This window comes from Suncus etruscus, chromosome X, assembly GCF_024139225.1.
Source record: "Suncus etruscus isolate mSunEtr1 chromosome X, mSunEtr1.pri.cur, whole genome shotgun sequence".
Lineage (NCBI taxonomy): Eukaryota > Metazoa > Chordata > Mammalia > Eulipotyphla > Soricidae > Suncus > Suncus etruscus.
The window spans coordinates 70,876,035-71,020,213 of NC_064868.1; the positions used below are offsets into that span (position 1 = coordinate 70,876,035).

General features: G+C 39.3%; 2 protein-coding genes, 3 non-coding genes and 1 pseudogene across 7 annotated transcripts; 2 read left to right on the plus strand and 4 right to left on the minus strand.

Moving 5' to 3' along the window:
• Positions 1–1,179: 1,179 nt before the first annotated feature.
• LOC126000013 (U2 spliceosomal RNA) lies at positions 1,180–1,370 on the minus strand. The gene has a single exon (XR_007492417.1). It is a non-coding gene; the product is annotated as a U2 spliceosomal RNA (small nuclear RNA).
• A 12,217-nt stretch (positions 1,371–13,587) lies between these two features.
• Positions 13,588–16,620, minus strand: LOC125998576 (protein BHLHb9-like). The gene is made up of 4 exons (XM_049766609.1): positions 16,605–16,620; positions 16,161–16,219; positions 15,849–15,910; positions 13,588–15,536 (listed from the first exon to the last, which is right to left on the minus strand). Exon 4 carries the CDS (start codon positions 15,281–15,283, stop codon positions 13,604–13,606), a length of 1,680 nt encoding a protein of 559 aa, XP_049622566.1. The 5' UTR covers positions 15,284–15,536; positions 15,849–15,910; positions 16,161–16,219; positions 16,605–16,620; the 3' UTR covers positions 13,588–13,603.
• Positions 16,621–24,156: 7,536 nt separating this feature from the next.
• On the plus strand, positions 24,157–24,290 carry LOC125999813 (small nucleolar RNA SNORA51). Its single transcript, XR_007492282.1, has one exon. It is a non-coding gene; the product is annotated as a small nucleolar RNA SNORA51 (small nucleolar RNA).
• Positions 24,291–33,707: 9,417 nt separating this feature from the next.
• LOC125998565 (G-protein coupled receptor-associated sorting protein 2-like) lies at positions 33,708–88,379 on the minus strand. Of its 3 annotated transcripts, none has more exons than XM_049766596.1 (3): positions 87,764–88,379; positions 37,435–37,513; positions 33,708–36,925 (listed from the first exon to the last, which is right to left on the minus strand). In XM_049766596.1, the coding sequence occupies exon 3, from the start codon at positions 36,624–36,626 to the stop codon at positions 34,044–34,046; it is 2,583 nt and encodes an 860-aa protein (XP_049622553.1). In that variant the 5' UTR covers positions 36,627–36,925; positions 37,435–37,513; positions 87,764–88,379; the 3' UTR covers positions 33,708–34,043. The 3 variants fall into 3 exon arrangements, with proteins under 3 accessions (XP_049622553.1, XP_049622552.1, XP_049622550.1); XM_049766595.1 differs by lacking the exon at positions 87,764–88,379 and adding an exon at positions 37,690–38,234; XM_049766593.1 differs by lacking the exon at positions 87,764–88,379 and having other exon boundaries at positions 37,435–37,671.
• LOC125999767 (small nucleolar RNA SNORA51) lies at positions 77,906–78,038 on the plus strand. The gene has a single exon (XR_007492238.1). It is a non-coding gene; the product is annotated as a small nucleolar RNA SNORA51 (small nucleolar RNA).
• A 17,065-nt stretch (positions 88,380–105,444) lies between the features above and the next one.
• LOC125998899 (rho-related GTP-binding protein RhoA-C-like) lies at positions 105,445–110,072 on the minus strand (annotated as a pseudogene).
• Positions 110,073–144,179: the final 34,107 nt, after the last annotated feature.

A 144,179-nucleotide genomic window follows, 5' to 3' on the forward strand; every position in this document is an offset into this window, starting at 1 on the left:
TTCCAAGATGGATGGACCAGTGTACATTCCCAAGAGCAGTGATTGAGAGTCCCTTTCTCTTAGCATCTGCATCAGCACTATTGTTCTTGTACTTTGTGATGTGTGCCAGTCTCTGATGTGAAGATTTGACATTGTTGTTTTGATTTGTATCTCCCTGATGATTAATGATGTGAAACATTTTTTCATGTACCTTTTGGCCAATTCTATTTCTTCTATGAGGAAATGTCTGTTCATCTCTTATTCCCTTAATTAGATGGCATTAGATATTATTAGATATTATTTTATATTTTTATTAGATATTATTTTCTTGTTAAGCACTACCATTGTCTTATATATCTTAGATGTTAACACCTTGTAAGATGGTATTGGATGAATAGTTTCTGCTATTTCATGGGTAGTTTTTATATCCAACTCACAATTTCCTTTGAGGCATATAAGCTTTTTAGTTTAATGTAGTTCCATTTGTTTACAATTGCTTCCATTTGCTTGATTTTTCTTCCTTGAAGATGACTAGATTAATGTCATGGACTTTTCTGCCTACATTTTCCTCTACGCACCTTATGGTTTCAGGTCTGATATCAAGGTCTTTAATTCATTTGTACTCTATTTTTATAAACAGCTTTAAAGAGAGGTCTGAATTCAATTGTTTTGCATGTAGCTAACCAGTTTTCCAAACTTTTTTTTTTTTTTTTTTTTTTTTTTTTTTTTTTTTTTTTTGGTATTTGGGTAATACCTGGCAGCACTCAGGGGTTTCTCCTTGCTCTTAGATCAGAAATCGCTCCTGGCAGGCAGTCTTGTGGGACCATATAGGATGCTGGAATTTGAACCACCGTCTTTCTGCATGCAAGGCAAATGCCCTACCTCCATGCTATCTCTCCAGCCCCCAGTTTTCCCAACTATTGAGAGGCTTTCCATGCTTAAATTTATATTTATTGCCCCTTTATCATGTATTAGCTGATCATATGCCCTAGGGTGGTGCCTCAGAATATTCAAATCTATTCTATTTACCTTAGGGTTTTGTCTTTATTCCAATACTATTCTGTTTTAGCAACTATTGATTTAGAGTATAGTTTGGAGTTAGGGGAATTGATGTATCCCATCTTTTTCCCAAGGATTGGTTCAGCTATTCGTGTAGGTTTCATATTCTATATGAATTTCAGGTGTGTTTGATCTATTTTTTTTTTGTGCACCATTCCCGGAGGTACTGCAATACCGGGTCGATGCGCGGAGCGGACGGAGCAAGCTCCTCTTCCGACTCCCAGCTCCAAAAATCCATTTAATATATTGTCCTCGGATAGAGGACGTATCATATACTAAACTGATAAGAACAGATACTACACTTGATCTTAGCCAAAAGGCCGAGAGGCGATGATCTATTTTTTTTAATGTAGCATGGGTATGTATCCTTCGGATTAGAATACAATATATTGCCACTTTAGTGGAGTTAGTCTTCCAAATTCGAGAGCAGAGTATGTGTTTCCATTTCTTTGTTTCTCCTTTTATTTCTTGAGGCAGTGTTCATGAAGCATTTGTTTTTCTCTGGGCACATTGATCTGGGGTAAAAAAGGATTTTTGGAGTAAAAAAAGATCTCTCTGCAGGTCTGTCTGTCTGCTTCAGTTCGTTTGGACTTTGTGACTTTAAGGAATCCAGCTCGGGTGGCTGGAAGAGCCCCACCCTTGTCCTGGTGCTTGTCTTTACTTGGGATGCACTTATGTCGGGTGAAAATGGCTTTCCTTAGTAAAAGACGACCCTCATTCTCAGAATATTTTGCTAGCCTCCCTAATGGAAGAGGCTTTGGTTTCTGTAATATTTTATTTGCATTGGTGGTTTCTATTTTCAGTCTTAGGTCAGATTTAGACCTTCCTATTTGTAATGTATTTAGAATTGCTAAACTACCCTGGATACCTGATATTTTACTCTGTATTTTGCTTCAATAATTCATCCATAGAGTAATGCAAATTAAAAAGCTAGCGCACGGGGCCGGGAAGGTGGCGCTAGAGGTAAGATGTCTGCCTTGCAAGCACTAGCGTAGGATGGACCTCGGTTCGATCCCCTGGTGTCCCATATAGTCCCCCCAAGCCAGGGGGTATTTCTGAGCGCATAGCCAGGAGTAACCCCTGAGCATCAAATGGGTGTGGCCCAAAAACAAAAACAAAAACAAAAAAGCTAGCGAACTACCATTGAATATCTGTGTGAATGGCCATTATCAAAAAGGCCAGAAAAAGTGTGCTGAGTACATTAATAAATAGGATTCCTTCTATATTGATGTTATCAATATAAATTATTTTGGCTTCTACAGAAAACAGTATGAGCATTTCTTAAATAATAAAAATAGATCTAATGGGGCCAGTGTGTTGATGCAAGGGGTAAAGCATCTGCCTTGCCTGCGCTAACCTAAGATGGACTGCAGTTCGATTCCCCAGTATCCCATATGGTCCCCAAGCCAGGAGTGATTTCTGAGCAGCATAGCCAGGAGTAACTCCTGAGCGTCACTGAATATGGCCCAAATACAAACAAACAAAAAAATAGACCTATCATATTATCCAGCAATTCAATTTCTAGATATGTACGAAAACAAACCAAAGAAAACAATTCAAAACCTCTGTTTATTATAGCACTATTTTCAATACCACAAATGTATTTATTTACTTTTTTAAAATAGTGACACATTGCTTAATATGTTGGAGTTTATTTACTTCTTTTTTAGTTAAACATCTTGATTACAAATATAATTGTGATTAGGTTTCAGTCATGTAAATAACACCCCCCTTCACCAGTGCAACATTCCCACCGCCAATGTCGTAAATCTCCCTCCATCCCACCCCACACCACCTGTACTCTAGACAGGCTTTCCAGTTCCCTCATTCATTCACATGATTATGGTAGTTCTCAGTGTAGTTATTTCTCTAACTGCACTCACCACGCTTTGTGGTGGCTTCATGAAGTGAGCTGGAAGTTCCAGCCCTCCTCTCATTGTCTCTAAGGATTGTTGCAAAAAATGACTTTTATTTATCTTAAAGCCCATAGATGAGCGAGACTATTTTGAATTTATCCCTCTCCCTCTGACTTATTTCACTCAGCATGATAGACTCCATATACATCCATGTATAGGAAAATTTCATGACTTCATCTCTCCTGACGGCTGCATAATATTCCATTGTGTATATGTACCACAGTTTCTTGAGCTATTTGTCTGTTGAAGGACATCTTGGTTGTTTTCAGAGCCTGGCTATTGTGGATAGTGTTGCAATAAATACAGGTGTGAGGAAGGGGTTTTTGTATTGTATTCTTGTGTTCTTAGGGTATATCCCTAGTAGTGGAACAGCTGGGTCGAATGGGAGCTCAATTTCCAATTTTTGGAGGTATCTCCGTATTGTTTTCCATAGAGGTTGGACTAGACAGCATTCCCACCAGCAGTGGATAAGAGTTCCTTTCTCTCCACATCCCCGCCAGCATTGATTGTGCTCATTCTTTGTGATTTGTGCAATCTCTGTGGTGTGAGATGGTATCTTATTGTTGTTTTGATTTACATCTCCCTGATGATCAGCGATGAGGAGCATTTTTTCATGTGCCTTTTGGCCATTTGTATTTCTTTTTATCAAAGTGTCTGTTCATTTCTTCTCCCCATTTTTTAATGGGATTAGATGTTTTTTTCTTGTAAAATTCTGTCAGTGCCCTGTATATTTTGGATATTAGCCCCTTATCTGATGGGTATTGGGTGAATAATTTCTCCCACACGGTGGGTGGCTCTTGTATCCTGGGCACTATTTCTTTTAAGGTGCAGAAGCTTCTCAGCTTGATGTATTCCCATCTGTTTATCTCTGCTTCCACTTGTTTAGAGAGCACAGTTTCCTCCTTGAAGATACTTTTAGTCTCAATGTCATGGAGTATTTTACCTATGTGTTGTTCTATATACCTTATGGTATCAGGTCTGATAATACCAGGTCTTTAATCCATTTGGATTTTACCTTCATACATGATGTTAACTGGGAGGTCTATGTTCGCTTTTTTGCAAGTGGCTAACCAGTTCTGCCAGCACCACTTGTTGAAGAGGTTTTCCCTGCTCCACTTAGGATTTCTTGCTCCTTTTTCAAAGATTAGGTGATTGTATGTCTGGGGAACATTGTCGTAGAAATCAAGCCTATTCCACTGATCTGAGGGTCTGTCTTTATTCCAATACCATGCTGTTTTGATAACTATTGTTTTGTAGTACGCTTTAAAGTTGGGGAAAGTAATGCCTCCCATTTTCCTTTTCCCTAGGAGTGCTTTAACTATTTGAGGGTGTTTACTGTTCCAGATGAACTTCCTAAGTGTTTGATCCACTTCTTTGAAAATGTCACGGGTATCTTTAGAGGAATCACATTAAATCTATACAATGCTTTGGGGAGTATTGCCATTTTAATGATGTTAATCCTGCCAATCCATGAGCAGGGTATGTGCTTCCATTTCCGTGTATCCTCTCTTTGGAGCAGGGCTTTATCGTTTTCTTTGTATAGGTCCTTCACTTCTTTGGTCAAGTTGACTCCAAGATATTTGAGTTTGTGTGGCACTAATGTGAATGGGATTGCCTTCTTGACATCAATCTCTTCTCTATCATTATTGGTGTATAAAAAGGCCATTGATTTCTGTGTTTTAATTTTGTAGCCTGCCACCTTTCTATATGAGTCTATTTTTTCTAGAAGCTTTTTGGTAGAGTCTTTAGGGTTTTCGAAGCAGAATATCATGTCATCTGCAAACAGTGAGAGCTTCACTTCTTCCTTTCTTATCTAGATTCCTTTGATATATTTTTCTTGCCTGATCGCCATAGCAAGCACTTTCAGTACTATGTTGAAGAGGAGTGGTGAGAGCGGACAGCCTTGTCTTGTACCAGAATTTAGAGGAAAGGCTTTTAGTTTTTATCCATTGAGGATAATATTTGCCATTTGCTTGTGGTAGATGGCTTTAACTAGATTGAGAAAGGTTCCTTCCATTCCCATCTTGCTGAGAGTTTTGATCAAGAATGGTGTTGGACCTTATCAAATGCTTTCTCTGCGTCTATTGATATGATCATGTGATTTTTATTTTTCTTCTTGTTGATGCTGTGTATGATGTTAATAGATTTACGGATGTTAAATCATCCTTGCATTCCTGGGATGAAACCTACTTGGTCATAGTGTATGATCTTCTTGATGATGGATTGGATTCTATTTGCCAGGATTTTGTTGAAGATCCTTGCATCAGCATTCATCAGGGATATTGGTCTGTAATTTTCTTTTTTGGCAGCGTCTCTGTCTGGTTTTGGTATCAAGGTGATGTTGGATTCATAAAAGCTGTTTGGGAGTGTTCCTGTTTTTTCAATTTCATGGAAGAGCCTGGCTAGGATTGTAGTAGCTCCTCTTGAATGGTTTGAAAGAATTCATTAGTAAATCCATCTGGGCCTGGGCTTTTCTTTTTGGGCAGATGTTTGATTACAGTTTCAATTTCCTCAGTAGTGATGGGGGTGCTTAGATATGCTACAACCTCCTTACTTAACTGTGGAAGGTTATAAGTGTCCAAGAATTTATCCATTTCTTCTAGGTTCTCAGGTTTAGTAGCATAAAGTTTCTCAAAGTAGTCTCTGATTACCCTATGGATCTCTGCAATATCTGTCCTGACCTCCCTTTTTTCATTTCTAATACGGGCTATTAGGTTTCTCTCTCTCTTTCTTTTTGAGTTTTGCCAATGGTCTATCAATCTTGTTTATTTTTTCAAAGAACCAACTTCTGCTTTTGTTGATCTTTCTGATTGGTTTTTGGGTTTCCACTTCGTTTATTTCTGCTCTCTGCTTTGTTATTTTCTCCTGTCTCCCTATTTTTGGGTCCTTTTGTTGAGCACTAGATAGGCCCCTTCTTCCTTCCTGATGTGTGCTTGCAAAGCTATAAATTTTCCTCTCAGGACAGCTTTTGCTGTGTCCCATAGATTCTAGCAGTTTGTGTCTTCATTATCATTTGTTTCCAGAAAACTTTTGATTGTCTCTTTGATTTTATCTCGGACCCACTGTTCAGTAGCAGGCTGTTTAATTTCCAATTTTTAAAGTTTTTCTTTTGTGTGGCTTTGTAGTTCACATCTAATTTCAGAGCCTTGTGGTCAGCAAAGGTAGCCTGCAAGATTTCTATCCTCTTGATTTTATGAAGGTATGTTTTATGTGTCAGCATGTAGTCTATCCTGGAGAATGACCCATGCACATTGGAGAAGAATATGTATCCAGGTTTTTTGGGGTGGAGTGTCCTATTTATATCTACTAGTCCTCTTTCTTTCATTACTCTTTTCAGGGCTAGTATGTTTTTGTTGGGTTTCAGTCTGGTTGACCTATCAAGTGTTGACAGGGCCGTGTTGAGGTTTCCCACAATTATTGTGTTATTATTGATGTCTTCTTTCAGATTTGTCAGTAATTGTATTAGATAATTTGCTGATCTCTCATTGAGTGCATATATGTTTAATAGTCTGATTTTTCCTGTTGCACATATCCCTTGATTAGTGCATAGTGTCCATCTTTGTCCCTTACAACTTTTCTGAGTATAAAGTTGGTGTTACCAGATATTAATGTGGCCACCCACAGCTTTTTAAGGTGTTGTTTGATTGGATGATATTCCTCCAGCCTTTTATTTTGAGTCTGTTTGTTCTGACTATTCAGGTGTGTTTCTTGTAGGCAGCAGAATGTTGGATTCATCTTTTTGACCCACTTTGCCAATCTGTGTCTTTTAGTTGGTGAATTTAGTGCATTGACATTGAGGAAGATGATTGTCATAGGATTTAATGTCATCTATGCAGATAAGTTTGCTGTGTTTGTATCTCTTGTCTTAAAGTAGACCTTTCAGTTTTTCCTTTAAGGCTGGTTTTTCATCTGTGAAGTTTCTGAGCTGCTGTTTATCCATGAAGCTCTGTATCTTTCCTTCAAACCTGAATGTGAGTTGGGCTGGGTGCAGTATTCTCGATGAGGCACCCATTTAATTCAGTCTTGTCACAATATCCCACCACTGTCTTCTAGCCTTGAGTGTTTCTTGTTACATGTCTGCTGTAAGTCTTAGGGATACTCCTTTCAATGTAATTTCCTTTTTTGATCTTGCTGCTTTCAGTATTCTATCTCTATCTGTGGGATTTGTCATCGTAACGAGATATGTCTTGGGGTGTTTTTCTTTGGGTCTCTTTTAGCTGGTACTCTTTGGGCATGCAGGATTCGATTGCATGTGGTCTTTACCTCTGGGATTGTCTCTTTGATGATGTCTTTGACAGTTGATTCTTCCTGGAGATCTTCTACCTGGGCCTCTGGGATTCCAATGATTCTTATGTTGTTTCTGTTGAGTTTTTCAAAGACTTCTATTTTCATCTGTTCACATTCCTTGAGTACTTTTTTCATTGCCTGATCATTTGTCTTAAGTTTCTTTTTCAATTTCTTCTGCTGTGTTGAGTTTTTCTGCATCTCATCTTCTAGCATGCCGATTCTGTCCTCAGCTGCTGTTAACCTGCTGGCGAGGCCATCCAGTGAGTTTTTCAGTTGAGCTACTGTGTTTTTCAGATCTGTTATTTCAGTTTGGAGTTTTCTGATTTCTGTCTTTGTGTTCTGTTCAGATCGATCTATGCTTTCTTTGAGTTCTACAAACATCTTCCATATTTCTATTCTTTTTTTTTTTTTTGGTTTTTGGGCCACACCCGTTTGACGCTCAGGGGTTACTCCTGGCTATGAGCTCAGAAATCGCCCCTGGCTTGGGGAGACCATATGGGACGCCGGGGGATCGATCCGCGGTCCGTCCTACGCTAGAGCTTGTAAGGCAGACACCTTACCTCTAGCGCCACCTTCCCGGCCCCAACCATATTTCTATTCTAAACTCCTTATCCGAGAGGTTAATCAGATGGTTGGGATTTTTTAGGTCATCCTTGCTATCGTTTCCATTCTCTGTGCATGGTGTGTGCCTGCGAGGTTTCCCCATTGTCATGCTTGTAGTGTGATTTTTTTATGCATGTTGTGGTGGGGTTCATTGGTTAGAAATAGTGCACGGCCGTGAAGCAAAGCGGAGCGACCATGCTCTTCTGGAGCCTCTGGGAGAGCTATTTTTCTGGGCCCTTTTCGGCCCACTCCCAAGAAGTTCAGGAGACAGGACAGTGGAAAAAAACGCACAGGCAACTCTTAAAGTTTCTCACAGTTGGGAACCACTGGCCAGGTGTAGATATTCCCAGCCTGATGTCACAAACAGGGGACTTTCCTTTCTCAATACCCAAAATTTAGACTCAGTATTTACAACTCAAGTGCCAAATGACAAAAGGTTAGATAACAAAGTTGTGGTATATAGCTTCAGTAGAATACTCCTTTGTTGTGAGAAAAAAAAGGAAGCCATGCTTTTTAAAATAACATGGATGGAGGGGCTTAGGCTAAGCGAAATAATTTAGGAGAAAGATAAATATTGGGTGATCTCATTTATATGCTTAATATAGAGAAACAAAAAAAAGTAATTGGCCAAATTTAACAAAGAAAATTTCTTTAGATACTCTAATCTCTTTTAGATATCTTTTAGATATCTCTTTTAGGTATCTAATCTCTTTTAGATACCACATAACTTTGTGGTTCAGCAGGTGAAGGGCAAAGGGAGATTGTAGGCATGATGGAGGCTAAAATAAACAGAGGTGAAGAAATACTGGTACCGTGGGGGGATGGGTTGGTAAGATAATGCATACGTTTTTGTTTGTTTTGGAGCCACACCCTGTGATGCTCAGAGGTTACTCCTGGCTATACACTCAGAAAACAGACAATGAAGAATAATACGAGGTTGATAGGTATGTTTTCTATTTTACAATGGTGATTGTCTCATGTGTGTACGCATGTCAAAATGTGCCAAATTGTGGAATTTAAATATGTATAGTTCAATGTATGCCAAATTATTTTCATTTTTAAAGCTCATATCAACTATGTATCACATGAAATTGTTTTTTGCGCACTGGAGCCATAACTGACTGTACTCCTGGTTCTGTATTCATGGGTCATTCTTGAGGGTGTTCAGGGCCCCTGGAGATTGTGCAAGGCAAGTGCACTACCTGTTGTATTTTACTACTGTCCTATATCTAATCCCACTAACTTTTTTTAACAATTGGGGTGGTGCATGCTCAAACTGTGCCAAACTCCATAGACTCACTCTTTTCTCCAATGAAAAGTAAACCAAGCTGTGAAATACCATGAATATACTGGCCCATGCAGCAGAAAGCTGGCCATCTTGGAAGAAGTAGATGGGCCAAGCCTCTGCCCTGCCAAAGTCATGCCTGCTGTCTCCATCACCCACAATAACTTTTTCTATGGCCCTAACTTATTGCTGATCTTCTATGATTCCATTTAGGTTCACTGATCTGACCAAACTTCAAACTTCAGGTATGCCAATTTGGGGGCTGATATCATGAAAGTTTTGGGGAGCAAGTGAGGGAACTCTTCCCCTTATCTTCCATCTATGGGAAAGCCTAACAGCCATAATTATGCTCATAAACTCTCATCATGTCTGAACCTGGCCAGCTCCATAGACTCACTCTCCTTGAACAAGATGTAAACTGAGTCATGAAAGGTCATGGGTACATCAGCCATGCAGCAGAAAGCTGGCATCTCTCTGAGGACAGGGTGGGCTGAGTCCCCTACCTCCTGACAAAGCCAAACTTACTGCCTCCATCACGCACAATCATTGCTTTTCTAATAATGTCTCTGCCTCATCACTGACCTTCTATGATTCCCTTTAGGAATGCTGATATGACCAAACATCAGGTATGCTGGTTTGGGGACATCACATTACCAGGGCTTTATGGAGAGTGTTGGCATCCTCCCCCATATCTTCCTTCTTGCAATAGCCCTTCCAGCTGAATACATGTTCCTCAAAACTTGTAGCATCTGTAATAGTGTTTTGAATTTCTGGACAACACGATTTCCGCTTCGATTTCCTCTCTGGCCTATTATTGATGTGTAGTGAGTTGTTTAATTTACAGGTATTAAAGTTATTTCCTCATTTCTGTTTATAGTTTACTTCTATTTTCAGAGGATCATGACCTGAGAAAATAATTGGTACAATTTGTATCCTCTTCTTTTTTCACAGCAGTCCCCCTATCCTCAGTGCCAGCACCGCATCTTCTCTCAACTGAGGATGGGGAAGCCTCTTTGACGGGAGCTAGGCGACAGAACCCCAGAACTAAGTCCTCCAACAGGACCTTAGGCAGCTTCCCAACTTAAGCCCAGTTTAGGCAGACTGGTGAGTTCTGGGGGTGGGGGTGGAGGTGGGGGAAGGGACCACTAGCCAGACTCTCCTCCCACCTGGTGGGAGCTGGGCTGTCCAGGCAACCTTTCACAGCAGACCCCCAGCCCTCAGTGCCAGCCCCAAATCTTCTCTCAACTGGTGTCTTTCCTCATTTCCCAAACTACTATAGTTTTTCATGATACCATAACACTCAGAATTTTAGATTGTTTTTAAGAAAGGAAATGGGATGCCCAAGGCCCACTGGATTAAACTCCATGGTATACACTCCCTATACAGTGCTCAATACTATACCACACAGAGTTCTAGAATGCTCTATACACAATCCAATTCAGGAAGCTCTTACCCTCATCAATCAGGATTGGTCCAGAAAATGGACAACCTTTGCTGGCTTTCTTCCCTTCTTACCCCCTCTCCATTTTTTAAAATTTATTATTTTTTTCTTTTTACTTTTTTAAGTCCCATTTCACCTTGGTCAGCTTTTCAATGGTAACCCATGAATCGATCCTTAAGAGTCTGTTGACTGCTTTGTGAATCTCTATGCCCTCATCCTGCAACCTTCACACCTGCCAGGCCATAGGGGCTGCAGGGGCTGGGCCCAGCTAGCCGAGAAAGGCCTCACCATCCCCACACCAACTCTAGGATTCTTTAATTTATATTAAAACACCAAGGGCGGGAGGGAAAGACATTGGCGGTTCGAAATGTGCTGTTATGGTGGGTGCTGCATATTTCATGTCTGAAACTCAGTTATGAATATCTTTGTATCTGTGGAAAAACTATATTATTAAGTTACCTTGTATCTCTGGTGTTTAAGTAATAAAAATTGAGTAACCTCCACCTGGCATTTTTTGGGGGTCTACTAAAGTCTGTGCTTGGAGTGACTCCTAGTAACTGAGGGGAATCATGCAGTGCTCAGGATCAAATCTGGGCCTTGAAGACTATGTGCTCCAGTCTGTTGAGCCATCTCTCCTATCCCAACACCTAAATAGGAATACTATAAATCAAGTGGAAATGCTTTCAGAAAATCATACATTTCTGGGGCAAGAGTCATAGTATAGCAGGTAGGGTGTTTATTTTGCATGCAGCTGACCCAGGTTCAATCTCTGGTACCTCATATGGTCCCTGAACCAGCCAGGGTGTAGAGCCAGGAGTATCTTCAGGTGTAGGCCCAAAACTAAATCCAGAATCTCTTAAAAATACAGTTGTGGAGAGCTGGAGAGAGTGCAGAGCACGTCTCGCTGAGGCCAACTCAGGTTTAATCCTTGCCACAACATAAGGTCCCAGAGTCTAGCCAGGAAACAATCCTAAGCATAGAGCCAGGAGAAAGCTCTTGAGCACAGTGGGGGTGTGACCAAAACAAAATTATATCTGTATGTAGTAATAAAAGTAGAAATAATAAAACTATTAGAACACTACCAATGCAATGTTCAAGTGACTTGGTGTCTCACCAGTGATTCTTGCCTAACCTGACCTGCAATTAAACCTGCATGGGTCCAGGCATCAATTGTTAATGCAGGAAAAACATTACAAGGTTAAAATTACGTTTTATAAGTTTTATTAACATAGAAAGAAGTTCACAAGTTACTGGGGAGAAAGCAAATAACAGCATTTACAGTCTGATCTTGTTTCAAGTGAATCCTTCACATATCTCAAAGCATAGGACCCTACACATTTTCATATAGCCTTTAAATTCTCTTCAGCTCAGATGAAAGGTTTTAATTCCTATAACATGATCCTGAGAGAACAGTCATTGCTTCAAAATCCTGGGAATGCTTTCTAGACCATAAAGTTTTCTAAGCACGATGAAAACAGAAGCAGTAGTATCTTTCCAATATTTCCTGCATTGGTTTAATGAATTCCAGGGAAGGCAATTATGCAACTTCAACCATTTATCTTGTAGTGTTTGCAGGTACAAAAGCAGGAAATTGACTTGTGCACTAGTACAAGGTGGGGACTGCTTTCCTTACATCTATGATTCAAAACATCACAAGTGGTTTATATTTATATATATCTCACATGGTTTTACAAGAAAAATCATTTAAAATATACAAAATAATGTATAGTATGGTATCAGTTCCTTCACAATAGAAGTACATATGGACAAATATAGGAAGGGTATGTAGCCAACTCTTATTCGATGGTGCATCTAACTTGTTCATTCAAAAGTGTGAAATATTTACTATTTCCCACTTAGTGCCAGATCAAATCCACATATAACTTGTTCATTCAAAAGTGTGAAATATTTACTATTTCCCACTTAGTGCCAGATCAAATGCACATATTCATCTCACTTTTCTACTACTCTCCCCTAGCTAGGTATAGCCAAATGTTTAATGGATATGTGCAGTTAGAGGAAGTTAAAATATGTAAGGCCTTGCAATGGCATCACAGTAACTGTTTGACTGAATTGTTAAAATCAGTCTATGGGCTTTGAAAGCCACTACCTAAAATAAGTAAAAGGGAGGAACATTAATGATAATGCATTTTACTCTCAGACAAAATATCTATGCCAACTGTCTGGTGTAGGAAATCTAGGAAGATCCAACCTACATAACTCTCAATGTAGTGAGTGTATCTAGTATGAATTCAGTAATAAAAAAAGTAGCAGTTCCTAGCTCAAGATAATTGTGAAAAGGAAAAATGTAAAATACACTGCCAAGTGTCTGACATAAAAGTAGGTACTTAGGAAATGCTTCCTTTTCATACCTACTCCCTTTATCTTCTGTGATGAGTGTAAAATAGCCTAACCATTTAAATTAAAATGGTAACAGCAAACTCAAAATTAAACATTACATGTTGCAGTTTAGGGGCTTTTCTGTTATTAAATGAGCTGACTGATACCATCTCAGTGGCATAGGTAGGAAAAAAGCAATCCCTCTGACATTAAACACTCCTTATGCTTCCACTATGTGTTAAAGAGTACATCACTGGCAATGAATTTGTGTTTGGTGTGTGTGAAAATCTATGTACTACTAGTTATCTTTTTGTGTAGATACATCACCTTACTGTGTAACTAAAGTCACAAATTCTTTTTTGCTACTTGAAGCCACAAATCTAAGTAGATACTAATGAACAAGTTAGCTTACATTTGTTGAACTGGTTCACTATCCTAAAATATTAAAATACACAAAATACACAAGGTACTCAAAATACACAAGATAAAATTCAAGATATTTTCAGCTCACGATGTAATATTCATTTGATACTGCAAAAATCATCTAGCTCAAACCCGGACTGTCACGGTGACACTGTGTTAACGATATGACGTACAATATGCACACGGTAGTAGCCAAAACTTGGGCAAACTCTTTGGAAACAGCCTATTAAGAGTTGAGACTGATTCAATGTATGTTTCTTTGTGGTTCCTTTACATAGTTTCAATGATCACTTTAACCTCACGGAAAATGGCCATCAGTGTATTGTAACTCTGGTGATCCACAACCATTAACGAACCCTTTCTGATATGCTCTTTTATGTTAATAAAGATGGCCACAGCACTAACAAGATTGGCTTTTGCCTCCTTCTGGTTAAAAATTAGTTTTAATGCTGCCAGAGCTTTGGTATCGATCATGTCTCTGGCTGCAGCTGGATTTTCAGACAGATTCAAAAGAACTTTCAGAACAAGATTTCTGGTCTTACGATTTCCAATGGACAGCAAATTGAAAAATTCTGTGAAATAACTAGCAACAATGTGGTGATTGTTAGCATTCGCAGTCAGCTGTCCAAGTACCTTTAATCCAGACTGCTGTCCAGGTGAATTCAAAGGGAAAGCCATGGTTTCCTTGCACATATGTTTAACATGTAACTCAACCTTGCGCTGTCTTTCATCCACAGAAGGAGGATTTAGAGTAATGACAGCCTTTTTTCTCATTTCAGAGGAAGGAAAACTGAGTAAGCTCTCAATAAGTGTCACCACGCCCACTTCATTAATGAACTCTTGGGCAAATGGATGAACATCAATGATCCCCATAGCGATTTGAGCTATTTTATGAATGAGGGGATCAGTAGTCGATTTAAGTAAGCTAATAAGTTTTTCAAATTCCTCAGAGTCCATGTAGCATTCCATTTTGCAAGGGCAAGCAAACGGCTTAATGCCATTCATCTCTCTGATCTTGATTTGGCGTCTAATCTCCTCTATAGTCTGAGTGCAAGGTTCAGATCCGAATGGATACTCAGGAACAGACTGTGTATATGCGCCAATGGTCTTAGGAAGGGAAGCTGCCGCCGCTGCAGCTCCTGCTCCTGCAGGCGCAGATTGAGCATTTTCCTCAAGTGATCCCAGGACAATATATGAAGGTGGCCTTGCCTCAGATTGAGATTGGGATCTATACCCCAATACTGCTGGAGTTACAGCAGGGGCCTTAGGCCAAATAGTTACCTCAGACCAATCCTTGGGCCTATTTTTCTCATTAATTTCATCAATAGCCTGGGGTTTAACAATCCTGCTCACAGGTTTAGGATTAGGATCAAAACTGGTTTCATCGCCATCCCAAAACCAACTCCCAATAACGTTCTCTTCCTCTTCATCATCACCTCCCACCTTAGGCTTGTAACCAGTTGCACCCAGAGCCTCAGACTTTTTGGTGCCAGTGTTCTTAGTTTTCCCTTCATTCTTAACACTAGAACGACTATAAGCTTCTTCTCCCTTCCAGAACCAAGAATCAGCACTGGACTCCTCTCCACCCAAGAACCAGGTATCATTGCCAGGCTTCTCTTTACATTCTGCTTTAGATTTACCAGATTTCTCTTTACATTCTGCTTTGGGCTCAGTAACAGAACACAGCTGATTCTTTTTAGGGGCCACATCCTCAGCTTTTGGAACATTACCGGCCCGCCCCTTCTTTTTCTCATTAACATTCTTGTTCTTAGACCCAGCCTTCACCTCTGCTTTGGGAGCTGCCTGAGGTGGTGCCTTGGCTACTGATTTGGCTTGGGTCTTGGCTACTTGTTTGACTGCAGGAGTAGCCACTTTCTCTGCTTCAGCTTTTCCCCCAGCCCCTTTTCCATGTCTTGCCTTGTTTCTACGTCCATTCTTACTTCCAGCCATGGTTGAAGCCTAGTTATATGCTAGCTATAGATATACGGTACTGGTTGTTCAAAGTCAATGTGTAAATACTCTTTCACAAGATCAGAGCTAAACTCTATAGGAAGTTAGTCAACTGTTAGCAGATACACTTTCCAGGCAGCAGCTGCCAGTAAGACACCTCAGGCTTCAGAAGATGACGGCTTCTAGGTGCAGACCTGTTGGCAACAGGTCTTCTGCCACTCCAAGAATTGTTCAGTCACCAATGGAAATGGACCTGAGGTGGAAAAAAAACTGGCTTTGAGTTTTTTTCAAATGTGCTTTTCCACATGGATATACAAACAGAAGGACATGATAGAGGGATAACAACAAAAGACTGTCCCCTTATCATCCTTTCTATACAACTATTAGTACCTAACATCTCCTCAGATACTACTACCACCACGCCCATTTCTCTGTATCAGAAAGGAATATAAAAGGATGTTGAAAAGAGGTGAGTTTAAGGAATATTGAGCCCCTCTATATACAACACTAAGCCTATATATATATATATATATATATATATATATATATAAAATCTCACACCAACCTGTACTGATTTGGTACAATCCTCTCCTCCGTCTTAAGTCCCAGGCCAATTCACAGGAACACCTATAAACAAAGATATAGAAGGGGCTGGAATTTAATTTTGGTAGCTATGTACTGTTTTCTAAACCCAATACCTGCCTTTCCAAAACAAGAAATTTGGTTATAAAACACATTTTTGCCTTTAGTTTTCTCATAGTTTGCCCACTCATTTCTATCCTAAATATCTATAAAGATGTCTAGATAATTGAAAGATGGTTGCTACAATAACCCAATTGGCAACAGCTAATTTTCATTCTCAATTAATCACACTTACCTAAGTTCCACGTGAATTATATTCGAAGTAAACAGCAAATCACAGATTTTTAGAGGCACCTGTAAAAAGAACGTCACATGAAGAAACAAAAAAAAAAAATCAATGGCTAAAAGCACAAGAAGTTACGTTGTATTAATATTTCCTGGAAAGGGTCATGACACATACATTTTATATTAAGTGCCACCTTTAAGTGTTTTTAACCGGTCGGCAATTACCTAATATGTAGTTTATCTATTTATAACTTCTACCAACTCGGGTCATTTTTCCAGAAGAGTGGAGGTTTTTGTCATCCTAAACAAAAATAGGAGGCCCCAAAGCAGAGTCGAACACTGTCATCTTAGAAAGTAGGTAAGGAAAATAATAGGAACTGTAATTTCAATACTATTTTTGCATAGCCCTCTTCACCCATATACAGCTCCTATTTTATGCACTACCTCTACTCACCAGTAGGGGCCAGCAGATGTTATCTTCTCAGTTAATGCAATTCTCCCTCTGGAAAAAAAATGACACCCTGCAGAGAAGAAAGGATGGAGGTTGAGCAAAAAGCCCAGTGATTATACTGCCATTTTAGAAAAACAGAACGTTCATAATAAAAATAAAAAACAACGAGCAATCAAACTGGAAATCGGATCCTGCAACTCATTTTCAAGAACCAGACATTACGTAAACACACTTCTCCCGCCCCCATGGTCGTCCATCATTTTTTGATGTCGCAGCTACTAAAAAAGACCCCATGGAGATGGAAATTTTCAGAAATTTCAGAGGAAACCTATTTTCATGATTCCTTGACGGTTTTCGGTCTATTCTGAAAGAGAATACCTCCCCCCCCACCAATCTATATTAAATAGGACTGCTGAGAACCCTAAAGCAAAAAGATGGGCAAACAGGAAAATTCGTCTTTACATGGATCCTCCTGGGCGAGGGTCGATCTACTTTGTTTCAGACTAAACTAAATTGGAAGCAGGATGCGAACAGCGGAGACAATGCTACAGCGGCCTCTGGTCAATTTCCCTCTTGATGTTTTTAATTTACCCACTCGCAGTTGCCCTTTGATGAATACGCTAACCCTAAGATGCAACAAGATGCAACAAGTGCGAAGAGCTCCCCGCTCCCAGCGGCCCCCCGGAATGTCCAGCTGCAGAGCCAAGGACCCCGCCCAGCCTTTGCAGGACCTCCCCCAACAGCTCGAGCTCAGCTCCGCCATTTCTCCCCATCCCCCCACTTCTCTGCAAAAGCCCGGACGCCATAAAGGGTGGGGCGCGGGGCCCCGCAAAGCTGGGCCCGGGGCTGCCGGCGCAATTAGCAAGGGGGGAGGGGAGCCCGCTGATCAGCCCCGATCGCCCGCGGTCTGGCCCGCCGCGATGGCTTTTTTGCCCCCCCCACCCCGCCGCCAGGGTCTTGGCCCCTTCGGCCCTCCCGTCCTCCCGTCCTCCACGATCGAGGACCACGATCGGGGACCACGATCGGGGCCCCCGAAAGGCAGCCCCAGGCGGAGACGGAGACGAAGCCGAAGCCTCTGTCCTTCGCGTCCCCGCCCCGGGCTCCCCGACTTGCCTGGGCAGGCTCAAGGCCCAGATCGGCGGGCTGCCCCCCTCCTGGCGCTGCTCTGCGACGGGATTCCCGGAGCCGAGATTCTGCTTCCAAGAGACCCGCTGCTTGCTGCTCGCCCGCACCGCCGCCTCCGACTGACCAGGGGCTGCGCACACTGCGGCACGAAGCGGGCTGCGAGGGCGGGTGCAAGGGGCGGAGGGAGACGGGGGTGACACGGCTCGAAGCCCCCCAGTCCCCGCGCGAATCCCGACCCGGGGGGGGCGGAGACGGCGGGAGCGACCGCCCAGGGGCGGGAGAACTCGCGGTGGCCTCCATACGCTGGCCCCCAAATGATCTACGTGGCGACCACCCCTTGCTTCCCTGGCCTTTCAACATGCGGGATCCGCCCGTGATTGGCATGCAGACCCCGCTATCAGCAAGTTGGGGGGGCTGCGCTGGAGAGCCGCGGAGGGATACCAAAGCGCCCCTTGGTATGTGCATGAGAACCCCCAGACTAGTTCTTGTCTGACCACTTCCTCTCCCCCCCATCAGGACCGCCATATTTCCTTGAGGATAAAAGGGTGTGTCAGCACGCCAGGATGGGATAAAAGATCTGTAATCGTATTGTTTGGGGAGTGTTGGGATAGGCATCTCAAATTCTTTCATTGCTTTATCGGGGTCTCCACGAAGGGTGGCATCCACTAAAAGTGGGAAGGGGTTCCAAGGGGGAGGGGATCCGGTTCCGAGGGGGAGGGGATCCTATAAACACAGGAGACTACCACTGATAGTGAGTGGCAGTGATTTCTCCAGACAACAACAGCCTACTTTGTGTATCTCTTATTTGAAATGGCAACGCATGTGATATCTGGTGGTCCCCCTAATTTTCCCAGGAAGCAAGCCTCTCCTCAGGCCAGCATTGGTTGCTTCAAAAACAACCCTCCATTTCTGTCGCCCACAGCCAAATCACAGGCACTATTTGTACAGTTCTAAAGAGACACTTCTAATGAACTTTTCAAGACAATACAGCTGGTCTCAACTACTTGAATCTGTCCTGAATGTGCAAATGGTCTTTACCTTACTTTCCCAACTGTTGTCTACTGTGTCTATCCGTTATTAACATATTCATCATGAAATATATTGATTTACAAGTCACAGACCTGAAGCTTTGAGGTTTGAGGCTACTCTGGGCTCTGGACTCACTCTAAGAAGTACTGAGGGGGGCATGAGTTGCTGGGGGTTTAACCCAGGTTTCCTGCTTGCAAAGCATGTGCTCAGTTTATTGAGCTGTTTGTTTGGCCCTTTTATACTTATTTTAAGTCCTCTGATCATTTATAAAATCTGCATTATATCTGAATCTAGTTTTGATGCTTGTTTTCTTTCTTCAAACTTTTTTTCTTGGCGTTAACATGACTGATAATTTTGAATCTGAAGTATAATTCTGCATTTGGTATAATCAGATGGATAATCAAAACAGAGGTAGATACTTATTTTGTTTTGTTTTATTTTTTGAAAGTGCTCAGGAATTACTCCTTGTTTGGTACTCAGGGATCAAACTTGGAGGCGTTGGGGGGAACATATAGGGTACTGGGGATCAAAGTTAGGTCAGCACTCTACCCATTGCACTATCTCCAGAGCCCCCTTAGTAGGCATTTAGTATAAGGTGATCAAGAGTAGAATTGTCCTTAATGTTTTCTGTAGTTGTAGATACTAAATTGCTCAAATTACTATGGTGTCCTTCTCTTCATTTCCCCTCTTAATTTTGGATTAGTTTCTCATACTGTTTCATATTCAATCACCTGTTTATATCCCCAGCATGTATTTCCCTAAAGTGTTCTAGAGAACTCTTTGAGAGGCTGTGACTCCAGATTTGGGGATGCTCATGTGCTCTGCGATCTCTGTTCTCTGATGGTTTTCAGATATGTCATTCATTCAAGTACAGCTTCAAAAATTATCTTTTTAAGTGCAGGAGTTGGGCTTCTAAACGCTGTTCAATTCCGAACTGAAACTGACTATGAATTTTCATCAAGTGGCTAAAGACTAGTTTTTTCCTCTTCTTTTAAACTATACTTCTGATATAGGGAGCTAAAATTTCTTTTTTTTCTTTACCATCCAGATGACCCTAGCATCTCAGCCTCATTTTTTTCTTTATTTGCTGGGGGGTGGGCACACCCAGTGCTGTTTAATGCTTACTCATGGACCTGAGCTCAGGATTACTCCTGGTGGTAGTGATGGGACTATATGGGATGCAAGGCTTAAACCCAGGTTGGCTGTGTGTAAATCAAGTGCCCTTCCCACTGTACTGTTTCTCCAGCCTAAGCCTCAGATTTCTTAACCTAGAGTGCTGATTATAATTCAGTTCTCCTGGATCAAAATCATTTGTATTAAAGTCTCAGTAGCTGTGATTTACCTATCTACCTTCTTTAAGGGAACAAAACAGAAAGTGTCCCTTCAGGTGTACCCAAAGATACTGTTGACCTCCTTATCATTCCAGGGCTGCCTCAGATCAGTAAAGACCACTTTAGGAAACAGTAGAATGCAGTGAAGTGTATCTCAGCCTTGAAATAATTTTATAAAATGATGATATATGTTGTAATGCTATATGCCTAAAACTCAACTATTAATAACATTGTAAATCATTGTTCTTTAAATTAAAATCTGTTTTAAAAATAAAAGTAAGATGTATGTTATGTATGTCATTCCTATGCTTTGGTCTAGGAATCAGCCAGAATTCAGAGCTAAGCAGTTCAAAGTTTGAATAGTCTTGGCCAATATATGTGTTATTATAAAAAGGTATATTATCTCAGATAATACATCCTTCATAGGAGGTTGCTAATACCTTATAAGATTCCTATATATATACATTCCTAAATGAAAATGATCAGATATTGTTATACCCATATGTATCTAACAAGTCTAATTCTTTAAAATTGTGACCTAGTCAGATTATGGGGTGGACTGAAGAAAAGTAGGAGAGAACAAAAACTCCAGTGTTTTCCAGTTGTGAATTCTAAGATATTTCTATTGTGCATTTTGTCACTGTCAACTCAGTTCTTCCTACAATTGTGTGTTAATTACTATAAACCCTCACTAAAGACTATTTTGAGGAAGAATATCCTTCCTCCTTACAGTTAAGAAAGCCAGGGAAATGAATGCCAGTTCCGAAGGAAATCTGCTTGCTTTAGTTATCGTGTGGTTCAGAAAGGGGTGATCTGGTGCACATGTGTGTTGTTGGCCCATACACATGGTCCTTGCATGCACATGTCATCTTTATTTCCTCTTTTGGGATGTGTACTTTCCTATTCTAATGCTAGGTTATATACAGGGGCTCTCTCCATACCTGTGGTATGTCTTGGGTGCATTCCCCTCTCTTTCTCTTCCTCTTCCTCCCATCCTCAAAATTTCCAAATAAAAACCTGTTCTTATAAAAAGAAAGGAGTGATCTATCTGTTCAATGACACATTAGGAGATTACAGAAGGAATTCTGGGGATGGTGTCCTTAATCTTAAGGAAAGCCATTAGAAACAGTTGGATTTGAATCCTCAGGAAGCCACTTGATTAATAGAGTTGTAGTCATTTGGCTTCTAATCTTAGGAAGAATAGCAGAAAAGAGGAATGTGGAAAAGCTAACTTTTGCTAAATCAAACATACATATTAAATTACACCCAGATACAAAACAGTTCTTCCAATTGAATACTACTTGGCTATAACAAAAAACAAAATCATGACATTGGCTACCATGTGGACAGAGCTAGTGAATATAATGCTGAATGAAGTCAGTTTAAAGGAGAGGGACAGAAATAGAGTGATCACTCTCATATATAGTATATGAAGAAGCAGAATAAGAAAATAATGCCCAGGGGCTGGAGAGATAGCATGGAGGTAAGGCGTTTGCCTTTCATGCAAGAGGTCATCGGTTCGAATCCCAGCGTCCCATACGGTCCCCCGTGCCTGCCAGGAGCAATTTCTGAGCATGGAGCCAGGAGTAACCCCTGAGCACTGCTGGGTGTGACCCAAAAACCACAAAAAAAAAGAAAATAATGCCCAAAGGCAAAAGAAACTGAGAACTTGTCTTCAGTAGGAAGCTTATCAAGGTGGGTGGAGAGGGTGAGTGAGGAACCTTGGGATAATGTTGGAAGGAAGTGAACAGCTGTGCTGAGTGACTAGTGCTGGGATTGTTCAGGTATGAAAGTCTACTAGTCACAATTTATTAACTGCCCAAATGTTTTAAAAATATTAAAGAAAAGAACTTTCCCAGTGTTAAGAAGCATAGATATCAAAACAGTGGACATATGTCATATATCCAGGTACTATGAGATGGATTAGGACAGTTAGAAAAATGATGGACTGTAATAAACAATTAGGTTGAGATGGAAAAGCTGGAGTAAGCTAACCCAGGGAGAAGAAAATAAGGGACAAAATGTCTAAAAACACTCAGGTTTAAGTTTCTTTATGATAAAGCAGTACTCTGTTATAAACTGTAAAGTTTAGAAACTTGGGGCAGGAGTGTTAGTACAGTGGTAGGGTGTTGCACTTGGTTGACCTGGCTTTGATCCTGGCATTCCATATAGTCCCCTGAGCACCACCAGAAAGAATTCCTGAGTGAAGAGTCCAGAAGTAACCCAAGTGCTGTCAGATGTGTTCCCAAAACAAAACAAAACTTAAAGGGGTTATAGCAATAGTACAGTGGGCTATTGTCTTGCACATAACTGATCCAGCATCCTACATGGTCCCATGAGCACAAGTAGGAATAATTCCTGAATGAAGGAGTAACCCCTGAGCATCACCTGGTATACCTTCTGAAAGGAACTGATGAACACAGTGATGGTGATGATAGAAGAACTCAGTGATACTTAGAACCAGAAAGGTATGTAAATAGTGGCCAGCTTCAGATTCATCTACAAAGGTTTGAAGCTAAGCTACGCTAACCAACTTAGTGAGCCTATCAAGTTAATCAGTCTGCCTCAGCTTCTCATATGAGGAATAGAGACAACAACTGCACCTACTCTGTAAGTTAGTCTTAAAGATTAAGTTAATAAAGTTAGAAAGCCTATAAGAGTATTTGGATCCCATATATAGAAAGCACCCCATAAATCGTAATGGTAGCAGCAAGTACAGATACTCCTCGCTTAATGACCAAGTTCCATTTCAAAGACTTGGTCGTTAAGTGAATTGGTCGTTAAGTGAGGAACTGCATGTACTGTATACAGTAGTACAGTATATGCGTAGTATTCTGAATAAGTAAAATAACTAGAAAGATGAAACTGAAAACTTCCACTTGTTTTAATTTGCATAGGTTGCATGTGTGTAATTTACACACAGTACTGCAATGTATTACAGAATGTAAAGTTAGTAAAGTAGGTACATCAAAGCACCAAAAACCACAGTACTGTACTGTAGAGTGTACAAGATGGAAAAAGGATATTTAAAATAAAATAAAATGAAATAATGGGGAAGAGATGTGCGAGCGGTCGCTAAACAGGTAGGTCGTTAAGCGAGGAGTATCTGTAGTAGAAGTTTTAATTAAGTATTGTAGTTATAGCCTGTGTTTTGTTTGCTGGGTTCTTGGGCCATATCTGAGTTCTTCAGGGGTTACTCTTGGCTCTGCACTCAGGAATCACTTCTGGCAGGCTTGGGGAACATATGGGATTGAACTGTGGTCATCTGCATGCAAAGCAAGTGTCCTATCTATTGTACTATGTCTTTATAGTTTTGAACCATCAGTGTCCACATTTAGTCCTCTGTCCTACCTGCCTCTTAACACTAGATTTGCCTCACTCACAGAAAAGATTCCAGGGGCCAGCACCCCTTATGGCCCCCAGATCCCTGCCCAGAATGAGCCAGATCCAAGAGTGTAAGTCCTGAGCACCACAGATTATGGTTCCAAAATAAAACAAAACTGCTTCATGGCATAAAGAAACAGTAAGCTAGGGTCTTGTAAGATAGTATAGGAGGAAAGGCACATACATAGTATGCTGCCAACCGTAGCTCTATTTTTTTTTTTTGCGGTTTTTTTTTTTGGGGTCACACCCGGCAGTGCTCAGGGGTTACTCCTGGCTCCATGCTCAGAAATTGCTCCTGGCAGGCACGGGGGACCATATGGGACGCTGGGATTCTAACTGATGACCTTCTGCATGAAAGGCAAGCGCCTTACCTCCATGCTATCTCTCCAGCCCCACCCGTAGCTCTATTTTCTATGTGATTCCACATGTACTGCCAAGCATGGCCCTGAGTATTATGAGGGTGGCTTGGGAAATTCTGACACAGTAAAATTCTTGTAGCATAGTATTCTTGTTTTCTCCCTTTGAACCACTGACTCAGTTTGCTAAGAGTTACCAGAAAAAAATCAATCAGGGATCCTGGTGTGGGGTGGGGAAGAAGGATTTGGGATATTGGTGATGGGAATGTTGCACTGGTGAAGGTTTTTTTTTATATATATAAAAAAAATCAAAAAGAAAAGAAAATATAAGGCCTCCCAAATGCTTACCACAGGTTGTATTCTTTACACTGACTGTATAGAAAGAAGAGGTGCAGCAAATGCTCCCCATATACAACTCAAACCAGGCCATTTGCCTGGTCTGTATTGTGAATGGGGAGACAAAAAATGCCAATACTCCTCAAAGCATTGTATAGATTTAATGCACTTCCTTTAAGGATATCCATGACAATCTTCTAAAAAGTGGATCAAACACTCCTGAAATTCATTTGGAACAATAAACACCTACAAATAGCTAAAGCAACCTTTAGGAAAAAAGTATATGGGAGGCATCACTTTCCTCAACTTTAAATTGTACTACAAAGCAATAGTCATTAAAGCAGCATGGTATTGGAATAAAGGCAGTCCCTAAGATCAATGGAATAGATTTGAGTATTCAGAGTGTTTCCCAGACATACAATCAATTAATCTTGGGTAAAAAGGCAAGAAACACAAAATAGAGCAAGGAAAGCCTCTTCAACAAGTGCTGTTGGGACAACTGGTCAGCCATATGTAAAAAAGCACATTCTGGCCTCCATTTATCACCACAAACAAAGGTCAAATCCAAATGGATTAAAGGCTTTGGTATCAAACCCGGAACCATAAGGTATACAGGCAAAAACACTCCATGACATTGAGACTAAAGGCATCTTCAGGGAGGAAGCATCATACTCCAAACAAGTAGAAGCAGAGATAAACAAATAAGACTATATTAAGCTGAGAAGCTTCTGTACCTCAAAGAACATAGTAACTAGGATATAAAGGCAACCCACATAATGGGAGAAACTATTCACACAATACCCATCAGATAAGGGGCAAGTATCTAAGATCTACAAGGTACTGACAGAACTTAACAAGAAAAAACATCTAACCCCATCAAAAATGGGGAGAAGAAATGAACATTTGCTTCCTCAAAGAAGAAATACAGATGCCCCCCCAAAAAAACCATGAAAAAATGCTACACATCACTAATCATCAGGGAGATGCAAATCTAAACAACAATAAGGTACCATCTCACACCACAGAGACTTGCACAGATCACAAAATAAAAGAACAATCAGTGCTGGTGGGGATGTGGAGAGAAAGGAATTCTCATTCACTGCTCGTGGGAATGCCATCTAGTCCAGCCTTTATGGAAAACAAAAGATTTTTTTTCTTTTTTTTTCTTTTTTTTTTTGGTTTTTGGTTTTTGGGCCACACCCGGCGCTGCTCAGGGGTTACTCCTGGCTGTCTGCTCAGAAATAGCTCCTGGCAGGCACGGGGGACCATATGGGACACCGGGATTCGAACCAACCACCTTTGGTCCTGGATCGGCTGCTTGCAAGGCAAACACCGCTGTGCTATCTCTCCGGGCCTGATTTTTTTCTTTTGTTTGTTTTTTCTTTTCAAAAACTGGAAATTGAGCTCCCATATGAGCCAGCTATACCACTCCTAGGAACACAAAACAGAATATAAAAATATCTTCTGCACACCTATATTCATTGCAGTGCTATAGAAACAACACATATTCCTGACAACGTATGTGTGGCTAAAGAAACTGTGATACATATATAAAATGAAATATTATGCAGCCTTCAGGAAAAGTTAAATCATGAAATATTCCTATATATGTATGGACATGAAAACTATTATGCTGGGTGAAATAAGTCAAAGGGGAGAGAGACAGAATATCTAGGAGATTTAAGAAAAATAAAAGATATTGTAATAATACCCAGAGATAAGAGAGATGAGGGCTGGAAGGACCAACACATGATATGAAGCTTACCACAAAAAGTGGTGAGTACAGTTAGAGAAATAACTACACTAACAGCTATCATGAAAATGGTAGTGAGTGAGAGAAATAGAATGCCTGTCTCGAATACAGGCAAGGTGTGGGATAGGAGGGGGGGTGGACTTTGGTACTGGGAATATTGCACTGGTGAAGGGGGGTGTTCTTTTTTTATTTGTGAAATCCACTACAAACATGTTTGTAATCAATGGTACTTAAATAAAGATATTATTTAAAAAATGAAAATCAATAAGGTGTACATATAGAGGATGGAAGAATTGCCTCAGTGGGGTAAAGTGTAAAGAAGAGTGTATCAGAATTGTTTTAAATAGGACCTAGTATTTGAGATGAGCCCAAAAGAATATGTTTTCAAAGGTAGAAAAGAAATAGTGAGAGAGAAAAGGTAAGAGATTGAGGGAACAATATAGAGAAAGGCAGAAAGGCACAATAGTAATAAAGTATACAGTGTAGTTCAATTGGAAAACAGAAAACAATCTACCATTGCTTGAGTGGAGGTAAAATGCAGGTCTTGGACCAAGATAAGACACCTATGAGTGAGTTCCTCCTCAAATGATGTCTGCTTCTCAGAGTTCTGACCTGACTTGCTGTTTTTGAAAGTGTGGTTGAGGTAGACAGTCTATATATGCTGGATAGTACAGCTGGGCTATAAGAAAATTATTTCATTTATGACTATTAATATGGCAAATTCATTCTTAATTTTATTTCCAGCAGTATTATATTAAGTTATATCTGAGCCAGCCATTACATATTTATTACATGACATAGTTCATAATATTTATCCAGAAACGGAGTAGAAACAAAAGGACTGTATGAGTTATCAGAGGTGATTGTTGGTTTCTGGGCCAAACCTAGCAGTGCTTAGGGTTTACTTACTCCTGGCTCTGAGCTCATGAATCACTGCCATGAGGATCAGGGGGACCAAATGGAATGCCTGGAATTGAAGCCAGTTTGGCCACTTTGAGGTAAGTCCCTTACCTGCTGTACTATTTTTCTAGCCTCAGAGTTAGAAGATATAAGCTTCAACTGTGCTTTGAGAAAAAAAAAAACAACAGACATGATCCTGCTCCCTACAGAAGGTAATCAGCACAGAGACAATCATCTTCATGATTTAGCACACACAAACATATACCAATTACCCTGCCTTGTGGCTGTAACTAAAAGGTATGAATTGGTTAATTATCTGCCAGGTCACAATATGAAGTTCCCCAAATATAAATTAAATATCCCGAACAGGTATTCTAGTATGAGGGAGAAAACACAAGAAAGGACTTTAAAAATGCCACAAAAGCATGCTGCTTTTTTAATCCACAATATATTTGTGTGTTCTGCCTCCTTAGTTTTCATTACTTTTCGGGGGAGACAACAATTTGCTGTGCTCAAAATTTACTTGTGGCTCTGTGATCAGGGATATATCTCTCCTGAAGGTAGTCAGGGAACAGTATCCATTGCTGGGACTCAAATGAGGGTCAGCTACAGGCAAGGCCAGTGCCTTATTTCTGTATTATTTCTTTGGGCTCCAGAGGTAACTTTTTATCAATTTTAACCTAAGATTGCTGCTAAAACTAGGGTCAAATGATAATTACTGTTTTAATATCAATTCTTTGACACAAGGTACAGAGACTTAGCAACTGACTAATGATTTAAGCTCTGATGATTTAAGACCAGTTGTAAATTCAGGGGTTCCTTCAGGCTTGATATTTACTAAAACAAATTACTTAAAATTTTAGTGGTTTTTTTTTTTGGCCTCACCTGGCAGTGCTCATGAGTTACTAACAGTGCTAAGAGCTTAAGACTGGCTCTGTACTCAGATATCAATCTTGGTGGGACTCAGGGTGTAAAAGACTGAACCTAGGTGAACTGTACCCAATCTCTATAATATCTTGCTAACCCCAGAATTCTAGTTTTGTTATAAAGGACACACAAAGGATAATATCTGGAAAAGCCATTAGATCAGGGGTGGCGAACAGGATTTCTACCCTCACTCAAAATGGCAAAATGCAATATGTGTTTAATATATTATTGTTAAAATTATATGCTTTTGTGTGAGTGTCTGTCTGTTTTGGCAGGTCACTGCGTGGTGTGGCTCTCTGACTCTCACAGTTTAAAACTTTGGCTCTTTGTGTCGAACTTGTTTGCCACCCCTGCATTGGATATACAGATTCCAACTTTAGGCACATCATCCATTTTATTTTTTTTTTTTTTTTGGTTTTTGGGCCACACCCGGTGACGCTCAGGGGTTACTCCTGGCTATGCGCTCAGAAGTTGCTCCTGGCTTCTTGGGGGACCATATGGGACGCCGGGGGATCGAACCGCGGTCCGTCCTAGGCTAGCGCAGGTTAAGGCAGGCACCTTACCTTTAGCGCCACCGCCCGGCCCCACATCATCCATTTTAGACACCAGCATATATGTCAATGAGGTAGCCTACTGAAACCTGAGTTTCCACTGGGGCTTCATTGTATATACATAGCTAACTAAATCACTGGCCAAGTGATAGAAACCAAAATCTAGTTCTTTCAACTCTGGAATTTACAACTGGCCTAATGTCCCAAATCTAGTCACTGGGTAGGTCACGGTGATTAGTTACATATGGGCCCACCATAAGCCATCCCATTAACATAACAAATAAAGCAATAATCAATTAAAGAAATTCCCAGGATCTTTGAAGTTGTGTGACAAGAACCAGGGACAAAGAGAGGATGTATACTCGCTTATAATCTTAACAAGCTTGAGATATCTTTTGGTCCATCAAGTTTTAGAAACACAACAGACACATAGACAATAACACAATTTTAGGTTAAAGACTATATATAACCTGTACTTAGGTCCTACCACTTACATTATCGTAATTCTGGAGATCACAGGGAAGAAGGCAAGAGCATGGGAGATGGGGGTAACAGAGGAAAAGATAGCCTGTCTTAAATAGCTGCAATTTTATCTCACTACATCGATTCCTCTACCATCAATCATATGATCAAGCAATTATAATTCTACGTATTTATATATAAAATTTTATATCTAAACAACTTAAAACTACACGCATTCCCTATCATTATTGTAGCACTTTTCACATTAACCAAGATAGAGAAACAACCTAAGTGCCATTAATAGATGAGTGGAAAAAGAAGATATGGGCACATATACACAATAGAATACTATTCTGCTATAAAATAGCTGAAACCAGTCCATTTTAAATATAATATACATATATTTAACAACATGGATAGCGTTTAAGGGTGTTATGCTTTGTTAAATTAGACAAAATCTAATAATATCTCACCTGATTTCACTTAGGTGGAGCGTAGAAAGCAAGCAAACAAAAGTAAATTATTATTCTGATAAAAGAATAGTGGTAAATAGAAAGAGTTAGAAGTGAAAGGAACAACAAAAAGGGTCAACTGGATGGTAATGAAGGGTAACTAGACTTTTAGTAGTCATGGTGTACTATACTTGTCCAGATATGAAGTTATAACCCTGAAGCTTATTGTAATGTTACCTTAATTAAAAATGCAAACTGAAGGACCTGAAGCAGTAGTTTTGCAGTTTCAACTATATATTGAGTATAAAAACGAGGATATGAATAGGCATATGAAAAATTATTACTTTCTAGTGTTATTTTCCTGATTAAACAGTTTAAACAGAATCATGGGGGGAATTCCAGTAAGAAAGAGACCAAGGATCTACTAAAACTTGTGCCTAGAAAAGGACCAAAGGAATAAGTAAGTGGGAAAAGAGCAGACTAGCCATCAATTTCTGTACATGGTTCCAAGAATGACTCTCCTGTGAAGCCCAGAATTGAAGAGGGAGGGGACTCATCTCTTAAATTCAAGAGTGGGAGGAAGGAATTACTACTTGGGGGCCAAGATCCAGGAATCTTCTTGGAGTGGAGAAACTAGGCTGTATTATAATGAAAAATCCTAAGTGAAGGGTCCAAAGCACAGAGATTCCCTCCTGTTGTGTATATTATTCTCCCGCCTCCCTTATACCACTAGAGTTGGCCAGACTTAGGGTTCACTTAGCTCTTGCATTGAACTTGGCGCCTTGGGAGTAAAAAGCAGATGTTTCCCTCTTGCCTGCCACCCACCACCACCCCACCCCGTGCAACTCAGCCATCCTATCATCTGGTAAAAACAGAATCTAGAAAATGAATTTCCACCAATTTAGAAGGTAGGCGACAGTGGAGTTCAAGGATTCCAATCCCATCCCTGCTTTTCCACAGCGAGCAGCACCCGGGGTGTCCAGAAATTGTGACTTCACTGTATTGTTTGTCTGGCCCTCTGAGACCAATTTTGTTGAAGCGTTCAACCCCCTCCCCACCCCCACCCCCAGAAACAGAGTCAAACTACATTGGGCTGGGAGCCTGGGTTTTGGGAAGTGGTGTTCAGAGGCAGGAGTGGGCAGAAGGGTCCTAGCTACGACCAGATAAAATTCCCAAGCGTCACACTCGATCTCCTCCGAAAGCAGTCAGAGCTTCTCTATACCTCGACCTACTGCTTCCTGCAGGATGATTTCCTGCCTTTTAATCTCCAGGAGAAAAGACAGTTCCCTTTTAAGAAGCTCCAGATTGCCTGGGGAATTGCTTCTGGAACCTGGAAAAGCAGTTAATTGTGGTAGCTTCGAAGATTACCCTTTAGGTTAGTGCAGCAAGCAGCAGCACCCCCACAGGGCCTCCTTCCCTCAGATATATGTTCTTCCGGTCCCCTTTCAGGATTACACCCCCCAATGCCCGCCCAAGAGAAGGCGTGATCGCGCGGCCATTTAGGACTGCTCCATCTGCCGGTCTATTGCAGCCCCTGCAGTAGGAGATTGCTTCTGAGACTACAGATGTGAAGACCGTGTTTAGAGGCAAATCTTTCAGCTACTTTAGGCCCGAGTCTTTCAGGAGGAGCTCAGAAGGGATCACGAGGAACCCTTTGATTTGGAGATTAGTAATTATGTTGCTTTAATGTTATGTATATTTTGGTGACCTTAAATTAGCGCTTGCACATACAGAGTGTGTCTTGAAAAATGATTAATAAAAAATATATAAACTACAATTTTCAGCACTGTCACTTGTGGTTAGTAAAATGGCCACTTATTCCTACTTTCATAAACTGCGTACTGGTATCGTGCTAGGGATGGGGAACAAGATGTACTAGTATAAAAATAATGCCAAACTTCAAAGACAATTTTTTTTTGGTTCTTGGGCCACACCTAGGGATGGGGAACAAGATGTACTAGTATAAAAATAATGCCAAACTTCAAAGACAATTTTTTTTTGGTTCTTGGGCCACACCTGGCGGTGCTCAGGGGTTACTCCTGGCTGTCTGCTCAGAAATAGCTCCTGGCAGGCACGGGGGACCAGATGGGACACCGGGATTTGAACCAACCACTTTAGGTCCTGGGTCGGCTGCTTGCAAGGCAAACGCTGCTGTGCTATCTGTCCGGCCCCAGGTAAAGACAAGTTAATGGAGATTAACTTCTTTCAGAGTTGGATATAAAGTGTTGCTATTTTTCCAGATATGGAAATGATTTATGTTCAGTGGAAAAAATAACAGCAATGGGTATGTTATTACCTCCAGTATTAACCAATATTGTATTTAACCCAGTAATGTTACTGTTATTAAATAATTTTAATTATTACATATTACTAATCATTTTCCATACATTAAACTACATATTTCATTAATATTGTGTATATTATATACACAATTCCATTTTTATTTTTAGTTCTATGTGTTGAATAATTCAGATGCATTTCTAATTTGAGTAATTTTACATTTTCAAAAATTAACAGCATTTTCAGACAAAACAGTTATCTCTTTTGTTTATTATTATTGTTTTGTTTTGTTTTTGGGTCACACCCGGCAGCACTCAGGGGTTACTTCCTGGCTCTGCACTCAGAAATTGCCCCTGGCAGGCACGGGGGACCATATGGGATGCCTGGCTTCGAACCACAGTCCTTCTGCATGCAAGGCAAACGCCCTACCTCCATGCCATCTCTCCAGCCCCTCATCATATTTCTTAATAATAAAACATATGGCATTTAGTCTGGATTACCTCTCTAATTGGTATCCAAAAATGAATAATACCTGTCCAAAGGCATATGATCCTTTTGTTTTGGGGCCATATCCGACTGTGCTCAGAAATCATTCCTGGGGAATTAGGGGGACCATATGGGTGCAGAGGTTCTAACCTGGCAAGCAACCTATACCATACACTGTACTATCTCTTTGGCCTGTTATTTTATTAGAAGCAAAATATGTAATATTAAAAACTGCTATTGTAAAGTTTATAATTCTGTAGCATAAATTCCTTGACAACATCATCACTCTACTTCATGAACATTGATATCACTCTCCAAAACATGTTTTTTGGGGCTACACTTGGCGATGCTCAAGGGTTACTCCTGACTTCGCACTTAGGGGATACTCCTAGGTGGTGCTCGGGAACATATGGGATCCTGAGCATCAAACCTAGGTCTGCCGAGAGCAAGTGTCCTATCTACTATTTCTCTGACCAGAAATAACTTTTAAAGAATGATGTTCAAGTGTAACCATCTCTATAATTAGGAGATTAATACAAACTTAGTATCCTTGGTAATTTTATTTTCCTTTAAAAGATTTCATTTTATGGGGCTGGAGTGGTGGCACAGTGGCAGGGTGCTTGCCTTGCACCTGGCTGACCTAGGATGGACGCCAGCATCCCAGATGGCCCCCAAGCCAGGAGTGATTTCTGAGCACACAGCCAGAGTAACCTGAGCGTCACTGGGTGTGGCCCAAGAAAACAAAAACCAAAACCAACAAAAACAAAAAGATTTCATTTTGTGAGTTATTTGGACTTTCATAAGTAGTTAAGACTTACTAAAGCCCTTCTAATAACATCACTATACTTTGCAGTGACTTTAAAACCTAAGCACTTTGAAGTATCAGTATTTAAAAAATTCATAAATTATAAAAATTAAATTTTAGACATATTTAAATAACTACTTCCTTTCTAGCATCATCTATCTCTAATATAAGCATATTAGAAGAAAATACCCTGTCATTTAATTTTGCATGCCCCAATGCCTATCTCTAAAAACAAGTTTTAGCATGGCATCTTACACAAAGGAATACTTTTTTTAGAAAGACATTAAGTTCCATAGTAATAATGTCTATTAACAATTTTTAAATGTTATCTAATTTTTAAATGCCACAGATTTTTGTAACACCAGCTATAAAAACATAAGCCATTTCATGTTAATAGAAAAGTTTCAATAGATGTTTGGTAGTACCTTACTACTTTCCTCTGACTAGGATCACAAAGGAAATTTACTCCTGATTCCATTTAACTGCTATGCAATCCCTATAATGGTACATTTCTCTTTAAATGGCACTGAAACCATACCTGTACTTTGAGATGCAACTGCAGATTTGGTTTGTTTTCCAAATTGGCCTCATTCCAACTGTATCTCTCCCTAACCTTATTTCACCTCTTCTAGTCAAATAAGGTATATTGATGCTCCTAAAACATATTTTCTAATATTTTCTTTAGACTATTATTGCTTACTTCCAAGAAGTTTATGTTACCCTAATATTCAGTGACTAACTTAAGCAAGCACCTCTTTTCTGTAATGTTCCTTGGGTAATGCAGTAAGCAGTATTCTCTTCCTTCTTAATAAGCTTCAGCTATGAGATTTTCCTATGAGGGTATGCTTATCATATTACTAAGTATCTATGTTAAGTGTTTAATCTATGTGTACCTGAAATTTAAACTGAAGAAACTCACTTCTGCCAACTTTCACATTAAAACTTTATTGAAAACACAAATTCGAATAGAGATCTCTATGTTTAAACAACAAGTAGCAGTGTAGCTTACACAAGCGACTCAGTTCATTAGAATCACAGTACTAAAAAAATACTGCACTCTGGACAGCAAGACAAATATCAACAAATACATTTTATCTCCAATATGCATTTGGCATCCAAAAATGACCCACATCAAACCAACAAGAGGCAATGTTTACATCAGCAGTAAAAATATAAGTTACAAGACAAAACCAGACTCAACACCAAAGCACAACTCAGGGTTCTTTGGGAATATAAGGCTGATCAGAAGCAGATGGTTACTATTATCACTTTTGCTGTCCAGCCTTAGCCTTGTTTTGATTGTCTATTTGGACTTGTAGTTCCTTAGCTAACTTCTCAAACTCATGGAAAGCAGAAATAAATGGCTCAAGACTGAAATCATCATCAATTGAGGACATAGTTCCATTTCTTATAATATTACTGATATTCTTAAACATTTCAACAACAATTTTAATATTATCATTTGATTCTTCCACATTAAAGAGAGCCACAAATACTGACAGAGCTTTGGGACTGAATAGTTTTTTTGCTACTTCAGCATTTGTAGATAAATTCAATAGCATTTTCAAAACATGAAATTTTGTTGTAGCATCACCTGTGTTTAGTAAGGAGAGAAAGCCAGACATAAAATCAGCAACCAGTATATGATAGTCAGGAGTTGCAGTGAGGTATTTAAGCAGCCTTAATCCAAGCAGCTGCTCTTGGGAACCCACATTATGCTCCAAGGTTTCCTCACATACCTGACATATGAATGTCTCAATCATGTTTAAATTGGGATAAGGTGGAGCCAAGCGAATCATGTTTTCCAAGAAATTTGTCCTCTCTCTAGTGGAGGGATAATTGAGCAATGACTCAATAAGTGAGACAACACCTGAATCCCTAATGAAATCTCGAGTAAACTGAGACGCACTTCTTATACCCATTGCGATTTTAGATATTTCAAGAATGAAAGGATCTCGGATTTTGTCCGTTAATAGCAGGAGTTCTTCAAACTCTGCAGAACCAATCTTAAGCTCACACTGTATGCAGCTGCAGTACCAACTCTCAGGTTGGGCATCCTCCTTGGCCTTAAGATGCTCTCGAATTTCTCTAACTGACCTATAGGTTGGCTCATATTGAAATGGGAACTCAACAGTACGCTGATTATCAGTTACAAGCTGATTATCAGTTACAAGCTGATTATCAGTTACAAGCAGAGATTCCTCATCTTCATCATCTGAGTTGGAATCCACATTCTTGGGATTTCTGTTAAATATTTCACAGTACAATTCATTTGCTACTTCTTCAGGAATTCTAAGGGTTGTGGTGGATGGGAATCCAGTCCCACGAGGAAGAGGTCTGTATTCAACTGTCACCTCGTCCCAAGTTTGTGGCCTGGATGAAACATTAAGTTCCTCGTTGGCCAAATCTCTGGACCTGGCACTAGCTTTGTACACAGGATTAGGATTTAGATCAAAGCCAGCCTCATCCCTGTCCCAGAACCAAGAGCCAAATACAGCCTCTTCTTCAGTCTCTGGCCTAACATCTTCCCTGTCCATAGCCTTCAAACTTGTCTTCTCCTCAGTCCAGAATAAGGATCCTCCAATAGCACCCTCCTCAGATTCAGATTCACAGTTGGCTGAAGGCCCTTCTTCAACACTGGTGTCTTGCTCATCCCAAAACCAGGACCCAATGATGACTTCTTCTTCACACTTGGGCTCCTGTTCCACCCTATTACTGTTAACATTTTTTGCTGTCTTGGACTTCAAGACAGTATTATGACCTTCTTTATTTCTAGGCTTGAATCTACCAGTGGCCTCGTCTCCAGGGAAAACCCAGGATTCCTTAGAGTACTCATCTTCAGAATCAGATTCAAAATAGCTTTCTCTCTTTGTCCTGCGCATAGACCTAATATTTGCCTTATCCCTAACTCTGGGCCTAAAGTTATTGACATTTTCTCCAGCCCAGAAGCTGTAAGGGCTGTCAGACTCCTCTTCAGAACCAGGCCAGGAACCAGGATTATGACCCTGCTTAGATTTGGGCCTGGATCTGGGATTAGTCTGATATTTAGCCCTGTGTCTGGACTGGATATTGGTCTCTTCTTCTTCGTCGTCGTCTTCAAACCAGAGAGAAGAAACTATAGGAGCCTTCTCCTCTGCTGACTGGAATCCTGACTCATTAGAGGCTTCCTCTCTGGCCCTGGTCCTAGGATAGCACCAAGACCCCGAATTAGCTTCATCATCTGATTCAAACCAAGGTGTGAATCCTTTCTGAACCTGTGAGCCAGAAAAGCTATCAGCATTTGCAGAGAACAGATCACACTCTACAGATGTGGTCATAGGGTTAGCAACTGATCCAGACTCAGTACCAACCAATGGCCAAGGTGTTGCATTAATCTTGGATCTAACCTTTGTTCCTGACAAGTCTTCGGTCTCAGAACAAGTCTGGGCTTCATCCTTGGCTCCTGTATCAGACACTACTTTGGTATCAGTTTTTGGACGAGCTCCACCTACTACCTGAACCTCAGTTTGAGGGCTTGTCTTGGTCATAAACTGGCATTCAGTTTTGTTTCTTGCACCAGTCATTATCTCAGATTCAGACTTAGGCCTTGCACCAGTCACTGCCTGGGACTCAGTTTTGGACCTTGGACCATTCTTTGCCTTGGAATCATTTTTGGGCTTTGCCCTAGACATAGCCTTAGACTCAGTTTTGGGCCTGGTTCCAGAAGCAGCCTGAGCCTGGGGCCGAACCTTGGGTCTGACCACCATTGGGGCTTCATTTTCTCTCTCAGCTACAATACCCCCAAGTTCATCTCCAGCCATTTTTTCAGACTTGCTCTGGGATTGAGATTCAATATCAACCCCAGTCATGGTAAGTTAGAGAAGATACCCCTACACTGGTCTCAGTCTATATCCTAGATAGATCACTATTTTGTATATTCACACCCTGATCTTTCAAAGATTCAGGCAATAAAGATGGAAACAAGAGAGTCAATAGTCAATTCATCAGTCAGTTAAATTTCCTTCCCAAGCCCAGCCTCAGTCAATATTAGAGTGTTGAAGAGGCACAACCAATCTCGGAGAAGATGTTTCCAAGGTGAGTGCAGACCTGTTGAGAGTTGTGGTCAGTAGCAATTCTAACACCACCAGAGCTGCCACTGGAAGTAGATCTAGGGAGATAAAAATGACATGGGCCTTTGAGTATCTTTTAATTGTTGGTTCCATGCAGGAACAGCTAGACTGGACCTTGAACACAAGGTGAGATATTTTATCTACCAGAAAGTCTGTGAGCTCATTTGGAATAAATCCTTTACTCCCCAAGACGAAAGACTGTTTTACCTGCTAGTGATAGGATAAGACAAGAGAATTGTGACAGTGATGGGAGAAGATGAGGACTCTCATACTAAGCCTCATAATTGGGCCTGGAGAGATAGCACAGCGGTGCTTGCCTTGCAAGCAGCCGATCCAGGACCAAAGGTGGTTGGTTCAAATCCCGGTGTCCCATATGGTCCCCCGTGCCTGCCAGGAGCTATTTCTGAGCAGACAGCCAGGAGTAACCCCTGAGCACCGCCAGGTGTGGCCCAAAAACCAAATAAAACAAACAAAGCCTCATAATTCTTGAATTGTTTTCATAAATCCCTTTACACAATCCCTAAAAATCTACCATTTTCATACCAACCTGCACTGATGTGGTACAACTGTCCTCTCCTTTCTTTAATTCCAGTGGTGTTATGTTATATAGCAGACTGCAGACTGTCCTATAAACAAGAAAGAGAACGGAGCTTGACTACTAGATACAGACACACTGATCCCTTTGCAAGTATATCTCTCACTATTTATGGATCCTATTTGTCAAACATGTCATGTTCCTGGGTCCTGTTCTCCAATCACCGACAGCCCAATCTCTACCTACCCCCCAAATTCTTATTATCACCTGCAGGATGCTGACAGGTGAAATTGAGGCAGTGTAGGAATAAGTCATGTCATAGAAGAGGTGAAACAGGCTCTGTAAACACTTGAAAGATACCCGCCATATTCTTATTTTATACCATGCACTCATTGTCTTTCTCAAGCCAACTTGAGCCAGTCTTTTCTTCCTTTCGTTCCTTGCAGAAGCAACCTGCCTTAAACCAGGCCTATGGAAAAAAGGATTACAAGGTAACGCAGCCCGAAAAACAAAAACAAAAAGGCGAAACTGTGAACCTTTTGGGTTGGCCCACACCCAAGACACGAGTCCTGCTTATCTGCTTTGGACATTTCAGTGCCATAAGTACAAGAATGTCATTTGATTTAGGCCCTCCATTTTCAGGAGAGCAGATGGCAAGTTTTTCTCTTGACATCAGGCGGGAAACATCTGCTGGAAATCCCTCCTTTCTCTCAATCTCAGGATTCACCGCTAGGTGACACCACTTCCTCCTCCTTGCGCAGCAGAAAAAGAGGAAAGGCAGGAACACAGGTTGGGAGGAGTCCTTGCCAGGAGGACTTCAGTTACAGCCCCCCACCCCCACCCCAGTACTCCAGTGTTTGTCGTGCACCCCGCTTTCGGGGGAAGAGTGGGAGGGATGGGAGAGAAGTGTAACATACAGAGCTGGTATAGAGAGCTGAGAATGACTGGCCAAGGCTAGACTCTTGCACGTCTGGTGGTGACCAACCCAAGGGCTGTAGCTGGGTTTCCCTGGACAGACACACCCCAAGTCCTACCCAGGGCTGCGGAAATGCTCCACCCCCCCAAACTCTGGGCACGATCTCGCCCCTGTAAGGAAACAATCTGCCCCTGGCAGAGGTCGGCCCCGCCACTCTCTTCCCGCCCGGGCACCGACCCCACACCCCACACCCCACAGAGGCGAGGCGCGGGCACCCTCAAAGCTGGGCCCGGGGCTGCCAGCGCAATTAGAGCGCAGGCAAGGGGGGTAGGGAAGTCCAATGGTCAGCGCATCCCCACCCCCCCGCGGCCTGGCCCGCCGCGCTGGCTTTTTTCACCCCGGCCCCTTGCATCTCTTTCCCCGGGCCTGGGCCCTGCGGCCCTCCCGCGTCCAAGGCCCAAAGGGTCAGGGGCCCCCGCCAGGCAGCCCCAAGCGGGAGATAGAGACGAGGCCTCCGTCCTTGAACTTGGCCCCCTCCCTTCCCCTACTTGCCCGGGCAGGCTCAGGGCCCAGGTCCGCGGCCTGCCCAGTCCTGGCGCTCAGCGACGGGACTCCCGGAGCCGAGATCGTCCTCGCAAGAGACGCACCGCCGCCTCCGACTGGCCAGGGGCTGCGCACACTGCGGCACCGAGCGGGCGGCGAAGGCGGGTGCAAGGGCGGAGGGATACGGGGCGACACGGTTCGAAGCCCCCCAGGCCCCGCGCTAGTCCCGACCCGGGGGGGGCGGAGACGGCGGGAGCGACCGCCCAGGGGCGGGAGAACTCGCGGTGGCCTCCATACGCTGACCCCCACATGATCTGCCTGTGCTAGGCGTGCAGACCCACTATCAGCAAGTTGGGAGGGGCCGCGCTGGCCAGCCGCGGAGGGATACCAAAGCGCCCCTTGGAATGTGCAAGAGAACCCCCAGACTAGTTCTTGTCCGACGACTTCCTTTTCCTTGTCCAGGCTGCTCTGCTTTCATGGAAGTGACGTGCTGTGTGTGTCAGCAATCTCGGTTGTGAGCGAGCAGCTTTGCGATCACCCTAAAGGAAAATGGGCATTTGCTGCAATCCCCACTGAAACAAAAGGAACTTCTGCTCCTAGGTATATAGATCTAGGAGAAGACCCTGTCATGCAACCACTTCCTGACCCCGACATCTGGAGGTTCAGGAATCCTTGGGTTCCTTCACAGGCCCATACAGTCTAGCTCTAGCATTGGATGCATTTTCCTTTATGCCAAATGTGGGCAATTAGATAAATTCTGGCTAAGAACAGACTGGTTGACTATAAACCTGTTGGCTCTGCTGTCCATCCTAAAGCCCAGTTTGTTTGTGTCTTTTTCTTTTCTCCTCCCTTTTTTCTTTTTCCTTTCTTCTCTCACAATTCTCTCCTCTTTTCTCCTCTCTCCCCCCTTATTTTCCTTTTAGACCCTGTGATTTGCAAATGTTACCTGAGGGTAACATATCATGCATATCACTTTATCACCTTTTAGCGCCCAGTTCTTGTCCAAAATAATTCCCAACTATCATTGTTAAAGTGCTCTCTTCTCTGCATTACTTGCCCTCCCCTTTGTAACAAGCTTCCTACTATGGACTGGTCATCTTGAACCTGTCTCTATTGTATTGGGGATTATTACTACACTATCTTATTTGTTTTATATTTCACAAATGAGTGCGATAATTCTATCTACATCTATCCCTCTCCCACTGGCTCTTTATGCACATAATTCTCTCCATATGATTCTATGTATAAGCAAATTTCAGGAAGGCAGGGGAGAGTGCTCAGGGGAGGTTAGACGAGAAATGAGGACATTGGTATCAGGAAATGTGCATTGGTGAAGGGATGGATGTTGACTCTTTAAATTTGAATGAATGAACTATTGAATGAAACTCAATCATGAACAACTTTATAGATGTGTATCACATGGTGATTCAATTAAATTTTCCTTTATTTTAGAAATAAAGAAAGAAAATAAAACCAATCAAACCCAGTTTAATGTTCTCTCACTAATGTATGCCAAGAGAGCCCTTCAAAGATGTCTGCATTCCCTTCTTCAAAACATGAATATAGGGGCCGGAGTAGTGGCACAAGTGGCAAGGCGCCTACCTTGCCCGCGCTAGACTGGGACGGACCACTGTTCAATCCCCCAGCATCCCATATGGTCCCCCCAAGCCAGGAGTGAATTCTGAGCACATAGTCAGGAGTAACCCCTGAGCGTTACCTGGTATGGTGCAAAACAAACAAACAAAAACCCCAATAATATATGGCAGAGAATAATGAATTTCATTGATAGAGGCGAGATTGGTAATCAGCTGAATATTAAAATAGGGCCACATTGGATCATCTTGGTTCAATGCAGTCACAAGGGTATTTTTAATTTGTAAGAGGACGCTCAAGTATCAGTATCACCATGAAGATGTAGAGAGGTTTGTGTAAGTAGACAATTTAGGGAGGGGGTCTTCAGCAGGCAGGATGCCTTACTTGAATGCAGCCCAACCAGAATCCCATATGGTGCCTGAACACCACCTGGAGTGACTGTGTGTGTGGCCCAAAACAAAGAAACAAAAAATGTAGGCAGTGTCCAGAAGCTAGAAATGACAAAGAACAGATTGTCCCTAGAATCCTTACAGGAATGAATTCCTGTTATCTTTATTTTCAACCACTGAAATCCTTTTCAATTCTGCAGCCTCCTGGATTGCAAAATAAATTTATTTTTCACTCGTTGAAAGCACTTAATATGTGGCCATTTGTTACAGTAGCATTATCAAGCAAATATACTCACCATCCTGATAAATGCCACCCAGATTCCTTTACTGGGTCTTAAGTGTCCTTGAAGGATCAAAATGGCAGGCTCAGCCCTCACCACTCTAATATCCATTTGAAAACCTGGCATTCTCTGTTCTTTTTTTGGGGGAGGGGGCAGACTCAGGGGTTATTCCTGCCTCTGTGCTCAGAAATTATTCCTGGCAGGCTCATGGGACCATATGGGATGCCAAGGATAGAACCTGAGTTGGTCCTATACAGGGTAAATAACCTACCTGCTGTGCTCTGGCCCATGGCCTATTTTCTAAAGGGATTTTTGTAATGGGCTTGGCATATCCTGCAGTAAATCCTATTTGTTGAAAATCACTGATATTTTCTGGGATGAAAATGAAATCTTACTCTTCTGATAAACTTTTACATCAGTCTTTTATCATGCATTTATTATAACTGTATAGATGTAGGAGAAATACTGGAGATTATATACTTTACCTGGAGACAGCTGATACTAATTTTTAGAAAGCCACAGTTATAGTGTGGTATTTAAATTGTTTTTGTAATTAATGATTTCACACCCATAGCCTGTGTTCCCCAACATATCCACTTTTGTTTTAGTTTTGTTTGGGGCTACACTTGCGGCGTTCAGGGGTTACTCCTGGCTCAGCACTCAGAAATTGCTCCTGGCAGGCTCGGAGGACCATATGGGATTCGAGGAATCAAACCCAGGTCTGTCATGGGTCAGCTGGGTGCAAGGCAAATTCCCTACTGCTGTGCTATCTCTAAGCCTCTCCTCCCCATATATCCTTTCCAATCAATCCCAGGTTAGGAGCCTGAAATCTGTTGAGTTTTTTGTATATGTTTGTTGGTCCCTTCCCCGATTTTGTTCCTTCCTTATAATTTGGTCTAAATTCACTCTGACTTTCATATTCTCACAAGTATAAACTGAGTACCTATAATTTCTTCTTACTATACACAGTTGACAACTTTTTTTCCAGCAGAGAACAGGCACTATTAATGATTAATATTTATTTAATTAAGGCTCTGATTTTAACTCTTTGTGTGCATTTTTCACAATACTGGGTAGTATGGAGTATTGAAATATATAATTAGTATACTTATATATAATAGAAATGTACTATTTTTAATTTTATGTAATATTTTCATATGCAGCCAGATGAAATAGGTTAAGCTTCATCATTAATAGAGGAGAATAATAAAATAAAGTAATAAGTTGACTACTACATACCTGAATAAGTTTTAATAATTCAACTCACAATAATCATGATTTAACTCCCCAGTGCCTCCACTGTCACTGATGTTACTATATTTGTCATTTAAACACAAAATTTGGAATTAAGTAACTCCAAATCTTTAGAACAGCTGTGCTGATTCCTCATATCTACCTATTTGCCTTTGTATTCTCAGACACATTCTACCTCCTAGGTGTATGCAAATGAATGCTTACTGTAGTATATCTCTTGCCTATGCTATAATACATGATCTACTTTTCAATTGAGGCACAGTGTTCTAGGGCTCAAGTTTGTTTTGTACTTAGGAGTCACTTCCACTGGGGTTTAGGGAACCATATGTGGTACTAGGGGACAAATTGAGCTTGGCTCTATGAAAATTAAGTGCCTTGACCTCCATACATGATATATCTGGCCATGATATATGTCATGTCACCATGGAAAGACCTGTGTTTGCCCATTGAGGTGAACTTACTCTTTTTATATTTTTTACATTGTATTCCATTTTATTTGTTCCCTTTCTGACAACCTGTAGAGTAACCAGTCTTGGTCTTCTTCATAATCAGAAGGGCTTCTTCTTTGCATATGTTTGTCCTACGTGGGAAGGAAGAACCTCTGGATTGGTGGTCTACCCCTAGCTGTTTTCTACCCATGGGGGTGGTCCAACTCCTCCAAATAAAGACCACAGGTCAGAGAGGTTTCCATAACTTGCTCTACAACTTGAATGCCTGCCAGCTCATTCTAAATGCAGCTATCTTTTGGTGGAAATTCCTGAACCCGTTTAATCTCCCTAACTTGGTATCAGCACAGCTGACAGCTTCCAGACTCATGTTCCCCAAACCCTCCCTATTTGGGTGTGAGGATTTCTCTTGAACTATCCATTGAAACTAAAAGTATATTCAAGGATGAAAAACCTCTGTTCAAGAAAGTGGATACACTGATTAAAAAATGGGTATGAATTAATATTCAAGGTACTGATAAGACTTAGCAAGAAAAAAAAATCTAGCCACATCCAAAATGGGAAGAAATGAACAGACATTTCCTCAAAGAAGAAATACACGTGGGCAAAAGGCACATGAAAAAATATTCCAAATCCCTAATCATCAGGGAGATGCAATTCAATACAACGAGATATCATCTCATACCACAGAGTCACACATTACAAGGAACCACTAATGCTGGCGTGTGTGTGAGGAGAAAGTGATTCTCCTTCACTGCCGATGGGAAGGTAGACTGGCCTAGCCTTTTTGGAAAACAATATGGATATTCCTCAAAAAACTAGAAATTGAGCTTCCATATGACCTAGCAACATTCCTAGGTGTGTGTGTATATATATATATACCTTTTGCATCCCTATTTTCATTGCACCACTGTTTACAATAGCCTGAGTCTGGAAACAACCCAAATGCCTGAGAACAGATGAGTGGCTAAAGAATTACAGTAAAGCTAGAACAGTGGAACACTACACAGCTGTTAGGCAAAGGATGTAATGAGTTTTCTTATACATGGATGGATATGGAGAGTATTATACTGAATAAAATGAGTCAGAGGGATAGGGATAGAGAGAGAATACTCTCAATCATTTGTGGGATATAAGATGAAAAAAGAATAGTATGGTAATAATATCCAGAGACAATAAAGATGAGGGCCAGGAGGAGCAGTCTATGGTAGGAAGCTTGCCACAAAGAGTGGGGAGTGCTGTTAGGGTAGAGAAGGGTTCAATATGACTATGATAGATAGAACTGTTCACTCTGAAAAGAACTGGGTGCTGAAAGAGAATAAAGTGATTTAAATGGTACCACTTCATTGTGCAAATCACAATGTTAAACAGGGGGGGGAAAATGGAAGAGAGTGAAAAACAGACAGACAGACAGACAGACACAGAGATAGAGAGAGATAGAGAGACAAGTAAGATGTCTTCCCCAGAGACAGGCAGGGAAAAATGGAAGAGAGAGAGAAACAGACATACAGAGATAGAGACAGAGAGACAAGTAAAATGTCTTCCCCAGAGACAGGCAGGGATTGGGTGTAGGTAAACTTGGGACACTGATGGTGGAAAATGTGCACTGGTGAAGGGTGCTGTACCCTGTATGACTGAAACTCTATCATGAACAATTTTGTAACCATAGTGCTTTTATAAAATTATTAATAAAGGGAAATATGTTGAGTAAATTCTTTTAAATACTTTTTATGTAGAAGGCCCACGTTTTATGCCTGTCATAGCACAATTCCTCAAGCACTCCCAGAGGTGTAGCCCTCGAGTACCACTGAGTGTGCCTATTCTCAAAGTGTATTCTTTACCCATTTAGTTAATTTTCTTCCTTTGTCAATGACCGATTGACTACATTTGTATGGACTTAATTCTGCTCTCGTGCTACATTATTTTATGTATCTACACTTTGCCTATATTTACATTATCTGAATTAATATTGTTTTATAAAATTTCAGAAATTTTGTAGTATTGATCCTTCTCTAATTTTGTTCTCCAGTATTGTGTTGGTTATTCTTCTTCTTTTTTTTTTTTTTTTTTTTGGTTTTTGGGCCACACCCGGTGACGCTCAGGGGTTACTCCTGGCTATGCGCTTAGAAGTCGCTCCTGGCTTGGGGGACCATATGGGACGCCGGGGAATTGAACCGTGGTCCATCCTAGGCTAGCACTGGCAAGGCAGACACCTTACCTCTAGTGCCACCATGCCGGTCCCGTGTTGGTTATTCTTGATCTTTTCCTTTCCTAAATAAACTTTAGAACCATTTTTCTATATACACACAATTGTAGCAAGTCAGCACAATCACCAATCAGTTTAGGGTGAATAACATAGTAATCCCCTAAAATATTTACATACACAACATACAATAACAGTAGAAAAGTAATTTGTATTGTATTGAACCTACAGATTCAGTTGTGAAGAACTGAGGTGGAATGACTGTACAATAGGTGTGGTACTTGCCTTGTCATGGATTTGATCATGGGCTATCATGGGTTTGATCCTCAACACCACATATGAAACCCACTAGGACTAATCCCTGAGCACAGAGCCATAAATAAGCCCTGAGCACTGCCAGGTGTAGCCCAGAAAGTAAAATAATAATAATCAATAATAATAATAAATTGAGGCAAACTGATATATTGAAAAATTGAATCTATTCATTCTCATGGAATATACTTTTATTAGATGCTATCTGATATATTCAACTACTATTTCACGGTTTTCTTTTCATATAGATCTTTTACATATTTTAAGATTTACATGTAAATTTAATACTGTGAGTTTTTATATTTATTTGACTAGGTTGTCAGACTGTTTAAGTTGTTTTTTATAGCTGTTGGTGTTGAGTGTTTAAATGTTCTTTAGATGCTTTTGCTTCTGTCTTTCCTATTGCTTCTGGACTTCCATAGAGATAACATGGCTCTTAAATAAATGCTTTAAAATGGTTCATCTGTTGCACAAAATTAATATGTTGCACCACACCAAAAAATCACAGGATAGGAAACAAAGTGATAGTACAAAGAGTCAAGTGCTTATCTTGCATGTGTTCAATCCAAGTTTGATCTCTAACACTCTATATGGTCTCCCAATCTCTGGTACATGTAATGCTTGAACTCAGAGCCAGAAGAAATCCCTTAACATCCAATGTTGTGATCTGAACCCCGCCCAAATACATAGGATAATATTAATAGCTACAGAGAAAACTATTGACAAAATTTTAAGTCCCTTTTCATTTAAAAAAACTTTAAACAAAAGAGTATAGAAGGAATTTAACATAGTAGAGGTAATATACAATAAAATCAGATGTAATTTCATATTTAACAGTAATATATGAAAGCTTTTCCTCTAAGATCAAACACAAGGATATTTATTAATATTACTATTATCCAGCACAGTAATACCCTAATCACAGTAATTAGATAAAAAATAAAATGATTTATCAGAATTAGGCTTTTGCCAGCCAGAAGCTGAGCAGAAAAGACTCTGACGAAGGTGTTTCTTTTGAAACCTATTTTAAAAAGCAGGGAGGAAAGAATGGCAAGGGGCCTTATGACAAACCCCTAGGCCACAAGAGGGAGGGGGGGGAGAGAGGGGAAGAGACCTGGGCTTGGGACCCAGGTAAATTCAGATAGAGGGCCAGGTAAGAGGAACAGACAAGAAGAGCAAAAGGATAAAACCATGTGGGAAAATACTGCCCAAGTCGGTAGAAATCCAACATGCACATGAATAGAACAATAGCACAGGGGCCGGGCGGTGGCGCTAAAGGTAAGGTGCCTGCCTTGCCTGCGCTAGCCTTGGACGGACCGCGGTTCGATCCCCCGGTGTCCCATATGGTCCCCCAAGCCAGGAGCAACTTCTGAGCACATAGCCAGGAGTAGCCCCTGAGCGTTACCGGGTGTGGCCCAAAAACCAAAAAAAAAAAAAAAACAATAGCACAGCAGTCGGGTGTTTTTCTTGCATGTGGCCAACCCGCGACCAATCCAGGTTTGATCCCCAGCGCCCCATATGGACTCCGAGCCTGCCAGGAGGGATTTCTGAACATAGAGCCAGGAGTTATCCCTTAGTGCCCGAGGGAGGGAGCTGTTCCACAACTGCCTGCCTCCTCAATCGCGGTGGGGGCTTTTTATACCCCCAACCACCAGTTAGTGACAGTTAATTAGGGGCCTTCTTAAAGGAGCAGACTTTATGGCTGCTACTGGGTCTTGCAGAAGTGTTAATAGTAATGTAGGCTAAGATTGATTCAGTTTGGAGAAGCTAAATTATCATTAGTTTCAGAAGATATGACGATATTCACAGAATAAAGATATATTTTATTTAATAAAAAATAAATATTTCTGAAAAAAAATAATGCAAGAACTGATCCACATTATTAATCTGGGAAGTGGAGAGAGATGTGGGTACACTGGTGCTGGGTGTAGTGTTGGAATTTTGTGCATGGAAAACATTAGTAAATACTTTGTAAACCACAGAATCTCAAAAAACTTATTTTTTTTCCTTTTGCCTTTAAAGTAAATCCACATTCTAAGTCATGTGCTACTGGCCAAAAATGAGAAACGACAGGGTTAGGACTAAAGTTGCAAGAGGAAACAAATTCCATAGGCATTACATACTGTGCACTGCGCACGTATTTCCTCTCTCTCACACACACACAGGCACACACATAAATACAGAGTTCTCAATAGGGGAGATAAAGTAGTCAGAGCTAGCCAAATGAAACATATAAAATATACATGCTTTATCTACTGAAACCTAAAGGATGTTTATTTTAGTTTACTATTGCTAATTTAATTAATTGCTACCACTTAGGTCAAACAGCAAAATTTCTTCTCTCCCATTTCTGGAATATAGAAATCCAAACTTAATGTCATTCAGCATTACTCAGTGGCTTTGCCTAAACTTTTTTTTCAATTTTTAAAAATTACTTTAAACACCATGGTTTACAAGGTTGTTTATAATGTTTTTTTTTCAGTTACAAATTTGTTCATGATTGAGTTTCAGCCATACCATGTATATGTAATACCCTTAACCAGTACACATTTCCTGCCACCAATGTCCCCTTCTGCTTTCCCCCCTGCACTCTCCTCAGCCTGCTTCTGTGACAAACATTCTCTCTCTCTCTTTGGAAACTGTTTTGCAATATTGTTACTAAGGGATGTCACGCATATCTCTTTATCTCTGTTATGTGCCTGACCAGTTCTTTTTTAGCCTCTTTCAGCATGCTGGTTACCAGCATTCTTTAGCTTGTAGTTACATTATTGCACTCTACATATTTAGTCACGATGCCTTTCTTCTTCTATGTGAAATATTTCTCTCCATCTACCTTATAAAGACATGTGATTGGATGTACAACAAATAGTTCTATCCCCATCTCTGAATTCTTAAAATAATCCAAAGAGATTTTTGTGTTATTTAAAGTAGCATTCAAATGTCCCAGGAATTGAAATGGATATATTTTAAGGAGCAATTTATTTGCCTACTATAGTGCTTATTTATATACATTTTATTATGGTAAAAATTCAGAATTTCCTAAATGATCAATAAAATTAGTTCAACCATGTCAATAACAGAGAAGAATGCTACGTGACCAATAATTTTTCATGATGGGATCATTGTTTTTATATAAAAATACATAAAATAAAAATAGGTGTTTGCAAACGTGTTAAGAAATAGATATTGTAACACATTGCTGACAGTGATATATCCATTTTAAATTTCATTTGAAAATATATAGGAAAATATACAATATTCACACTTTGGTGAATATTTTATGTCTAGGACTTACTTGAAGCTATCTTTACATCTCAAGTGAATTATATCTCAAGTGAAAACTGTTTAGAGAAGTTTGATTACTAGCTTGTAGTAATGAAAATGAAATAAATAGAAAACTAGATTCTTTAAAAATGAGACAAGGTACAAGACTACTAAGTAGTAGGCTAGGTACAGAGGGGACCACATATTCTAGCAGCCCTGGATGTGAGGGAAGAGGATATGGGAGGTAGGACAAAAACAGAGGTGTAGGGAGGACAAACTGGTGATGGGAATCCCCCCTGATTTTATGTAAATATGTACCTAAAAATTATTGTCAACAATATGTAAGCCACTATGATCAAAATAAAAATTATATTAAAAAATGAGACATAATAGAGATGAGGGCCAGGAAGACCAATCCATCATAGAAAGCTTGCCACAAATAGTGGAGCAGTACAGTTAGGATAGAAAAGGGACAACTATGACAATGAGAGTTGGAAATTATCATCACTCTGGACAAGAACTGGGTGCTGAGCAGAGATAAAGTGCTATGCACAGTATCCCTTTGTGGTAGAAAGTGAGGGATGGACAGGCCCTGTAAGATGGAGACAGCATGAACCTCCTGTAAGCTGACTCTCATATGGCCTGCTGAAAAACCCTCTTGCTGGTGCTTACTAAGTGGCCATTCCCTAATGGGAGGGATGGGTATTTATAGGGAAAGTGATTTTGAGCTTCGAAAGTGGGACCAGCATCCTGTCCTTCATGTCCATATATCCACCATGCCCATCATGTTCACCATATCCACTGATATGGAACACTGCCACTACCTTATGACACCAACAAGCCCCTTTGTTTCTGTGACAAGAACCTTCCTACACACATAAATTCAGCATTCCAATGGGCTGATAGCGTGTAAAAATATCTCCTCTCCCATTCAATAAAGGAGCTCTCTTTGCAGAGGTTCCTGGAGGCTTTGTTTGTGACTCTGCATGCTTGTTCTCCACCATTATACTCCAGCAGCTGCTGCTGCTCCCCACACACACGGTATAGAATCTGTCTGGGGCTGACAGTGGCAGAGCCAAATCTGGCACTCAATGTAGGGAAAGACAATAATCTGCAATGTTTGGATGGCTGAATTCCCTGCATTCTTTCCAGAGGGCACTGGACTGCTTGCCCCCCTCCCTCCATGGGCACTGGTGCTTTGATAATCTGAGGTTTCACATCTTTGCCTTCCTCACTTTTCCTTTCCTAGGTCTGTGCCACGTGGACTTGGGCAAAAGTGCAGGACCTTGGCCAAAGATAATTCTTTTGTGGATCCGAAATGGCCTCTCCATCCTCTCTTGTCCTGACTGCCTTAAGGGGTGACACACCTCCTACTTTTCACACCTTTTCCAGCTCCAAAAATTGGTCACATGTGATTCTCAAGGTGGCAGGGCCAACTGAAGGACCCTGGCTGGGCCTACTCCCCAGAGAGACTGAAGGGGACTTACTGCTAAACGGCTAGCTGACAGCCTGCAGAGATGTCCTTGACTCACTGCCACTCCTACTCTACTTAGCAACCATGGGAACCCTCCCACTGGGAAAGATGCCCTTCAACTCCAAGGCTTCAACCTGACTTCTGCTCAGAGCAAGACATTTTGGTATGTTACCTGGGATCTGCTCCATGGCTGGAGCCTGACCAAGTTTTTGATAGGGACATCTGGAACTGCATTTTGTTCCCTGTTCCTGGCCACCCGCTTTCAGGTTAGAGATAAAGAGACCCCCCCTACTGACCTTCTTTGCCACCATTTCGGCTCTCCACCACTCTAACCAGCATTGACCTATTCTCTCCAGCTTCTAATGTAACTAAAAACTGGACAGTCCCTCGCCCTGCAGAGACCTTCCCAGCAATCCTCTCCTCTCCTCCCTTTCAGATATCCACCCTCTGCCCATTTCTATCCCCATCAGCCCCGAAGAACAACCTCAAAGAGACCTTGAACTCCCCTCCTTATGCCTCCAGCCTGCCAGAGCCTGCCACCCTGCACCTTCCCATTGTCTTGCAAGAGATGATGTCCCTTTGGTGGTGGGTCCCAAACCTAGCTGCTGAAGACTTTCCTAATAAAGAAAACTGGTCTCTCCAGGTTGTCAGAGCAGCCTAAAGGGAAATCAAGCCTGCCCTTATGGCAGAGAAAACACTTATCAGAAATTTCAACAGAGTCAGATAGCTACTGATAACAGACTGGGAAAAAAATGCATCATTTTAAAACTCAAGCTCAGTGAGATAAAAGCTCCTACAAAGAGCAGCTTTAACTCTAGTAGAGAATTGGATAGAAACTATTGCAAACTACTGTGATTAGCCTTTTCAGACTATATTGTTAATTAGTCTGCCCAGTTTGGGAAAAAGTATAATGTTAAGTTAACTTAATTCCATGTCAATTTTGTCACCAGATATCAAACTTAATGCTACACTTAAGATGACTACCTTAATTGTGAGATTCTCCACGCGTCATAGTAATCCAAGTGTTTTCCAAATATAATGATACTTGATTGTGAATATCCAAAAGCCATTCAAAATCTACAGAACTTTTTAATTCAAAAAGGTCTTTATTTTGGGAGGGCATACCCGGAGGTGCTCAGGGGTTAATCCTGGCTCTGCACTCAGAAATAACTCCTGGCAGGCTTGGGGGACCATATGGGATGCTGGGGATTGAACCTCAGTCGGTCCTTGGTCAGTCACGTGCAAGGCAAACACCCTACCTGCTGTGCTATCGCTCCAGTTCAAGAAGCTCAAGAAGGGGGCCAGAGCAGCATCACAAGTGGTAAGGTGTCTGCCTTGCACACACTAGCCTAGACGGTTCGATCCCCCACAAGCCCTGGAACTCTGCTTCCCCTCCTGATCTCTTTGTTTGGTGCAACTTCACTTTTTTTCAGCTTCATGTCACCAGAAGCAGTTCCTCAGTTCACTGGTTGCTGTTATGAACGATGACAAGATGAGCCATTTTCCTTCCTGTGTTAATAGTAGCTGGACTGTCCACTTGAATTGGACTCTAGAGCAGAACCCTGGCACAAGGGCAGATTTTGGCCCCTGACTTTGTCCAGAAGCTTCAGGAAGTCATTAGTACCTCCACTGCTTCCTTTGCCACTCACAGTGTCGAATTAACTCACTGGGTGAAGTGGTCCTTTGGAGCTAACATGCCTTGACTTGATCACAGCACACAAAGTGGGGGGGCATTTTTATTTCTGCGTGAGCAATGTTGTTACTATGTCAATGAGTCAGAGATAGTGGAAAACAGCAGGAAAACAGCATTACCAAACAGATTAAGATCCTAAAGGATCTAAGGGACAGATAAAACAATCAGGCCATATTGTCCTAGATGCCCTATGGGCATACTCCATCCTCTCCCCAGTCATCTTTGGCCTTTTGCTGCTTGCAGTGCCGTTTAATAGGTTTTGTTAAAACCCACCTCAAAATTATGACCTCAGTACTAGTACAGCAATTTACCATTCAAAGCTATCAATCAATTTTCCCTCATTACATGAGTTATGAAACTAATCAGAATTATGTCTTATAAATAATATTACAAAGAGGAAGAAGTGGCGGGAAGTGAAGAATGGGTGGGCCCTCTAAGATGGAGACAGCATAAATCCCTGTAAGTTCTCATATGACCTGCTAAAAAGCCATCCGTGCTTTGTTGGTGCTGATTAAGAACTGGCCACTCCCTAAAAGGAGGGATGAGTGCTTATTGGGAAGGTATAGCTGGCCTCCTGAGTTGGGATCTACGTCTGTCCTTCACATCCATCAAATCTGTTATGCCCTTAAGTCTATTCATATCCACTGATATGGAACACTGCCACTATCCTGTGACACCAACAGCCCTTTTGTTTCTGTGACATGAACCTTCCCAAGTATGTGTAAATGACACATTCTAATAGTATGATAGTGCATTTAAAAGAGACCTGCCTCTATTCAAAAAATGAGCTATATCCCTGCAGAGGCTCCTGGAGGGTTTGTTTGCCACTGTTCCCCTCAGACATGGTTCAGAACATATCTAAGGCTAATGATGGCATAGCAACATCCCTTCATTAACAATAGTGCAAACTATTGTCTAAAAAGAAAAAAGGAGAGAAGAAAAATGCCTGTTCTAGAGGCAGGGAAGGGAAGGGGTAGGGAAACTGGGGACATCTGTGGAGGGAAATATTTATGGGTAAAGAATGGTTGTACATTGTAAGACTGAAACTCAATCATGAAAATCTTTTGTAATGATGGTGCTTAAATAAAATGTAAAATAGGTTAAATGAGATTCGATTTTTGACTTGAAATGAATACGGAATTACATATTAAGCAAAAGAGCAATGAGAGATCGACTACATAAACTGTAACCTAAAACTCAAGGCACATAATATTTCCTACAGGGATGGATGGAGGAGAAAATAAATAAGGAATATAGGGCTTCATATTGTTGCAATCAATCTATAATATGCATTTACTAATTTTGTGGTCAGGAAGGATTTTTGAGTTCTTTAAAACTCTAAACATGTGGGATATCATGAGGCACGATCACATATCAGGTTGCAATACTTGCACCCTTAGCCTTGGGAGTCACCAAGGATTTAACTGCTTTAGTTATTGTGCTTATTCAATTACTTGCTTGGGGGAGTGGTCACACTATTAGCTAAGGTGCACAAGTTAAGGTTATGGTACTTACTAAGGACTACAGCAGTGTTCGCACGTATTTGTAAGCACTTTTAGCTGTGGTGCTCACACATTATTTTGGTTTTGTTTCTAGTTGTGGTGCTTGCTGGAATTTATAAATATTTTTTAGTGTTTATACTTTTCTGTAGTACAGCCAGAAAATTCTTTTGGTACCAGTGATATTGGCAAAGCTATAAGGCTCAAATAGTATTGCTGCCAGGATCATGCTCAGTTAACTGTGACAAAGAATTTGAACTCATGGTCATATGCTTGTAACCTATTGTGCTTTTCACCAATAACCTATTTTTTTAAGTAACATGTATTCTATACTTATTTAGAAAAGTGGTTTATATGCATTCATTACATAATTTATTCCTCATAGTGTCATAATTAGTTTCTCATCATTTATTCCTTATAGCAATCAGTCTTTAAATATCTTACCATGATGATGGATAATATTCATCATTTTATTCCATTTTTAGCATTTATTATTTTATAAGTATTTCACTGTTCCCTTATCTTGTGTGTGTGGGATGACTGGGTAGTCAAGCACATACTTGGTTGTGTTGTGATTCTAACACACTTAGTTCTAGTGCTCACTTCGGATCTTGTTTGTGGTGCTAACATAGTTGTGGCTACTGAGGGTTGCACACTTTTAGTTCTAGTGTTTGCATGAGTACTTATCTGGACATGTTCACATTCTGTTTGTGGAGGTCATCAGAGGTTGCACACTTTAGTTGTGGTACTTGAGCACATCTGACTGTGTTCTGGAGATTACATGTGGGCAGGTGCAGAGTGTAGACACACACACCCATTGATTTCCCAACACACACACACACACACACACACACACCTTGCTTTCCCCAAACCAGATTTTGCCCTGGCTTCCTCTTACACACACACACACACACACACACACACACACACACACACACACCCCACCACCACCACCACCACCACCACCACTACCACCACCACCACCACCACCACCACCACCACCACCACCACCACCACCACCACCACCACCACCACCCTTGCTTTCCCAGAGCTAGAACCAGATTTTGCTCTGGCTTCCTCTTCACTTCATTCATCCCTTTTGAAATGTAAAACCCACCTAGGCTTCATTAGCATTAGGCCCTTCTGTCTGTTAACTATGTTGGCCCTCCCCACAGTTGGATTGAGTATGGTCAATGAAAAAGGTCATTTTTCAATAATTGTCTTTTAAGATATTATTTTGGCTCATTCATCCTTATACTTTAGAAAATTTTTCCTTTTAATAGTAATTAAAACATACATTTGAACCTAAAGATTTTATCCTGTTGGATTCATTATGCCATAAATTTCATTGTTCAGTAAGTATATATTTTCTCTACATAACTTCAATTTGTATTTTTCTCTCATCTATAAAAATTTTGTTCACACACATATAAAACTAGTAATGTATTCCCTTTTAATATACTTGGTTTGCCAAACATCACCTAGAGTGGTCCCTGAGCACTGTTTGATCTCCACATTGATCTAAAATTAAGTGCTCTATGAAAAGCCAAATTGACTGTTTCTAAATATATGGAAAATATGAATAGAAAAGGTTTTGAATCTTGATGAAGTCAAATTGATTTTCTCATTTTGAACCTTGTGCTTTCTGTGTAATACTTAAGGAACCATTGACAAACCTGAAATCATAAAGATGTATCTTAGTTTTACTCCAAGGTTCCTACTGTTGGTTTGCTGTATTTAGATCATTTATCAGTTAATTTTTTGGGGTTTTTTGGGGGACTACACCTGGTGATGCTCAGAGGTTACTCCTAGCTATGTGCTCAGAAATTGCTCCTGACTTGGGAAACCATATATGATGCTGGGGATTGAACCCAGGTCCATCCTGGGTCAGCTGCGTACAAGGCAAATGCCCTACCGCTGCGCTATGGCTCCATCCTCCATTTATCAGTTAAATTTTATTTTATGAACTAATTCATCCTTTTGTGGGTGAATTATTAGTTGTCCCATGATCAATTTTTTATTAAAAATGAAACTGGTATGATAGGATCAAATAAACATCAGAATAAAACTGTAACACCCAGCTACTTTATTATTCAAATTCTAATGAATGGTAAGATTTACAAACTATAGCTAAAGAAGTTCAAGGTTATTAATCTTGCTTTGTGACAAGTACAAAACTTTCTTCAAAAATTAAACTAAACTAGGAATGAGATATTGAAGAGAAAGTAGTGCAAAAGATAATAGGAAGAACAGTATTGTACATTGTGTTCAAGGATCATTTCAAGGCATACAGAGTCAGAACTTTAGAGATAAACTATATCGTAATCTAAGGGCAAACATACCTCGAGGATACAACTAAGAATAGACAATTGAAACTAATGACTTCATAAAAGGAGAGTAGCCAAATAGAAAGGATGAAAACTCCAAAAAATGCCAGAAAAAAGTCACAGAGAACCAGAACCATAGTTAAAATTCAGTAAACATATTATTCCTCTCATTATTCATCCATAGAGTGAATTTACCAATAAAAAGTCATAGAGTGGCTGGATGAGAAAACAGAATCCAATCTTCTACAATACCAGAAAGGCTATGAAAAATATAGACTCAGATTAATAGGCCAAGTAATCTTTTGGGAAAACAGCGGCTAATAACTAAGTCTTAGATGGCCAAATATATGTCATATAAAATAAACACATAAAAAATAAAATAAACACATTAAAATAGGTTATAATGTAGAGATGTGGACAATGATCAATGGATCTGTATACAGACTTGAACACTAGCATATATGTGATATGTTAAGGACTGTAAAATACATAAAACTGGTAGCTGAATTAAATAAATGTATTGGAAGTAATAGAACATTAGCAGAAGAAACCACTCCCAATGCTGCTTTAAACTTTCCACTGCTGGTTAGTTCAACAGACCAAAAATGAATAAGGAAGTATTGGCCCTAAAGGAAGAAGAGAAAAACCTGCTGTAAGAGAAATGTCTAGGGTTCTCCACTTCAAAAAGCTGAGTACACTTTTCTCTTTAGTGCACATGGGAAATTCTCCAGTATAAACTGTATTTTGTAGCACAAAACAAATGCCCACAGAATCAAGATAATACAAATCACATCAAGTATCATTTCAGAATACAAGGGTCTGAAGGTGGAAAAAGATCACAGCTTGGAAAATTAAAAAACTTACAAATGAAGTAACATCTTACTGAACAACAAAAGAGCCAAGGAAGAAATCAAAGAAGAAATAATGTAATTCTGGAAACAAATGAGAATTAAGACATGAGTTATCAAAGCACAGGGGACGTAGAAAAAGATGAAAATTTAGGGGGAAAAGATGAAAATTTAGGGGTTATAGAGATAGTATGGCAGGATTTGCATGCTGCTGACTCAGATTCAATCCCTGGAGCCCCAAAAGATCTGCCCAAGTACCATCAGGAGTGATTCCTAAGCACATAGCTAGAAGTAAGCCCTAAACACCAGTGTGTACAGTCCAAAAAATAACTAAAGAGGAACAGCCATAATAATATAGACACATATCAGGAAATGGCCTAAATACGTAACCTAACTCCACATTGTTTTTAACTTTTATTAGTATCTTTATTTATGCAATTTGATTACAATCATGTTTGTAGTTGGGTTTCAGTCATACAAAGAACAGCCCCCTTCACCAGTGCAACATTCCCATCACCATTGCCCCAAATCTCCCAACTCCCTACCCCCCCCCATATTTGAGACTGGCTTTCTACTTCCCACATTCATTCACATTGTTATGGTAGTTGTCAGCGTAGTTATTTCTCTAACTGCACTCACCACTCTTTGTGGTGAGCTTCATATCGTGAGCTAGACCTTCCAGCCCTCATTTCTATTGTCTCTGAGAATTATTACAAAAATGTCTTATTTTTCTTAAAACCCATAGATAAGTGTTACTATTCTGTGTCTATCTCTCTCCCTCTGACTTATTTCACTCAGCATAATAGATTCCATGTGCATCCATGTATAGGAAAATTTGATGACTTCATCTCTCCTGACAGCTGCTTAATATTCCATTGTGTATATGTACCATCGTTTCTTTAGCCATTCATCTGTTGAAGGGCATCTTGGTTGTTTCCAGAGTCTGGCTATTGTAAATAGCGCTGCTAACTTCACATTTTAAGAAACTAGAAAAGAAACAGCAAAGGGGCTAAAGCAAATGGAAGGAAATAGAACTTAGAGAGCAATCAGATACATAAACCAAAAATCAAACCTGAAAGATCAATGAATCTAGGAGCTGTTTTTTATACTAAACAAGACTGATACGTTCTTATCTAGACTAAGATAAAGGAAAACCTCTAATAAAAATAGAAATTACAGGAGAAAAGTTACAACAGAAACCAAGAAAGTATATCAGTTGAGAATACTATGAACTATATAATGCAACTAAAATGCAGAACAAAGTATTAGAATTTTGGAATCCTATAGCTTCCCAAGACTGAATATGGGGGAAGGACAACACTGAGTAGAACAGTTACAAACAGTAATAATGTCTTCCTTCAAAAAATACACAATGGAATACTATGCAGCCATCAGGAAAAATGAAGTCATGAAATTTTCGAATACATAAATGGACATAAAAACTACTACGCTCATATTTATGATGTTATGTAGGATATATAAGTTACAGGTAGACCTTAACAAGCAAAATTGTCTAACTTATCCAAAAACGGGGAGAAGAAATGAAAAAATACTCTACAACAGTATCAGGGAGATGCTAATCAAAACAATGTGATATCTCATACCAAAGACTGACACACATCAAAAAGAACAAGAACAATCAATGTTGGTGCAGAACGTGGAGAGAAAGGGACTCTTATTCACTGCTGGCAGGAATATTGATTGCTCCAGCCTTTTTAAAAAATAATATGGATATTCCTGAAAGAACTAGAAATTGAGTTTCCATATGGCCCAGCCACTTAATACCTACGCATAAATATACCCTCTTAGCCTTAACATACAATGCAGAAAATCCCTCTGTATTCCTATGTTCATCACAGCACTATTAACAATAGCTAGAATCTTGGAACAGCCCAATGCCTGATAATAAATGAATGCTTAGAGAGGTTGTGGTACAACTGCACAATGGAAGATTACGCAGTTGTTATGAATAATGATGCCATGAAATTTGCTTATACATGAACAAATAAGAAGACAATTATGCTAAGTGAAATGAGTTAAAGGGGTAGACCTAGAATTATTGTACTGATTTGGAAGAAAAAATAAGATAATATGGTAACAAAATCCAGAAACAATAGGGACAAAAGGCGGGAGGACCTGTCCATGATATGAAACTTGCCACAAATAGCAGCGGAGTGAATTTAGGGCATAGAAGAAACCACTATGATAGTGATAGTTGGAAAAGAACATTCTGGACAAAAACTGGGTGCTGAAAGGAGATTAAGTGATATCCATGATTCTCCTCAGTAACAATTTTGCAAACCACCCTGTCTAAAAAGAAAGAGAACAAATGTCTACCACAGAGGCAGGATGGGGAGAGGGTAGGAGAGAAAATGGGGACATTCTGGCAGAAAAGGTGCATGGGTGAATGGTTTTGAACAATATAAAACTGAAACTCAAACATCTTTCTAGATGTTAGAACATTTAACTGGGAAAAAACCAACTATTTTAGACAATCTTGTAAACTTCAATGTTTAAATAAAGTAGCTGAATAAAAGAAATCATTTCAAAATGTTGCTTGTACATGAAGTTCTGCATTAAATCTGCAAATATGTATGATAATATAAGTAGAATATTCTTCATGAAGTATTTAATTTTTTGAATTTTTGTACTATATCTCTCCAATCTCTTCTGAGCCCTATCTCACTTGATAGATCTGCTGTGTATATTTTGGGCTTCATAGCCTTGAATCTGGTTTTAAAAAAATTAAAGGGGTCTCTTTAAAGAACAGCACATGATGTTGAGTATGACACTTACTCATGGTTCTAGATTAAAAAGAGGTAAGAGGGGTCCGGGCGGTGGCGCTAAAGGTAAGGTGCCTGCCTTGCCTGCGCTAGCCTTGGACGGACCGCAGTTCGATCCCCCGGCATCCCATATGGTCCCCCAAGCCAGGAGCAACTTCTGAGCACATAGCCAGGAGTAACCCCTGTGCATTACCGGGTGTGGCCCAAAAACCAAAAAAAAAAAAAAAAAAAAGAGGTAAGAGGTATATACTCCTAACTTGTTAAGGAATTTTATACTTTTTAATGATAAATTAACATTTAATTTATATTGCATGCTCTATGATCAGTTATTTTTAAACATACAAAGAGGTGTTTCTATTTCAATATTTATTAGCATAGTTTCTAAAAAAGGGATATTTCTTTTCATCGATAAAAATATTTGTACTTTTGGGGCCGGAGAGATAGCATGGAGGTAGGGGGTTTGCTTTGCATGCAGGAGGACTGTGGTTCAAATCCTGGCATCCCATATGGTCCCCTGAGCCTGCCAGGAACAATTTCTGAGCATAAAGCCAGGAGTAACCCCTGAGCACTGCTGGATGTGACCCCAAAACCAAAAAAAAAATATATATATATATACTTTTGGTTTTTATATATATAATATATATATATATATATATATATATATATATATATATATATATTTGTACTCTTGGGGCGGGAGCGGTGGCGCAGAAGTAGGGCGTTTTCCTTGCAAGCAGCTGACCTGAGACATATAGCGCAGTTTGATCCCCAGGCGTCCCATAGGGTCCCCCAAGCTAGGAGCGATTTCTGAGTGCACAGCCAGGAGTAACCCCTGAGTGTCACCGGGTATGGCCCAAAAACAAAATAAAAAAAATTGTACTTTTATGGCCGATTTTGACTTCCCCTTTAAATTTTCTTATTTCTCATAACTCTTAGTAAGTTTTACATTTTTATGTTTTATCTATTTCATGTAAACTCAAAAATATTAACACTTAAAATGATTTTTGTTTTTTTATTTTTTAATGTTTTAATTCATACCCATCAACGCTCAGGGGTTACTCCTGGCTCTATGCTCAGAAATCACTCCTGGCAGGCTCGGGGTACCATATGGGATGCTGGGATTCGAACCACCGTCCTTCTGCATGTAAGGCAAATGCCCTATCTCCATGCTATCTCTACGCCCCCCCCCATTTTTTTTTTTTTTTGGTTTTTGGGCCACACCTGGCAGTGCTCAGGGGTTACTCCTGGCTATCTGCTCAGAAATTGCTCCTGGCAGGCACAGTGGACCATATGAGTTGCCAGGATTCGAACCAACCACCTTAGGTTGTGGGCCATCTACTTGCAAGGCAAACGCTGCTGTGCTATCTCTCCGGTACCCCCCCAAATGTTTTATGACAGGTCAGACCTGATAATTAAACAAGTTCCAAGTATGAAATAAAACTTAATGCAACATACTTTAAATACCAAAGTTGATAGCTTATGTAAATGAGAATAGGCATTATATTTATATTATATTGTATTAATGAGCTGTTATTTATTGCATTAATGAGTTATTTTCATTGGTTAAACTCATATAGTAATCATAAAAGTTGACTTATTGTTTTATTTTCTCATAATTCAATTTGTTATTCCTTTAAGTTTTGTTAGAGCAAGCATTATGAAATCAATGTTATATACATGCCAAATGGGAGGACTAGTAGAACGAGAAGTGTGGGTATGAACTGGGGAAATTGATGAATAGAAGACCATACTGCTGGTGGGTTTGGTGCAACTCTATTATAAACAACTTTGTAAAGCACTGTGTCCTAATAAAAATAAAGTAAATAAGTAAAATGGGGAATGGAGAAATAATACAATGTATAGGGCACTTGCCTTCCATGTAGCTGCCTCAGGTTCAATCACAAAGATGCCATATTTCTCCAAGTCCCACTAGGTGTGATCCCTAAATATAGACTCATAAAACTTGAAACCCAACAAGTATAGTCCAAAAAATTAATAGTAATGTTTAACTTCAAATTATAATCCACATACATTTATAAGAAAAAATTTTGAAAAACTGCATAGTATTTCAAGTCATTTTTTAAAAAAGTATTTCCTAGATTTATTCACATTCAAGATGTCATTTGAATTTCTTTCAGGGGATCTCACAAGCAGTACTAAAGTTGTCTGAGTGACTCTTCCATACTCATTCTCATACTCACACTGCTGCTCAGATCCATCAGTGCTTTAAGTTGCTGAGGCTACCCTGGTTATGCTCAGGAGAACTAGGCAAGGTCTGATATGAACCCAAGGCTTGTCCCATAAGGTATGCACTCAGAACTTTGAACTATTTCCCTGACCTCATATGAACTTTCTAAATAGTAAAGAAAATCAAGTCTCTTTTTCATACCGTAATGCCAGAGTGATGAAAATTAACTATAAAAAGAAAGTTGGAAAAAATTACAGCTGGAAAGAAGAATATAAGCTAAATAATTCTGAGTCAAAGAAAAAAATGAAGACTAAAAAGATTCCCCCAAACAAACTGGAATGAAGACACAAACTATCAATCAAAATCAATGGCATTTAGCAAAAGCTAAGAGGGACGTTCATAGAAATAATGGTTTAAAGTGGGAAATAATAAAAAAGCTCAAGTAAGTACCATAATCACATGGCTTGAGAAAACAGAAAATGAACAATCACAAAGTAGAGTGCAAGAAATAAAAAGAAATTAAAATCAGAGGAGAAACTAGAAAGATAGGAAAATAGCACTGGGTTTGTAGCACTTGCTTCCATGAGAAAGGTCTAGGTTGAAGTCCCAGAAGTGCATAGATTCCTGAGCACTACTAATCTCCAAGTACAGAGCCAGGAATAGTCTCTAAGCAGTGCTAAGTGTGATTTCCCACCCATAAATCTTAAATGAAAGACATAAAATCAAGAAAAAATACGATGGGTCAATAAAATCAAGAGATTATTTACCTAAAGATAAGTAGGATTGTTCCTGGAGCTGAAACTGTACACTGTGGTCAATGAGGGACCACAGCCTTTTTAATAGCACTGCCCCAGCCCAAAGGCCCTGGTCCAAAGTTGCCACATCTGAAGTCTGTCCAACCTCTGACCCAGGTGTATTACACTATGGCAAGAACTGCCCACCTGGAGGTGAAACTGCACACTTCAGCCAGTTCAGGACCCCAACCTCTTTAAATGGTGCCCACCAGGAGCCCCTGGCCCAGAAAGTTGCCACATCTAACTTATGTTTAACCTCTGGCCAAAGGTGCTTCATGCTGTGGATGGGGAGCTAAAAATGCATACTTCAGCCAATTCAAGATTCTGGCTTCTTTAACTACATTGCACAATGCCCGCCTCCCCCGCCAAATTGCTGGCCCAGAAAGTCACCACATCTGACATCTGTCCAACTATTGACATCAAACTGTGAACAGAACCTGCACTCTGGAGCTGAAATACATACTTCAGCCAATTTGGGAACCCAGTCACTTTAAAGCCCATGTTCAAGCTCAAGTCCAAGAAAGTCATCACATCTGTTATCCAGTTGGCCTTGATGTAGGACTCTGTGGGCTGAACCTGGCCTCCTGGAGATGAATCTTCATACCTCAGCAATTAATGACCCTTGCCTCTTTAATTAAGCTGCACCTTCCCCCACCCCCAAGCCACTGGACCATTAAGTCCCTATATCTTACGTCCATCCAATCTCTGCCACAGGTGTATCAAGCTGTGGCAAGAACTGTCATCATGGAACTGAAACTGCAATTCAGCCAGTTTGGGACTTCAGCCTCTTTAATTTCACCTCCACCAAGCTCCACATTTGAAATCCATCCAAACTCTGAAACCAGATGTTTCACAATGTATGAGTGACCTGTCCTTCTGGAGCTGAAAGTACACATTTCAACCAAGTTGAAACACTGCCATTTTAACTGTGCCATCCCTAAGGCCTTGGTCCAGAAAGTATCCACATCTGAAGTCTTTCCAACCACTGACCCTAATGCATCACACTATGAGCAGGACATGCCCTACTGGTGCTGAAACTACACAATTTAGCCAGTTCCGGACCTAAGTCTCTTCAACTGCAACACACACACACACACACACACACATACACACACACACACACACAAAAGTCACTGGCCAGAAAGTGGTCATTACTGATGTTCATCTTCTATACCCATATACTTAGCAGGAACTGCTCTCATGTTAGATGAGTATATGCGCTTCAACCAATTTGGGACTCCAGCTCTTTAATTGTGATCCACTGGCAATTAAAACCCTAGCCTCTTAAAGAATATACTCCCAAGACCCTGACCAAGAATGTCTCCAATTTTTCAGTCAGTCCAACCTCTGATTCCAGATTATTCAAGCTCTGAGCAGGACCTACCCTCCTGGAATTGAAACGTTATACTTCAGTCAATTCACCCCAGCCTCTTTAATTGCATGGTCCCTATGCCCCTGGCCCACAAAGTCATCACATCTAATTATCTGTCCAACATCTGATCTGAGGTGCTTCATTCTGTGAGCTGGACCTGCTGCCCCCCTGGAGCTGAAGCTGCATACTTCAGTCAACTGAGGACCCCAGATGTTTTAGCTTCAATACACACACAAGCCACTGTCCAGAAAGTGCCTACATCAGATGTGATTGTTCATGTAATCTCTGAACCCAGGGGAGTCACAGTATGGCAGAAAATGAAACTGAAACTGTTCACTTCAGCCAATTCAAAACCCCAGCCTTTAACTCCAGTGGCCACAAGCCCCTGTCCAGAAACATGCCACATTTGAAATGTGTCCAAGCTTTGTCCCCAAGTGCATCATACAATCAAACTGACCACCTGGAGCTGAAAATGCACATTTCAGATATATTGGGAACCTAGTCTTTTTAAATTATGCCGCATCTACTCCAAAGCACAGACCCACAGTCATCAAGTCTGTCATCCAGCCAAAATCTAACCTGGCATATCAAGCTGTGGGTGGAACCTGCCCTCCTGGAGTTGAAACTGCACACTAGTCAATTCGGGACCTCAGCATCTTTAATTGTACCACACCCCACCCCAGAATTTTGCCAAAATTGACATCTGTCCAACACCTGACCCAGGTGCACCACTGTGGCAGGAACTGCCCTAATGGAGTTGAAACTGTGCACTTTGGCCAATTTGGAACTTCAGCCACTTTCCCTGTGCCCACACCAAGCCCCAAAGCCAAGCTATGGGAAGAACGTACTTTCCTGTAGCTGAATCTGCACACTCAGCCAATTCAGGTCCCCAGACACTTTAACTGTGCTCCCACTTAGCCACTAGAACACCAAATTTTCAAAATTAGACATCTGTCCAACCTCTGAATCCAGGAACCTTCACTCTGTGGATGGGACCTACCCTCCTGTAGCTGACACATTACATTTCAGCAAATTCAGATCCTAAGTGTCTTCAACTGCACCCTCCACTAAATCCTTTAGTCCTGAAAGTCACCATATCTGAAGTCTATCCAGCTTTTGACCCCAGAACATCAATCAGTAGAAAAGCCCTGCTCTCCTGGGGATGAAACTGCTACTTTCTGCCAATTTGGGACCCAGATTACTCATGTATCCCCTCCCTAAGCTCCTGGCACAGTAAATTGGCACATCTTGATGGGAACCTTATAATAGGCAGAAAACTTAGCTGAAATGCAGGGCCTTGTGACAGGCACAGAACTTTGCTAAAAGTAGGCAGCCTTGAGAAATAAATGTAAACATTTAAGATTTAAGGCTTGTACATAAACAAAGAAGGAACAGAAATTTGGTCCTGGGAAACTGAGTCTAAATTACGAGGTCCCTGTTATCTGTACATTCCAACCTGACTGAGATGGGTCCTGTTATCTGGACAATCTGGCCTGTTCAATGTATCTCTCCCCTATCGATATATTTACGAGTGGAACTATGCCTGTAAAAAGTCTATAAACTGGGCCTTGAGTTTCAATAAATGGAATTGGATTTGGATCTGACATCCTTTTCCCACTCTTGTCTGTTTCCGTGTCTGTCTTTGTCTGCCTGTCTCCATGTCTGTCTATGTGTCTTTGTGTTTGCGCGATCTCCCTCCAAGAAAGAATAACCACATCTTAATTGGCGTCCCTACAGGCAGGGGCACCCACACATCTGACTTCTGTCCAACTTCTGACCCCTACTCTGGATGCACCTTAAGTTGAACATGCCCTCCTTATATTGAAATTATACACTTAAGAGACAATTCAGGACTCCAGCCTCTTTAACTGTGCAGCTAACACCCCAAGGCCTCACCTAGAATGTCTCCACCTCTGAAGTTCTTCCACTCTCTGGCCACAAAAGCATCATGCTCTGGAAGGACCTGCCCACATGGACCTGAAATTGTAATTCCAGGCAACTCAAGATGCCATCCTCTTTAACCATGCAGCACACACCCTCCAAAAAAGAAAACACTTTTTTGGAGCTTACCATCTCTGGCCCCAGATGCATCACATTTTGGACAGGACCAGAAGTCGAAATTACGTATTTCACCAAATTCTGTACCCTGACCTCTTTAACCCTGCTCCAAGCCACTGCCATATCTAACTTTCCTCCATCCTCTAGACCCCAGTATGTAATAGTGTGACAGGAACTGCCCTATTGGAGCTAAAACTGAATACTTTAGCTAATTTGGAATCCATTCATTTATTGTGCCCCCACCACACTCCTGTGTCAGAAAGTCTACACATTTGAAATCTGTCCAACCTCTGACCACAAATACCTCATGCTGAGGTTGACACTTGCCCTCCAGGAGCTGAAACTGTGCACTTCAGCCAATTCAGGACCCCTAACTCTAAATGTGTCACCACCCCTCCCAAGTCCCTGGAGGAGAAACTACACACGTAAGTAGATCCAGAGCTACACTACACTGCCCCACACATTACCCTAGCACAGAAATTTGGCACATGTGACCTCAGCTGTGTCATGTTGAGGGCGGGATCTGCCCCCATGAAGCTGAAACTGCACATTTTTGCTAACTGAGAAACCCAAATTCTTTAATGTGGTGGTTGCCTCAACCCCCTGGCACAGAAAGTCTCCACATCTGAAGTCCTTCCAATGTCTGACCCCAGCTGCTTCATGCTATGGGAAAGATCTTCCTACCTATAGCTGAAACTGTGTATTTCATCCAATGTGGAACCAGTCTCTTTAACTGTGCTTCCTCCAAGCTACTAGCCCTTAAATTCTCCACATCTGAGTTCTGTCAAACCTCAGACCATATGTGTCATTCTGTGGGCTGGACCTGCCATCATAGAGCTGAAACTGCACAATTTAGCCAATTTGAGAACCTAGCCTCTTTAACTGTGCCAACCATAAGCCTCCCCAAGTCCCAGACTCAGAAAATCACCAGGTCTGTAATCTGGCCAACCTCTACCCACGATTCATAAGGCTGTGGACAAGACCTGCTCTTCTGGAGCCAAAACTGAACACTTAGCCAATTTGAAACACCTGCCTTTTTATTTCAATGCACCAACTTCTCCACTAAGCCACAGACCCAGAAAGTCACCCTATCTGGCCTCTATCCAACCTCCTGAGTTCAAGGGCATCACGCTGTGGCAGGAACTGCCCTCCTGGAGCTAACAATGAGCACTTTAAGGCAATTTGGAACTCCAGCATTTTAACTGTGCAGCCCCCACCTCCAAGACCCTGGTACAGAAAATTGCCATATCTGACCACAGGTGCATCACACATCCTGGAGATGAAAGAGCACAATTCAGCATAATTCAGCTTCTTTAACAGTGCTCACCCTAGCCATTGTCCCATAAAAGTCTCCATATCTAATGACCCTGTGAACAGGATCTGCTCTCCTAGAGCTGAAACTGTGCATTTCAGCCAATTCAGGACTTGGATGACACCAAAGTCTGTGGATGAGAAAATCTCCACATTTAAAATCTGTCCAACCTTTGACTCCAGTTACCTTAAGCTGTGAGACAGACTAGCCCACCTGATACTGAAACTGCACTCTTCAGCCAATTCATGACCCCAGACTCTCTAACTATGCTACCACACCCACCATGCCTCTCATCCACAAAATCATCACATTTGATGTTCCAACCTCTGACCCCAGGAGCAGTTCACTGTGGGAAGAACTGCCCTCATGAAGCTGAAATGTGTGCTTCAGCCAATTTGAAACTTTACCTCTTTACCTGCACCTCCACCAAGCCCACAACCCAGAAAGTCTCCACATTTGAAATCTATCCAAGCTCTACATCAGTGTGGTGGAACTGCCCTACTGGAACTGAAACTGGTCACTTCAGCCAATTTGGGAACTCTGACATGGCACTAGCCCAGAACATGGCCATATCTGACATTTATCCTAACTCTGAATCCAGGTGCGTTTCACTGTGGCAAGAACTGTCTTCATAGAGCTTAAACTGCATTTCAGCCAATTTGATCCCCAAGCCTCTTTAACTGTGCCCCCACAAACACCTACCACTTAAAGTACCCACATATGAAGTCCATTCAATCTCTAACCCCAGGTCACACTCTGGCCTGGACTTGCCCTCCTGAAAGCTGAAATTACATACTTCAGCTAACTGGGGACCCCATTTTGTTTAACTGTATTGCACAACCCTTTGTCTCTTCCACAAACCACAAAGTAGCCACATCTTGCGGCCCACCAGGGACCTCAATCCCGACCCGTGGGAGAGGCTTGGAGACCACAACAGTTATTCACGATTCACGAAGTGGATTCCAGTCTGAAAGAAAAGAGGGGTTTGGGAAGACAAGGAGACTTAAGGCGAAAAGCTCCGATCAAGAGTCCGTTTATTTGGGGAGGGGGATAGCCTTTTATAGTCAGGCCAAACAAACAGAAAGGGGCAAGGCATTCTTGGAATAATTGTAACTTTCCACAGGCACATCATGTTTTTTCAAAATTAACAAGGCTGTACATCACGAAGCTGGCATTCATCAATCATGAGGCCCATACCGTCTTAGAGCAACAAAGTATAAGATCTAATCTCTGCCCAGGCCCACCAGCTTCTATCTTTATGGGAACATCTTGGTGCCTGTGGTTGACTCCCCTAGCTCTGAGGAATGCAATGACTCCCCTTTTCTTTAGGTCCAAGGGCAAAGGCCACATCTTGCTAGCAGCTTAGGCTGGCAGCCTGCTAATTGTCACGTAGGCACTTTTGCTCAGACTTTCAGAGACTCCATTTTGATTTTAGTATAAAGGGCTTTTAGTCATGCCAAACAGTCTCCAACAACATCTGAAGTCCATCCGACCTCTCATCCCAGGTGTGCCACTCTGCAGCAGGGATTATACTTATGGATCTGAAACCACATACTTCGGCCAATTCTGGACCCTAGTCTCTTTCATTGAGATGCCCCAACCTCCTAGCCTCTGACCAAGGCTCCCCGGAATGCCCCTGGCCCAGAAAATCACCAAATCTGATATTGTTCCAACCTCTCACCCCAGTTGAGTTTTGCCTGCTATTTCCCTCCTGCAACTGAAATTGGGCACTTCAGCCAATTCTGGACTGCCTCTTTATGCTCACCCACTCAAGCAAGCCCCATGCCTAGATACTCAACACATCTGAGATGAATCCAATATATGACCCCAAAAGAATCAGGCTGTGAACAGGACCTGCCGTCCTGAACCTGAAAGTACATATATCAGCCAATGCTCCAACCTCCTAGCCTCTGACCAAGAAAGTTGCCAGATTTAACTTCTTTCCAAACTCTGACCTCAAGTGCATCACACTGTGGGTGGGAACTGCCCACCTTAAGGTGAAACTGCACACATCAGCCAATTCAAGACCCCAGACTCTTTAACTGACCTCAATCAAGCTACGAAAGTGTTAGTACCTGACTATTATCCAACCCCTAAACACAAGTGTTTCAGGCTGTGGGTGGGACCTGCTCTCTCTGGAGCTGAAACTACCCACTTCAGCCAATTTGAAACACCATCTTCTTTAACTGTGATGCCCAACTGCAAGTCCCTGGTCCATGAAGTCCCCACATCTGACTCCAGGTCTGTTATGCATTGGGCGGGACCTGCTCTCTTAAAGTAGAAATTTCAGTGTATTTGGCACCCTTGCTCTTTAACAGCACCCACCTTCACATCTCAGTCCCAGAAAGTACCCACATCGGACAACAGATGTATCATACTGTGGGAGGTACATGGAGCTGAAACTGCACTTCCGGCAATTCGGGACCCCCAAATCTTTAACTGTGCTAACTCCACAACGCCCTGGCCCTGAAAGATTACACATCTCAAGTTTGTCCCACAAGATCACAGGTTTGTGACCCTGTGGCAGGATCTCCCCTAATGGAGTTGAAACTTCACACTTCAGCCAATTCAAGACCACAGCCTCTTTAACTGCACTAGCCCGCCCACTCCTCATCCACCAAGTCCTCACATCTTTCCAACCCCTAACTCAAGTGTTTTACTCTGTTGGTACAATCTGCCTTCCTGGATCTGAAATTGTGCACTTTAGCCAATTTAAATCTGAAATTGTGCACTTCACTCTGCCTCTTAAATTGCTCAGCACCCACTGCCTTGGCTCTGGCTCATAAAGTGACCACATCTAACTTCTGTTTAATATATGGCATCATGTTGTGGACAGGACCTCCTATCCTAGAGTTGAAACTGCTCACTTCAGCCAACTGCGGACCCAAGTCACTTTAACTTCAGGGCCCCTGACAAGCCCCTAGCCAGAAAGTCAGCAGATCTGAAACCTGTCCAACTCTTTTTTTTTTTTTTTTTTTTTTTTTTGGGCCACACCCGGCGGTGCTCAAGGGTTACTCCTGGCTGTCTGCTCAGAAATAGCTCCTGGCAGGCACGGGGGACCATATGGGACACCGGGATTCGAACCAACCACCTTTGGTTTTGGATCGGCTGCTTGCAAGGCAAACGCCGCTGTGCTATCTCTCCGGGCCCCTGTCCAACTCTTGACCCAGGTTCATCAGGCTATGGATAACAACAGCTCTCCATGAACTGAAACTGCATTTCAGCAAATTCAGGACCCCAGCCTCTTTACCTGTGCTGCCTCTCCATCAAGCTCCTGTCCCAGAATGTTGTCAGGTCTACCAACTGGCCAACCTCTATCCTTGATGCATCATGCAGTGTACTGGACCTATCCTAATGGAGCTGAAGCTGTGCACTGCAGCCAATTTGGGGCACCTGCCTCTTACCCACAGCGTCCAAGCCCCTGGCCCAGACAGTCTGAATCCTGGTCTGTCAAGCTATGGTAGAAACTGCCCTCATGGATCAGAAACTGTGCACTCTAGCCAATTTGAGACTAAAATTTCCTTAAATGTGCTTCACCGAGCCCCAAAGACTTTCATATACACATATGAAATCTGTCAAACCTCTGACATTGGCTGCATCATGATGTGCTGGGATCTGCCCTCCTCAAGCTGAAACTGTACCCTTTAGTCAATTTGGGACCCCAGCATTTTAAACTGTGCTCCACCATCCCCCAAAACACTGGCCCAGAATTGCCATATTTAATGTCTGTCCAACCTCTGACATCAAGCTGTGGCAGGAACTGCCATCATTAAGCTGAAATTGTGCACAACAGTCAATTCGAGACACCAGCCTATTTAACTATGTCCCCAACAAGCCCAAAAGTCAAAAAGTCTCTGCATTTGATATCCATTCAAATTCTGCATAGCACTGCAGTCGGTGGAACTACCCTACTGAAGCTGAAACTGGGCATGTCAGCCAATTTGGGACCTCCGCTTCTTTAACTGCACCACAGCTACCAAGGCACTGGCACAGAAAGTGGCCACATCTGATGTTCTTTCTAACTCTGATCCTAGATGCATTACACTGTGGCAGTAACTTCCCTCCTGGAGCTGAAAACTGAGCACTTTAGTCAATTCCTGACACCAGCCTCTTTAACTGTGATGTGCCCCATACCATAACTGATGTCCTTCCAGCCAACCTCTGGCCCCAGGTGTGGCACACTATAGGCATAAACTGCACATTTCAGCTAACTCAAACCCAATCCTCTGTTACTCTTCTGCCCTCTCCATATACCTGGCAATACTACTGGCTGAAAAAGTTGCCATGTATGACATCTCTCTAACTTGTGACCCCAGGTACTTCATGCTATGGCAGGGACCTGTGTTCCTAAAGCTGAAACTACCCACTTTAGCCAATTGGGACCCCAGCATCTTTAACTATAGACCCCCAACAAGCCCCTACCCAGTAAGTCACCACATCTGAAGTCCATCCAATCTTTGACCCAAAGTGTACCAAAGTGTGGACAGAAATACTTTCTGGAACTGAAACTCTGCACTTTAGTCAATTTGTGTTCCCAGTCTCTAACTATGTAGCCAGCCCATTCAAGCCCCTGGCAGAGAAAGTCACCAAATCTATCAGCTGGCCAACTTTTACCCATAATGCATCATGCTGTTTGCCAGACTGCCCTACTGGAGCTGAAACTGCACTTCAGCTAATCTGAGCCCCAGCCTCTTTATCTGAATCGCATCCCCTGCCAAGACACTATCCCAGAAAGTACACATATGAAGTCCTTCCAACCTGTGAGCTCAGCTATGTCATGCTGTGTGTAGAGCCTGTCCTACTATAGCTGAAACTGAGCATTTCAACCAATTTGGGAAAACAGCCTCTTTAACTGTACCACACACACACACCCTCAAACCACTGGCCCAGAAAGTTGTCACATATGACCACAAGTGCATCATGCTTTGGGATGGATCTGTCCTCCTGAAGCTGAAACTGAGAATTTTAGCCAGTTCAGAATACTGGCCTCTTTAACTGTACCCTTCCACCAAGCTCTTGGACTATAAAAACTCCAAATCTAAAGTCCTCCAAACTTCTGACCCCACCTGTGGGTGATCCCTGTCTTACTTGAGCAGAAAATGTGCCCTTCAGTTAATTCATGAGTCACTGCACTTATGGCCACTGGCACTTATGGTTGCCACATCTGATGCCAGTTCAACCTCTGACACCAGGTGCATTACGCTATGGTAGGAACTGCCCTCATGGTACTGACACTGTGAACTTCAGCCAATTCAGGACTACAACATCTTAATTGCATCCACACCAAGCCCCCAAACCAGAAAATCTCCACATTTGAAATATGTCCAACCTATGACCCCAGCTGTATCATACCGTGGGGTGGGACCTACCCTATTGAGCTAAAACTGAGCAATTTAGCTAATTTGGGACCCTTGCCTCTTTAACTGAACATCACACACTCCCAAGAAACTGGCCCAGAAAAGTTACCACATCTCACATCTGTCCAACCTCTTCTTTCATGGAGCTGACACTGTGCACTTCTGCCAACATGGAACTCCAACCTATTTAACTATACCCCTATCAAATTACAAAGCCAGAAAGTCTCCACATTTTAAATACTTCCAAACTTTGACTCTAACTGAATCACTTTTTGGGTAGGACCTGCTCTTCTGTAGCTGAAATTGCACACTTCAGCTCAATCTAGACTCGAGCCTCTTTAACTGTACAGCCCTTACCTCCAAGGCCCTAGTTTAGAAAGTGGCCACATCTATCCAGAGGTGCATCACACTTTGGGTGGCACCTGCTCTCCTGGAGCTGAAAGTACACATTTCAGCCAATTCTAGACCCCAGCCTCTGTAACTGTACCCCTACTCCTAAGCATCTGGCCCAGAAAGTATCCAGATATGAAATACTTCCAACATTTGACCCCAGATGCATACTGGTATGGGCAGAACTACCCTACTAGAGCTGAAACTGGCCACTTCAGCCAATTAGAGACTCTAGGCTGTGTCAGACCCACCAATGTCTCTGTCCCAGAACGTGGCCATATAGGACATTCCTCCAAACTCTTTGTCCAATCTCTCCTGCTGTATGGAATTGTTATGTATCTCATCTTCCACAGCACCAAGTCTATTCTCAGCTTCTGATACCCTGTCCCAGAGCTTATCCATTTTGTCATTCACTTCGTTTACTGACATTTTCAGTCCTGTTAGTTGACATGTTATTTCAGTTTGGAGTTTTGTCATTTCTGCCTTCATATTTTCTTGGTTCTTATTAGTGTTCTGTTCAACTCGATCCATGGTTTCTTGGAGTCTGTTGAGCACCTTCCATATTGCTAGTCTAAAGTCCTTATCTGAGAGGTTGATTAGTTGTTCAGTCATTATCTGGTCCTCAGAATTGTCATCTTCATTCTCTATGTCTGATGCTGGCCTGCGTTGTTTCCCCATTGTCACACTTGTATTGTGGGTTTTTCTACGTGTTGTGGTGGTATTCATTGTCTATATGATGTAGGCAGCACACTCCTCTGGCTCCTCCCTTTCTGGATGGGCTGACTTGCCTCTAAGGGAGGGGAGTCCTCTGTGGATGAAGCCTTACACCGGGTCAAATCTTAGGCCCGAGCATGCAACAGAGAAGACAGTCCAGAGAGAAATGTTTGCTTCTGTGATATAGCGCCGTTCTTAGTGTGATTTTTCCTTCTTGTTGCAATGGAGTTCTTTCCTTAGAAAGAGTGCACGGCCGCGTAGCGAAGCGGAGCGGCCGTGCTCCTCTGAGCCTCTTTTTGCCCCACTCGCAAGAGTTTCACGCAAGAGGACAGTAGACAGACATAGACAGGTCACACTCACAGTCTTTCACAGCTGAGCCCCACTGGGCCGGTGTACTTTCGCGGATTTTCCCCGCCTGGTGTCACACACAGGGAGCCAGCTTTTGCAAAGGTTAGCCGGTTTTTATGCTCTGAAGTCCCTCCCTGAAAATGGCGTCTGGGCGAGCGAGGTTTCTGGAGCCTCTCCTTGCCCCACTCGCAAGAGTTTCACGCAAGAGGACAGTAGACAGACATGGACAGATCACACTCACAGTCTTTCACAGCTGAGCCCCACTGGGCCGGTGTACTTTCGCGGATTTTCCCCGCCTGGTGTCACACACAGGGAGCCAGCTTTTGCAAAGGTTAGCCGGTTTTTATGCTCTGAAGTCCCTCCCTGAAAATCCCAAACTCTTAATGTCCCAGGTGGGACGTGATGTGGCAGGGTCTTTCCTAAAGGAGCTGAAACTGTGCACTTCAGAAAAGTTGAGACTCCAGCCCATTTAACTTGACCCTCACCAATCCCCAAAGCCAGAAAGTCTCCACATTTGAAAACCTTCTAACTTCTGATCCTAGATGTGTCATGCTGTGGACAGGACCTGCTGTCCTGGAGCTCAAACCGCACACAAACTAATTTGGGACCCCTGGCTGTTTATGTGTGTGAACTCTCTCCAATCCCTGGATCAGAAAGTCATGACATCTGACTTCATATGCATCGTGTTGTAGATGGTACCTGCCTTTCTGAAGCTTAAACTGTGCATTTCACCAATTTGGGACCCAGGCCTCTTTAATTACACCTTTCGCAATTCCTCTGGCCCTGAAAGTCTCCACTTATGAAGTCCATCCAACCTCTGACTCTAGATGCTCTGAGCAACACCTGCCTTCTGGAGCTGATACTGAATACTTCAGCCAATTCTGGATCCCGGCCTCTAACTGCAACATCTCTAAGCCAGAAAGTTGCCACATCTAATGTCCGTCCAACCTCTGACCCAAGGTGCATCATACTGTAGCAGAACTGTACTCATGGAGCTAAAACTGTGTACTTTCGTCAATTCTAGATCCCATCCTCTTTAACTGATCCTCCCACACACCCCAAAAGCCTTTGGCCCAAAATGTCACCATTTCTGACATTTTTCCAATTTGTGACACAGAATCATGCTATAGGCTACACCTTCATTCTGGAAGCTGGCACTAAACACTTCAGCCGATTGGAGCCGATAGCCTCTTTAACTGCAGGACACTCATGAAGCCCCTGGCCCAAAACTTACCACATCTGAAGTCCACTGAACCTTTGATACCTGCTATATCATGCTACGGACAGGAACAGGCCTCCTGGAGCTGTAACTGCACTTCAGCCAATTCAGGACCCCAGTCTCTAACTGAAGTCCTTGCCCCTCTACCAGTCCATGGCCAGGAAAGTCACAAGATCTTTCCAAACTTTGACCCCAGGTGTATCACCCTGGGCAAAAAATATCCCCTGGAGGTGAAACTGCACACCTCAGCCAATTGAGAATAATGGCTTTTTAATTGTACTGCCCACTGCCTGAGATCCAGGCCCATAAAGTCTCCACATCTGACCCCAGGTGTGTCGAGCTTTGGGCAAGGCCTACCCAACTGGGGTTGAATCTGCACATTTCATCCAATTCGTGACAGTAGCCACTTCAACTGTGCTGTACCTCCAAAACCGCTGGTCTAGAAAGTCACCACATCTGACGTCCTTTCAACCTTGACTTCAGTTGTGTCACACTGTGGCAGGAATTGACTTCATGAGCTGAAACTTTGCACTTTGACCAATTTGGGACCCTAGTTTCTTTAACTGTGCCCCCCAACCCCCTGGTCCTGGATATCTCCACTTCTGAAGTTCATTCAATCTCTGACCATAGGTGTGTCATGCTGTAGGTGACACATGCCCCTCTTGAATAAAGTGCATAATTCAGCTAATTTGAAACCATAGCCTTTTTAAATGTATTACAACTTCCAAAGTTCCTGTCACAGAAAGTGGCATATAGGATGTCCACATCCCAGCTGCATCACAATATGGACAGGACTTGCCCTTCTAGAGCTGAAACTTACTCTTCAGCAATTTGTGATCCCTGCCACTACCTGGGCAGAGAGTTGCCATATAAGACCCCAAGTGTATCACACTGTCGGTATGAGTTGCCCTTCTTGAACTGAAATTGCTCACTTCAGTCAATCTGAGACCCCCAGCTTCTTGAACTGTGCTGTTTCCCCAAGTCCCTGGTCAAGAAAGTTGCTACATCTGATGCCTGTCCAACTCAGATGCTATATGCTGTAGGCAGAATCTGTCCTCCTGGAGTTGAACCTATGCATTTCAACCTATCAGGTTCCCAGCCTAGTTTAATCATACTGCCTGCATTGTCAAGCTCCCCAGGCCTAGAAAGTCGCCAAATCTTATGTCTATCCAACCTGACTCCAGAAGTGACATACTAGAGGTGGGACCTGCCCTATTGGAGCTGACACTGAGCTCTTCAGCCAATTAGTGACCCCTGCCTGTTGAACTGCCCCAAACCAGAAAGTGGCCTGGAACTCTAACTCTGCACTTTAGCATCCATATGAATACTTTCCTAATTATTTTCTATTTATGGGTAGATGGGATGTAGCATCCCTGCCTCAAAACTTGACTAAACCAAGAGATTAACTTGTTGATAATTATTTTCTAAGCAAACTCTACATGGTAAGTCAAACTCTACATGGTAAGTAACAGCTCTACATGGTAAGTAAAATATTATGAAAGTCAGACCTATTAGTAGTTGCTAATTAACAGAAACAATTCTACAGATCATTTCTCAAATAATGTTGAATCTAAAACTTCACTATTATCACCCACAGAACACAAAGAACTATGGAGAAATTAAAGAACTCAACTGCTGTCATAGAGAAGGAGAGACTCCTTGCAAGCTTATCAAAATACTTGAGCTTAGTCAATGAGGAATTAAAATCAACACTCAATGCACTGGCAAGAGAAATTAAAGAAGTACTAACCAGCAAAATGCAGCAATGCATGGGCAAGAAATTCAACCAACCCAAAAGTACAAATTTTCATGCAAATAGAACTGAAGGAGCTAAAGAACACGCTGGCAAACCATAGTAGAGTGAGAACTATATGAAAGAACTTGAAGAATTACAAGCCAGAACTGATAGGGAAATTAAAAAAGAAGCGAGACAAAAGGATGGAAGAAAATGTAAAGTACTTCATGATCAAGAGGAATAATTCTCTAAATATAGGAATACCAGAAGGTGAGGATAAAGGGAAAAAGGTAAGAATGGTAGTGAGAGATACAATAGCAGAGAACTTCACCACTCTCTGGAAGGTTTTCAGCTGTGCAAATTCTAGAGACCCAAGAAGTACAACAAAAAGACTCAAAAAACAACAAAAAAGACTCACGCCACATCAGAAAGAATGAGAACAAGCAGTGCTGGTGGGGATGTGGAGAGAAAGGAACACTATTCACTGCTGGTGGGAATTCTTTGTGGAAAGCAATATGGAGATTTCTCCAAAAGCTGAAAGTTGAGCTCCCATATGATCCAGCTATATCACTCCTAGGGATATATCCTAGGAACACAAAAATACAATACAAAAACCCCTTTCTCACACCTATATTCATTGCAGCGTTGTTTACAATAGCCAGACTCTGGAAACAGCCTAGATGCCCCTCAATAGATGAATGGTTAAAGAAACTATGGTACATATACACAATGGAATATTATGCAGCAATCAGAAGAGATGAAGTCATAAAATTTTCCTATACATAGATGTATATGGAATCTATTATGCTGAGTGAAATAAGTCAGAGGGAGAGGGATAAAAACAGAATGGTCTCACTCATCTATTGGTTTGAGTAAAATGAAAAACATTTGTGTAATGATTCTCAGAGACAAAATAGAGGACGACTGGAGGATCTAGCTCCTGACACAAAGCTCACCACAGGGATCGTTTAGTGCAGTCACAGAAATAATTACACTGAGAACTATCATAACAAAATGTGACTGAATGAGGGAAGTAGAAAGCCTGTCTAGAGTACAGGCCTGTGTGAGGTGGGGAGGAAGGACACTTGGGATATTGGCGATGGGAATTTTGCACTGGTGACGGATTTTATATATTTATATATTAAAAAATCAAAAAAAAAAGAAAAGATAAGGCCTCCCAATTCTTACCACAGGCTGTGTTCTTTGCACTGACTGTACAGAAAAAGGAGGTACAGTAAATGTACCCCATATACACCTCAAGCCAGGCCCTTTGCCTGGTCTGTATTATGAATTGGGGGCCAAAAATAGACTTAAATAGAACAACACCAAGATAAATAGTAATCAAAATGGCAAAAACCAAAGAGAGTTCTGAATTTCTTATGGTAATATGCAAGAAGAATATAATATAATGGAAAGAACATAAGATTTACAAAAGACTTTCCACGTGAAATGATCTAGGCAAAAGAAACAGTGGCTCTATTCAGAATACTGAATACAGAATACTGAAACTTTGAATCTTGTTTTCAATACCCAGAAAATCTCTCATTAGGTGGAAGAAATACAAAGATTCTCAGACAAAAACGACATGACAAAGTCACAATATCCAAACCAGATCAAAATAAACTTTTGAAAGATCACTTACATTATCCAAATAAACAATTATAGAAACAACAACCCTACACAATAAAATGGCACAATATCTATATGTCAGTAGTATCCTTGAATGTCAAGGGCTGAGCATTCCAATCAAAAGACAGTGTTAGGGTGGGTAAAACATTCATTTGCTCTTCACAGGAACAAATCTAAAAATCTCAGGAAGACAGAGCTAGGCTTAGAGTAAAAGGATGCAAAACTATTACACAAGACACTGAAAACAAAAGAAAGCTGGGACAGCCATACTTATATCAGACCAAATTGCTTTCAACCTCTAGGAATAAATAAGAGACAAAAATGAACAATAGTAATTGATCAAATGAACAGTAGAGCAAGAAGTACTAACTCTAATCAGCATATGCACCAAATGTTGGGTCATCAAAGTTTGTAATGCTTTTGGGTCACAAGCCTGCAGAAACACAAGGATGGAAGTGTGATAACAGTGGGAGATTTCAATATGCCACTCTCTGGTTAGATCCACTAAACAAAATATCAGTAAGGACATAAGAGCCCTAAAAAAGAAACTAGAAGAGCTGCAACTAATGGATTTATACAGGGCCGTCCATCCTCAAAAAGTTAAACACATGTTCTTCTCTAGTGCACACGAAACATTCCCTAGTTCTCATTTTATGACATAAGTCTAGCTTACAAAAATTCACAAACATAAAACCATTCCAATCTCCTATCAGACCACAGAGAGGATACAGAGATAGAAACTGATAATAAAAAAGATGTGGAAAACTATACACCTAGATATTGAGTAACATACTGCTTAACAACAGCTAGATCATAGAAATATATCAAGGAAGAAATAAAAAGATTCCTTGAGACTAATGATAAATGAAGAAACTAGTTACCAAAATATTCAGAACGAAACAAAGGCAGTAATTAGGGGAAAATTCCTAACAATACAGGACTACATAAAGAAAGAAAAGGATAAAATCCACAACACAACCCAAAGGCACATGTTAAGTATCCAGAGAACCAATAACAAAGGAACAAAAACACAAATAAAAGAAAATAAATAATAAAAACCTCAGGAGAAAGCAATGATACAGAAACAAAGAACAAATGAAACCAGGAGCTGGATTGTTTAGAAAATAAACAAGATTGGGGCCGAAGAGATAGCATGGAAGTAGGGCATTTGCCTCGCACACAGAAGAACAGTGGTTCGAATCCCGGCATCCCATATGGTCCCCCGAGCCTGCCAAGAGCGATTTCTGAGCATAGAGCCAGTAGCCTGAGCGCAGCTGGGAAAAACCAAAAAAATTTAAAAAATAAAAATAAATAAACAAGATTGACAAGCCATTGGCAAGACTCACAAGGGAAAGAGAGAAAATGTGGAAATAAATCAGTTCAGAAATGAAAGGAAGAAAATTACAATGGAACCCCCAGAAATCCAAGACATCAAGAGAGCTTACCATAAACAACCTTACTCTTTTAACCTAAAGAATACAGAAGAAATGGACAGATTTTTGGAAACAAATAATCTCCCAAACTAAATGAGGAAGGAGATAGTCAATCACAAGTCCAATTACAAGCAAGGGAATTGAAACAGTAATAAAGAATTTCCTCAAGAATAAAAGTCCAGGCTCAGAGGGGTTTACAGGTGAGTTTTATCAAACATTCAGAGAAGATATACTGCCAATGATCCTTAAACTCTTCCCAAATTTTGAAGAAATGAAAACTCTATCTCACACCTTCTAAGATGCTAACATTAAGCTGATACCCAAAGCTGACAGAGATAGTGCCAAAAGAAAACTACAGACTAATCTCCTTTATAAACATTGATATAATAATCCTCACTCAACAAAACCTTAGCAAACCAAATTCAGCACAACTAGAAAATCATGCATCATGATCAAGTAAATTTTATCTCAGGGATGCAACAATGGCTCAATATATGCAAATAAATTAACATTGGACACCACATCAGTAAAAGGAAAGATAAATCATATGTTCATATCAATTAATGGAGAGAAAACTTTTACAAGATCCAATATGTATTCATGATTAAAACCCTAGGAAAACGTGACTAGAAGGAAACTTCCTCAGGCTAGTGGCAGTTATCTATACAAATCCCAGAGTCAAAATTATTATTATTTTTGGTTTTTGGGTCATACCCAGCAGCACTCAGGGGTTACTCCTGGCTCTATGCTCAGAAATCGCCCCTGGCAGGCACAGGGGACCATATAGAACTCCGGGATTTGAACCACTGTCCTTCTGCATGAAAGGCAAATGCCCCACCTCCATGCTATCTCTTCAGCACCATCAAATTTATTTTTAATGATGAGAAGTACAAGTATTTACTGGCACAAAGCAAGGTTGTCCATTGTATTCACTCTTATTCAACACAGCATTAAAATTCCTAGAAATAACAACCAGACAAGAGAACAAAATAAAAAAATTCACGTTGGAAAATAAGAAATAAAACTATCTGTATTTGAAGATAACATAATGATATGCATTGAAGAGCCTAAAGAGTCCATACAAAAAGTTCCTAGAAACAAAAACTTAATACAGCAAAATTGCTGGCTGCAATGTCAATACACAAAAATTAATTGCATTCCTTTAAACAAATAATGACTCAGAGTAGAAAGAGATAAAAGAGTATCACATTTAAAATACTGTCAAAAATATCAAGTACCTAGGAATCAACTTAATAAAAATGGTGAGGATCTATAGCATGAAAACAACAAAAATAATTTTAAAAGAAGTTTTAGATGACCCAAAGAAATGAAAAAATATTCTATGTTCATGGATCAGCAGAATCAATGTTATTAAAATGTCCTTTACTCCTAAACTACTATATAGGTTCAGTGCAATCCCTATCCAAATTTAGACATTCTTCATGGACTTAGAACAGTCAATTATAAAGTTTGTGTGGAATCATAAAAGATTCTGGGTAGAAAATACCATACTAAAAAAAAGAAACTGGGAGGTACCTCATTACCTAACTTAAAGCTATACCACAAAACTATGAAGATCAAAAGAGCATAGTATTGGAACAAAGATAAACTTTCTGTCCAAAAGGTCAGAATAGAATATCCAACAACATCCAAGTATATGGTCAACTAACTTTTGACAAAGGAGTTCAGTACATGAAATGGAATAAAGATAACCTCTTCAAGGAATGGTGTTGGGAAACTGAATAGCCATGTCTAAGAAATTAAGTGGAGCCGGGCAGTGGCGCTAGAGGTAAGGTGCCTGCCTTGCCTGCGCTAGCCTTGGACGGACCGCAGTTCGATCCCCCGGCATCCCATATGGTCCCCCAAGCCAGGAGCAACTTCTGAGCACATAGCCAGGAGTAACCCCTGAGCATCACCGGGTGTGGCCCAAAAAAGCAAAAAAAACAAACAAACAACAAAAAAAAAAAGAAATTAAAGCTGTATTTATATCTCACACTTTACACAAAAGTTAACTCAGTGTGGGTCAAAAACCTTGTGATCAGACCTGAATCTATAAAGTACACTAAGTAAAACATGCAAACTGCTCCAAGACCTAGATCGCAAAGGAGTATTCAACAATATGCAAATGGCAAATGGTATAGAACACATGAGATCACATCAAACTAAAAAGATTTTGTATGGCAAACAACTATTATGAATATTATATGCTAACAAATTGGATAGCTTAGAAGAAAGCCCAATGCCAGTTAAATTTTCTAAACAATTCCACCATGTAGTTAAAAATTTATCAAACATACTTAAAATCTGAAAAAGAAGGCAACCTGAAAATGAATCACCTTCATACCAAAATCTGGAAGAACAAATAATCAAAGTAGAAAAATTATAATAAAGTATGTCTAGTGAATATCTACAGAACTTAAAATTCTAGCAAACCAAATGTAACAGTATGTTAAAAATCATACATTAGGGCTGGAGCGATAGCACAGCAGTAGGGCCTATATTTGCCGTGCATGTGGCTCGGGACAGACCCAGTTTCGATCCCCGGCATCCCATATGGTCCCCCTAGCCTGCCAGGCTCTATATCTGAGCACAGAGCCAGGAGTAACATTTGATTGTTGCCGGGTATGGCCCGAAAACAAAAAAGTAAATAAATAAACCATATACAAGAATTACATTCTTATCCTTGAGATTACCATATACATATTAATAATATAAATATAACATAATGAAGAATATAAATAACATATATAACATTACAAAATGAAGAATAAAAATACAGAAAAATCATTTGTCAAATTTTAAAATCCTTTCATATAAATTGAATAAATTTTGTATATATGGAATAAACATAATAAAATCATATAAAAAGCCCATACCTGATACTAAGGCAAAAATAATAATTGTTAACTATAATATAATAGTAAAAATGAGAGCTTTTTGTTGAAGATCACAATCAAAACAAAAGTGTCTACTTTCAGTACTACTATTGATTATAGTTACTGTAAACCCTAGTCAGAGAAATTTGGTACAAAATTAAATAAATATATTGAACTCTGAAATAAATAAACTGTCCCTGGACATGAAATTATATTACTTACAGACAAAACATTCTTAGAGAAAATTCTAAGGACTTAACCAAAACAATGTTGGAACTAATCAACATATCCAGTAATACACAGTAACATACATAGTAATACATAGTCAACATGGGAAAAATAGCTAACTATCTGAAAAGAAACTGCAAATTTCCCAAATTTAATAGCATCAAAATAAATATATTTAGTAATAAATTCAGTTAAAGAGGTAAAAATGTGCACTGAGAACAATGACATTAACCAAAAATTTTAAGAAAAAAATGAAAATATGTTTATTCTTGGATCAGAATTTTAAACATTTACATTTTATGCTACCCAAGTGGACCTATAAATTCAAAGAAATCTCTGTCAAAATTCTAAAGTAGGAGCCAATAAAACAGCAGATCCTAAAGCAGGTTTGATCCTGGTACACAACAGCATTGCCAAGGTAACCTGGGAATTACTGGCACTGCAGAGCCCAAACAGCATTAAATGTTTTGGCCCTTGGGCTTCAACCAAGGAAACACCTGATCTACAATCATGGCTGGGTCCCTGGATTGAGAATTACTGGGAGGATGCACCCTAAAATTCTAAAGAAATATTAATAGACAGTAAAAACAATACTAATATTGATAAAGTAACTACAGAAAACTGAATAACTAACGCAAGTTGAAAAACTGGAGGCATCACACATTCAGATTGCAAAGTTAATTATAGCAATTATATAACTAAATCACAATTGTGCACAGTCGCATATACCCATGAAACAGAACCAACGACCCAGAAATGAAATCATCCACAAATAAGCAAATAATTTAATACTTGAACATAGAAACAAGAATCTTCAAATGGGAAAAGAAGATCTTCAAAAAATGATACTGAAGCACTGGGAAAAAGAGCAGCATTGTGGTCCTTGTGGGAGAAAGGTGGGTACACTTGCGATGGGTATAGTGTTGGAATTATGTGTATGGGAATTCACCAAAGACAGTACTGAATATCACAGATCTTTAGGCAACAAAACCAAAATTTTGGGGGTCACTCCTGGCTCCACACTCAGAATTTGCTCCTGGCAGGCTCAGGGGACCATATGGGATGCTGGGATTCGAACCACTAACTTTCTGCACGCAAGGCAAATGCCTTACCTCCATGCTATCTCTCCAGCCCCCAAACCAAATTTTAATAAAGTCTTGAACAACAACCAAAAAAACTTGACTTTATGCAAAAGACTTTATACTATTTTACATTGGTCTTAAATATAAACTAGAAATATATTGAAGATTTAGTGCCAGACCAAAAACTTCAAGGCTATGGAGAAAAAGTTCCTTAATATTCATCTTGACAACAATTCTTTGATATATGACACCAAAAGAACAAGCTTTTAAAAATCCAAATTTTAAAAAGTGGAACTATATCAAACCACAAAGTCTCTGAACAGCAATCAGTAAAATAAAAGAAAATACCTGCAAGCCTTGAATATTAAAAGGGTATTTTAAAAGAAATCATGACAAGATATCATTAATTATCGGTATCATTCTAATCTAACTGCACGTGTAAAATGGGACAAATGTCTATCTGAGTAGACATCCAAAGACAAATGGCTAATAGATACATGAAAATATGTTCAACATCTCTAATTAACAGGAAAATACAAATCAATACCATTATAATATATCACCTCACACTTGTCAGGATGGATATTATAAAAAGGCAAACAATAAGGACTGGAGTGATAGCATAGTGGGTAGTGCATTTGCCTTGCACGTGGCTGACCCAGGACACACCCAGGTTCAATCCCCAGCATCCCATATGGTCCCTTAAGCCTGGCAAGAGTGATTTCTGAGCACAGAGCCAGGAGTAACCCCTAAGTACCACTGGGTATGGCCCCCAAAACAAAAGGCAAAAAATAATATGGGCTGAGGAGAGAGAACTTATAAACTTATAATGAATTTATATGTACAAGGAAAATGTGAACTGGAATAGTAATCTGAAAATTATGGAAATATCCACAATGAATGACTAATGAAAAATAATATATGCAAATATAAATGGAATATTATACAGCAATTTAATAAAAAGAAATCAGTCATTTGAACCACTCATGGTCTTTCAGGACAATGTACCAGATGAAATAAATGAAACTGACAAAGATAAATATATTCACACATCCAGATGTGCTCAGGGCTTCCTCCTGGCTCTGCAGTTAGGAATCACCCCAGGCAGTGCTCACCCATATATGATGTTGGAAATCTAATTAGGATCATCTGTATGCAATGCAAGCACCTACCAGCTGTATTATCTCTCCTGCCCAATGCTCTAAATTTTGTATAGTACCTAAGGAAAAATTCAAACTCTTAAAAACAGAAAGAGTTGGTCAAGGCTTGCTGAAGAGATGAAGAAAATGGGGAAGCTATGAATCAAAAGGTATACATTTTTTTTTCAGCAACACCCAGCTTGGTTACTCCCAGCTCTACATTCAAAGATCATTTCTGGTGTTGCTCAGGGGACCATATGAGATGCTGAGAATTAAAACCTGGTCGGCCTAATGCAAGACAAATACCCTAGCCGCTATGCTACTGCTCAGGCTCCAAGTGGTATAAACTTTTTAATAAGATTAGGTGGCTGAGGCTGAAGCTATGGCACAGCAGTAAGGCGTTTGCCTTGCATGCAGCTGACCCAGGACAGACCGCAGTTGGATCCCCCGGAGTACTATATGGTCCCCCTAGCCAGGAGCGATTTCTGTGCGCATAGCCAGGAATAACACCTGAGAGTCACCAGGTGTGGCCAAAAATAAAAAATAAAAACAAACAAAAATAAAAGATTAGGTGGCAGGTGGAAAAAAACTTTCTAATAAGATTAATAAGCCCTGGAAATCTGATATAGAATATGATATACATAGTTAACAATTTTCAGTAGATATGTTAACTAAAATTGTTATGAATCAATATAAATTATGTATTATATGTATGCTCTGGGAACCGTATGGGGACTAAGGATTGAACCCTGGTCAAACGTGGGCATAGCAAGTATCTTACTCATTGTACAATCTCTCTAGGAAAAAGGAAAATATTTTTGAAAAAATTGTATATAATATTTTCCAACTTTATAATAAAATGAACACATTTATATTAGTATGAAAATTACTTTTTAAATTATTTAGCCTTCTGACTTTGATTTTCTCCAGATCCGTACATAGACTTGTGTATGAGACCCAGTGGATGCTACAATTTTAATTCCATTTTAGGCTTTTAAATCATTCATGTAAGTAATGAATACTATCACAAAAGACTCAAAGACATCAAGCAGGCCTCCGCAACAAATAAATCTAGAAAAAGTTATTTCATTTTCAAGGAATTTACAGGAGCATGTTAATAACAACCCAAAAGAAAATAATGTATAGACAAAATGATAAAATTAACTATAGAGTTATAAATACATGGGACAACAACCATATATATTTTATATTTGAATATAAAATATGTATGTAATGTAACATTTCAGATAACCCATATATTACTTAATAAAGAGTGTAAACAAAATTCCTTGTTTCTTAACCAGAGATTACTTACCTCATAAATATATGAACAGGGACCATGACAATAGTAGGTAGAGAACCTGCCCTGAATACAGCTCACCCAGGTTCAACCCCCAGCATCACAGCTCTGCCAGGAGTGACCCCCAAGTGTAGAGACAATAGTAAGCCCTGACTATCACCAGGTATGGCTCAGAAAACATAAGAGACATGGGCATAAAATTACATATTTAAGACACTGCTGGAGTAATGTCAGATTATTAATGAATAATATGAAAAGTATATTCCAATTTTATTTTACATGTCACAAAATTCATTCTAGAAAAATCAACTTATCTTCTCATTCCACCCTTCTAACTGTATTTAATCTTCCTAGAATATGATCATTTGTATTGACTGGCATCTTCTTTGTCTTCCCAGATGACTACACAATTATTCCAGTACCATTCATTAAATGCTCCAAAATGTGTCAGCACAGCAGATTTGAGATTGCTAGTCTTAGAAAGGCCATCTTAAAATGTAGATAACTAGTTTTAAGGAGGGTTCTCAACCATAAATTCTAAGATAGGCTCGCTATGACTAAACTCTTCGTACAAACAATATGGTTCATGCTAAATACCGTCATTTCTTCTGGGAATCTAGAATTTCGGTACATGTTAGGAAGATTAGCTATATGACTAGTCACTGCTATTCCTTAAATCTTGGGTACTGGGTAACATCAATAAGGATTATACATTATCCATAAGGATTTTGGTTTCTGGTCCCCATTAAGACCTTCCTCTGCAGTCCAGGACTAAAGAGCAAGGGAAAACCTCAGGACCACCTCAGATGAAACAGAAATCTTTAAGTCCTCAGATGGGGTGGGGGTTTTGAAGGCACAATGAAACCTAGTCCCTTTCAGGAAATCACATCCAAGGCAGATTCCTGGAATACTGTGGCCAAGGATGAAATCCAAAGATCCATTTGGAAGCTGAAAAGCCTCACAGAACCCCATTAAGAAATTTTATGTTTTTTATAAAATTTTATAAAATTTATAATTTATGTTAAAGTACCAAATAATCTAGGTTCCCTGTTGTGAAGACTCTGTACTCTTCCTCTCCCAACAGCTGACTGATGCATTCTTCCCCTGCATCTCTAAAAATAGGACCCTTAGAGCAAAAGGTATATATTTTCAACACCCAATATAGCCCTCATTTTTTAGAAGATTCTGTCATTCTATCTTCTTGAAGACAGAAAAACAAGAGCCCAATAAGTGCAAAAAGGATTAGAGTATAGCTCAAATTTCTTCTTTTCCCTGAATTTCCAAACTAAGTGCAAGAGCGTACATGAATTGCAGTGGTCACAAAATGTCACTTCAACTTTACCTTTCTCAGGTACTCCTGAGGCCAACTTAGTCTCCTACTGCTTCACTTCCCCACCTCACACACAGAAAGGCAGATCCAAACAGCACTGGGCAAAGAGCCTGGGTGGGAAGAGAAAATCATTAGAGAGACAGAGGAGGCAGGAATGTCCCAGCATTCCCTGCAATGGGATCATATGTCAAGTACCACTTAAAACAGATACTATTTCCAGGCCCCATACTTATCCTTCTTATCTGAAAACAACCACTGCTTTTCTCCACAGTAGCCTCCCACCTCCTGCAGGATTATTTCCCTCTTAAAAAAAAGGACAGTATCATGCTAAGAAGTTCCCAATTGTCTGAGGAATTGCTTCTGTTACCAATAAAAGAATTCTTCTTTGGTTCTTATTTTGTTTTATTTTCAGGGGTTACTCCTAGCTCTGTACTCAGAGGCTCATATGGGATTCTGGGATTGAACTCAGGTCAGTGGCATGAAAGGCAAATGCTCTACTGGCTATTTTATCGCTCTAGCTCACTAAAATTCTGTTCATTCAAGAGATTAACACTTAGGCAAGAAGTGGCATCACCACTCTCACAGGCCATCACAATATCCTACCACTACTCCCATGGCTCATCAGTCAATTTTCAAGTACATTTTCTTCCTGTCCCTCTTCCATGATACACAACCTCTATCCCACCCTATTGCAAGTACCTTCATTTGATCAGCATCTATTTCACGTGACTATGCAGCCTCCAGCTTGAATAGCAGACTCTACAGTCTAGAAATTCAGTAGTTTCTGAAAGACCTGAAGCTCCAGACAATGGTAGCAATACGAAAATTAAACGAAGACTGAATTTGGGTTTAAGCTTTTAGTTTTATGTCTTTGCCTTGCTCCATAGGAGAAACTACAGGGTAAGAAACCTCTCTGTTTAACATTTGATTGAAAGTAGGTTAACATTGATAGTATAGTAGGTAGGGTGTTTACAGAAAAAAAAGAAAGTAGGTTAACATTAATATTAGAGTGACATTTAAAAAAACCAATATGGGGGCAGGAGCGATGGTATAAGCCATAAGTCTGCCTTGCACACGCTAGCCTAGGACGAACCACAATTCAATCCCCCGGCATCCCATATGGTCCCCCAAGCCAGGAGCAATTTCTGAGCGCATAGCCAGGAGTAACCCCTGAGTGTCACTGGGTGTGGCCCAAAAAATAAATAAAAAACCCAGTATGTTTGGAAAAATGATAATAAAATCATAAAAATAATTCTGTTTTTAGTAGAAATTGATGCTTCTTAACAAAACTTTAAATCTGCAAAACTACCACTTTGCTATACTTCGTAAATGTTGCATACTAAATTCTGGTAAAAAAAGTACTTTGTGTCCAGACACAAAACAAAAACACTAATAGTGTCACCTATTTTTTTTCATTAAAATAAAAGCACTGCATGTCCCCTTAATCTGAAATACATACCCACCCCTAACCAGTTTCCTTTCTTATTTTTGGTTCTGTCAGAAACAGTATTATAATTATACTCTCTGTACACCAAAATAAACATGTTGAGTGGACTCAAAAAACAAAAAAATTCAGAGTTTATTCCCTTTTGAATAATTAGGTTTTGGAGTATAGGTCACATCTTTTCTAAAACCATATATTACTTTATTTTTTCACAAGATCCAATTAAATAATTTTTCTACAATTCATATTCAAGTTAACAGTGTCCTTTTTCTTTGAAATATACTTCTAATAGTGCCCACAGTAACCATACATATAAAACTATAGAAAAGGGCTTTTTAAAGGAAAATAATACTCATACATTCAGTAACAATGCATTTATATTATTTTGGGTCTACATAATTAAGTTCAAGCATAAGAGTAATTTAGTACAACTTTAATGCATAAATTTATTGGAAACACAATCAAGATCGAACTAGATCTAAGCACATAGTGGCTTGGTGGTAGGAAAGGACAATAAATCTCATATTAAGCCAAGTTATTCTTGAATCTGTTTTTGTCTCCACTATTACTCTTTCACACCAACCTTAAAATATACCCATTTTCAACCAATCTGCACTAATGTGATACAATTCTCCCCCCAATTCCTTAATTCCAATGGTGCTAAGTTATACAGCAGACTGCAGACTGTCCTATAAATGACACAGAAGAGAATAGAGTTTGACTAACAGATGTACACACAGACACCTTGATCTCTTTGCAAGTATATCTCTTATCATTTATTGTTCCTATTTGTCTAACATTTCCTGTTTACTGCTCCTGTACTCAGGCTGCCTCCACATATTCACGGCCCAACCTCCATCTACCCCTATATCACCTGTAGGAGGCTGACTTGTGAGGTTGAATAAGTGTGTAGATATGGCAAAGATAATAGGAGAGGTGAAACAGGCTCTGTAAACACGTGGAGGACACATGCCAAACTCTTATTTTGCAGTGATGCCATGAATTGCCTTTTTACACCAACCTCCAGAGACTTGAGCCAGTCTTTTCTTCTTTCGTTCCTTGCAGAAGCGACCCGCCTTAAACTAGGCCTATGGGGAAAAAAAGAGATTACAAGGTAACGCAGCCCGAAAAACCAAAAAGGCAAGACTAAGAACCTTTTGGGTTGGCCCACACCCAGGACATAAGTCCTGCTTATCTGATTTGGACATTTCAATGCCACAGTACAAGAATGTCATTTGATTTAGGCCCTCCGTTTTTAGGAGAGCAGATGGCAAGTTTTTCTCTTGACATCAGGCGGGAAACATCTGCTGGAAATCCCTCCTTTCTCTCAATCTCAGGATTCACCGCTAGGTGACACCACTTCCTCCTCCTTGCGCAGCAGAAAAAGAGGAAAGGCAGGAACACAGGTTGGGAGGAGTCCTTGCCAGGAGGACTTCAGTTACAGCCCCCCACCCCCACCCCAGTACTCCTGTGTTTGTCGTGCACCCCGCTTTCGGGGGAAGAGTGGGAGGGATGGGAGAGAAGTGTAACATACAGAGCTGGTATAGAGAGCTGAGAATGAGTGTCCAAGGCTAGACTTTGCACGTCTGGTGGTGACCAACCCAAGGGCTGTAGCTGCGTTTTCCTGGACAGACACACCCCAAGTCCTACCCAGGGCTGCGGAAATGCCCCACCCCCCCCCAAACTCTGGGCACGATCTCGCTCCTGTAAGGAAACAATCTGCCCCTGGCAGCAAGCGCCAGCCTGCCCCAGAGCAAGGAGGCTCTAGCATCCGTGGGATGCCTGTGGGAAGTGAGCGCACCGGCGCTGCAGAGCCCCAAGTTCGGAACCCTTTCCAGAAGCTTGGGCTGCGGGGCCCAGGCCCTCGAGAAGCGCGCGTCCATCTCCGCCATTTCCCTGGCAGAGGTCGGCCCCGCTGCTTTCTTCCCGCCCCGGCACCGACTCCACACCCCACAGAGGCGGGGCGCGGGCACCCTCAAAGCTGGGCCCGGGGCTGCCAGCGCAATTAGAGCGCAGGCAAGGGGGGTAGGGAAGTCCAATGGTCAGCGCCTCGCCCCCCCCCCTCCCCGGCCTGGCCCGCCGCGCTGGCTTTTTTCCCCCGGCTCCTTGCATCTCTCTCCCCGGGCCTGGGCCCTGCGGCCCTCCCGCGTCCAAGGCCCAAAAGGTCAGCCCCCCCCCCCCCAGGCAGCCCCAAGCGGGAGACGGAGAGGAGGCCTCCGTCCTTGGCCTTGGCCTTGGCCTCTCCTCCCCGGGCCCCCCTGCTTGCCCGAGCAGGCACAGGGCCCACGTCCGCGGCCTGTCCCCCTCCTGGCGCTCAGCGACGGGACTCCCGGTGCCGAGATCGTCCTTCCAAGAGACCCGCCGGCTGGCCGCTCACCACCGCCTCCGACTGGCCAGGGGCTGCGCACACTGCGGCACGGAGCGGGCTGCGAGAGCGGGTGCAAGGGCGGAGGGATACGGGGCGACTCGGCTCGAAGCCCCCCAGGCCCCAAGCCCCCCAGGCCCCAAGCCCCCCAGGCCCCGCGCTAGTCCCGACCCGGGAGAAGAAGTGGACACGGCAGGAGCGATCGTCCAGGGCGGGACAACACACTAGTTCTTTCGTAAACCCAGTCCATATCCCTAAGTGGAGACCACTCTGGTTTCCTAGCTTTTCACCAGGTAGAATCCGTCTGTGCTTGGCGTTTGGGGGAGTAGCGGAATGATACCAAAGCGCCCCTCTGTGCCTTTGAACCTCTTTCATCTCTGACCATCCTTCCCTTCCCGGTGTATATGGCCCTATTAGAGACTATTAAGAGAAGAGGATATCAACACACTGGGCTGGGAAGAAAGAGCAGATTTGAGACCATATTGTCTGGAGGTTCTGGGCTGAGCTTCCCAAAATCTTTTCATTGCTTCTTGGGGCCACCCAGGAATGGAAAGTGAGAATGGGATTCAATGGGGGTGCTGCACTTCGGCTCTGATTTCTTCCCCATAAGCCCAGTTAAAAAAAAACTGCTGACAGTACCAGGTGTTTTGTACACAATTAGTTCTCTTTCCTTCTCTCTCTCTCTCTCTCTCTCTCTCTCTCTCTCTCTCTCTCTCTCTCTCTCTCTCTCTCTCTCTCTCACACACACACACACACACACACACAAAACCTGGCTCAGTACAAACTTGTTCCATTTGTCAGCTATTGTAACACCTAATTTAATTGTCCCTCATTAGTGTAGGCTGAATGATGACCTCCCATAGACGTTGCAACCCCTTCCCTAGAACCTGTATATATGTGATGTAACATTACAGAGGAAATTTCGTTGAAAGAATGCAGATTGGTAGTCACTTACATATTAAACAGGATCACACTGAATATCTTAGTCTAATGGGATTATAAGGGTACTTTAAATTTAGAAAAAGGAGTTCTAAGAATCAGTATTCAGACTAAGTAACATGAGAAAGTAGTGACTGTCCTGAAACCCTTTGGCCCCTGTTCCAGTCCTTACATATTTGTCTTTTTCCTCCTCAATTCAATTTCTTTCCTTTCCTTATCCTCACCATACTCTGGAACCTTCCTTGAGTGTTCTCGACAAAGCCCATTTGAACCGTTGAATTTCTTCATGCATTTATTCTAAGTATAAGTGATATCCTGTATGTATCCTCCTTATGACTTACTTCATTTAACATAATATCTTCCAGTTTCAAATTTGTTGCCACAATTTCATTATTGCAACATTTCTTACAGGTATAAGTCTTATTCCATTGACTGCACCAGAATTTTACAATTATACCATCACAACGTTCTTTGGTAATTTTCAGTCTGGGACATTCATTTCAACATTTTAACTGACACAGGAATGAGTTTTCCAAAGTTTTTCAGATATTGCTATGAGACTTTGAAATATCTGTGTACTATTTGTTATCAGTTCATATATAGAAGTGTTATTGTTGATAATTAACATTCATTGAGTTGAGAAAACTTTTACTTTAAGCTATTCATTTGTTGACACGTCATGCATAATCAGTATATATCATCTTTAAAATCTTAGAACTATTAATAGGCCATAAATCAATACAAAATACCCAATGTATTATTTTTTGTCATTTTCTTGCTTCACCCAATGTTACTCAGTGGTTACTCCTAGCTCTGTGCTCAGGGATCACTTCTGGTAATGCTCAAGGGATCATTTGGGATGCTAGTGGATTGAACTGTGGTCAGCTGCAGATAATTCAAATGCCCTACCCACTGTACTATCTCTCTGGCCCCTGATTATGTAGAAGAGAAAGGCATTTTAAATAACTAGCCCATTTATGATCATGTCAAAAAAACTCAAGTATCTTTAAACCAATCTAACAAAAGAGGTATAATAAACTTCTGAAATAATCAAAGAAAACACAAGGAGATCTAATGATTAGAGATTTATTAATGAAATGACTAAAGCAATTTACAGAAGCAGCATGATATCCATTAAAATTCCTGACACTTTGATTTACAATACTGATTATTAAAATTTATTGGCAATGATCAAATTTAAGCAGTTTTCAACTTAAAAGAATTTTAGCATATTTTAAATAAAACATTTATTTGGAGAATTAAAAATAATTTGAATATTTCATATGAAATTGAATCCCTTGAAATTATTTAAGGACATAAAACAAATATCTCACCAGCCCATGGTAGGAAGCTTGCTACAAAGATTAGTGAGTGCAGTCAGAGTAAAGAAGGGTCTACTATGACAATAATAGTTGGAATTGATCACTCTGTAAAATAACTGGGTGCTGGAAGGGGATAAAGTGACATGCATGGCACTCTTTAATTAATGATAGTGCAAACCACAGTGTCAAAAAGAAAACAGAGAGCGAGAGAAAGAAGCAAATCGCATGCTCCAGAGACAGGTATGGGAGTGGATTGATGGGAGGGGAACCTGAAGACATTGGTGGTGGGTAAAGTGCACTGGTGAAGGGTGGTGTACATTCTATGACTGAAACTCGTGTGAACAATTTTATAACCATGATGCTTAAATAAAGAAATTATTAATAAAAATAAAAAATAAATACCTCTAAAATTTACATGAAACGATAATATTCCCAGAATAGGGAAAAATATTCAAAAGAGATGAAAAAAATTAACTTTGGTTTTTACTACAAGCTATAGTATTTAATATTGCGGGGTATTAAACAAAGGAATATTCTCAAATCAATGGTATAGAACTGAGAGCCCAGATGTAAACCCTCAAAAGTGTGTATGATTAATTTATAACTAAATATAACATGCTCTATTATGTGTAGCAAAGAGAGTCTCTTCAAATGGTGCTGAGAAAACAGGTTAGCTACGTATAAAATAATTTAGACCTCTCTCATACTGTACTCAAATGTCAATTCAAAATTAATTAAAACATTGACATAGGTGCTAAAGAGATAGTATAGCAGGCAGGGTGCTTGCCTTGTATGAGCATATCTTGGGATTCAAGACCCAGGACTGCATATGGCTCCCTGACCACAGCCAGGGTTGACCCCCGCATGCAGAGCCAGGAGTAAGACCTGAGCACTGCCAGGTCTGGCTTTAAATTCCAAAAATGACATAAAATTGCATTATAAAATATTTCGGATAAACATAGGTAGAATTATCCAATATACTGAGCTCAGGAGAAGTCTTCCATATCAACTACAGATATAAACAAATTGTACTGTGTCAAACTGAAAAGCCTCTGCAAGCCATAGTAATGAGGCCAAATATAGAAAGTTACCCTACCATTTGTGAGAAAATATTTTCATACTACATATCAAAAGACAATTTTTCAATATGTAAAAGCAATCAAAGCCAAATAACAATAAAACCATCCAACAAATGAGGATAAGAGGTAAACAAACATTTCCTCAAAGATATAAAAATAGCCAAAAGGCACATGAGAAAACTTATTCATCATTGGTAATCAAGGCAATAAAGAACAATACCAAAATGAGATACTACATCACAATAATGAGTATAGATAATATAAAAAGGTCAGAAACAGAAAATGCTAGTGGGAATGTGAAAAGCAACACTCATTCACTGCTGAAAGTTTGTTTCATGATTCAAACACTTTGAAAAACCATTTGGAGACTTCTCAAAACATCATGAATAGAAATTCCATATGACTCAATGAGTCTTCTGAAAAACTACCCAAGAATACAAAAATATTAATGTGTGTGTTCATCACAGCACTATTGACAGTATGTGTAAGATCTGGAAATAACCTATGTGCCCAATGACAGATGACATATTAAAGAACTGTAGAATGTGTGGCCGGAGCGATAGCACAGCGATAAGGCCTTTGCCTTGAACACGGCTGACCCTGGATGAACTGCGGTTCGATCCCTTGGTGTCTCATATGGTCTTCCAATTCAGGAGCGACTTCTGAGTGCATAGCCAGGAGTAACCCTTGAGCATCACCAGGTTTGGATCAAAATATGAAAAAATAAATTATATATTTATTAACTATATAATACTATTAAACAATATGAAAAATTAAATTTTGCCATTTCTCCAAGTTGTATGGAATTGGAGGGTATCAAGATAAATGAAGTTAGTCATAAAGTAAAATATATACCAGATGTTCTCGCTAATATGCATAATATAAAGATACAGAGAAAGTCCCTAATACAAACTCTGATATATGATAAATACTACTGGGAACTGAAGGGGTACAAGGTGGGAGAGAGAGACAGATTTGGGGGGATAATAGTAGAGGGATTTAGAAACATGGTGGAAGGATTGTATAGAAGGTCCACAACTTTGCTGAAAAAAAAGAAGGTCCATAACTGTAAAACATTGACTTTGATAGTATGTCACTAGTAGTACCTGTGCCACAGCAATAGCACCTTAAATAATTTTGTATTATAGAATATTTCGCTTTTAATGTTTAAGATTAAACATTCAAACTCCATGAAATCTATTTTGCATAGACATAGTGCATGCTGTGTGAACCATTTTATTGTATGATGCATCTTTCTTACTCATATTTATGCTATATTACATGGTTACTAGCAAAAGAAAGGTTATGAATTAGAGGCACCAACTGATTTAGTTTTCTCTTTCAGAAAGCCCCCTGTAACCTACACAACTTTTCGTTCCTATTCTTTCCTTAATGCACCTTGCACTTAGGTTTCTCACTCTCAGATATTATAAAAAGACTAAAATCCAGTTGACAGACCTTTTCTCTTTCCTCCCATCTTCTAGTTCTCTCTTCTCTGTATCTGAGACCTTGATTGTGGCCATCAAAACTGGCATTCTATGTACTTTTAAAATCATGTGAGTAGTAGAGCTTATTCCTAAAAATTCCATGATAGTTTCCTGCTTAAGTATATCCTGTGATCCTAATAAAAATGCCATGAGGGAAATGTCTGTGGAACTTGTTAAGAGGCTAGTATCATGGGTACTCCTGACTAAAGACATTACTAAAGATATCTCAGGAATAAGGAAATAACATCAAAACTGGATAATTACCCAAGCATTAGTTCCAGGATACAGAAGCAATCATGCTGATTCATCTGACCTATAGCTTCTTCCCAAACTTTCCTACTTCCCATATACATGAAAGTAAATCTTTACAGTATCATATCCTATAAAACTGGTCCTCTAGTCCCTGTTAGATATCGTATATACTCTAGTCCTCTCAATTAGCTTTGCAGTGAATCTGTTTTATTCACATTTAGTTTAACATGTTTTTTTTTAATTTTTGGTTTTCGGACCACACCTATTTGATGCTCAGGTGTTACTCCTGGCTAAGCGCTCAGAAATTTCCTCTGGCTTGGGGGGACTATATAGGATGCCGGGGGATTGAGCCGTGGTCCTTCCTTGGCTAGCGCTTCTAAGAGAGACATCTTATCTCTAGCGCCACCTCGCCGGCCCCTAGTTTAACATGCTTTATTCTGTCCTCCATTTGCATCTGGCAGACTTTGTTTCTGAAGTCTCCCTTTTGTCCAAGGTTCAGACAAACCTTGTATTTTTTTTTCATATCATCCATTTTCTTATTCCTGAATTTTAGCAACTTTTCTCAGGAAATCAAGTTTTTAGCAACCATAAAAAAGTAGGTTACTTTGGGTTCTTATTAACTGGTGAAATTGGTTCAGAAGATGTCTACTTCTAGTATAGTTTGAAAAGTCTCAGAAAAATCTCCATCTTTATTTTACTTTAGCTAAAAGCACAATGAGAGAAATTGTGGAGAGACCTATCTACAAAATATTTTCGTGTTTCATTTTACATTAGTTTTCCTTTAAGATACTATATCCTGAAAGTTAAAGAACAGAGCACAATGTACTTAGTCTAGGAATAATACATTGTCATTAAGAGAAATATAGCCATTTTAATGCCAGCACTCTGATTAAGATTTCTGTTTATGTCTATTCTAACATATTATTTTTAATGGGGTTTGGCCACATCCAGCAGTTTTCAGGAGTTACTCCTGGCTCTGGTTCAGAAATCGCTCCTGGCAGGCTTGGGGGACCATATGGAATGCCGGGAATTGAACGCAGGTCTGTCCTGGGTTGGCAACATGCAAGGCCCTACTGCTGTTCTATTCTTCCAACACCTATTCTAACATATTCTTAACTGTGAGTCTAGCATAATAAATGCATGTCCATAATATCCCAGAAGTAACTGTTTGAAAATAAATGGTAAAAGATTGGTATGTAGATTTTACACATAATGCATAAACTGAAAGAAAGTTTCTATATGCATGCCTTTGTTCATCACCAACTTAGTAAAATATCCAAGATATAGAAACAAGCCAAATGTTCTACTATAAAAGAATGTGTCAGGAAGTTTTATATATATATATGTATATAGATACATTATATCTACATATGCATGTATATACATTGTATACATATATATCAGAATGCTATATGTTGTATAAATAACAATTTCTTTATCCATTCAATAGTTAAAGCTTCTAAGAAAGGATAAAAATCACACAACAATCTGAAACATGGATGGAACTAGAAGATACAGGCTAAATGAAGTCAATGAAAGGTATAGTACAAAATGATCTTTCTAATATGTGAGACTTAAGATACACAGTAAGGGAAAATCAAAGGAGAGAAAGCCATCAGAACTGAAAAGTTGGTCTGTAGAACTGAGTTCGTGGGATCAGAACTAAAAGGGTGGTTCTTTAGGACCATGGTAGAGGGAAGCATGTACAATGGTGATGGGTGTAGTGTTAGAATGATGTATCCATGAAATAACTGTTAATATATTGTAAATCACAATAAGAAACACTTTTTAAGGAAAGAAAGGAACATTTCTTTGTTCCTAAAATGGTTCCGAGTTAAAATTTGAGAGACTATTTTAACTACTTTAATTTCTCCTAATGACAATGTATTATTCCTAGACTAAGTATATTGTGCTCTGTTCTTTAACTTTCAGGATATAGACTCTTAAATTTCCAAGTTCAAATCCAATTTCAGATCTGATATCATTAGTATTTTGACCTAGGAAATGAGAATATTTGGAAGGATTGAGTGTTTGACAAGCTGTGAAATGACAACTGGATATTTATAGATGCATAAATATAAACTATCTTAGGAAGCCACAAAAGTTTGGAACATTTTTAACTGATAATCATTATCTATAAAAGTCTTAAAACATGGCGCCAAAGAAATAGTACAGTGGATAAAGTGTTTGCCTTGCATATAGTCAATCTAGATTTGATCTTTGGCAATTTATACAGTCTCACGATCCCTGACAGGAGTGATCCATGAGTACAGAACTAGAATTAAGCCCAGAGTAAAGTTTGTTGTGCTTCTGAAACAAAAAAAATATATTACAGTCAAAAACATCACACTTAAGGTTAGAAACTGGAAGCTTTATACTAATTTCAACGAATATTAAGAATGTTTTGTTTTGTCACTCTTTTTAACAGTGTACTAGAAAAGAAGTATAAATGTGATAAAATTTGAGGTTAACTTAAGCTAATATGCATGTACATGGAAATGTAAAAAATACTATGCCTCTAATGTTTAAGGAGTTATGTAAGTTTGATGGCTTTAGATTGCCTTGTGTGCTGTTAAGAAATATTATAATGTGCTACAATCTGGGGACTTGAGGGAAAAAGTAATTGCACATGGATTCTGTTTTATTTATCTTAACTTTCTTTGGTGAAAATTCAAAGTTAAGATATCAGCAAGGGGACTTCTTCTGATAATTATGTTATGGGTGATTGTCCTTCCACTGTAACTTTACCTTATCCTCTTTCTTTGCATCTTTTGTTGTCATAATTCATAATAAAAAATTATAAAAAAAAAAGATTTTAAATAGCACTCTGTAGATGACATGATTATCCATGTAGGAATATGAAATAATAGACAAAAAGCTGGTACTAATATGTAATTCTAGCAAAGCTAAAAACAATTAATATACTAAGTCAGTTGCTTTCCTATATAATGGAAAACATGTAAATTTTCTAATTTAAAAATTTTAAGACATAAAATTACCTAAGTATAATTCTAACAAATATGATAAAATATCTATATTAGGAAAGTGGTAAAGCTCTTATGAAATAAATACAAGAAGAAACAAATGGAGAGTCTACATTCATGGTTAGGAAGACTGAATAGAGTCATAATACCAGTTCTTCCCAACATGATTTATAGATTCAGTGCATTCCCAATCAAAACTCATCAAATTACGTTGTAGATGCAGACATGTAAAGCTATGAAAAGGCAAAGACTATCCTTGCATCCGATAGTACTATAATTTGATGATTATTCCTGTTGCTATTATCCATTAAATATCTTATACTATTTTCCATTTGCTTCTTTTCATTATCCACTTACTTGTTAATTCTTCCTTGTATTTTTTATTTATATGAGTCTATAGATGTAAAATTATGCATCTTACTATTATATTTTATCTTGTTTTTTAGGGGGAGGGCCACACCCGGTGACACTCAGGGGTTACTCCTGGCTATGCACTCAGATATTGCTCCTGGCTTGGGGGACCACATGGGATGCGGTGGGGGGGGGGATCGAACCGCAGTCTGTCCTAGGTTAGCACGTGCAAGGCAAATGCCCTACCACTTGTGCCACGGCTCTGGCCCCTATCTTGGGTTTCTGCAGGGGCGGCCATACCCAGAGATGCTCAGGGCTTAGTCCTCACTCTGCACTCAGCTAGCACTCACTGATGACAGACAGTCTAGGGGGACCATATGGAGTACAAGCGAAGTGCCTATCTTCTGTACGATGGCTCTGTCTTTTCACTTGCTAGTGTTTTCTTTAGTCCCTTCAATTATTTTTGTAAGTATTTTTGTATTTTTTTTATCTTCTGAAACAGAACTTTTTGCATTTGCTTGAATTTCTCATTGTTATCGCTTAATTTCACTTGCCAGGGTTTACTTAATTTCTGTTGCTAAATACAATGAGTGTTGGATTGAGGTTCTCTTCGACCATGCTAGAGAGTTTTGATGGGCTTAAGGACACTTTATGGGGGACACACTCAGGGATGCTCAGAGGTTACTTCTGGGTCTACACTCACGAGTTACTCCTGGTGGTGTTTGGAGGACTGTTTCAATTCAGCCCTTGATGGGGCTGACTGATGGAGGGATGGAGGATGAGGTCTTTCTCCTCCAGCTCGGAGCACGCGTCTGTCACGTTCAGCCGGCACTTCTGAAGTGAATGCATCAGGTATAAAGCTAACAGGCAGTCAGGCTTCAGAATATATCAGCTTTATTCAGTGGACATGGCTGAAGGCAAAAGCCCCAGAATCAGCCCTCGAAAAAAGCCCCTGCCTTCCACAGACACTTGCTTTTATACATCAGAATAAGGTACAACCCTAGGGTGGGATCAGAATCAGGTACCACCCTAGGGTGGGAGCAGAATGCCAGGTCACACCCTAGGGTAGGGGACAATCACCCATCAGGGTAGGATCAGTAACATAATAATCCCATGGAAATGTTTATATACACAACAGAGGACTATATGGGATGCTGAGGATTGAACTTGGGTCAGCCACATGTAAGGCAAGCACCCAACTTGTTGTTTTATTGTTCTGTTCCAATGGGTTTAAGGAATTCCCCGAGTTTCTGTCATTGTCTGCCATAGCAGTTGAATCCCTTTGTTTCCTCATTGTTATTTGAATATATGGGTATTAATATTTACAGTTACTTAAGAACTGATCTGCTCAGTTGTTTATACTACATGGTTGCTGATTATCTCCCTTACAGTGATGTACAATTTGAGTAGGACAAGAGGATATTCAACTACTTACTCTGTTGAGATAACTGTAATTTATGGGTATGTGCTTTCTGAGACTTAGGACTGTTGCATCTCACCTGTTCCCAATGCGAGGGGTATTATGCATTAACACATGTAGCTGCCTATTCTGCAGCCTGGTCAGAATGTGAGGGTGGTGCAAGTGAGTTTCCAGATTTCTGGAGCAACCACTTGGGTTCTGAGGATTAGAGATTCTCTATGAGCATTCTAGTTAACTCTTTAGGGCCTTATATAATATAATAATTACTATATTATAATTTTATTATATATGAATAGTATGTATTTTAATATATTCATTATATATCGATTAAATATATTGTATATAATTTATAACATAATTATATACTATACAATAATATATTAATATATAGTATGTCATCTTCTACTACTAATAGCTTGACTTTTTCTTTTCCAATTTGGACCTATTTAATTTATTTATTTTGCCTCATCGCCATTATTGCTCAGACTTTTAAGACGGCATTGTGTAAAATTGGAAAGAGAGGACATGCTTTACTTGTGCTTGATCTGCTAGAAATGCTTTAGACTTTTCACCATTAAGAATGATTTTATTTGTGGAATTATTATAGATGACCATTTACTGTTTTGAGGAGATTTTCTCATATTCCTATTTTGCTGAGGTTTTTCTATCACAAATGGATATTGTGTCTTGTCAAATCTTTATCTACATTGATTGGTATGATCATATGACTCTTTTTTTTTTTTGGCTTTTTGGGCCACACCTGGTGGTGTTCAGGGGTTACTCATATCTCTGCCCTCAGAAATTGCTCCTGGCTCAGGGGATCATATAGGATGCTGGGGATCAAACCCAGATCCGTCCCCGATCAGCAATGTGCAAGGCTTATGCCCTGCCACTGTGCTACCACTATGGCCCCTATCATATAATTTTTTAAGTTGATGTTGTGTGTTATATTCATTGACTTGTTTATCAGAATCATCCTTGCATTCATGAAAAATTTTCATTTGATCACAGTGTTATATTTTTTGATATACTGTTGGATTCAATTAGCTAAGATATTTTAAGGATTTTTGTTGATGATATTATTAAGGAAATTGGCCTAAATTTTTGGTTTTAGTAGTATCTCTTATCTGCCAAGGGTATTTGGTGTAATGTTAGCTTCAAGAAGATGTTAGGAAGGATTCCTGTTTTATCAATTTTATTGGGAGAGTTTATGTAGCAAAGGTAGTAAGCTTTAAATGTTTGCACTATATTCATCTATTCTAGTCTGGCTGTGGAGTCTCATTTTACAGATCCGTTCTTTCAATTATATCTCCTTTATATGTAAGTTGCTTTACTGATCTTTCTGCTTTTAGTATTCTGTGTTTATATTTGGAATTTCTTTTCATTTTGAATGCAATGTAGCTTGGAGTTTTACTAGTTGGTGTATTTTTTCTGGGATGCTTTAAATCTCTTATCATAATCCTCAAGTCTAGGAGATCCCTATGCTATCTTTAAATATTGTTAAGGGGTGAAGCGAAAGCACAGCAGTCAGGCGTTTGCCTTGCACACAGCAAATCCAGGATGGACCTGGTTTGATCCTCAGCATCCCATATGGTCCCCAAGCCAGGAGCGATTTCTGAGAGGAAATAGCCAGGATTAACCCCTAAGCGTCACCAGGTGTGTCCCAAAAAACAAAAACAACAAAAAAATATTGTTAAACAAACTTGTCATCGTGTGCTACAAGGACTCTGGTGATTTATACATTGTTCCTTTTAAGCTCATCTGGTAGTTCTCTGATATGCTGTTCATTTCTTTTCTGTTTTATATTTTGGGGCCACACCCAATGGAGCTCGGGGATTACTCCTAGCTCTGCATTGAAGAATCAGGAGAACATATGAGATGCCAGGTATTGAACATAAGTTGTTCTGATCAATTTTATTTCCAATAAATGTTCATGGTCTTGGTACCATTGATTTTCCCCACTCAAATTATGAGGCTGAACAAGATGATTCCAGTAAAGTGGTTCTATTGGAAATATAAGAAAAGGGAGAAGATAAGAAAAAAAAATACAAACAAAAAAGAGAAAAAACTAGGAGAAGCCCATGTTCTTTTAAATATCCACTTAGAAGAAGAAAGGAAAAAAAGAAGAAAAAATAACAAAACAAAACAAAAAACAATAAGGCAGTAACAACAAAAGTAGAAGAACAAAAATAGAACATACCAAAACCAAAACCATCAACTACAAAAAACAAACAAAAACAAAACAAAACAAAAATAAAAACATTAGGGGTAAGGTGTCTGTCTTACAAGCGCTAGCCAAGGAAGGACCGTGGTTTGATCCCCCAGCGTCCCATATAGTTCTCCCCAAGCCAGGGGCAATTTCTGAGCGCTTATCCAGGAGTAACCCCTGAGCTTCAAACGGGTGTGGCCTGAAAAACCAAAAAAAAAAAAATTCCAAAGCAGCAACTGCTTAAAAAGCTTGTTCCTCCTCCTCCTCCTCCTCCTTCTCCTCCTCCTTCTCCTCCTCCTCCTCCTCCTCCTCCTCCTCCTCCTCCTCCTCTTCTTCTTCTTCTTCTTCTTCTTCTTCTTCTTCTTCTTCTTCTTCTTTCTTCTTCTTTTCTTCTTCTTCTTCTTCTTCTTCTTCTTCTTCTTCTTTCTTCTTCTTTTCTTCTTCTTCTTCTTCTTCTTCTTCTTCTTCTTCTTCTTCTTCTTCTTCTTCTTCTTTTTTTTTTTTGCAAATGCACAGTAAATATTGGGGGGAAATTAGAATGGGAATTCCCTTGGCCTAAGAGATACAGGGTTTCTCTGCCCTTAACGCATACTGCCCTGGGAACAACTACAGACTCCTTGCATGATCATTTTCACATCCCAAGGTCTTTTTATGGTGCCAGAAAAGTTTCCACTCAGTTGTGGATGATAAAATCACACCTCTGTAGCTAGAGATCTTGTAATTTGCTTTGGTCATAGGACGAAGGCTAGGAGAGAATTTTTCTTTATGGTTTTAGAAGTTCTGTTCCATCACTGCTGTTGTAATCAATCTGCTGTAATTAGTGGTGTTGGTTTTTGCTCAGATCCTAGGACAAAGCCTAGCTACCTATCTGTTTTATTGTTTCTTTGATCTTATTAAACATCCTTACACCGGTGTCATTATGCATTGAGAATTTTCTTAGCTGGTTGGTGCTATTTGAGCCCTCTGTGTTGTTCTTTTTGTTTAGTGAACTTGGTGGGCTTCTACGCATCTTCCCCATCAGTTTGATGTTATCCCACTGGAAATGTGTGACAACTTGCAGAGTTGAGGAGTTGTGGAGCTGGGACTCATGCTCTTGAAGATTTCAAGTGTGGAAATCTTATTTTACTTTTGAAATTGCTTTTCTTTTTTTTAATTTTATGTCTGACTTGATTTTAAAATACACTTTCTTGAAAATAATACACTTTCTGGAATTGACAAATATCAGTCTTAGGAAAAATACATTTTTAGGAAAAACATAGACTGGAGTAAACAATTTGTTTTTGCTGGAGTAGACATTTATTTATTTATATGCACCAAATGGCACTATTTAAATGATAAGTATAAGGTAACTAAAATGAAGCCACTGAAATTTAACTTTGCTGTAGCTGAATGGACTTGGATCTTTCTGGCTGAACACATTTCCCATCCCCTAAAACATAAACATAATCGTCATGCCTATGCCAGAGCTATGCCAATGTAGTTTGTTTAGGAGTAAAGCTCTGAAGTTGTGGCTTGCCAGAATGTACCTTGTAGCTAAAAGATGACAGATGGGACATGTTAGTTATAATATAGTTTCAGTCTAATTCACAAAAGCTACCAACTGTTTATCTTTGTAGAACAAGGGAAAAAAGTTAAATTCTTTGAAATGACGCCTGTTGTATCAGCTTAGAGTGCAGAGGAGGGTTCTTAGAACACTGTCTGAAGGACACTTGTGGGTCAGTCAGGTTGGATATTATTATAAATCATAATTGGTTTATAAATACTGGACCAAGATGACATCTGATTTGTAAACTTGGGAAAATTATAGATGAACTTAAAAGGTCATAAATCATACACTTAGATTAATAAAAAGCACTTGAAAAGTATGAAAGCTTTGAAGGCAAAGTGCCAGATTTCTTCCCATGTTTGGCTTGCACAGCAACTCTGCTGGCCATGTTGAAAACAATTCTCACACCATCTTTGACCTTTGTAGAACATCCCTGTACCCAAAAGTTCTAATGGTGTTTGCCATATTTCTGCCCTCTTTTGATTTGACCAGCTTCTGCTTCATCTTGGCCAGCTCCCACCTTGTATGCTCATTATTCCAATGATCCTTCTTGTTCCTACCTTGAATCATGGGGATGTTGAAACAGAATTGCTTAACTTCTGGAGTCCATTTTTATAGGGAGTTTTCTAAATTATCAGAGCTGCTTTCCATCCACTTAAATATCTGCCACATAATTCTCAAACACTGTGGGTACTTACATGTCTGGAAACTGGTCTCGCTAAAGACAATGAGCCAGCAAGTCTTAACACAGGCTCCATAACCAACAATCACCAACTTTTCCAGATGGCAGTCATTGCTTACAATATGGCAGTCATTGCTGCCATAATGTGTGCAAAATCCCTTAACTTTCAGATGAAAGTCACCCAAGTGATTATTGTAAGCCTAAACTCTCTGCTGAGTCACAAGTGTCAAGTCTCTTCAGAGTTGCTTGCTCCTAGTTGCATCCCTGAGACTGCAGGGTGAATGGCTGGGGACTGGCAGTGGAGTGGATGAGAGAACTGACCAAGGATGATGGCAGCAGTCTGTATATTGCTTCTGTTTTGATGCTACTTAGTGTGTTTTGTTTTCAAAACTGCTGATATGGTGTTCAGCATTCCAAATTCTTTTTCTTTGACTTACTAGAGTATTCTTTATAGCTTTTAAATTCATTCTATGCATTCCTTAGCATTTTACATCATTTTTTCTTTGAGGTTATTGAATGTTTCTTTAAGAGATTCCATCTAGAAGACTTGCTCTAAGTTTCTTTTTGAATGGTGTCAAGGTTTTTTATGGGCTCAGGATACTCTTAGATTTGTGTCTCCTTGTGTCTTAGTAGCTAATGTCCTGGGATAGTCATTGTTCTGTGTTTTGTGAGTGATTACAATGAAGATTGAGAAGAGGGTTTGAATACACTGTGGCAATTTCTGTGACCCTGAACTGGGTAGGAGTGTCTGCGGATAGGGATGCCCTCCTGTGTAGGATCTGGTAGATGGTGTGGGGGAAGGTCTAGAGGCCTATAACAAACCTATCAGCTAAGCTACAGATCCAGGCTGCTGAGTCCTACTAAGTGTCCTAGAGCACAGGTATGTGATGGGGAGTAGATTGGATGGGAAGGATTAGAACTCAGAAGTACACAGAAGTGATGTGAGGTGAGTCCACAATTTAATACAGGGCAATCATTGAGGTAGGCTGAGTCAAAGTGTCCCTGTGTTTTTCGAGTTGTTCTATAACAATGTGGGGGTTGATGAACAATAGATGGGAGTAGCCAACATTCAGAGCAAGGAGTTCTGAAATGGCTACTTGATGATAATATTCTGATCCTTCACTTGTGCTTATCTAGACAGAAGTCTACAGAGAATCTGTGTTGTGGGCTCTGTCCTCCAGCTTTTGAATAAACTGGGAAGAGAGAGGAACAGGATTCAGATCCAAGATGTTAGGGGATTCTTTCTTTCTTACTTACTTACTTTTTCTTTCTTTCTTTCTTTCTTTCTCTCTTTCTTACTTCTTTCTTTCTTTCTTTCTTTCTTTCTTTCTTTCTTTCTTTCTTTCTTTCTTTCTTTCTTTCTTTCTTTCTTTCTTTCTTTCTTTCTTTCTTTCTTTCTTCTCTTTCTTTTCTTTTCTTTCCTTTCCTTCTTTCTTTCTCTATTTTCTTTCCTTCTTTCTTTTTCTTTCTTTCTCTTTCTTGCTTGTTTGCTTTCTTGCTTGCTTTCCTTCTTTTTCTTTGTTTGTTCTTTTTTCTTTCTTCTTTTTCTTTCTTCTTTTTCTTCTTTCTTTCTTTCTTTCTTTCTTTCTTTCTTTCTTTCTTTCTTTCTTTCTTTCTTTCTTTCTTTCTTTCTTTCTTTCTTTCTTTCTTTCTTTCTTTCTTTCTTTCTTTCTTTTCTTTTCTTTTTTTTTTTGTTTTTCTACACACCTGGAGGTGTTCAGGGGTTACTACTGGCTCTGTGCTCAAATATCGCTCCTGGCAGGCTCAGGGGACCATATGGAATGCCAGGTATCAAACCACCATCAAATCTGGGTTGTCTGCATGCAAGGTAAATGCCCTACCATTCTGCTATCTCTCCATTCCAACACTTTCTTTTCTTTTTAGTGTCCTTGGATAATTTATAGAGCAATTATATGATCTGGTCTTTGGTAATTTGTTACAAATATGCATATAAAATTGCCAGAATGAGGTGCTTCTCAGAGAGTAATTCTCTTTGATGAAAATTGGCTAGTTTAAGGTTTATAACAATAAAGTTTGAATATATGATATTTTTCACTGGAAATTATGTTTTATATATATTTTAAGTGTATTTGAATAGTGCTTGGGTAATCTTCACTTTTCTTGTTTCATAACTTTTTAATCCTTGTTGTTTATTATTTTGTTTATTTATGCTTTCTGTCTTCTTTATTCAAGCTAGATGGTGATATTTTTCTGTTTCTACAATTGGGAATTTGATGTAATAAAAGTAAGCACACATTCACATTTTTTACCTTAGTTCGTTTATTTTCTAATTTGAGCTGAGCTTTAATTTTTTCATACTTCGCTGTTTCTATAAGAATAATTTCATGAAGCTATTGTTTACTTAATTTATTTTCATTTTTTTACATTTGCTTAAGCCTATGTAGTGCTCTGAATTTGCCTGTGAATGTATCCCATTCTGATACTACACACATTCATTATTATTATTTAAAAATGCCTGCAGGTTAATTTGTTTCTCTTTTTTTAACACCTTTGCTTAACAGAGGCTTTAAATGTTTTTCCAAGTGGGAATATCTCTGTTTGCTTTCTTGTTAAGCAGTACTTTGGTTGCAAAGTAACTGGAAAGGATTGTTTGTAATAATTCTACATTATGAAGATTAGTGACAGTCTCTTTTATTTAATTTTTGGTGAAGTAGGATAAATTTTATATTGGAATTTAGAAAGATATGAGGGAAAATAGAGGAAGTACATGTTAAAGAGAGAACATGGGTTTCTCCAGAGTGGAAAAAGCAAACAGAGACATACAGATAACAAGTGAGATATGTATTTAAGGGAAAACACAGGCTTGAAGAGCAAGCTAATAAATTCCTTTGAGATAGTTGAGGTCAAATATTAACAAAATTATTTTCTTTATTATCAGAATATAGCTATTTACTGATGGATATAAGACACTGATTGAATTGCTTAGATTTCTATATCCTCACTTTTTTTTATACCACCTAGTCTGTCTTGCCAAGATATTATTATATTAAATATATTTTATTACAATGTTTCTTCTTACACACTATGGCATCTCTAAATTTTCTTTCAACTTTAAAGGTGGTTGATATGTCATTTCTATGTGAATATTTCTAAGTGTTAGGTTTTTAGTTGAAAATTTTGGCTATTATCAAGAAAACTTGTTCTTTGTCAGGTGTAATGTTTATATTGTAAATCACAATTTTTTTAAAGGACAAAAGAAAGAGAGGGAGAAAAACTTTCTGCCATACAGTTAGACAGTCAGATTAAAGGGAGGATGGTGCAAGGGAAACTAGGTACATTAATGGCTGGAAATATCAGTTGGTGAAGGGATGAACATTGTATGGACATTGTTAGAAATTGTATGACTGAAACTCAATCGTGAAAACTTTGTAACTGTGTATCTCAAGGTGATTCATCAAATTATTCAAAACTAAAAACCACATCTAGTTTTTGCATCATAAGCATAGATTCTAAAATGATAATGATACAGAAACATAATGGTCAATGCACAATGATTACATGTGAATTGTGAAGTATTCCATAATTTTAACACTATTAGAAAATATTTCATGAGCTCAATAAACAATGGTTTAGGTACAAGAATCTATGAGAGTAGAATTGAGAAAACTACAGACATAATAGAATTAAAGTGTTTTGTGGGTTAAATAAAAAAATATCACCCAAAATCCTAAATGCAAAGTAAAAATGTAGTCTAGGAAAGTATCAGTAAATTTGAATATGAGATGCAAGAAGAAAACACCAGAATATAAGTATTAACAACTGAACAACACAATAAAGAATTATGGAATGAGTTTAAGAATAACAATGTAAGAATTATTGGTGTCAAACTTAGTCCTATACTAAGTTGTTCCCCAAATGGAGAATTTGTCTTTTGCTTTTCAATAATATTTTCTTTATTTCAAAATAAAGAACCATTGAAGTTCCTGACAAACAGCAAGGTGGAACAACTAGTCACAAAATTTATAAGCGCAATTATTTCAGAGCTGATGAGCACATACATTCAAATCAAGAGGAAAAAAAGTATCCCAACCAAAATAGACCCAAATAAAAATGCTTCAAGACACATCATAATATAAATGACAAAATATCTTACTTCTCTCACTCTCTTTTTCATATATGAAAACATTTGTATTCTAGTACTCCCAACTTACCTCCACTATGATTTTAATATTACAAGTAAAATGCTGATGATTAGGGACATTGGTAGTTTTTACTGTCATCACATCTAGAATTAATTTGCTAGTTCTTTTTAGTAATGATTTGGCAAATAATGTGCAATTAGTCACACAGTAAATATTTCGATTTCTATGCCACCTTTTCACAACTACTCAACTTTGCTCTTTCAGTGCAAAATAATTAATTGAGTAAAGATTAGTGACCAACTTCGGTTTGGTTCTAATAAAACTGTTCACAAAAGCAAGTACTAGAAGGAATTTGGCCTCATAGAGCAAAGTTTGAAAATTCCTGTTCTTGGGGTCGTAATGATAGCACAGCAATAGGGTGTTTGCCTTGCAGGCAGAGGACCTGGGACGGACCAGGGTTTGATCCCCGGAATTCCATATGGTTCCCTGAGTCTTCCATGAGCGAATTCTGAGCAGATCCAGGAGTAACCCCCGAATGCCTCAGGATGTGGCCCCAAAATTAAAAAAAAAAGAAAGCAAATTCCTGTTCTACTAGGATTTATGGTATAGAATATTCTTATTTCTTTTTAAAAAATATTTTATTGAAGCCATTGTGATTTACAAAGTCCTTCATATTTGGATTTCATACATACAATGAATTAAGGCCAATCTCCCCACCAATGTCAGTCTCTCTTCACCATATTCCCAGAGTATATCCCATGTCACCACCCTTTCTCCCTAGCCTGCAAGCAAAACAGGCCCATTTACAGTTTAAATTGTTAGAATTTGGGTCTTTTGATTACATTATTGTTGTCTTTGGCTTGGATAATTAGTTCTGATACCTTTTTAAAATGTCCACCAATAGACCTGATATCAATATTTTTGATATGTGCCATTCTCAATGATGTAAGATGATATGTTATTCTTGCCTTGATTTGGATTCCCCTAATGACTAGTGATGATGCACCTTTTTCATGTACCTATTGGTAATCTATTGGTCTTCTTCAGAAAAGTGTTCATTTTCTCTTATCGTTTTTATGGGGATTTTAGATTTTGTGGAGTTAATTTTGGGAGTACTTTGTATATCCTAGATAGCAAACCTGTATCCTATGTGTTGAATGAAAAAATTATCTCCCATTGAGTTAGCTCTCTTCTCATTTTAGCCCATGTTTCTTTTGCCATACAAAAACTTTTTAGTTCAATGTAGTATCAATTATTCAGATTTGATGCTATAGCTCTTGCCATTAGCATCCCATCATCGAAGACTTCTTTGAGGTCTAAGACTTAGTCTCTTCTGCATATGTTTTCCTCAGAGAACTTTCTAGATTCAGGTCTAATCTCAAGGCCTTTAATTCATGTTGAATCAATTTTTGTATAAGGTATGAGATATGGATCAATCTTTACTTTCTTCAACATCCAATGTTTCTAAAATCATTTGTTCAAAAGACTGTCTTTATTCCATTTCAAGTTCTTGGTTACTTTGTTATTAATGATTAATTTACCATATATATGGAGTTTGTCATGGGATATTCTATTCAAACCCATTCATCTGAAAGTCTCTCTTTGTTCTAATACTATGCTGTTTTTTATCTCCATAGCTTTGTAGTAGAGCTGCCAGTTAGGTAATGAGATGCCTCTCAGTTTTTTGTTTTTCAATATGGGTTTTTATAGTTCCACACAACTTTATAATTGATTAGGTTCTAAGTCCTTGAAGAATGTCTGACTTTGGATAGGAATTGCATTGAATCTATACAGTAGTTTGGGTAAAATGGTCATTTTGATATTGATTAATCCCATCCATGAGCATAGGATAATTTCCATATCCTTAGGTCTTTTCAATTTCTTAAGTGTTTTAAAGTATAAAATCACCCCACGTGCGATATCTCCAAGCCCAGGTGAATGTGTCTGAATCAGGGTCTCACAGGAAATAATCCAGACCAGGCTGAGGGTGAAACACATGTAGTCTGGCAGTCTTCTACCTACTATCAAGCTCACTGTCTGCCAGACTACTGTTTTTATTGAATACAGAGATCACCCCTGGGTGTGGCAGTAAATCCACCCAGGTTTACAAATAAGACAATCTTTGTTTGGGGTGAAACCAGGTTGTAAACAAACAAATACAAAGAAACCAGCGATAAATATTGTTTTAGGTAAAGTAAGTTGTACCCCAACAACTGCTCCATTTTATTCAAAAATTTGAAGGGTACATAAGCCATGTTCTATTGTTTTCTGCTAGAGTCAGGAACCCCAGATAAGAATTTGCAAAAGTGGTTATTTTGCATAGGCACAGTAAAAATTGGCTATAATAATCGGGGCCGGAAAGATAGCATGGAGGTAAGGCATTTGCCTTTCATGCAGGACGGTGGTTCAAACCTGGCATTCCATATGGTCCCCCGAGCCTGCAAGGGGCAATTTCTAAGCATGGAGCCAGGAGTAACCCCTGAGCACTGCTGGGTGTGACCCAAAAACCAAAATAAAAATGGCTATAATAGCACCAAATTTTAAACTGTATACATCATTCTCAAAACAATCAGCTTTTTTCATATCTTTTCACATCTCACAACAGTTTTCATAGATTTCTCTGAACATAAACATTAGAACCTTTCTGCAGATACACTTTATAAGAAAATTTTTAAACATTCTTACACAGAGCACTGTAATATTAGTTTAGAACATCTGAGTTCCTTTTCATAAACATCATTCAACAAAAATCACAAGAACATTGCCACAGATATATACAGTTTGAAAACAAGTTTGCTAAAACATTCTTATAATGAGCACTGTTAATAATAGTGTATAGCATCCACGTTATTTTTCTGTTTACTTCTGTGGACAAAGAGATCAGAACATTTTTGCAGACATGAGTTGAGAATAAGTTGCTACATAAGATACACAATAAAACATCATAGCATATGAGAAACATTCACTAGTATAGCTGAGAACTTTCAAAACTCTAACACGCATTTTTCCAGAATTGTGCAAAGAAATATTAAATCACTAAAGTTAGATACAAAATTTTCTGTTTGTAATGGGGCTTAGAACAAAACAGTAGGATCCATACAGAATTTAACCAGCAAGACAATGACTGAGACTGATGCAAATAGTCAAGAGATTTAACCTGAACCAAAGTTAAGATGATGGTAGATATGAAAAACATCTTTTCCTTTGTTGGTCTTCAGATGGTCTTGGATCCTACATCTTCTCAATCTTCACATTCTGTGTTAGACTGCTAAATTAATCTGGGCAGGAATCTGAGTTATGGGGAATCCATTCCTCTGCCTGCTACCAGTCCCTTTCCAAGGAGATTTCTTTCTGGCTTTTTTCCAATTAACGACCTCTCTTTGCAGTTTGGGTGGCCGTGGTTCTCAGAAAAGGCACCTTTGGTGGGAGAAAGGTCGGGTGCCTAGGCCACTGGTGGGGAAGCTCCAATTCCCCCCCCTTCATTTCTAGTGTATGTCCCGCCTGAAGGATCCTACACATGTTCAGAACAGATTCTGTTCTATTCTCAGTCCAGCTTAAGAAAGCCATGTCAGGACACTATAAGGCCAAAGCTTTCACCATAGTTACAGTTTTCTTCTTGGGTCCAGGGTTCAAGTCAGTCCAAGGTTCGGGCACCAGTTGTAAATCCCCCCATGGCTATATATTCAAGGTCAGAATCAGGGTCGCACAAGAAATAGTCCAGACCAGGCTGAGGGTGAAACACATGTAGTCTGGCAGTCTTCTACCTAGCATCGAGCTCCCTATCTGCCAGAACTACTGTTTATATTGACTACAGAGATCACTTTTGGGTGGGGCAATAAAACCACCCAGGTTTATAAGTAAGACAATCTTTGTTTTGGGTGAAACCAAGTTGTAAACTAACAGATGCAAAGAAACCAGTGATAAACTTTGTTTTAGGTAAAATAAGGTGTAACCCAACATTGAAGTTTTCATGGTATAGTTTTCTCATCTTCCTTGTTAGGTTGATTCCTAGGTACTTTATAGTTTTGGACATCAGTTTAAATGGGATAGACTTTTTTTATCTCTTACTCATCTGAGTCATTACCTGTATAAAGGAATACTTACTTATTATATATTCAAAGTGTTTCTTACCGTGTAGTATATTTGAAGGAAAGACCATCTAGATCAATAAACAAGAATAGACTATTTACTTAAGCCTTTGTTTAGATCTGTAAAATATTCTGATTCAAAGTAGATTTCTACACCTTCAAATTCTTTTTTGACCCTTGAGCTATAACTGGCAGTGCTATCAGGGCATACTTCTAATTCTGCACTCCCTCCAGGATCACTCCTAGTGGTTCTTTTTTAGTTCTAGATATTGAACTTGGGTTGGCCATATACAAATCAAGCACCTTACCTAACCTTTACTATCTGTCCATTCCCTTTATATTCAAATTATTGTCTATTTCTATGTGGAGTGTTAACTTACAGTCTTCTGCTTAACAATTGTTTAAAGCATATGATTTTTCTCATTGGTTATCAGTGTTTTATTGGTAATATTTGATTTTTATTTACATGATATTGGCTTGTTTTAAGGTTTAGTGGTGTCTTTTATTTTCTGTTCAGTGGTGTCTTTCATTTTCTGTCAGTCAAACCAAATTCAGGTGCATTAGCTTTTAGTTGTTGTTATTTTTGGTGATGGAGGCAGAAGTTTTGAGATTCTGATTGTTTCTTTGGCACCTTCCTTGTGGGATGCTAATTTTCCCTTTCTGTTTCTCTTGCCCAAAATTAACTGTGTAAATGAGAATGCTTGTCCCATTTTGTTTACATGTTCCCTCAGGATGTATGTGTTTTGAATATAATAACCATTACATCAACCCTACCCTGTAAAATAAAACCCAAAAATTGTGAGATCACTCCTTGCACTGTGTCTCTAACCCCTCACAGACAAGTCTGAAGAAGCAGGGTATTGGCTAAGAATTAATAAGCCAAGCCAGTCAGGAGCCAGTCTGTGCCTCGTGGTCTCTCTCTAAACACCAAGTCAAAACCGCCTATTCTTTTTTTTTTTTGGTTTTTGGGTCACACCCAGCGTTGCTCAGGGGTTACTCCTGGCTATCTGCTCAGAAATAGCTCCTGGCAGGCATGGGGGACCATATGGGGCACCAGGATTCGAACCAACCACCTTTGGTCCTGGATCGGCTGCTTGCAAGGCAAATGCCGCTGTGCTATCTCTCCGGGCGCGAAACCGCCTATTCTTTATTATCACAAAAGAAAATCCACCACAGCAGGGCAGGGCAGAGTGATCCTGGGCTTTTACAGATCAAAGGAGGAGGTTATGGGGAAGAAAGAAGATGAGAGAAAGCCTTTGTTTTTGGGTTAATTGCTGGGTGTCATTTTACAATCCCCCTATATCTACCCATGTTTTGGAGTTCTTTTCCTGAAATCCTTGTCTTCAATTTACATGGCCCTAATTAATCTGTATTAAGTTGTTCTAGCTGATTATTTTAATAATATATTTATTTAAGCACTATGAGTACAAACATGCTAGTGCAACATTCCCATCACCAATAGCCTCTATCTATCTCCTCCCCCACCCCTTGCCTGTATTTGAGACAGGCATACTACTTCTCTCACACATTACCATTGTCATAATAATGGCTATTTTAGTTATTTCTCTAACTGCACTCACCACTGGCCAAAGATTTATGTCAACTAAAATCGCTTTCTCTTTTCCTTACTCTTTATCTCTTGTATCTTTCCTTAATTTGACTTTGTCACTACAAGACCTCAGGGAGGAAGTTGTGTAGATTGTGTACTGGGATTACATATTTCATCTCTTGTAACTCAAAATTATTTTGGGGTATTGGTACTGGTTGATTTAAGGTAACTGTGAAGATGTAACATTTGTATAAATTTTCAGTTTTATTTTTGTTGGATTGTATACATTTTTGCAGATATTTTGGGAGGAAGCTGCTAGGTGGTCGACATCATTTTCTGTTCACATATGTCTGATTCCTAGTGGCATTTTAACTTGAATAAAATATACCTGTATGGGGTCACAGGGTAGTAGCATGGGTTGTACTCTGTGAATATTGGTGGAGGGAGTTTGACACTGTTGGTGGGATTGGATTAGATAGAATTAAGTGAGGACACTACGAATAGATTTACTCTTTGAATATGGTTCCATAACAGGAGGGCATGGACATCAAGACTGGGGATAACCAGAGGTAAAGAAAATATGGGAAAAGATGGTGCATTTATGTGGAAAAAGCTTGTATGTAATCACATATAGATATAAATACAAGGTAATAAAGTTCTGTCCCAGCTTTGCATTACTGGTTTTAATGGGTTATAATAAAACTTAACACTTCTCACATATTCTGTCTCCTTTTATTTTACAGAGGTTCAAAACTGAGGATCCTGGATTTAAGGCAGGACTGCGACTGTGAAATAGTATGCAAGTACAGGGTAAATACCCATTTTATTTTCAGTCTTGTGCTTATACTCAGCACTCCAACCTTAAAGTAAACGAAGCACCACACAATTTAAAGTGTGTTTAATTGAATACTTCAGAATCAGAGCCTCTGCCAGTCAGGGAACACATTGAATTCCTGGTGGATATTTCTTTCAATTCTACCTTAAGAACAAAACGATTTCTTTCTTTCCTTAAGAGTAAGACTGAGGAGAGCTATGGGTCTTTGCAACTATGCTGCCGACATTTGCATCTTGATCATTTCTCAGCAGCCACAGATAGCCTGCAGATCGTGAACCCGGCATGCATTGATCACCTACAAGTGAATAAGGTCACCTGAAGAAAGTAACCCCCCTTTTTCCTCAGTTGATCCACCTACAAAGCCTTAGTCTGAATAATGTTCCCTTTAAATTTTGTAAGGGGAGGCACTTCAAAAACTTCCTTCCTTACCGGGCTTAGGAAGCTGAACAACCTTGATCAGCTCAACTTATCATTTTTCTGCCTTAGAGATCAACTGCACAAACTGCTCAGGTAACAGGGTGGGGAAAGGAAAGAGCCCAGGCACAAATACTCCTTAGATCCTATATTTCTTTCTATCCCAGCCTGTGAATTTTGGGGAGCTTGCAACTTTCCTGGCTAGAAAGTGGTGCCTGCCTTGTGCTGAGGAAAATAAGCAGCTTAGACTAGGAAATGATGCTCACTCATTTCTTCAGTTAGACATTCAACCACATGCAGACACTGTATATAACAAGTTTACTGCTATAATGATTTAAAATCTTTAATCCTGTTTATATTAGAATTTACCATCTTTTCCAGAGAGAACAGAGAGATTTAGATGCAAAAATGTATTTTTTATTGTCCTGAAACACATCTGCATTACTTGTTCACAGTAATTAACACTTCCAGATGATTTTACTACTGTAGTTTCCTCAAGGCTTAAACTTTGATTGTAGGCCTTGTCGTCTGGGGACTAACAAAACAGAATTCTTACTTGGTGCTTTCTCAGACTTATCTTCACGAAATAGAACAGAATTATGTGGTGTATAGAGATTTTTACTACTCTACCTTTCCTATAACCCCATATAATAATTTCTGCTGTATACATATTAAAGCTTAAGTGATTGTGTTGCAGAATTGCAAAGTAACCAAATCCAAAGTCATAAAACTGTAAAGTCTGCACATAGAGCCATTTTTTTGGTAAAATGTCTATTGGTAATGATGTACAAATTATTTTACCGTAGAAACTCTAGTATCCTTAACTTAGTGTTCACTGATCTGGTCCAATATTTCATTATGCTGGAATAATCTTTATTTCTTTACAGAGTTCTGCGATCTCAGCTGGAGACACTGAGTCTGCCTTTCTAACAGAGATATCATTTACCTATCCAGAGCTCTCAGGTCACCCACTTATAGTTGCTGAATCTAAGTCACAATGATCCATATATTATGGGAAATTTATGAGCCCTTAAAAATTCTGTTGGAGAAGTTCGTGGGTACCTTTCAATATCTGGTGTTATACAACTGCTAAATAACCGATTCTACTCTCTCTGCTATGCTTCCAGCCCTGAGCTCATGCCTCCATATCTTTAATTTTGCTTGCAATCCTATCACAATATTTGCATTAATGGACCCTCTGCAATATTTATCAGCCTTGACCGAGCCGAAGTGTGTGACTGATCCTATCCCTGTTGATTGCTAAGAACAATGGGAAATTAATGGTACTTTGAACCAGCAGAAACTTATGGCAGTGAAGATACAATTGAAGTTGATGCTGCAGGCAGCAAAGCGAGAAGACATATACTGGACCACCTTTCTTTAGTAAATTTCACAACAAAGATAATTTCTTCACCATTGATATATGGCCATTAACATGTTGTTACTGTCTGTACCACCAGTGGCTCATACTTATATGTGGCTTAATTAACAAAATTTGCAGCCCCAGAGTAAATATTTGTTTATTTTTTAATATTTAAAAATGAAGCCCTCAATATTTTTATTTTTACTATTTCTCTTTTTTACTTTTTAAATTGAAAAGTTATGGCTTATGATATTGTTAGTAATCATTACAATGCCACACCCATCTCCAATGTATCATCTCCCTACCTTAAGGACCTCAACATATCTTATTTTCACACTCACCCCCAACTGAATTATGTTACTCAGTTCTCCCATTACTATTACTTTCGGACATTTATTGTTACCTCATTGTGCCTCTTTAATACAGGGTCAACATCGTAAAGTATCTATTATTTTCCCTGAAGCCAAAGTTTGTAGCAGCACATAAATAAACTACCATTAAAGAACTCTGCTCAGGTATGGAGCAATAATACAGTGGTAGGGCTCTTGTGTTGCACACAGCTAACACAGCTTTGATTCCTGGAGCCAAATACAGTTATCTAAGTAATCTCTCTCTGAATGCACAACTAGAAGTAAGCCCTGAACACCACTGCATGAGGAAGGAAGGAAGGAAGGAAGGAAGGAAGGAAGGAAGGAAGGAAGGAAGGAAGGAAGGAAGGAAGGAAGGAAGGAAGGAAGGAAGGTAGGAAGGAAGGAAGGAAGGTAGGAAGGAAGGTAGGAAGGAAGGAAGGAAGGAAGGAAGGAAGGAAGGAAAGAAGGAAGGAAGGAAAGAAGGTAGGAAGGAAGGAAGGTAGGAAGGAAGGAAGGAAGGAAGGAAGGAAGGAAGGAAGGAAGGAAGGAAGGAAGGACACAATTTGGAATAATCCAAGCTAGCCTGTTTATGATCGTGGATCATTGTTTCACCCTAATCTCATTGTTTAAATGTTACCTCCTTTACATTATACTCTATATTACCTATACATATAAGTATATACCTATAAATTATATTACCTATATTAGTAGTTTTACTCTACTTCTATTCTCTTAACACACTGTGTTCATTTTCTTCCTGTTACATAGCATGTTGGATTTCTATGCTTCATATGTTTTTCAGTAGAGCTTCATTGTTTAGGGAAGTACACACTAGACACAGGTGCTAAGGAACACATTTGCTTGCTCTAAAAAGTCATGTGATATAAAATTTAGTGCATAATGTCTCTCTAAAATTTACTAAGAAACAAAGAATGGAGCACACAAATATGGTCATAATAATGACATGTTGAAAATAACAAATTACATGTCAAAGCCATTAAAGAAAAATATTTGGGGGGGCTGGAGCGATAGCACAGAGGCAGGTCATTTGCCTTGCATGTAGCTGACCCAGGAAGACGATGGTTCAAATTTGGCATCCCATTTGATCCCCCAAGTCAGGAGTGATTTCTGAACACTTAGCCAGGAGTGACACCTGATTTATCTGTTGATTTATCTGTTGAAATTTTTGCTGATTGCAAAGGCATAGTAAATAATTTTTCAAGTAGTGCTTATTATTTTAAATGTTCGAAGGCTGCACTTTGAAGACTTAGAAAAGAAGAGTGTGTAATAAGGACATGTTTCTCTTTTATGTTGAATCGATGGCATAAGCATTCCAAAGATTTGGCAAAAAGATCATTTTTGTCTTGTGTATATCTTACAATGGTATCAAACTATTTCAAAGCTAAGACCTAAAGATGTAACATTAATTCTCAGTAAAATAGTCAATGTCTGTTCTAATTATTTCCACATTGTAACAACACACTGAATTTAAGACAAAAATGTTAAAGTAATTAATAAATAATTGGTTCATATTGTTTCTTCGCTATAATGTAACATGGTATTGGAATAAATTTGTCAGGAAAAGTAATACACAATTGGCTGTTTTCTTTATTGCTTACATTAGAAAATATTAAACTGCATTTCAAGTACTTACAAAAATCATGATGGTATCATTTACACATTTAAGTTATATATGTATATATATTTTTATTTTATTTTATTTTATTTTATTTTGGTTTTTGGGCCACACCCAGCGGTGCTCAGGGGTTACTCCTGGCTGTCTGCTCAGAAATAGCTGCTGGCAGGCACGGGGGACCACATGGGACACTGGGATTCGAACCAACCACCTTAGGTCCTGGATCGGCTGCTTGCAAGGCAAGCACCGCTGTGCTATCTCTCCGGGCCCCATATTTTATATTTTTATTGCATATAAAGTTCTTTAAATTAAGTTCTCCTGTACCCTTTATCTTGGTCTTTTTTCACTTTTTATTTGATTCATAATATTAGATTCCATAGTACTGAAACATAAGTTACCTGCAGGTAGAAGCTATTTATCTTCAGTTTATTAATCATACATTTTACATAATTTTAAAATATTTTATTAAGACACCATAATTGTTGATCATAACAGTCTTATTGATCATAATAGACTTGTTGATCACTTGTTTCAGGCAAACAGTATCCCATCATCAGTCCAAATACCAGTGTGACCTTCCCTCCACTAATGTCCCCATATTCCCTTTTACTCCCAATGTGAACCCTTTCAGGCATATAGTAATTTATTTAATATTTCCTGCTCTAACAGAGTTTAAAGAAATGACACATGGAATTATCAAAAATAAATCAATAAAAGTCAATTTGTTATAATTGGTCTGTTTCTGACCTATGTAATGAAATTTAAATAATATAATACTACATAATGCCTATTCTCACATAAACAAGTTTTCAACTTTAGCATCCTTTTTTTTTTTTTTTTTTTAGTTTTTGGGTCAGACCCGGCAGCGCTCAGGGATTACTCCTGGCTCTATGCTCAGAAATCATCCCTGAAAAGCACAGGGACCATATAGGAAACCGGGATTCAAACCATTGTCCTTCTGCATGAAAGGCAAACGCCTTACCTCCATGCTATCTCTCCGGCTCCTCAACTTTAGCATCTTAAGTATTGTGTTAAGGGAGATGGAAATCAAAACAACCATGAGGCACACATCACAAAGAATGAGAACAAGCAGTGCTGGCAGGTAGAAAGGAACTCTTATCCACTGCTGGTGGGAATGCCATCTACTCCAACCTTTATGGAAAGCAATATGGAGATTCCTCCAAAAATTGGAAATTGAGCTCCCATATGATCCAACTATACCACTCCTAGGAATATACCCTAGGAACACACAAAAAATAAGAATACAATAAAAAAATCCCTTCCTCACACCTATATTCATTGCAGCACTATTTACAATAGCCAGACTCTGGAAACAACCAAGATGCCATTCAACAGATGAGTGGCTAAAGAAACTGTGATACATATGCACAATGGAATATTATGCAACCATCAGGAGAGATGAAGTCGTGAATTTTTCCTATAGATGGATGTACATGGAATCAATTATGCTGAGTGTAATAAGTCAGAGGGAGAGAGATAGATGCAGAATAGTCTCACTCATCTATGGGTTTTAAGAAAAATAAAAGACATTCTTGCAATAATTTTTAGAGACAAAAGAGAGGAGGCCTGGAAATTTCAGCTCACTACATGAAGCTCACCATGAAGAGTGATGAGTGCAGTTAGAGAAATAATTCCATTGAGAACTGTCATAACAATGTTAATGAATGAGGGAAGTAGAATCTAGAGTACAGGTGGGGGTGGGGTGGGGAGGAGGAAGATTTGGGGCATTGGTGATGGGAATGTTGCACTGGTGAAGGAGGGTGTTTTTTACATGACTGAATTCCAACCACAACCATGTTTGTAATCAAAGTGGTTAAATAAAAATATTGTCCCCCAGACATACAATTACCTAATTTTTGACAAAGGAGCAAGAAATCCTAAGTGGAGAAGGGAAAACCTCTTCAACAGGTGGTGCTGGCAGAACTGGTTAGCCACTTGCAAAAAAGCGAACATAGACCCCCAGTTAACATCATGTATGAAAGTAAAATCCAAATGGATTAAAGACATTAATATCAGACCTGATACCATAAGGTATATAGAACAACACGTCGGTAAAACACTCCATGACATTGAGACTAAAGGCATCTTCAAGGAGGAAACTGCACTTTCCAAACAAGTGGAAGCAGAGATCAACAGATGGGAATATATTAAACTGAGAAGCTTCTGCACCTCAAAAGAAATAGTGCCCAGGATACAGGAGTCACCCACCAAGTGGGAGAAACTATTCACCCAACACCCATCAGATAAGGGGCTAATATCCAAAATATACAGGGCACTGACAGAACTTTACAAGAAAAAACATCTAATCCCATCAAAAAATGGGGAGAAGAAATGAACAGACACTTTGATAAAAAAGAAATATAAATGGCCAAAAGGCACATGAAAAAATGCTCCTCGTCACTAATCATCAGAGAGATGCAAATTAAAACAATGATGAGATACCACCTCACACCACAGAGATTGGTGCACATCACAAAGAATGAGAACAATCAATGCTGGTGGGGATTTGGAGAGAAAGGAACTCTTATCCACTGCTGGTAGGAATGCCGTCTAGTCCAACCTCTATGGAAAGCGATATGGAGATTCCTCCAAAATCTGGAAATTAATCTCCCATTCGACCCAGCTATTCCAATCCTAGGGACATACCCTAAGAACACAAGAATACAATACAAAAACCCCTTCCTCACACCTATATTTATTGCAGCACTATTCACAATATCTAGGCTCTGGAAACAGCCAAGATGCCCTTCAATAGACAAATGGCTAAAGAAACTGTGGTACATATACACAATGGAATACTATGCAGCCGTCAGGAGAGATGAAGTCATGAAATTTTCCTATACATGGATGTACATGGAATTTATCATGCTGAGTGAAATAAGTCAGAGGGAGAGAGAGAGACACAGAATAATCTCACTCATCTATGGCTTTTAAGAAAAGTAAAAGTTATTTGTGCAACAATCCTCAGAGACAATGAGAGGAGGGCTGGAACTTCCAGCTCACTTCATGAAGTTCACCACAAAGAGTGGTGAGTGCAGTTATAGAAATAACTACACAGAGAACTACCACAATCATGTGAATGAATGAGGGAACTGGAAAGCCTGTCTGGAGTACAGGTGGGGGTGGGGTGGGATGGAGGGAGATTTGGGACAGTGGTGGTGGGAATGTTGCACTGGTGAAGGGGGTGTTCTTTACATGACTTAAACCTAATCACAATCATATATGTAATCAAGATGTTTAAATAAAGGAAAAAAATATTAGTTAAAAAATAAAAGCAAAACATAACAAAGTAAATTTTTCCAGTGCAAGAAAAGCAAAACAAAACAAAAAAGTATTCTGTCAAATTTTATTTTGTACTTAGATCTAATTGTAGTAATTATTCCTTCCTAGCCATAAATATTTTTATAATTCTGTGTTGCACTATAGAGATAATGCCCTGATTAGGGCATTTGCCTTGCATGTGGCTGTCCTGGGTTTGATCCCCTGTATCCCAAGTTGTCACTTCAAATACTGCTAGGAGAAGTTCCTGAGTGGAGAACCAGAGTATCTACTAAATACCTGGATGTGTGGCCCTAAAACAAAACAAAATCCTGTGCTAATACATCTTATCATTTACATGATAGATAAAATCTGCCAATGTAAAATTCAATACAAGTAAAGAGTCTTAAGAAAATTTTAAGAGGAAAGTCTGAATAGGCCTGTAAAAGTACAAAGTTTTATTTTAATAGGGGTACTAGTGGTTTTATGTTAGAACATATTTTATTAAATACATATGGCTTAAGTGTCTACACATCAACACATAAAAAGATTGCAATAAGATATAAATAGTGGTTTTATATTAGAAAAGTGTACAAACTTTTTAAGTGACTGCATTAATAAATGAAAGCTTGAGTATAAATGATTCCAGTATTTCTTTTCTGATAATTACATCTATCACATACTGGAGCAAGCAGCATGAATTAATTTGGGGGGAGCTAAACTGGCAGTTCTCAGGCTTCATTTCTTACTGTGAACTCAGGGATCACGCCTGGCCTTCCTCAGGGAACACGCCTGGCCTTCCTCAGGGAACATATGAAGTGTCAGGAATCAAACTAAGGTTGACAGTTCACAATTCAAATTTTCTACCACCTGCCTCTGAAATACAAGTTTTATGTGCCTTCCAAGGGGACAGGCTAGGGAGTGAAAGAGAACCTGGAAACATTGGTGGAGGGAAGATCACATGTAGTGGGATTGGTGTTGCAATATTGCATTCCTGAAACAAGTTTATTATGAATAACTTTATAAATCATGACATCGAAATAAATTTTAAAAATATCTCTGGGGATGTTAAAAAACTGACAAGACATAGAACATTCCACATTAAATGAGATATTACAATGATATTAAATGTGTTATTGCAAAGGTATTAAATCCCTGGGCAAGCTAGGAGTAATTTCTTAATCTAGTAACAGGCAACCATAAATGCAATGAATGAGGTCCATACTCAATATTTCCTTCTAGAAAGTTTGTCTAGTCATTTAAATAAAATTAAAGATTCTAGCTTACCAAAAATATATGCCCATATTCTATTTTAGAGATGTATTAGAACCATTTATGGCATTGAATCATGGACATTCCACCACTCAGAAATTTATGAGCAGTTTTTTAGGTTTCAAACATAAAATCAAATATCTTATTTTTTTAGTTACAGTACAGTAACTGTGTAATACAATAAACAATATAGTTGAATAGCCTTAGATAAATATATTTTTGTATTGGTGGAAATATCAATTAGAATTTATTTCCCAGCAGTGTGATTTTTCTGGCAAAATGAAAAGTACACATGTAAAAATTTTAGCACTATTTTGTAAATAGTTTTATGCACACGTTTGTGCTATTTTTACTATTATTATTAATTTTAATCATATGCAGTATTTAAATTTTATGTATATTTGACATGCTGGAAATATTTTGTCATTTTTCAGTTTCATTATTGTTTAGGATGTATTAACCATATATATATATTTGTAATGTCAAATCGATTCCTTTATCTTTTATTTCTTTCAGAATCTCACATAGATTTAGAATTCTTTTCCCTGCACTAAGGGTCAAAGAATATTTCATTTTATTTTCCAGAACATGTTATAACTACTGTTTTGTTCATATTTTGATCCTTAACCCATTTGCACTATCTTTTGTGTATCACATATGAGATAGATCATTTTTATTTTTCCCAGATGTCTTCAATAGTTTCAGTAAAATTATTGATTTTACCAAGTCTTCAAAATTTCCAGTACCATTGATTTAAAAGTTATGTGTGTCTCCAATAATTTTACCTGTCATATTCTCTTATGCAAAAATGATAATATGTGACAAGTATATTGCTAGGTTCTCTGTTCTGTTCCAATCACCTTTATATTCATCGAGCAGTACTATGTTAGTGTAACTGTAGAGGACTTAGGTTGAATTTTAATGTCAGGTAAAAACACTTCCCTCTTTCAGATTTGCTTTTGTATATGTATTCTAGTATTTATTGAATTTTTGATAAACTATATTTCAGCTTCTATAACTTCATAACAATGTTGAATAAGTTGATATTATACTCAAGTTATACACACTTTAGTGATATATATATGTTTTTATTAATGTTATTGTTTTGGGGAATCTAGTTCTAGTTCAGTGCTTCAAGGTCAACCTCTATTATCTTGTCCCTGTGGACCAGAAGGCCAACTTCCTCCTCCTGATGCATTTGGGGAACAAAGACATGCTCCCCAGCTCATGACTGGGGAAGAATGGGTCACAGGATGGTGACCAAAGAACCTTTATTTATTTTTTAAAATTTTATTTATTGAAACCATTGTGATCTACAAAGGCTCTCATAGTTGAATTTCAGATATAGAGTCAATCATGGCCACCAACAGTGTCAACCTCCATCCAACAATGTTCCCAAGTGCATCTTATACCACCACACTTTCCTTCCTGGCCTGCCCGGGTACCAGGCCCATTTAAGTTTAGATTGTTACCATTTAGGTCTCTTGATTCTATTGTTGTTGACTTTGGCTTTAATATTTAATTCTATTTTTCTCCACCAATGCACCGGACACCACTAGAATTTCCTACTAAACAAAATTAAAAAAAAGGGATGGGAAAACTATTATAACAGTGCTCATATAGGACAAAGGGAGACCTGGGATACCTGAAGGGTAACAGAACATAGCCAAGTTATTAGATAAGGCTTTGGGGAGAAGGTGAACAAGAACAATTGGGTTTAGGAATGCCCTGGAGCAATGCAGTATTGATAGGTTTTATAACTAGAGCTCTCTGTGACGGAGAAGGAAGGACCCATGGTCAAACCCAATTAGGGATACTTAGGAATACTAATCATGGGAAAGCGGAAGGAGATGAACCCCTCTTTGTGTTGTCACTCCTCATTTCTGGTGCAGTATTGTCTCCAGAGATTTCAGCCTCAAGAAGAAATCCCAGGAACAAATGCTCTACAGGGCCCTCCGGCACAAATAGCTCTATAGGTATTATGTCTGCCAGTAGGTTCAGTAATAGCATCACTGAGGGCATCCAACATCTACGAGCACTCAGGGGACCATGAATTGCTGGGGATCAGACCTGTGACTCCTGTATGCAAAGCAAGTGCCCAACCTTTGCACTATTTCTCTGGCCCAAAATTTTGTTTCATCTTAAGTTGAATTTGATGTCCCTGAGTGGATCTGTTTTCATTTATTCAAATTTTCTTATGTGTCGTTGAGGCAGTTTAAAAGATTTCCTCATGACTTGCTGTTCGGTTCATTTCATATTTCCGTTGCTTTTTTATCTCCTCCACCAATGTGTTCTACAACTATTTGTGATTGTATGCGCACATAAAAAGAGTATGTAATTTAAAATTTCATTTTATACTATATTATCTTAAATTGATTGTCACATTAGTTAATTTATCATTCCTTCTATAAGTTTTTAAGGTATTCCATATGATTTGCACTTAGACATTGCATTACCAGTACTTATTAAATTACAAACTTAATGTTCAGTTTTATTATTAATCTAATCAAATACTTATAATAGAAAAACTAATATTTACCAGACATATTTATAGGAATATAAAAACTGGCATATTTTACTTGCTCTTTACTTTAGAGTGAAACCTCTAGTTGTTCCTCATTAAATATAATACAAACATAGGAATGATATACATTTTATCCAATTATAAAATTATTCTGCTTCATAATTCCTTCAGGATTCCTTTTAAAATAAAATTTTAAGTCGGAGAGATAGCATGGAAGTGGGTCTAATCCCGGCATTCCATATGGTCCCCTGTGCCTGCCAGGGCCGATTTCTGAGCCTAGAGCCAGGAATAACCCCTGAGTACTGCCAGGTGTGACCCAAAAAAAACAAGAAAAGAAAAAAATAAAATTTTAATTTAATAACTTTAAGATACAGTCACAAAATTAATCATGATTGAGATTCAGTCACTCAAAGTACAAAACTCATCCACTCACCAGTGCACATATCTCACCACTGACGTCCCCAGTTTGATTTCCACCTTTTCTCAGCCCTCAGTCATGGCCACTTTTATGGTAGACGCCAACCCCCTCTTTCATTTTTCCCTTCTAAACACGATGGATTGCAAAATGGTTACTGAGTATTATATATCATTTTACCTCCTTTCCGCACCCAGTTCTTGTCAGGAGTGATCATATCCAACTATTAATATCACAATAGTCTATTCTGTGCCCTAACTGCACTCCCCTGGTTTTGTCTCAAGTTTTCTACCATGGACCAGTCCTCCAGGTCTTCATCTCTATTGTCTTTGAGTATTATTAACATACTATTTTTATATACCGCAAATGAGTGTGATCATACTATGTGTATTCCTTTCCCTCTGACTCATTTTTCTCAACATAATACTCTTCATAACCATACATGTGTAGCAAATTTTATGGCTTAATTTTTTATAACAACTCCATAATGTTTAATCGTGTTTATCTACCATAGTGTCTTTAGCTACTCTTCTATACTTGGGTACTTGGGTTGTTTCCAGATTCCGGCAATTGTGCATAGTGCTAAAATGAAGCACTGGGGCACAGAGGACATTTGTGTATAGTATTTTTGAGTCATTAGGGTCTATTTCTCAGAGTAATAATACTGCCTCAGATGGGAGCTTTCAATTTCTAGTTTTTGAGGAATGAGCATATTGTTTTCCAAAATGCCTGGGCCAGTGTACATTCCCACCAACAGTGAATAAATGTTCTTTTCTCTCTGAATTCCCACCAGCACTCATTGTTCTTGTTCTTTATGATGTGTTTCAGTCTCTGTGGTGTAAGGTCATCGCATTTTTGTTTAGATTTATAATCTCTCTGATGACTAATTATGTGAGACATGTTTTCATGTTTCCTTTGGGCATTTCTTCTTCAAGAAAATGTCTGCTCATATCTTCTCCCCATTTTTGGATGGGGTTGTGTTTTTCCCTATAGGCCTTGTATATTTTAGATATTAACCCCTTATTAGATGGCGTTTGTGAGAATATTTCTTTCTCATTCTGTGGGTGGTCTTCACATCCTGGTTATTCTTTCCTTTAAGGTGTAAAAGCTAATTTAATGCAGTCCCATTTGTTTAACTTTATTTTCTCTTGTTTTGTAAATGTTATTTCATCCTTGAAAATGCCTTTATGTTCAATGTCATGTAGAGTTCTCCCTATGATTTCCTCAAGATTCTTTATGGTTTTGGGGGCCGGAGCGTTAGCATAGTGGTAAGGCATTTGCCTTGCATGCAGCCAACTCAGGACCCCGGTTCAAATCCCGGCATCCCATACGGTCTCCCGAGTCTGCCACGAGTGATTTCTGAGCACAGAGCCAGAAATAACCCCTGAGGTCTGCCAGGTGTGACCCAATAACCAAAAAATATTTTTATGGTTTTGGGTCTGATATCAAGGTATTTAATCCAATTTAATTTACTTTCTATGCTGTGTCAGGAAGAAGACTGAGTTTAGTTTCTTGTACATATTTGACCAAGATTCATTCCAAGCTCCACTTTTGGAAGATTTTCTTTGTGTCATTTCAAATTCTTTTAATTTTTTATAAATTATCTTACACCGGGGCATGAGTTTTAAGATATTAAATTATGTTATACTCATTGAGAGTCTGTCTTTATTCAAATGTCATTCCATTATAATTAATACTACTTTGTATTACAGTTTGAAGTTATGACAGGTGATGCTACCCATTTTTTTCCCAAATAGCTTTAGCTATTCTTTTTTTTTTTTATTTTTTGCCACACCCCAAACACTCAAGGATTACACCTGGCTATGCACTAAGAAATTGCTCCTGGCTTGGGAAATCATACCACACACAGGGAATCAAACCTCAGTCCGTTCTAGGTTAGCGCATGCTAGGCAAATACCTTACCACTTGCGCCATTACTCTGCCCCCCCTTTTTTGTTTTGTTTTGATTTTTTTTGCCCACACCCATTGACGTTCACGGATTATTCCTGGCTATGAACTCAGAAATTGCTCCTGACTGAGAGGACCATATGGTTGCAGGTGGATGGGAATGCGGTCCTTCCTAGGTTAGAGCATGCAAGGCAAATGCTCTACTGCTGTGCCACTGCTTCAGCCCTGATTTAGCTATTCTTGGATGTTTATTTTTCCATATAAATTTCAGCAGTGTTTCATCTATTTATTGATAGATAAATAGATTTATCTACCTTGATTTATCTGTTTATTTTATGAAAAATATTATGGTTATAAGAACAGCATTAAATATGTACAATCTTTGGAAAATAATGCGATTTATTAATGTCAGTACTCCCAATCCATGGGCAGAGTGTGTTTCCATTTCCTTCTTTCCTCTTTTATTTCTTAAAGTAGTGTTTGTACTAAGTTTTTACTAAGTTGCTTAGCTAAGTGGTTCTGAGGTACTCGACTTTATGAACAGAACTGTGAATAGGATTTTAATGTCTCTTTCATTATTTATATATAGGATAGCCATGGACTTTTGTGCCTTAATTTTATGTTCGTTCTCTATTCTATAGAGAGCTATTGTTTCTATAAGTTTTTTGATGCATTTTTTAGGTATTTCTAAGTATAGTATTATATTATTAGCAAGTAGTAAGAACTTGAAGTCTTCCCTTCCTATGTGACTGCCTTTGATATTTTTTGCTTGCCTAATTACTGTGCATTTTTTGCCACTTTATCAAAGATTAATTGATCCTATGTCTGGGAAACATTCTCTGAATACTCAAATCTACTCCATTAATCTTAGGGTCTGTGTTTATTCCAATACTATGCTCTTTTAATTGCTACTGCTTTGTTTTTTGTTGTTTGTTTGTTTTGGTTTGGTTTGGTTTGGTTTGATTTCACACCTGGCAACGCTTAGTGGTTACTCCTGGCTCTATACTCAGAAATCGCTCCTGGCAGGCTCGGGGGACCATATGGGATGCCGGAATTCAAAACGCCTTACCTCCATGCTATGTCTCTGGCCCAATTTGGGTTTTTTGTTTGTTTGTTTGTTTTTCTGTTTACTTTGTAGTACAATTTAAAGCTGGGGAAAGTGGTGCCTCCTCTCTTCCTTTTCCTAAGTGTCGCTTTAGCTATCATGGGTGTTTATTTTTTTCCAAATAAATTTCAGGAGTATTTGATCCACTTCTTGGAAGAATGCCATTAGTATCCTTAGAAGAATTGCATTAAAGTTGTTTAATTGTTTTGGGAATATTGCCATTTTAATTATTTTAATCTTCCCAATATTTGAACAGTGTTTGTGTCTCCATTTCTTGTGACCTCTTCTATTTCTTGTAGCAGTATTTTGTTTTTGTATAGGTCATTCACTGCTTTAGTTAAGTTCACTCTAAGGTATTTGAGTTTGTGTGGCACTAATGTGAATGTGATTGCTTTCAAATATCCATTTCTTCTGTATCGTTATTTGTTTATGAAGACCATTGATATAGGAGTGTCAATTTTGTAGTCTGCCACTTTGTTATGTAATCTATTGTTTGTAGAAGCTTTTTGGTTTAGTATTTAGGATTTTATAAATATAGAAGCATGTTATCTGAAAAAACAGAGTTTGATATCATCCTTTTCTATCTGGATGTCTGTGATATATTTTTCTTGCATAATTACTATGGGAAATATTTTTATAAAATAAGAGTGGTGGGTGGAGCAACCTTGTCTTGAACCAGATTTTAGAGTAGAGCACTTTTTATTTATCTCCATTTTGTATAATATTTGCCAATTGCTTGTTGTAAATGGCCTTGACTATATTGAGAAAAGTTCCTCTATTTCCATCTTGTTTATTGAGAAAAGTTCCTCTATTTCCATCTTGTTAAGAGTTTTAATCATGAATGGTGTAGGACTTTTTCAAATGCTTTCGCTGCATCAATTGATAAAATCAAATGGTTTTTATTTTTTCTTTTCAAAGTTAATATGTTATATTATGTTGAATGCTTTGCATATGTTAAATCATCTTTGCATCTCCCTAGTGAATCCTACTCGGTCATGGTGCATGACCTTCCTAATGAGGCGTTGGATTCTATTTGCTAGGATTTTGTTGAGGATCTTTGCATCTGTGTTCATCAGGGATAATAGTCTGTAGTTTTCTTTTTTACAACATCTCATTCTCCTTTTGGTATCAGGGTGATGTTAACTTCATAAAACCTATTTGGAGTATTTCTGTTTCTTTAATTTCCTGGAAGAGTCTGAAGATTATTGTAGTAGATCTTCTTGAAAGGTTTGAAAGAATTCATTAGTGAATCCATCAGGGTCTGGAGTTTTTTGGGGGAAGACTTTTGATTACCATTTTAATTTCATCAAAAGTATGTGTCTGGGGCCGGGCGGTGGCGCAAGAGGTAAGGTGCCTGCCTTGCCTGCGCTAGCCTTGGACGGACCGCAGTTCGATCCCCCGGTGTCCCATATGGTCCCCCAAGCCAGGAGCAACTTCTGAGCGCATAGCCAGGAGTAACCCCTGAGCGTCAACGGGTGTGGCCCAAAAACCAAAAAAAAAAAAAAAGTATGTGTCTTTAGAGCTGGAAGTTCCAGCTCACCACAGGAAGCTCACCACAAAGAGTGATGAGTTTAGTTAGATAAATAACTACATTTTAAACTTTCCTAATAATGAGAATGTATGAGGGAAATGGAGAGCCTGTTTAGAGTACAGGCGGGGGTCGGGTGGGGAGGAGGGAGACTTGGGACATTGGTGATGGGAATGTTGCACTGGTGATGGGTGGTGTTCTTTACATGACTGAAACCCAAACACAATCATGTATGTAATCAAGGTGTTTAAATAAAAAAAATTATAGATACAAAAAATAAGTATGTGTCTTTTTAGATATGCTAGATCATACTGGTTCAATTGTGGAAAGTTATAAGAGCCCCAAAAATTATTCTTTTCTTCCAGGTTCTCATGTTTTGTGGCATAAAGTTTCTCAAAGTAGTCTCTGTTTAACATTTGAATCTCATAATATCTCTAGAGATCTCTCCTTTTCATTTATAATTCATTATATTGTTTCTGTCCCTTTCTCTGTGATTTTTTTGCTAGTGCATTATTGATCTTGTTGATTTTTTAAAGAAATAATTTTTGCTTTCATTGATTTTTTGTATTTTTCTTTGCATCTCCACTTCATTTATTTCTACTCTGTGCTTTGTAATCTCTTTCTGCCTACCTAGTTTTGGTATAATTTGTTGATCACTTTCTAATAGTATAAGTTGTGTCACTAAGTTATTTATGTAGGCCCCTTCTTCCTGCCTGATGTGTGCTTGTAAACCTATAAATTTTCCTCTTATTAATGTTTTTCTCATGTCCCACAAATTCTGATCATTCTTATTTGTTTCCAAGACTCTTTTCATTTTCTCTTTGACTTCTCTGAAATCAAACAACTCACTGGTTGTTCAGTATTGAGCTGTTCAATTTCCATGTTTTCAAGTTTGACTTCTGTGTTTGCTTGTAGTTCACTTCTAAGTTCTGTGCATTATGATTGTAGAAGGTACTTTATACAAATTATATCCTCTTCATTTTATATAGGTATGTTTTATGGGCTAGCCTGAGGTATATCCTGGAGAATGACTCATGTGCACTGGAGAAGAATGTGTACCCAGTTTTCTGGTTAGTGAGATTCCTATATATATGTATGTATATCTATTAGGTCACTTTTTTCATTTCTACTTTTAGAGCTAGTATATTGTGTTAGGTTGACCTATCAAGGCGTTGAGGTCTCCCACTATTATTGTGTTGTTATTGATGTCTTCTTTTAGGTAGGTCAACAATTGTTTTAAATATTTTGCTGGTCCCTCATTGGGTGAGTATATGTTTAGAAGTGTGACTTCTTCTTGTTTTACATCAACCTTGAATATTACAAAATGTCCATCTTTGTCCCTTATAACATTTTTAAGTTTGACATTTGTGTAATCCCATATTAATATAAACACTTAAGCTTTCTCTTTTTTTTTAGGTTTTTGGGCCACACCCGGCGTTGCTCAGGGGTTACTTCTGGCTATCTGCTCAGAAATAACTCTTGGCAGGCACGGGGGACCATATGGAACACCGGGATTCGAACCAACCACCTTTGGTCCTGGAGCGGCTGCTTGCAAGGCAAATGCCGCTGTGCTATCTCTCCGGGCCCACACTTAAGCTTTCTTAAGGGAGTTGTTTGCTTGGATGATTGCCCTGCAACCTTTGATTTTGAGTTATGTATGTTCTGACTATCCAGATGTGTTTCTTGTGGGCAGAGAATGTTGGAATTAGCTTTTTGATCCATTTTGACACTCTGTGGTTCTTAACTGGTACATTTAGTCCATTGTGTTGAGAGGGATACTTGTCATGGGATTTAGTGTCATCTTTGTGTAGGAGTTTGATGTGTCTCTATGTCTGTCTTATCTTAAATTAGACCTCATTTTGTCTTATAAGGCTGGTTTTGAGTCTGTAAAGTTTCTGAGCTGATATTGTCTGTAAAGCTATGGATGCTTCCTTCAAACCTGAATGTGAGTCTGGCTGGGTAAAGTAGTCTACATTTTGTTTAGTTTTGTCAAAATATCCCACCACTACCTTTTGGCCTTGAGCGTTCCTTGTGATAGATCTACTGTAAAACTTAAGGATGCTCTGTTGAATGTAGTTTCTTTTTTTGAACTTGCTGCTTTCAACATTCTATCCCTATCTGTGGTATTCATTATTGTTACTAAGATGTGTCTTAGGATGCTTTTCTTCAGATCACTTTTAGATGGTACTCTTTGGGCATACAGGATTTGGTTACATGCATTCTTTAGCTCCAGGTGTTTCTCTGCTATGATATCTTAGAACATTGATTATTCCTGGAGATTTCCTTCCTGGGTCTGCGGGACTCCAATAATTCTCATTTTGTTTCTGTTGAGTTTATCAAAGATTTCTATTTTCCTCTGTTCACATTCTTTGAGGATTTTTCCATTTTCTGATCATTTGCTTTAAGGCTCTTTCCCAATCTCTTCTGTTCAATGGAGTTGCTATGCATCTCATCTTCCAGCTCACTCATTCAGTCCTTCCTGTTGGAGAGGCTTTTCAGTAATGTTTTTATTTCATCTGTCAAGTTTTTCAGTCATATTATTTTAGTTTGGACTTCTCATTTCTATTTTCATATACTCCCGATTCTTATTTGTTGTTCATTCAGTTCATTCCATGCTTTGTGTTCCATGAGAATCCTCCATATTTCTTCTCTATAGGTTAAATAAGTGGTTGGCAAATTTTAGGTCATCAGAGCTGTCATCTTCATTATCTTTGCATGGTCATAATTGTAGTGTGTTGTTTTCTGAGTATTATTTTGGAGATCATTGACTAGGAGTTGTGTAAGGCATGAGTGAAGTGGATGTGGCCAGATCATCTATGTTGATGTGGCTTCTGCAGGCTCTTCTTGGAATGGTTGGTCCTAGCACTGGCACCTGCAGGTTTTGAAAGGAAGCCTCGTTGAAAAGTGTGTGGTTGGGATCAGGCTCTGCTCTTCATGAGTATGTTGTTTTTGTAGTTCTTAAGGAATATTCAAGTGAGTCCATCTTTGCTTGGATTTTTGTTTTGGGAATACTTTCAATTTCTTTGATAGTGCTAGATCATTCAGGTATACTCAATCTTCTTGGTTCTAAATGGGGAATTATAGGAGTCTAAGAATTAATCCATTTCTTCTAGTTTCTCTCTTTTTGTGGCATTTTCTCAAAGTAACTTCTAATTATTCTCAAATTTCTTGGTGTCCTTTTTGACTGCCATCTTTTTGAATCAGTTTATTAGGGCTCTTTGTCCTCTTTCTTTTTGAGTGTTGCTAATGGTTTATTGCTCTTTTTATTTCTTCAAAGAACCAACTCTTGCCTTATTTATCTTCTTGGATATCCAGTTTATTATTTTTGCTCTAAGTTTAATTTCCTTCCTCTTGTCTGATTTTGACTCATTGCTGACTAGTTTCTAAATTCTTTTATTTCCACCCTCATAGTTTCTAAATTCTTAAGATGTTCCATTAAGTTATTTATGCACACCCTTTCATTCTTCCTGATGAAAAGCTACAATGACTAAGATACTAATACTACCCCATGGAATAGTAGAATCTATTTACCTATATAATAAAGGGATATACAATGAACTACTGGATCTTAAGAATATAAAATCCTATCCAAAGTTGGGGAGAATTGAACAGACATTTTCACAAATAAATACAATTGGCAAAAAGGCACAAGAAAGACTGCTTCACATATTCAATCATCAGGGAGATGCAAATAAAAACAAATGTGAATATCATCTTACATCACAGAGTCTGGCAAACAATACAAAAAACATGAGAACCTGGAAGAAATGTATAAATTCTTGGACTCTTATAACATTCCACGGTTGAATAAGGATGATGTAGCATATCTAAACACCTCCATCACTATTGAGGAAATTATAACTCTAATCAAATGTTTACCCAAAAAACAAAAGCCCAGGTACAGATGGATTTACTAATGAATTCTTTAAAACCTTTCAAGAGGAACTACTACCAATTCTGGCCAGGCTCTTTCATGAAATTGAAAAAACGGGAACACTTCCAAACAGCTTTTATGAAGCCAACATCACCTTGATACCAAAACCATACAGAGATGCTGCCAAAAAAGAATTTTACAGACAAATGTCCCTGATGATCACAAATGCAAAGATCCTCAACTAAATCCTGGCAAATAGGATTCAATGTCTCATCAAGAAAATAATTCACTACGATCAAGATGGGTTCATTCCAGGATTGAAAGGATGGTTTAACATCCATAAATCAATCAACATAATACACATCATCAACAACAATAAAAATAAAAATCACATGATCTTATCAATAGATGCAGAGAAAGCATTTGATCAGGTCCAACACCCATTCTTGATAAAAACTCTCAGCAAGATTGGAATGAAAGGAACCTTTCTCAAAATAGTTAAAGCCACCTACCACAAGCCAGTGGCAAATATTATCCTCAGTGGAGAAAACCTAAAAACTTTCCCTCTAAATTCTGTTACAAGACAAAGATGTCCTCTCTCACCACTCCAATTCAAAAAACAAGAACAACCATTGCATGCATTGATGCAAGACAATGGAAGACAATATGGATATCTCTCAAAAAACTAGAAGTTCAATTTCCATATGATATAGAAATACCACTCCTAGAAATATACCCCAGGAGCCCCAAAATACTATGCAGGAAGCCGCTGCACTCTTATGTTCATTACAGCATTATGCCAGAATCTGGAAATAATCCAAATGTCTGATAAAAGATATTTGGGTAAAAACGTTGTGGTTCAATAGAATGATACATGGCTGTTCAGAAAATGAAGTCATGAAATTAGCTATACATAGATGTATATGAGGAGTATTATGGTGATCAAAATTATTGTATGTCTCTTAACTGGTGTTCACTAACACTGAGAGAGATGAATGTCAGGCAATTTTGTGCCATCTTTTTGTATAATTTTGGTGTGTTTGTGGTATTTGTCTTGCCTAAAGTTTCCTGTTCAGTTATTGTTTGAGTTTTCTTTTAGTCTATACATTTTCAGAGGTGATTGTTCATTCATGAAGCTGTGTATCCTTCCTTCAAACATAAATGAGATTATGACTGGATGAAGTATTCTTGGTGAGACATTCATTTCATTGAGTTTTTTCACTATATACACCACTGCCTTCCGGCTAGAAGGATTGCTTGTTATAAACCTGCTTTAAATGTAAAGAATACTCCTTTGTATAGAATTTCCTCTTTTGATCGTTTGTTTTCAGTATTCTGGCTATTTCTATGTATTTCATCACTGTAAGTAGGATGTGCCCTTGGGTGTTTTTTTCTGGGTCTCTTTATTTTAATTATAATTTTTATTTTGACCATATTGGCTTACATATCTTTCACAGTAGTATTTTAGGTACATATTAACCTTGAATCAGGGGAATTCCCATCACCAAATTTGCCTTCCCTCCATCCCCGTTCCCGTACTGCATTCCTTATTACCCAACCCTCACCCCCCGGGCTGCTAGAATAAGTAGTCCCCTCTGTGTTTAGCTTACTACTTAGTGATCACATATCTGATTGGTCCTGGTACCCTCCCTTATTTCCCCCTCTGTTTGAGAGGCGGAATAGATAGTTCAAGTTATGTGGTTTTGTTTGAAGAAAGAAAAAGCAATAGAGTGGGGGTAAAAATCAAATAAGCCTAAAATGGGTGTAATCCTTCTAGAGGCTCTCAACCTCAGTTTGATAGAGGACAGGAAAAAAGGAATTGAAATACCACAACAATACAGAAAAAATATCGAATAAAATATCCAGTGAGCACTACAGCACTAAAGGCAAGCACCACTTAATAGTCTCGGTCCTGAGATAAAACCATGCCAGAACACAAAAAGAAAGAGAAAGATAAAATAACATAAAATAAGATTGCAGACATCAACTTCAATATCTACATCAAAACAAAGAAGTCAAAAAAGATAAAAATAAAAAATAAATAGATAGAAAACTATTTTGTGCCTCTCCCCTGTTTTTTGTTTGTTTGTTTGTTTGTTTTTCCTGCATAGGCATAGTAAAAATCGGGGGCATTAGAGAGGGAATTCCCTTGGCCTAAGAGATACAGGGTCTCTCCACCCTTGAAGTATAGTGTTATGGGATTGACTGTAGACTCCTTGTCTGTTCATTTACTCTCCCCTCGGTGCTTTTGTGGTATGGAAGACTTCTGCTTTATCATGGGCGATAAAATCAGACCTCTGTATCTAGAGATCTTGGTACCTGCACAGGTCAAGAAATGGAGCTTATGATGAAGCCTTTCTTTGTGGTTCTATTAGTTCTGTTCCTTCCATGTCATTTTAATCTGTCTTCTGTGGTTGGTGGTCACGGTTATTGCACTGCTCCTAGGATGGAGCCAGGGATATAGTCTTTCGTTATGTTTCCAGAAGACCCATTCAGTTGCGATGGTCTCAGTCAGATCCTTGGCATTAGAGATCTTGTTTATTGTACAGATCATAGACCAAAACGTCGGCTGGAGCTTTGTTGTTGGTCCCAGGATGCGTAATGTTCAGTCATGGTTGTAACGACCAGTCATCTGTAGATAGTGATCTTGGCTTTTGGACAGCTCAAGGGGTGACAAGTCTTCTGATTTTGTCTTATCGTTGGCTGTTGAGGTAGGACAACCTGCTCTTAGATCAATTTGTTCCCATTTCCTCGTTCTCAGGTTATAATTTTAGAACTGGGTCTCTTTTAACTGATTTTTCTGGTGTCCGTTTTGTGGGTTTATGTACTCTTCGTATTATCCCAATATTCTGTTGTCTTCATATTTATTTTGAGACTTTTTCATCTTTTGTTTTCTGTAGGTTTTATGCAATTCATCTTTGAGTTCACAGATTCAGTTCTTAGCAGCTGGTACTCTGCTGTTGATCTCTTCCAATAAGTTTTTCATTTCACTTAACTAGTTTTTCAGTTCTTAAATATTTGTATTTTTCTCATTTCTGCTTTCACATTGTTCTGTGTTTTATTGGCAGTCCAGTCCACTGTTTCTTTGAGCTCTTTGAACATCAAAATTATTTACACTCTGAATTCCATTTCAGAGATGTTAAGTAAGGGATTAGTATGGATCGGGTCTGAAGAATTCCGGTCTTCACACAAAAGGTGTGGTGAGGTTCTGCATTGCTTAACCATGGTTTCTTTCGTATTCTCTAGGTGCTTCTTTCCTATGTTACTGTTCATCTCCCCCACTGCCAGGAGGTGTATGGATTTTATGTGAGTGAGAATATTATCTATTATGTAGCTGTTTAGAAATCTAGGCTCTGACATGTGTGAATAAGCAGGTCACTGGTCCCTTTATTGTTGGATATCTCTCACTGGTGTGCATAGAAGCCAGTGCCAGTGCTCACTTTCAATCTGTGGTGGTCCCAAATCCCTTTGTAGTTCTGTCTACTCTCACAGAGACTGGTGCCCATGTGATCAGGCCTCTAGTTCCTTAGTTGATGGGGCTGCTCTCTGTTTGGCTGAGCTAGTGGTAACCATGTTCTGATTGGCTCTGCTGGATTTCCCAGGATTGTCTTTTTAAAATATGAATCACTATTGTATTTTCCAGTAATTTGGTCACTATCTATAATTAATAATCATTTGCTATCCTTTTCTTAAATTTTTTACTGTGGTGAATAATATTAATATAATATCTAATACAAAATAAATTTGTATAAATGAAAAAGTTTTCACATGTGCACTGAATGTACACATATAAATGTGGTTGAAGAGCCCATATGAGGTGCCAGGGATGGAAATTGTTTCAGATGCATGCAAAGGCAAATGCCTTATCCTGTGTACTATCTCTCCAATCCCTTAATTTAAAATGTTTATTTAAAAAAACATTGTACACTTTAGTCCCTTTTCTGCTATGTATGTTACAATAAAATTTTGAATGAAGTCAGCAGAACAAAAATCATAGATGCAGAACATACTCTCTCAGGACCACTTCAATAGTACAACAAGTATAAGGGAATAGCTGCACTCAGCTGACTCAGTTTTGATCCCTGGTATCCCATATGTTATCTTGAGTCCCATCAGGAATGACCCCAAAGCACAGAGCCAGGAATAAACCTTGAGCACTGTGAGCTGTGATCCATTAACTACAATAATGATCTGCCTCATTTGTGATATTTAAATATACACCAGGAGAGCAAGTTTCTATCAAAGCTGAAGCAAAAGGAGAACTGATCTACACAATCATGCTAGTAGAAGGACTTAGAGGGAGCTATTCAAGTTGTTTGTAAACTGATTATGGGTATCGTGTCAGAATTATTTGTATAAGAAGTAATCATTAACAGTATAATAAATAGCAGAATCTCAATTTTAAAAATAGAGAATATATAGGATACCACTACCAAACCACTTCATTTTATTTGCACAATTTCTTTTTTTTTAATTTTTATTGTGATCAAAGTGACTTACTTCACAGAAATATTTAGGGCACATACTGACAATGAATGAGGGGCATTCCCACCACTATTGTTGTCTTCCCTCCACCTCTGTTCTCAGCAGGCATCCCATATCTCCTACTTTTATGCCCCCATAATGCTAGTGTAACTGTTACCCACTTGTACAGCTTTTTGTAAATTGGGTATTTATTCTGTTGTCGTTGACTATGGGTTTGATGTTCAAGTCTGATCGTTTTTTATTTCCACTAAATATTCATTCGACTATCTTGTCTTGGTACCATGCATTTCCCCCCTCAAATTGTGAGGCTGAACAAGATGATGCCAGTAATGTGGTTCTGTTGGATATATATGAAATGATTAAGGAGAAGAAAATAATAACAAAATCAAAAGGAAAAGGAAAAGGAGAAAAAGAAAGAAAAGAAAAGGGTAACAAAACAAAGCAAAATAAACAAAAATAGCAAAAAAAGAAAACAGAAAGAAAAACAAAAACAATAAGGCAGTAATAACAAAAGTACAACATGAATGAAAAAAGAACACCCCCAAAAGCAAACCAAAACAAACCAATATGTACAGGGTTTTTGATCTGAGCTTTTATCTCAGGAAAGACTTGTAGGTTTTTGTACCAAGCAGAACCAACTCTGATAAAGTTGAAGAAAAAATAAAGCAAAAAAATTTTACATATATGCATATAATAGAAGAAATAAATAAATTTTAAAAAAGGAATTAAAGAAAAATGCTGTTTAAGAGGTTAATTTATATTTGGGGTTAAACAGACTAGGGGGTATTGTTATAAAGGTATTAAACACATAAATAAAATAAAGGCTTCCCCATTAAGTATTTTGAGATTTTCTTGTGGGAGTGTAATCCAGGGGACTTTTTTATGGGGACGTCACACCTGGCAGTGCTCAGGGTTACTTCTGGCTCTACCAGGAGCGATTTCTGAACATAGAGCTCTCTGAGAGCTGCCGGGTGGGTGGACCATATGGGATGCCGGGATTCAAACCACTGTCCTTCAGCATAAAAGGCAAATGCCCTGCCTCCATGATATCTATCTCTCCAGCCCCCAGGGGACTTTTTCATCACATGTCGTGTCTTTTTGAAATTGAGGAATGTTTTGCAGCCATAAGAGATCAGGTAGTGTTCTTGGGCTGGGGATCCTTCTGGGGCTGAATCAGTAGCATGCAATAGTCCAGGATTAGGAGGGTGGGAAGAAAGGCCATAAAGCATGAGTCAGCAGGAGTGTTGGTTCTAGTTTCTTGTCGAGGTACGAGATGAGGGACTGAGTGTCCTTTCAGTTTGGGAGTTGGGTGGTGGTTTATTGGGTTAGAAAGTTGGTCTCGGTACCTAATGGGTTGAGAACTGAGGGTAGAGAGGGTTAAATAAGAAAGGATAATGGATCAGGGTTGGGGGATGAGAGGATAGAAGGATTTCTGACTGGGAGAGGAGGGATAATATGTAGGAGGAGCTATGTACACTTTAGAAATGGCTTGTTTACATTTTAGGTTTGGAAATCAGAGAGGAGTCCACTGTCAACAAACTCATGCCCACATAAAGACAGACAGTAGAGTTCTATTCTTTGGTTGTTGTTGGTGGCCTGGCCCTCATAGGATGGTTCTGAGATCTTAAGAAATAATTGGGTTAAGAAGAGATAAATTGTTTGTAATCACGGTGTTTAAATAAAGATAATTATAAAAAAAGAAGAGATAAATAATTGGCTAAGAATCGAATTGGGGGGGCCGGGCGGTGGCGCTGGAGGTAAGGTGCCTGCCTTACCTGCGCTAGCCTTGGACGGACCGCGGTTCGATCCCCCGGTGTCCCATATGGTCCCCCAAGCCAGGAGGGACTTCTGAGCGCATAGCCAGGAGTAACCTCTGAGCGTTACCGGGTGTGGCCCAAAAACCAAAAAAAAAAAAAAAGAATCGAATTGGGAGAGAAAGAAGGGGTAAAACAAACAATAAGAGAGAGAAAAAAAGAAGTAAATAAGGTAAAATTAGGTTGAAAAGGTTGGGCCAATGTGGCCGTGCTGGAGGATTTTCCACATTCAAGGCTCTTCATCATTGATGGGGGTGGTCTTTGCTAGATAAAGGTTTCAGGGTTATATACTAACCAGAGCTTTTTAGTATAGGCCCAGTTTTTGTGTCTAGAGTACTAAGCAATGTGATAGTGAGGCAATAAGTTATGGCTACCCTTAGTAGTGTCATCCACTGCATCTTAAGTAAGGAGGTAACTTTCCTAAGGAGCAAATGTCAGCGAGGGCTTTATTTAACATAGATTGAATTAAATCGAATTTATTTAGCATAGAAGAATAAAAGAGAGAGGGAGAGAAGTTGCGGGAAAAAGTGAGAAAGAGAGAGAGAAAGATGAAAAAAATAGTGGTTTGCCAAAACGTGTTCGATGAGTGGAACCTCTAACATAAGTCTGTAATGTACCTGTGAGTGTTATGGTGGCCTGAATGACCATATGCTTTGGGACCTGTGAAAGGTGCATGCCACTCCCCGCCTGGGTCCCCAAGTGCGCAAACTGTGGTGACCTGGTGGTTCCAATTTCTGTATTTTTAACAAAAAATGTGTTTGTATTTTAGTATTTCTACCTTGACATCATCTTAATATTAATATTGGATGTGAAATGCTCACCCTCAGGGATGTAGGTAACGTTTTCCATGTCATCACAGCTAGTTCATCTTTTACAGGATGGCTTGGCAAATAGCCTATATATATATATATATATATATATATATATATATATATATATATATATGTATATATATATGTATATATATTATTTATGGGCCAGAATGTCTCTGTCAGAAGACTGTTTTGCCACTATTATGTAAAAATATGTATTGAGAATGGTATGATATTCATAAATCTGTTCAAATAAAAATTCATTTACAAAACAGTGGACTATAGTTTTCAAGTCCCTGCTTTAGTAAAATTAGAGGGTAGGACATAGGGTTTGAATTTTTTTTTTTTTGGTTTTTTTTTTTTTTTTGGTTTTTGGGCCACACCCGGTAATGCTCAGGGGTTACTCCTGGCTATATGCTCAGAAGTTGCTCCTGGCTTGGGGGACCATATGGGACGCAGGCACCTTACCTTTAGCGCCACCGCCCGACCCCAGGGTTTGAATTTCTTATTACTTTGATGTCAGAAACAATTTCTTAGTAGCCGATTATATGTAAATGTCAACCCATCTGAATTGGATATTAACAAAAATAACACTGCAGATTTACTTCTGCATATGTGAATATTTGGATTTAAGGTAGTTGTCATATTCTTTTTTTTTGGGGGGGGGTTTTGGGCCACACCCAGCAGTGCTCAGGGGTTACTCCTGGCTGTCTGCTCAGAAATAGCTCCTGGCAGGCACGGGGGACCATATGGGACACCGGGATTCAAACCAACCACCTTTGGTCCTGGATCGGCTGCTTGCAAGGCAAACGCTGCTGTGCTATCTCTCCGGGCCCAGTTGTCATATTCTTAAATTCTTTTGTTTAAGGTTTTATTTTAGGCACTGTGGTTTACATTGTTGTTTATAAGTTTTCATGTAGGACACATTTCAAACTACAACCTCTATTATGGTTCTACTTCCTTTCAACATAGTCCCAGTTTCTCCCTGCCCACA

Coding starts and splice junctions, on each gene's coding strand:
- LOC125998576 (XM_049766609.1), bottom strand. CDS start 15,283: ATGGCTGGAAGTAAGAATGGACGTAGAAACAAGGCAAGACATGGAAAA.
- LOC125998565 (XM_049766596.1), bottom strand. CDS start 36,626: ATGACTGGGGTTGATATTGAATCTCAATCCCAGAGCAAGTCTGAAAAA.